Source organism: Epinephelus lanceolatus, chromosome 12 (genome assembly GCF_041903045.1).
Source record: "Epinephelus lanceolatus isolate andai-2023 chromosome 12, ASM4190304v1, whole genome shotgun sequence".
Classification (NCBI taxonomy): Eukaryota; Metazoa; Chordata; class Actinopteri; order Perciformes; family Serranidae; genus Epinephelus; species Epinephelus lanceolatus.
The window spans coordinates 36641080-36785258 of NC_135745.1; the positions used below are offsets into that span (position 1 = coordinate 36641080).

Below are 144179 nucleotides of genomic sequence, written 5' to 3' on the forward strand. Positions count from 1 at the left end.
TGACAAATTGTCCAGCCCAGAGCCCCTGGAAAAAACCACAATGTGATGCTTTCACACTTCAGTTTTTATACAGATTAAATGAACATGATATAATGTTTTAATTAGCGAGCTTTAAAGCATGTTAGTGTTTTCATTTGGTTTTGGTAGAGACATCTGTCCACAGTAAAACACCTGAGCAGCATGAAAATGACTAAATCTTTTCTTCTTTATCTTCATTTCAGTTGGCATCCAAACAAACGAGCAAACATCTGGGGAGGAGTGGGACAGACAGTCCACCTGACCAAATCATTTTTTCACTGTCACAATACAGTATGACAAAAATAAAGTTACATAGACAGGTTAATGACAACAGTTGTGCTGCACCATCGACGTTAAGTCTGCATTAATCTAGGCAGTACAGATGGTACTGGTATTAATCAGACTGTGCATCTCTACTTTGTCCCACTGTACAAAAATGAAGCCAAAATATCCCAGATAAGGGCGCTGCCATCTGGGGCTGGTGACGCCATTCAGAGCCAGAGTCTGCGTAGTAGCAGTCAGGAAGTCAGGCTGCAGCTTGGAGTTCCTGCCCATACACTGAGCAGCGCCACTGATCACAAGCACATAGATTGACACACACAGCATGACATCATACCCCCATTCATAGCATCAAATAAGAAATTCCGACCAAACTGATCAGAAAAATGGAGCCTTTGAACACTTTCCCTGCCAGAGCATTATTTTTAAATTGCCAACCACCGCCAGCATTTTTGATCATATTCACGAATCTTTCAAGGCCCACAGAATAAAGAAGAGACCTTCTGTTTTTAAACACAAAAGCCATTTTATTCTATCTTATTCCATTTTTTTTTATCAACACTTGAAGACTGTCATTTTCAAGTATAAAATCAATTTTACATTTACATTTTTTTTTTCTCATTTCCTTATGTCAGTTTGAATTGTATAAATGAAAAAAAAAAATACTATTCCCTTTGAGGTATAGCAAAGGGAATAGTCGTCTTGTGGTCGTCTTGTCCGTGTGTTGCTGTCACTGTCATGGAGATCCCATTTCGTCCCACCAAACCCATTTGCTTCTTTGTCCAAATCATATTCAGATTGTAGATCAAAACAGGAAGTAGCAGAGTCTGAGACCATCAACGTCTCCATAGCTTGTGCAACCATTCTGTCGTCACCGACATTTTACCAGCAGTTTACAAGCTGCGATCTGCCTCCAGTTTCCAGCAGATCATCTTTTTCGTTTGTTTTTGGACACGTTAATGCTGTTCTATTTCAAAAGATGTGTCTCATCAATGGTGGGGAAGGAATTAATATACATCAGCGTGATAAGAGCTACCTAAAATGACAGAACAACACATCTTTACTACCAGCTTATGAAAACAGACACTTGGTCAGTGGCCCTTCATGTCAAACTATGACGCTCTAGGTACACCTCAGGCATCTGTTTTGGATGCCCAGGGACGCCACCTCAATTTATGCCTGTTACATGCATTTTGTCTTTTCTAAATAAACTTCTTTTTTCATAGGAAATGTACAGTTTCCGCCCATTAAATGCATATAGGCGCTTTTCAAAATAAAATAAAAAACTGTGCTTTTAGCTTTACTTCCTGAGGTTTAGACAAAAAAACATGGTTTGGCTTAAAATTAGTACATTGTACATTGTTGTCACTAACTTAACATCAAGTGACACATGTCACAAAACATACGTCACCACCGTAGTATGTTACATTAGGACTGCCTCATAATTAAACATTAGTCGACCAGAAAGTTCATTAGTCGGCAAGATTTTATTGGTTGCTTAGTCGCAGAAAAAAACAGTGAAACTCTATTAGGAGCTGTGCCTTGTCAAAATAAATCAAAACCTATATGACTGGACCATGTGGGAATTTAATTTGAAAGGTCAGACACAGGAAGTGTCCACGCTCAGCAGTCAGACAGGAGTCAGGTTAATTTCCAGGGCTGGTACCTGCGGTTATTCCACAGGCTAGTTAATAACATGTCGGGCAGGAAATCCAAAGTGCGGGATCATTTTGAGAAGGTGAAGGACGAACCCAAGGTGATATGTAAACTCATCTTCATTGGTCGACTACAAACATGACGTATCATCTGAAACATGGAAGTAGCTACATGCCCATTAGCCCACAGTGTCATTAACAGGTGGCTCGCTCAGTGTGTGACGTGCACTTGTAGATAAAATATAGGCCTATATTAATGAAGGTTCATTAGTACGGTTTTGTATTTCTCTGTAATGTAGCACAGTGTTAACAATGTTACTTGAACTCAAACCATTGTGTTGCCCCGCCCAAAATATATGTTTTAATAGTTAAATTAATATCGTAAACATGCAGGCAGCTAATCGACTAATGGCCTTAAGTGACGACCATTGGTCGACTAAGAAATTTCTTAGTCGGGGCAGCCCTAATGCTGCATATACTAGCTTACTACACTCATATTAACATAACTCAACTGACTTTTGGTTTCACACGGGACACAGACAGTAGTCTCCCAGGTGAAAGTCTAGTTTTGTTTGACCCATCCACCTCCCCTCCTACTCACCCTGTGCAGACTTTCTCGCTTCTACTGCAACAGTTGTTCAGAGCATCACTGTGTCTCACATCACACTGAGATATCTGACGCCAAAGCCTACTATTTGACGAGTTAGGAGTGAAAAAAAAATCCCATCTGCTGACATGCAGGGGGTGGAGTTTTTCACCAATACTGTAGCCAGCCACCAGGGGGCGATCAAGATGTTGGGCTTCACTTTGGTGGAACTGTCATGCCATCCATCTTAATATACAGTCACTGGTACTGATCTCATCATTCTCATCAACATATTTTGGCAGAAATCTACATTCATACATCATGTGAGTGTAAAAAATATGGTGTCAATGCAGAGATGTTTTGGTGGCATTTGCTGGTGCACAAATTCATGCTGCTGTGACACCTCTCCATGAAAAGAATCTGAACTAGTTGGAAAAATGCGAAACACATACACACACACCCACACACACACACACACACACACACACTGCTCTCTGTCTCACATACACAACTGAAAATGGAGTACACATCATATGGGGGAAAGGGCAGACACTGTGTCTCTCTGGTGGTACAAAAATCAATCCAACAAAAAACACAAAAAAAGCAATAGCCCTTGACAGAAGTTAAGTTGGGCATGTGAGTTTCTCGGGATCCCTGCAGGACAGAAACTCCATCGAGTTCCTTTAAGTATTAGCTGTTTAATTTAAGTGTGTGTCCAGTGAACTGGAGGAGAATTACTGTTTGTCTCTAACCGGTCTCTGTGCAGCAAGGAGAAGCATCAGGTCAGCAAAACGCTCCAGCTAAACGGAGAGACAGAGATGGATGGATTGTCAGAATACCTCAATACCAAACAGCTCATGGTGCTGGAGGGCATGTTTTCCCGACGTGCTGTTTAAGCTGCTTAGCTTAACAAATCTGGGTGGAGCAAAGATAGACGAACACGATAATGTGCTGTTCACACATTTTTTCTTTACCTTTTCTTTTTTTTTTTTGTTCTTGCTTTTTTACTTCCCTCCTTGTGGTTTTAAATTGAGAACAATTGGAACACATGGCATGTTAGAAATCAGTTTGACTACTCTGGCACCTACCAAACTGTGAAAGTAGGACTGGCAGAGCAACCATATGCTCTGTGCCAGATCCTTCCTGCTACACACACACACACACACACACACACACACACACAATGATTGATTTCCTGCTTTTAAATATGAGTATCCACTTATTTATACCCTCTAGTTGTTTGACATGGAATGAAAAAAGTTGTGTTTCTTACAGCTATAAATAGTATACTAAATATAAATAGTACAATATCAATACCAAGGTCAATTAGGGTGCTTTCAGACCTAGAGTTCACTTGCTGTGGTCTGAATCAGGGACTGATTTTGTTGCAAAGCTGTATAATTGCCTAAAGTTGGTTCATGTTCTCATGGCAGCATTTACAAGAGGACTACATAAAATGCCTTGTGTGAGAAAGCTGCTCTTGATTGGTCAGAATTTCCATGTGGGAAAAATCCAGGAAGTAAACCAAACGTTGAAGAAGAGTACACTTGCAAGATAAATGTGACACTTTCTAATGTCACAATGGAGGGACAACTACGCAGGTTGATTTTAGCGCTGCTCATCGTGGACTATATTGCTGTCATTGTTCATTTTAGTCAAACCATACAGTTTGAAAACGAGGCGCGGCTCCAACTAGAAAACAATGTTTTGATGCATTGGATGTGCTGAATGTGCATATTAAGGCAGTACAGGAGGAGGTGCACATTAATAATCCTCCAGGACTGTAACATGCTCATGTTTAACCCAAACAATGTGTCATGTGACTGCAGCTGGTTCGGATCAAGGTCGGAACACCTTCTCACCACAAATGAACCGCACCAGAGTTCATTTGTAACCGGACCGAGACCACCTCTTCAAGAAGGTCTCGGTCTGGTTGTTTTGGTGCACATCTGAGTGCGATTGCTGTGTTCACACCTGCCCAAATGAACCGCACTTAGGGGGCAAACGAACTTGAGTTTGATTGAACCGAACCAAACAGGGCAGGTGTGAAAGCACCCTAAAAAAAATCACAGAAATATGCACTTTAGTTGCTTCAAGTGATCCTACTTCCTTTGAGTAAACGAGTTAACGTCTTAATGCTCATAAAGTTGCATATATTTTGCCCTTCAGGGATCAGACACATCTCCCACATGTGCAGAATGTAATGTTTATGTTCACACATCCAGTTTCAAAGGCAGGACCAAGACCGTTTTGAAGAGGTGGTCTCGGTCCGGTTGTTTCAGGGTGCACCTGAGTGTGATTACTGTGTTCACACCTGCCCAAACGAACTGCACTTAGGTGGCAAACGAACTTGAGTTTGATGGAGCTGAACCAAACAGGGCAGGTGTGAAAGTTCAGAAAAGCATTTTGTGGATCTATAATTCAGCTCCAGGTGTTTAATTGTTACATTACAAATGACTTTTTTGTTTCTGGCAGGCAGTTCCCTCGGCCCCTAAGACAAGGAGAGAATATTTTCCTTGTTAAATGGAACAATTTCTCTTCTTTAGGCTAAATATACAGTATGTGAAGAATAATTCATGAGACACACTTTTATAGTATCCGCCTTGGCTTGTAATTCATCGGCCACATGGTGTCATTGTGTCTGGATGATGAAGTGAGTGAAAGCAGCAAAAAGGACATCCAGGGATTATTTTGAAGTGCACAGCTGTGCTCATATCAGTTGTATATGAAGTATAATGAGGGACCTCCTTGTCACTGTCACCTGTGATAGACTCATCAGACTCCACATCACAGGGCTAATGGAGAAATCACCCAGTGGGAGATTGTTGCAGGAGCTTACTGTGACACCTGAGCATTGGAATAGGATGCATAATAGCTGATTTATTTACAGTGTTAATATAAGAGAGAGGAGCTCATTTGTCTGTCACTATGTATACTTGACTGGAGAGGATGGAGATTAGCTTTGGAGTCAATGTGACCTTTCTTTCTGTCATTCCTCTTTCATTGTCAGTCTGATGCGCCCAGCTTTGGTATTCGTCTTAGACTGAGTGACCGTGAACTTGGTTTAAGGAGGTCCTTGGCAGCAGCGGCAGCAGCAGCGTTTCTGTACGATGACAGGGAGAAGGAGAACGCCTCGAGGAAGGAGCTGATTGCTGCTGGTGTTTACTTAACCTGATTAAAAAACACACTTATCATTGCACGAGCATGTGGGAGCGCTTACGATTTGGAAAAGGTGAATGTAGCTCTTGTAGTATTTGTTTACTTTAGCCTGTCATCCCTAAATGTAATAAATATAGAGCAGATAAGAAAATATGAGATTCATGCTAAAATTGGTCCTCTGGAAAGTCTCGGCTCATGTTTTAAATGATCAGAAATAACAAATGATAAATAATGTAATACCCAAGGTGGTATCATGATATCCAGGCTGTTTTTATTACACCCAATTTATCTGTGTTTACATAATGTTTGGGAAGACTCCGAAAGACAAACATTTGTTTAGAGCCTTGACAGGCGTCAGAATCCGAAGCCAAAACATATTCATAGCACAAAACCTTCTTGCCAAATGTTTGTAAAGATTAGCCACAGTCTAACTGGCAGTTTAATTATTTTTGATTGCACATTATTAGCAACGCTCTCAGTACACATTTCTGTGTCTCTTGTTTGGCAAATGAGGCCCATTGTTGATTTCCCTTTTCTCCATGTCACCAGAGTTCAGGACAACACTGTTGGCTTTCAGAATGATTGCAAGAAAAAAAGGGAGCAGTGACAGGCTTGAGCAAACAATCTCAGCATGATCAAAGCTGCTGAGTGGAAGAGAACACTGTGTACAATGATTGGAGAGGGCCGGGAGGAGGGCACTGTAGTGAAACAGATCACCTCAACACAAAGTTTCTCTGACACTGCAGTTCATGGGATGGAATGGGGGTGCAGTTACATGCCATTAATCATAACTACCATACTAATGTCAAGCAATGGTTTTGCAGCCCACACACGCGCTCGTGCTGCAACTTTACAGCAGGCCGGGACGTGAGAGCTGTAACTGCATCGTAATTAAACAGCAGCCTGCATTTCTTCACTTATCATATTATTACCTGAGGTGTGACAACAGGAAGCAACAATAACAACAAAACAGATGTCAGAGGGTGAGGCTCGGTCATCGCTGTGCATTGTAATCAAACTGACAAAGTAACAACCTCCATTTTGTTTCATGTTCACAATCTGCCTACTTGTACATAATTACCACATTTCTCCCCTGCAGGGAGCGTCGCAGGTAGGAGCCGTATCCCTGTGGAGGGAGAGAAAGACATGTGACACCCATACCCACTGAGCATAGTCATTAGACACCGAGTGGAGGCAAAGTTCAGCAGACGACTCCTGTATTAGGCCTAATGGTTGCACATTGGGATAAGGAGCTGATGGGCACAGGGCAAGTAAAAAAAAACCTATAATGGGGTGGTGGAATTAAACAACGGCAGTTAACTGGGTGTGATTTAGAGTTAGACAAATTGTGTCGGTCGACTGCAAAGATGTAAATAATGCTCACTGATTTTAATCCTTTAGGATGATTTCATCCTTTCTCCTCTTAATACAGCAGCTCGAGGCTTTTCTGATTATTACCCAAGCCACAGAATTTGTTTCGGTGGTGTACGTTCCACTCACATCAGTTATGGGTTTGACTAATATGGTTTTGTAAAAGGCAATATTTTCTGCTCTTGCAAAAGGTTTTATTTACATGAGTAACATTTATTTTAGCAAAAGACTGTAATAGACTTTAATTTTCTGTTGGGATCTGCTGAGAAACACAAAATATATTTTTCATTTATGAGTGAATTCAATTATATATGTAAACACAGTGTACAATGTAATATTGAATGGCCAACACTGTGGATTATTAAGATAGAAACTCAAACAACCTATTGTGCTGCCCATACTTTGTGTCATATATGTAGTGCTACAGTGAAGGTTGTTGGTATGGACTGCACTTGTATAGCGCCTCTCTGGTCCTCCGACCGCGCTCTTTACACCCATTCACACACACATTCACACAACGGTGGCCGAGGCTACCATACAAGTTGCCACCTGCTACTCAGTAGCCATTCACACGCTCTCACACACCGATGGAACAGCCATTGAGAGCAATCTGGGGTTCAGTGTCTCGTCCAAGGATGGTTGGACATGTGCTGAAAGAGCCAGGGGCCAGTCTTCTGATTGGTGGATGACCCGCTCCACCTCTGAGCCACAGCTGCCCCATAATCTGGTAAACAAATGTAGAAGCATAAAACCTCAGTTTTCCAACAGTTTTTTTTCTAATTTGGCTACAGTATTACATCATAGTGCAGCAGATTTCTTTATATGGTCATGTGCTCCAGGGATGCTAATGCAGGTGCTACATGAAGCTACATGCTAACGTTGCAGAAACATGTAAACCTGGTAGCTGGTGTTGTAAATTTCACCCAGATTTTGGATTACATTCCTGCTGGAACATGTCTGGTTGTATTTAAACGCTTTTTTTTTTTTTTTTTTTGTAGAAAATGCTGCTATACTCTCTCACAGTCATTCCTAGGCTGCTAGTACACTGCTAATGTCCATGTAGCTACATGCTAACATCAGGGAAACATTTAATCTTGGATGCTGATCTTATTAATTCCTCCGGTTTCAAATCATATTCCTGCTGGAACAGGTTCGCTTGTGTTTGGATGCTTTTATTGAAGATTTTTAACGGGAGAATGTGCCGATGTTCCCCATTATAGTCTTCCATGGCTGCAATGATGGTGCAGAGACAAAAATGCTGACCAGTAAGAGCAGGCATAGCTTTTTTGGGAGGGAGACTTAAAAACACAGGTACTAAAATGTGGCGTTTCAAACAGAGGGTGAATACAGGTGTTTAACACTTGTAAACATTAGGGCTGCCCCCTGATAGTCGACCAAATGTTAGTCGATTAGGAAGGTCATTAGTCTGCAAGATTTCATTGGTTGCTTAGTCGTAGAAAAAAACAAACAAACATGAAATTCTACGAGGAGCTGCACCTCGTCAAAATAAATCAAAACCTATAGGATTGGACCATGTGGGAATTTAATTTGAAAGGACAGACACAGGAAGTTGCCACGCTCAGCTGTTTATTTCCAGGGCTGGTACCTGCGGTTATTCCACAGGCTAGTTAATAACATGTCGGGCAGGAAATCCAAAGTGTGGGATCATTTTGAGAAGGTGAAGGACGAACCCAAGGTGATATGTGAACTCATCTTCATTGGTCGACTACAAACATGACGTATCATCTGAAACATGGAAGTAGCTACATGCCCATTAGCCCACAGCGTCATTAACAGGCGGCTTGCTCAGTGTGTGACGTGCACTTGTAGATAAAATATAGGCCTATATTAATGAAGGTTCATTAGTACGGTTTTGTATTTCTCTGTAATGTAGCACAGTGTTAACAATGTTACTGATACTATTCTTTCTCACACCTTCAACTCAAACCACCAAAATATATCATTTAATCATTAAATTAATACCGTAAACATGCAGGTGACTAGTTGATTGATGGCCCTAAATGATGACTATTGGTTGACTGGAAAAATTCCTAGTCAGGGGCAGCCTTGGTAAACATGCTCTAGTAGAAACTCAAAATACATGAACCTGAAAATGAGACATAGTGTGGGTCTCCTTTAAACTCACTAAAGCAGTGACATCTAAAATAATATCTGCAACAGTAATAGAAAAACATGCTCATTATTGTACAATAAATATTGACATAAATACACATCACAAAATAACCTATCTGTTAAATCAAGGATATAATTGTTCCATGAATATTAGTTGTAAATGTAAAATACCAATTTAATTTTACATCAACAGAATTATGTCAATGACAACAAGAATAATTGTTTGTCCCTGTGTTTTTAATTCAGTCTAAGGTCTAATTCAGTTGAGGATCATTCCGTGTCTTGAATGTACAGTGTATGTGTTTTCCAGCAGATTTGTGTGTGTACACATTGTGTACACCAGCATTGACATATATGCATATAAGCTCATTTTCAGCGGACACTTCTGGGTCAGTTCCTCTGCAAGATTCTAATCCAATCTGTTCCCTCCATGTACAATTAAAACACCGCTCAGGAATGCTGCACCGTGTCCCAATTATATTTCTCCAAATGTTGCCGGCAACATTTCTGCAGTGTGTGTGCGCTCCTCTCCCACTCCTCCCATTTCTAAGTTTGGGTGACAGGCATCTGAAATACCTGGTTTCGTCTGTAGAGCTTTTCACACAATGCCCCAGATCCATCATTGCAGGGCCATTGAGGCTCATTGTGTGCATCCATTAACTGTATCTATGGTGGAACCTTACAAAGGGCCAGCCTGAAGAGGGTCACTGGTGCGTAGGCCCCCGCCATCATAAATCTGGTGCAGTCTAGAGCTGAACCTCCCCTGTGCTCAACTAATGGCGCTCTAATCGCTGGTACCACTTCTTGGGTGGGATGGAGGGGTGGGTGTATGTGCGTGTGTGTGGTTGGGGGTTGGGGGCTTAAGAGGGGACGGGGTGTATAAAGCATTACTCATTTGTTTCCAAGCTCCGAGACCAATGAGCCCTAAGTAATCACTCGGCTTTTTGTCTTTTCCATAAAAGTGTTTCTGTAGAGCACAAATTAGCCAACCGTTTTAGAGACACTTCCTTTGTCTAGATATTGATATTAATCATTGTCTTTATCCCGACTCCAGCACAGTGTTAATATCCATATGAATAAAATATAGACTGCGCACATGGGATAGTCAAACCTCTTCCTTCGCTTGCTTTCAGATGGATCCCGTTCCTCATTATTGAAGTGGGTCAGCGCCTCTTCACCTCCCTGCTCACCTGTAGAAAAACATATGGGTTTTATAGAGACCTGCAATATTAATGCCCCCATAAAGCAGGCAGGACATTTTCTGCAACCATATCCCACCATAAATACAGTCAAGTCAGGTTCATGTGCTGTTTTTATACTGGAAAACCAGCTCTATAGACAATACAGTTAGTAATTTGTTCCCCTGTGCTTATAGACAATGTTTAAAACAAGACTGTTGACACAAAATTGTTTACTGCAGCTGCAGTATTGAATCCTGTGAATTTATGTGCATCTATGTTGATACAAATATTCATGACAATGCGTGATGATTGCTGCTAATCATTGCAGCGCTAAATTATAAAAAACACTCCAAGCACAATTTGTTGTATGTTGCAATATCGTACTCTGGAGCAATTCATAATTAGATGGATTTGGAAATATATAAGAAAAATAAGCTTTTCAAAAATGTTTTTCACTCTCTCTTTCTCACTTGTTATGAGCAAGGCTGTGTCAAAGTGTGAAAACTGGCATTCGCACCAAAGTCACAAATTGTTAACTTGTTTAATGTGTTTCCCTGCGCTCTGAATGCTGAGCAGCATCCTTGTAAGCATTGCCATGCAGGTACAAGTGTCCCACTAATTTGCCTGTAGGGCCCTGGGAATGGCTAATTCCCCCGTGCTGTAAAACATCGTCTAAATTGGGTTATTTTGAGAAAGCTAAGCAGGATATGAGAAGTTTCTTTACCACCTGGTATCTCTGGTTTGTCCTCTGTAGATTGGGCAAATAATCTACATTTTTTTTCCTTTGCCTTTTTTTCTTCTTCTTTTTTATTCCTCCGCCTCCCGCTTTGTAGGCAGCTCAGTCAGAGCATCTCCCACCGGAGTCTGTGGGTGTCCTCTCATGTAAAAGGAGCTTCCTATTGGTTTTCCTGCTGCATCCCACCCACACACATCCAAAGGTTCCCCTCTCTTCGCCAATCAGTCCCCGCAAGTCCTGGCAGCCGTCACAGTGTCTGAAATACAAAAGAATCGTGTCCACCTTAATACCGTCTCTGGGTGCTGGGAGATGCAGACTGCTAGTACTGGCAAAAAGAGAAGAGTCCCTTTGCTCGAGGGCCCTCAGTCCTCCTCTCTTCTTCATCTGGTGGATGATCAAACCTCAGAGGAAGATTCAAGTCAAGTGCTTAGATGACAATGGCTTTTTCCTGCCAAACACTGCAGGGTTACTGGTGGAATGTAGCCAGTCATATTCTCACATCAATTACACCATTTAAATAATAGACTTTGTACACAGCTTGATGTCCAATCATGGTGTTTACTTATGAGGCCTCAAAGTGTTCAATATTAGATAAAAATATGAAACAAATAATCACATCGAGTTGCGTAAAAGACAGTTAAATTAATAATTTCAGCGAAAGAAGAAAATATCAATACTAAAGTCAATGATATGAAATGTTAAGCTATTGCATTATCTTCAGTGGAGTTCAGCTTTTATTTTATAGTAGCAGTTTTCCCATTGAATGTTGACGGAGAACTCATCAGCAGTGTGTTTCAATACCTGTACAAACCAATTATTTAAATAATGTCAAAAAATTTTGCAAGCCAGCATGTCTCTCTGGCTATTCTGACCTACAGTCCTCTGCACAGCGGATGATATGTCACATTGACTGAGCAGGAGACAGATAATAGCTCATTGACAGCTCATTGACAGCTGACAGATGCTGCAGTGACAGATTACAGCACATTCAAGTGTACGTACTATGTATTTTTTGCATCTGGTGTATAATTAAGACATTATATATGCTAATTTCCCCCCACAGACTGCAACGGATATATGAGCAAGAGGGTCAAGGTTCAAGGTGCAATGTTATGACAGTAGTATGTCCCAGTTGTATGCGTGCTCCATGCAACAGTATGTATTTTGTAAAGGCAGCTGCAGTGCTCACTGAAAGTAAAAAGAAAGAGTATGCGATTTGGATTGAAGCAAAGGGCTTCCAGATCCAACTGCACACTATAATTATGCGACGGCAGATGTTACTGACATGCGTCCATCACTAGTGTACCCTGTGGTAAAGGAGAGAAGAGAGGACACATTGAAGTATCTCTCCATTTAGCATGTAGGGAATTCAAACAGATCTTATAATGGCTGCCTCTTAAATACTTCAGGGTCATTTCACTCAGTTAGGAACCTTGTGAAGCAAAAAAAACACTTTATGACTGCAGCCACAGTTTTTAGTGATCTCTCCAGCCAAGAGGAGCTAGCTAACAATGCTAACAGTGGCTCATCACTTTGATGCCCAGTATTAAATCAAGCTTACAACCTTGCAGCAACGTCTGAGGCTGAAAATGAAGCCAGTGCAGAAGGAAGAAACACTCCAGTTCATCAAATGGCCACTTGAGGCTGACTACAAAGACGCCCGTGCAAAAATGCCCAACTTTACAGTAGAAATAAACATGTTTACAGCTTGATATAAAATGGTTGTGTACATTCATGACAACTGTACAGGGGCTTAATTTTATATAACTAATTCATTTTAATTTTTATTAAGGTTTAAAGTTCCGCATTTTTAAGGGCAGGGCCACTTTTGTGACAGGCTGTCTGCGAGGCAATGCTACAGTCAATTGTGGGATTCATACTTCTGTGTTGAATCGACACCGTACCCAACGCCGTAGCCTGATGTGCACTTCCCCAGAGATGTAACTACATATCGCGGCGATGCAGACCTCCTGTCTATTTCTGTAAGCTGAAACCATTTCCCTCAGTGGACACGAAGCTTTTATTTACTTATATTTCACTGATAAGAAACAATAAATTGTGAAGACAATAAAGCCTCCACAAAAATAGCATTTTAAGTCTTGTGTGTGATTTATCCTGGCTTCATATGAGCAGAGGAAATCTCCGCTCATCGCTAGTCTAATTCATACAGTGTAAAATGCCATAGGCTTGTGCTTATAATGTTAGCATGTTATATTTGTTTGGAAAACATGTTTAGTACGAGACAGTTGTTTTGTCGCTGAAACTTATGAGTTGTAATGGAGCCGAATTTTGTAACTTGTTGCTGTTGTAACTGGCTTCATATGAGTAGAGGAAAGGTCCGCTAGCCACTAGGCTAATTTATACAATGTAAAATGCCACAGGCTTGTGCTAATAATGTTAGCATGTTGTATTTTTGGGGAAAATGTGTCCAGATAAAGACAAGTGCTTTGTCTGTGAATGCTGCGAATTATAGTGAAGTCGATTTGTGTACTTGTGTTTGAAATTTTCTCTATTAAGCCTGTGTATTTTAGGCGTGTTATGAATCAACAAAACTTTACAGTAGGGCTGGGCGGTACTCGCGGTGACGGTAACTTACTGCAGTAAACATGAGCCGCGGTACTGCTTTTGTGGTTACCTTCATACTGCAGTATTCCGACTACGGCGGCAGAATGGGGCCCGGCGGCCGGCCGGCCTGCCTCACACACCTCCCTCGCTACGTGATGGAGGTGGCCTGGCCGACCGCACCAAACCCAAGCCCGCGGGAGAAGGGGGCCTGGGAGCCGCCGGCCCTCCCTCTTCCCTCTAACGTTTATACATACTATATAACATTTTATACACAATAATAGATGGATGAGCAACCTTTTTACTTCTGACAATAAATAGTTTCCATCCTAGACTTGTAGTATGGCTTTTTAAATTGTTTTATTTAAGGTGTAATTAAAAGAGAGAAGACAATACCAAGATATCGTACCGTCACCGCATCCCCCCAAAATAATAACGTGATATTGATTTTAGGCCATACCTCCCAGCCCTACTTTACAGCACTTCACAGAAACCCTGCTGCCAACTAGTGATTTGGAGGTATAACTGCAGAGTGAAACAGACACACATGTATAAATGCTCACAACAGCGAAGGCCACGTGTGTAGGCTACAGCGTAGGGTCTACTGCACAAGTTTAAATCCCACTTGTGATTCAGCTCCTCCACAGCACCACCTTCTCATCCATATATGGTCACCTCAGGCTCCAAAAACCAAGCAACAGCTGAAATGCTGAACTCAAGGCTTCAAATAAGGAGTCTACAAACCAGTGGGTGACATCACGGTAGCTATGTCCCCTACTTTATACAATCTGTGCTTACAACCCTGCCTACCCAACAGTAGCCTATTAAGTAGATCAACTGAGAATTACTCAGCCATTGTTATTGCTCTGTTCTTGCTAACAGGAGCTAACTTGCTTAAGTTGGTAGCAGCTGTTTATATAATAACACTTTGAGGTTCCATATTTTGGGTACTGACTTTAAAAGATGAATTTAACACAGTCTGTTTGTTGAAATATTTATTTAGTTCATCATTAGCATCAGCAGTCTAAGTGACCTGTCATGATAGCCTTTACCCCATGGGAAGTGTGTGGGTGTCTCCATATGGTTATTCTAAACCAAATGGAGATACTTTAACCTACCTTTTGGAAACTGCATTTCACTAATGCCTGCGTACATCTGCATCTAAATGAGTAGTTCTTTTTCTATTCGAACATGCAACCATACCTAAAAGTATTCCCAGTGATGCATTGCGTTCTTTTGTCCTCGTAACATTGTGTCACTAGTTTAAGAAAATGTTTTCTCTGCTGTAATCTATAGCAGTAACACTTTATTATCAGTGATGCGAGTGTAATACACCAGAGAAAACCATATCAGACATTCATCTGAGGTAATTTCCAATGTGTAAACATGAATGTCGTCCTTGATAAGGTTGTGCCCAATTGTCCAGCAATGATGATAGATGGCGAGTGATCCACCCGCGTGTTATTCAATGCTCCTCCGAACGTGCTCATCAACTGCAGAGATTACCATTCTGCTCAGGTCCCTCTCTTCTTCTGCGTACCAGGACAGGAAGCAGAGACTCTGCAAAAAATATTAAATACATATGCAAACAAGCAAGCGAGAAAATAAATAAACAAAGAGGCATAGTCAGGCCTACCTGTTGGCTGTTGTTTGGTAATGATTTCAGGATCGCTCATGCATACAATGTGCTTTATTAAATGGAATTCCTACAGTGTACTTAAAGCAATTTCACTGTGTGCATTCAGTTGGAGATCAGATTATCTGTGGTGTTGTACAATGGCTCATTTTAAAGCTGGTGGGGATTTTGTCAAAAGCGATTACATGATTATATGGGTAATCCTTTTTCTGTCTCTCTCCTTTTTGTGAAATACATTAAATATACCTAATACACACATTTCTGTCTGCATGCTGAAAACGCAGCACATGCAGGATCATTTCCCCAGAGAAAATGTACCCAAGCGAGATACCAAAATTTGAATTTTTATCGCAAATTCTAGTTTGCAGTAATACAGTCACGCTCCACTGCGCAGGTACATAGAAGGGATGTTTCATAAAGTATTTGAACATCACTCTGTCTTTCTCTCTGAATACATATGTTTTTTTCCACAACATTAGCTTAGTGTCCTCCAAGCTCTCATTAGTGCAGAGTCTAAGTGACCTGCCACTGGAAGCTGCAGTAGGTCTGAAGAGTTACACTATGACAGGTCGCTCTCGGTCTCAAAATGACACCCGCATCTCCATAAGAAAAAATCCACAATAAAGTCAGAATGTGGAGTAAAAAATATTGACTCATCGCTAAAACCCACTGCGGTACAATGAAACTATAAAACCAGCCCTATGTGTCAGGCAGCAGACAGAAGGAATATAACAGAGATGCAGGTAAAAGTGAATCAGGTGGAGGACTGAGACAAGCTTCACCTCTTTCTTATTATAAGGTGTGATTGATCCCAGTATCATGCCATTAATGGTGTTGGAGCTCACACGGAGACGCCGGGATAACAAGGTCATGCTACCACATTATTGTGCAGTGCTGTTCCTCGACAGGGTGGCAATATCCTCCGCTTCTGACTCACATTTCAAAAATCTTTGCAGTCAGATTGATTTGTGTTATTATTACAAATTTGGAGTCTTTGCTTTATAGGAACGGAGTTAGAATTCTCTTCAAAAGCCTGTTTTGCATATGAATGTTTAATGACTAGCTCCCATTCAACTACAGCCAAGGAATTATTGGCTTTGCATAGTCATTTCAACACTAATGTGTCTTAATGACATCTCTATGGTTCCTATTTAAGACACTAATGGGCAGTAACGGATCTCAGACTGTGGTGTGTTATATTAAATTAATTATTGATCCCTGCCTCATATGCGATTGATGTCTTAGTCCTTGGATACCTTGTTATTGATGTATTTGCACCGAGGTTGTAAAGCATGTCTGAAGCCAAAGTGCATCATTCCGTGGAGCTTCATGCAGACTCTACATGTGCAGACATTTTCAGCTGCTGATTCAGTTTGTAGTCGGTATTGAAATGAGGCAAATCAATGCAACATACACGTGGAGCTGCATTTACAATGGCCGGCTCTGCTGCGGTGTCGATACACAAGCATAATGAGTCAAAATTGTTGTGTTCCGCATTAATGGTGGGCATCATCGCCGCCATATTTTACACTTAATTAGAATGAATTTGTGTTATTGTTACAGTGTTGGATCTCTAATTGAACAAGGAATTATGGATGTAAAGGGAGTCACGGTTTCATGAAATCACGTAAATGATGACATAAATATACTGGAATTAAATTAATTAACAGATAAATAAATAAATCACTAGCTTGTTTAACTTCGTTTAACCATACGTTTAGTGTGAGGCATCTAACCCTGGAGCTGCCTCCCTTCATATACTGCGCTGCACCGTTCTGCGTATTTGTATTTCTTGGCTGTCTTGCACTGTATACTGCTGCCAGACACAATATTCAAGAAGCAATATAAAAAGGCACGCTTGCATTGTTGTTTCTTTGTCTTGCGCATTGTTATTGTTTGTGCACCTGACCAAAACCACTCGCAGTATGTTCTACATACTGATAATAAAGTGGTTTCAGAGTTCTGGGTTCTGTGTTCGGGGCTTTAAAGCCATGAAGATGATTTATCCATCTTGGCAGGCATGCATTTCTGCTTGTTTATAAACTGAAGAGTTTATGGGGTTCTTAGCTTTGGCACTGCTGTCTTCATCTGTCTTTTGGTACTGCTTTTTCTTTTACAGAGGAAATAGTCTCTACACTGCAGGAGAAAACACAACATCTAAACATTGCTTCTTAAAGCCTGTGTTTGGAGGGGCTTAAAGGTGCAACCTGACTGTGCTGGCAGCAGTTTTTTTGTACAGCGCTGTACAAAAACATTTGACCAATAAGTAGATATAAGACATACTGTAAATACAGATAACCTAGCGGAGTGTAAAGGTTAATCTTGACAGTAAACTGTTTTGCCATAATAATTTCAGCTTCAGCCTCATGCTGCACACCTACCTCAGCATTTTGGGACTGGGCAGCATCTGGCCTGTCTGTGTATTTGTTTGCCCGTAATACAATTCTTCCATGCTGCAAACAACACAAGCGAGGCAGTCCTCACACTGCTTTGGTCGAGGATCCGTCTTTGTGCTGCGATTCAGCCCTGTTCTCTTTTCTTTTTTTATTCTGTGCTAAAAATACTTGTGTGGACAAACAGAAAACAAAAGAAAAGGAGAAAGAAATACATATTCTGATGCGACACATTAAGCTTCCAAGAAATGTTTTGAAATATTCAAAACTGTGGAGCGGCCATTGTTTAATTCCCACTCCGGTACTCCCTTCAGTGTGGGAGTTATTAAGGTGTTATTATAGCTGTAAAACAAAATTGAAAGGTATTCCATAGGTGCAACCTAAGAAGTCATTTAGCTCTATAATGTGCAGACTATATACCAACATAAATCCACCTCTCTAGATTCCATCTAGTGAGGCAATAACTTGATATGTATTTTTTTTTTATCTCTTCCATCCACAAGAGACATGCAAATGAGCCGACGACTCCATGGCAGTAAGGCCCAATGTGACACTTATGAAATCTCCCCTGAGTAAAATCTGTGCTTGGACTTTGGACTTCTAAAGGACACAGCTTGTAAAAACTTCCTGTGACAGAGGGAGAAGACGTTCCCAGTATAAGCCACCCTGCTTTTTGAAGCTCCTCTCCACTTAGAATTGAGGGTAAAGGGTCAAATCAAGAGAAGAAGGCATTTGTAAAAACGATGGCCCAAAGAGAGATTAGTCAGCGTAGGGTGAAAACTCATTTAACATCATCCAGTCGCCGTGGTAAATCTGTTTTACACCTTTTGAGAGTTGCTGGGGCAACGTCATATTAGCATGAAATACCAGTTTGAGCTATTTATTATATCACGGGCATTTTTGTCAATTGAATTTAAAGTGTAAAAAAGGATTAAAGGGAGCATATAATCGCTGTGTTTATCACCGCTTAGCCAATCACAGAGGACGGTTTGGCATCCATGTCAGAGTTGACTAATGATTTTTACCTGCTAATTCATCTCTGTGTCACAGTAATGAGCTGTAATGCATGTATTTAATACATTTTGCTGTAGGGCTGGGTATTATTGATAGTATATTGATATCCTATGTTTTATGGCTGTTGGGAGAAGTTTGCTTTCAAGGCTTTAAGCCAGACAGTCCTGAAGTTTAATGAAACAGATCATGGTTTGGGTTAAAATGAAAAGATTTATTCCACAAAGTTATCTCTGTAAGAAAGCCCTGAAGGTTAACTTATCCCATTTGCTGTTCTATGTGTGTTAGTGGAGTCAGTTTAAAGTGAACTTTGCTGTACTTTTTATTTATGTGTTGTTTATGTGTTTTATGGCCAAACGTAAAAAAGAAAGGGCTGGCAGCGTCGTCTCTAACAGACTGTGTTAAATGGGCATTTAATATTGATCGCAGACCCCTGAATTGTATCAAATTGAAATCGTATCGTGGGCATGGCAGACACTGTAGTATCGGAAAATATCGTATAGTTGTCCAAAGAATCGATATAATATCGTATTGTGATGAAACTGGTGATTTACACCCCTATGGTTAGGTTTATTCATAAAAACCACTCACCGTACAACTGCAGTTAAAAAGCTTAGTCCCTTTTACTAGCCTAGCGTGGCTACATATTTTGACAAATAAAAAAATGAACTGCTGGTTACCAAGCAGTTCATATTTTTTAATAGAAGTTCCTCAGATATATAAAACCAGGTTGTTGGCTACCTCAAATTACCCAGATTACCCTGTAAGTTATTTATATTCCTTTAGTCCACAAGGGTCCTCAGATCAAAAGAATCAAAAGGGTTTTTTATGAAAATTAATCCAAGTGGTGAGGATTGTTTTGTCAGAGCTAGATCAAATGAATGCTTCATACTGATATATTATCTGAAGCCTAATTTTTAAACAAGTAATATTCAGACTAGTTTAAATAAACAGTTTGATTGTATTTCCTGATCTTTGCTGAGGTTTTGTGTGACCGTTCACCACGGTACCGCTGCTGGGCAGGGTGGAAACAAAGCCCTTTTCACACAGAGCGCACAAAGCGCAGACCTCTGCCGATGAACCCATTCATTGTGTAGCGCACCACTCTTCCGCCGAGCTGAGCGGCGCGCGCTGCCAGCCTGCGCTCGAATTGAATTTTTTTTAAATTTCACCTCAAAACACGCTGTGACGACACCTCAGCGCCGCGCGTCCAATAACAGAGAAGAGCCTGAAGTAGACCCGAAAGCGGTCACCATGGAGCTGTAGCTCCTGAACAAGCCTGTACTCCCCCAAATCCTGTCCTCTGCGCTCTACCCCGCGGTGGGCGCCGCGAAAGCTCTGTGTGAAAGAGGCTCAAGTCCTGCAGAGTTTCAGAGGACCTGGAGATTGTTTTAGGATAGTAATAACATTATATAAGATAATCATATTGCAAATATAACATATATTTAAGCAATATCACACGAGAGGGAGTGATGATGTACTGTGATATCGTCATGGCTGTGATTCGGTCGTAGGCACAAGACCGCAGACCACAGGCCTCGTGCCGAAGACAATCACTTTTATACAACAGTTCAACAGTTACATAAGCAAGGCTGATTAAGAAATGTTGAAAAATGAGGACAAAATAGATAATTTAAGCATTTTATTTGTCTTCCGCCAACAAAAATAGTTCCCTCAGGTCTCTGCTGTCACCGTTGCTATGTAACGCAGACATGGTGCGCCAAGCACTTACTCTTTATACACATTTATCTGCACGTTTCCATTAATTGTGCAGCCGGTGAAATAAGTCTCTGGTGACTGCATGGTAGACTGTCGCTTCACAGGCACAGCCGACTCTGCCTTCTGATCTGACAGTATGTTGCTTTTCTCCAAGTCATTGAGCTCCGCTGATGAAACACTGACAAACCTAGATGTGTGCTCAGATGGATTCAGCTTCTCCTCTCCCTCATCTTCCTCTGATGACCATTCATAGTTCAATTCAAAACTTATTTTAGGAAATAAATCCATATTTTTGGCTGTTTGACCGTGGATGAATTAATTAGCCTACAACGCAACTGCTGACCTAACTGACACTAATCGTCAGTTTGATTTGATTGTTGATTACAATCAGCTGTGAGGTGGAGTGATACATACACAGTGAAATAACCGTGATGTTGTACTCCAATATCATCACGGTTTTACTGTCTCTCAACCAATCAGATTGCAGGGCCGGAACTAACTATTGTATAAAAGATAATAACATTAAAGACAAAATTAAATTGCAATACTTTTTCAAAACTTGATGATTTTACCTTTCTGTACATTTTGTATACAAATTCATTACATAATTTTGCTTGTAAATGTCTATTTGCATCACGTTTATACGGAAAACACATTATTTGATCAATTTACATTGTGCCCCTAAAGTTCTTTGTGCGCTCCTTACTTTTTCAACTTAGAGCACATGTGCTCCTTGGGAAAAAAGTTAGCGTCAAGCCCTGCAAAGCAGTAGGTGGCGATGTAACTTCTATCGGAAAGGCCATTTTAACCAATCAGAAGTCAGAGACAATACGGGAATAGGGAAGTGCGGAAAATAAAAACAACCCGATCCACAAAAACATCGCGACCTAATTCAACAGGAGATGCGCCTGAACGACAAAACTACACCACCACGAAAGCAGCGACAGGCCTGCCAACGGATCCAGAACCTCCATTGGCAGGCCCGTCGCTGCTTTCGTGGTAGTGTAGCAGCCTCCTTCATTGGTCGTTAGGTCGAGCAGCTGGATATGCCATCCAAAGAGAGCAGATAGCACGCTCACAAATAAAGTTAGCACCAGCATGTTTGTTTGGTCCGCCATTTCACTAGCTATTTACCGTCGCTGTGATGTCAAACAATGGAGACAGGTAATAAAAAACTGCGGTCATCCTATCTACACGCAACCGCTGGCACCGGAGTCTTCCAAAAACTTCACCCTGGACTCCGGTTTCAAAGAAACGCGGTTTTGGGGGCCCAAAAGTGCGGTTGCGTGTGGCCAAACAGCCAAATCGCATAGAATAATACACGGTTTCAGAGTCACACGGGTCCATGTGGACTAGGCCTATATGTCTTAGATTTTGGACACTGTTGTATCATATGGCATGAATTGTTTTTTGCCTTAACCCACTTAGTCATTATGTAGACATTATTGATGATTATTGAAAATCCTCATCGTGTTAATCTTTTCTGAAAACAAATATTGTTACGTTCAGTTTTGTCTCCCAGTTGTGGCATTAATTAATTGCTTTTGAGGAGTTTTAAAAATATCGAGATACATATCGTGTATCGAGATACAGCCTAAAAATATCGTGATATAATTTTCAGGACATATCGCCAGCCCTACTAAGTATGAAATGTATAAATGTTACATACACATGGCTTGCGGAAACACACACTGCAAACATTTTCTTTTGCAGACTGAGCTGATGATTGTATTATTTGTCAAGCATTTGTGACAGCACTAATAGTCAACCAAACAATATCGCTGCAATATTGACATCAAGGTATTTATTAAAAAATATTGTGATATTTGATTTTTCTCTAGGTGTCCCAGCACTATTTTGCAGATGTCTAACAAGTCATAGGATGTTTAAAACACCCTTGTGTCAATCTCGTGTCACATCTGGCGTTCTTTGAAAATGAATGAATGAAAGCTGATGTTCTTTAGACTGACTGCGCTCTGGAGTTTTGCTCCCGCCCGGCTGATGGCTTGTCACTCTGGCCCTCAGCTATCCATGCGAATGGGTGACTACAATAGAGTCAGTAGACAGGAAAGACCGGCCTACCCAGTGGCCTGTTTTTTCCTCCATATAGACAATAATATAACGACCCAGTTGTACAATCAGCTGCACATTGATCTCAGGGCCGTCTAGCCTTCAGCACATTTATTAGCCACTGATCATGGGAGTCCCTCACTAGTCGGCAGCAGGACCACAAGAACGGCAACATATTTGTTCTCGTTGGAAGAAATTATCTAGTTATTGTGTGGATGTGGCCAAGGGACATGAAGCCTTAATGACAAGAGGGTGATTGAATGTCAAGTGTTTAAAAGCATGAATAAATCTAAAGGCTCTCGAGGGAGTCTTTGTTTCCCCTCTTTTTCCTCGCCGTTCCATTTTCCTTACTCCGTTTTTGCATATTTTATTTCAAAGGAGAATAAAAAGTATTTCTCCAGAGTGCACGGTTGCCATTTGCTTCTGCTTAACGTAATTGTTTGGTTTTTTTTTAGTCAGGTTGTGATAAAGAAGGTAAGTGCATGTGTGTGTGTTTGAGACTGAGGACAAGGAACTGAGAGTGAGAGTGAGAGAGAGAGAGAGAGAGAGAGAGATGGCCTGGGTGTCTGTGAATGTGTGTGCATGGTTTATGATTACATGTCCTTTTGTGGAGCACATCAACCATTCATGCAAGAGAAGCCACAGCGAGATGAGAAATTCCTTCCGTGCTCTCGCAGGCAGCAGAAAGTGACATTGAACGTTCATATACAAGCTGAAAATCTCATGCTCAGCCGATATGCATCTTATGAAAGAATCGGCGTTCATCATTTTCGTCTCAGTGCGCCCCACCCTTCCCACCTCACCCCCCCTCCAGGTCTGCGACCACGGTGTCACGCCTGTGCGTGGACTGAGAATAATGGCGGGATGGGGCCTGATAAATGAGAGCTGATGAATCAGTATCGCGAACAGAGGCAGAACAATATCTGCTGGAACAGAGGGTGAGCCATTCGAGAGATATCTGCCTGCAGTCAGTGAGAACACAGGGAGCCGTAGATCAAGGCTGGATGTTGGTGTGATCGCCACGGAAAGACCCGGGACTCCAGAACAGGTCCCTTCCAGCCTCTGTGGGTGAAGCAATCCAAACAAATTGATCTAACATTACACTTAGAGGGCAACGGCGTAGAAATTAAATTGATTGATTCTACACAAGTGACTAGGCCTATACACAAATACATTAAGGACTGCATGTGCCCTGTGTGTGTGCGCTCTCTGTCATCCAGCCTACTTACTTATTCATTCGAAGGTAGCATGCAGGGACTGGGAAACCATAAGAAATATGCTCTCGCTGCTGCGGGCCAGAAATTTCTATCGATAGCCTGGGTAGCATCCATCTTCGCAAAGTCCACCAAAGGTCAGGAGCAGCATAACTTAGAAGCTGGTTTGCATCGGATTCTAGTCTGTATTCTGCATGTTTACTGACAGTCCCCCCACGGAGGCTGGGTGGATCTGTGACACTTGCTCAGCCATACACACACACACACACACACACACACACACACACTGAGGCGCTGAGGATGGCTGTCTAGTAAATCTGCGATGGTGAGGGGGTGTTGGTGAAAGCATTGTTTCACAGTCAATAAAAGGGGCCCTGGGGTGCTTGTAAGAACAGCAATCTGCAGCCATTTTCCAAAGAGAACATCTTGGGAGTACTCGGGGGTTATAAGTTGAGTTCCTCCTCGCATTTGGAGTTAATATTTCGAATAAAAACTAAAACAATAATGTGCCCAGCACATATTGCAGAACCTAATGGGAAAAGATATGGAGTCACTGGAATGCACTGTGCACACTGGAGCCAGAAGGATAGACAACAAAGCTGGCGATGCTAGCCAACAAATGATAGCACATTCATTATTTATCTATCTTTGTATTCCTGAGGTGTTTGCTTTTTTTTTTTTTTTTTAATATAAATGTGCATTTCGTATGTCAAAGACATAAACTGGCAGATGAAACTGATGACTTTCCCGTCCAACTTAATTAGCTTTGCAAATAATTTTCTGCACATTTGCATTCCCTTGCAGTGCTCTTTTTTTTATCCATTTGTCAGCTAGCTAAAATGTGCAAATGAGATACTATTTCGAGCCGTTATTTCACTCATCCTTGCCGGACCATATGGCAAATAAATCATGGAAATATGCTTCTCACACAATAGTCATTCCAATTACCGCTCAGTCAGTCAATGTCAATGGCTATAATCCTCAAAATACATTGTCCTTTAATTTAAAATGCATTCCAGCGTCACTCCAGCTGAAGCACACTCTCCTCTGTGCATTGTTTAACAACGCTACATGCCTATAAATGGCGCAGAGTTGTATGTTTTGGGTGTGGATAGTGAAGGAGCTGTGCAGCGGCTGCCTTTATGTCCTGGGCTCTCTTAGATTGCCGGCTTTCCTTCGGGGATAATCCATGTTGTGAAATTGAAGTGCAGTGCTGGAATATCAATTCTTTTTTCTCCCCCTGCTGAGAGTTAAAAAATGAAACAGGACTTGACTGCTTGGTGGATATGAACCCGTTGGAGCAATCTGAACATCAAGATGACAATACGGCAGGGTGGGGGAGCCTGCAGAGGAGTTAAAGCTGGGGAAGAGGCAGCATTAAGAAGTGGACACTGTAGCACTGTACTGCAACGATAAAGCTATTCATCTTGTGTGTATAATTTAAAGGAATAGTTTGACATTTGGGATTTTCCGAGCAGCAACTGAGATGAAAAGATCGATATCGCTCTCAAATCTGTCCCTTAAATGTATGGCTGGCAAATTTCCTGAAGTTCCTAACTGCGCCTTTAATGCTGTAAAATCTCCCTCTGAAAATATGTCCTGCTCGGCTGCACAGTTGTTAACGTTGGGCACATCTAAGCCGTAAAAGGATTTGATGAAGCCCTTTTGAGATGTTGAGTCACTAACCACATCTGTGTGCCTGCCCCAGATCAAAACAAGGAAAGCAGTTAGGCAAAGGTTTAAGTGGTGCTTCTGTTGGCAAAGCAGAAACAAAAGGAAGTACATTCAAACCAGCCGTCTGGTTCGAGAACCTCAAAGTTAAAGGAAGTGATTTGGCAAAACAAATCTGACTCAGCTGCAGTTGAAACAACACCTCGAGGTCAGAATAGTTTGTTGTTTAACATTTCACCCGACTGGGCAACGCAAAATTTCATGTTGCTTCTGGCAAACAGAGTGCACGACTATGCGTACTTGGAGATAAGTGATATGCACCAGGCAAGGTCACTTGAAATCAACGCTGTAAAAATAACTCCTTGCTTCATGCAGGAGGATGTATGAAGACGACTGGTGTTCTTAAGAGGTACAGGATGTGGAACTGATTAACAGCGAGCAGCTACACTGATTACACCGGCTGAAAAACAAAAGGCAGGTATGGTTCACTGGTTATGCTCTAATAGACATTCATCGCGTTCTGTGCGGCGACTACAAAACCAAACTTGCTCCTGTCTAATTTGGTTGAATTAATAAGCCATGTCCACGTCTATTCAACTGGGTGCAAGCGGTGGCTCAGTGAATTACAAGTCCCAACAGTAATAGAGGAGAGAAGTGGGGGGAAAGGGAAGGGCAGGTGAAGGCTAAACGGCAGACGTTCCGTGACTTTCATCATCCAGATTCACCGCACACGTGACGGCTGAACAGATCGTTACCGTCACATACGGCACACACATACACACACACGTCAATCTTGTCTTCATCCTTCCACACGTCCCATGAGTGCAGATGCATGCTGAGTCCCTAGCAGCAGTTTTTGGAGGCATTCTTCATTTTGAGGTCAAGTCCAATCTGACCTACAGTACTTTACAGTACGAGTGGCTGATAGCAGACAGGTGCTGGATGGATTTGGCATTTCCATGAGCTTCTTGACCTTGGCTTGGCTCAGAAACACAGACAGTGTTACAGAACGAGCTTATTGTTACTTCCCAGCCTGCAAGCTGTGCAGCTTATCTATGAACTTGCATGAGCCTAAAGCACTTTTGCTCGTGTACAATGTGCGTAAACAAATAAATAAGGGTATAAATGATTTATTCTCCCCTCTGGTAAGATATTGTACAATGAACTTTTTTTTTTTTTTTTTTGTTTAAAGCTATTGTCTTTTGAGATGGATTGCACAATTCGCAATCTAATTACGCCTCTGCAACAATGCTGACTTAGAGTAAAAACAAATAAATAAAGAGGCAGTTTAGCTTTTAGCTCCAAAATTAGCATTTTATTTGGATGGTTGGGGTCAGAGATGTATAATTTGTTTTCCAGTACACATGGTTATCCTCAAGGCTTAAGTCCAAAACCCTCTCCAGTCTTAAAGCTGATTCAGTAATTAGTGCCTAGCATGTCATCTCCCACCCACCCACCCCCTTTTTGGTACAAATTCAACAGTTGTGCTGACAAGATCACTACTTTTCCATTTTTTTTTTTTTTTCTTTAATCAATGTGATTTTTTTTCTCGTTTTATACAAAAAACTCTCTTAACTTCTACACATTTAATGTCACCCAGATTTTTATTTTTTTTATTTTTTTCACTTTGTAAATAAATTTGGGAAACAACATTTTTCATTTTTGTTGTCATGTAAAGATAAAAACATGCAAAAAACTTGAATTTGTAGTCCAAATTATACATTTACAAGTTTGGAACTTTTTGCACTTCTTCATATACTACATCAAAAGAAAAAAAAAGAATAAGGAAAAAAAAACATTATGTACACACATCTTTTTACAGTGAAGTAAAGTTGAAAATATCAGATGATGACTAAGGCAAATGAAGTGTACATAGATTAGACCAAAACAGTTTTTTTGTTGTTTTTGTAAAATACTACATCACTTCAGAAACAAAAGAAAAAAAATCTGCTACAAAAGTATGATTCATAACTCCCTTTATTTGCAACCAGCTGCATAATTTTTAATTTTTTAGTGAAAAAGTCTAGAAGTCTAGCGTACTGTACAGTGCTGTTCTTAATTGTTTTTCCTTCCATCCAAGCTAAGAGATGATCCTTCATTTTGTCGTCTTTGTTTATTTAAATAATCTTCAACAAACAGGAGCGTTGTGTAACCAAAGAAAAAAAGCATGTAGAAGCATACCAGAGTGTAACATACTTTGTTTGAAATCACTCCAAAAGTCAGTACCATTAAAGCCTTGAACATAAAACTAATCATTTAGATCCAAAAAAATGTACAAAAAGGCACATTATATCCCAGTGCTTCTGTACTGTGAAATTCAAGTGTAACTGAGCGCATTCAACACCAACAATCCAAGAGGCGACAGTCCACCAGTGTTCCCTCCCACATCCTCCATAACTGGACCACAGCCTATGCCTAAGCTTTCAACAAGCATATGTATGCGTAGACTACAACAATAAGCCTAGGTTGGTTGTTTTTGAAAAAATTTCTGAATCAATGTTTATTTTTTGTTTTCTTTTCTGTCACAGTTCTGTCACTCTCTCAGGGAATATCAGAAGCTGTCCGTGTCCATCAACAGGAAATCTCTCCTTCTCTTCATTTTTTTTATCTTTTTTTTTTTTTCATCTTGTCATCCTTCCCGTAGTGGCTGTGTGTCCTAGTCGTCGCTCCCACCGTACATGTCTGCCAGTTTTCTGAAGCGAGGGCCCCAGTCGTTGAGGTAATCGTAGTCCTGGTCGCCCCCGCTGCTGGAGGAGTTGAGGGAGCTTAGGGAGCCAGCTGTGGAGCCGCTGCCCTCGTAGTCGAACACTAGCAGGGAGTCGTAGGGGGGAGCGGTGGGGTCGTTGTCTGCCGCCTTAAGTCCCTGTACAGAAGGAAATAAAACTGCAGTTAGATGAGAAGATTAAGCCACGTCTGCTCGACAACACTGTCTGCAATAAGGAGTAAGCCACATCAAGGAGACACCCCCCCCCACTGCTGCACACAAACACACTAATCTATCCTAAAACCAGTCAGTGGTTTTACCTCCACTTGTTCAGGAAATCAGATTAATCAGGCTCTAGTGTTCTGTGAGTTTCCTCTGTGTTTGGGTTGGGACTCTCCTGATGTTTCTGGGATGTCGGATTATCTGCTGCTTGATCAAAAGCCAAGATTGAAGCTGTCCAGCAGCCTCAGATGACTGGAATCATCTCCCCTTCCCCCACCGGCTACTGTGCGAGACCGCCCCCCCCCGCCCCCCCCCGCACCCTCCCGTCTCCTCAAAGCAGCAGCACAACTCCAGTGCTGATACTTTGTCTTTTAATCTAGATAGCAACATCTTTAATACATCAGATTTATTTGAGTTCTGCCTAAACAGCAGCAGTAAGCACTGAGCTCAAGTGAGGCAGAGATGAGAGGAGCGTTAGTGTGTGTGCCACGCATGCGTGTCTCTATGTGTTATCTTGAGGCTGATGGTGCTGGTGGGGGTGGTTCTATTTTGAAGATTGTGCTCGACGTTCCCAGAAATTCTCACAGCGTCATGAGAGGTCCTTATGGATTGTTATTGATTTCCAGCCCCATTCCTTAACGGGACTCGGGAGACTTGATGGATTGCTAATCTAGGAGTTGAGATGTGCTTTGGCCATGAACCACTTTGGATCTGAGCCTGGTTTCTCCCTCTTATCGCCACCACTGAGGTAACCAACAAATAATAAATGAATTAACAGAAGTGGAGCAACACAACACAGAAGAAAAAAAAACAAGACCTCAGCTCATTGGGAACTTGTCAAAGATTTATAGTTTCCTCTACGCTGCCATTATAGCTCTGAAATGCTCTCAAATAAAAAGATGGATTGAATTAAAGTGCCTGGGCACTTAGCGATTATTTTCCACTTGTTAGCTTTCGTTAAGTATTTGCTCAGGGCTGTGGTGCTGATAATTTGGTGGGAAATATGACAGATGGATCGTTCATTACAATTACAACCATAATCGCTCTGCTGGTTATAGCCTCCCCCCCCCACACCCCATCTACAACCAAAAACCCACTGGCAGTTTCATAAGGTTAGTCAATCACACAACTCAGCCTCGTTATTTCATAATAACTGAGTCATCCACTGTGCTGGAGAAAATCACGACTCTCAGAGGAATGTTGAACCGGCCTCACTTTCGGAGTCACTCGGTCCCACAGACGACAAAAGAGACGTGTAATGAAACCCACTGGTATTTCTATTCAGAGACCAACTTTGCCACAGCTGGAACACAGCAATATGCAAAACAAACGCAATCACTTCTGCTTTGTCTCCCTCGGTGACACTGCCTCCACCTGTGACCAACCGAGGTTGTGTCAAGTCGGGGCTGATGTATTTAAAATTGCCCCCTCCCTTCTTGTGGGAACAGACCAGGAGCTGACTAATAGACCTTTGTTTGTCCGACTGCGAGGTTAAAGTCCTTATGCTAAACCTCTGCCTAATTTTTTTTGTCCCTCTAATTTAATTAAGAGCCACAAGCTCCTGGGGCATGTGCACACTGCAGGATGGAGATCAGACCCCCCGCCTCCCCTCCCCCACCCCTCTCTCGCTGTCTCTCTGCTCCTCTGGCGGCTAGCCCTTATCAGTTAGGTCAGATTCCAGCTCAATGTGAGCGCTGGAGCTACCATGACTGAGCTTTAGCGACAGTCAAATCTGGGACTAAAAACAGATCAACGCTGCCTGGTTGCAGCGAGCGTTTTCTGGGTCAGGATGCTCAGACTTGAAACGTCTCAAAGGTCTTGTGAGAACATCGAAATAAGGCTGATGAAGGATGGTGTGCATTGGCAAACTGTTCCTCGTTGAGCGGCGCACAACATTAAATTTCAGCTCAATATCGGCCGTTACAACAAATGCATTATGCGTATTCATGACACACGGCGAGAGTGAAAATGAGTGGTGCCTGGGTAAAGGGATCTGAGAGATAGACGGTCGGGGGAGCAGAGCTGAAAGAGCAAGTTCTAATCTAAAAACATGGGCGCCGTCCAAAAACTAGGAGAGAACTCCATTTGTAATGCTGTGAAACTCTTGTCTGTTGGAGCTTGTGAAAAATACATGACTGCTCTTTTCATTTTACATTCTCCCTTCATGCTGGAGTCAATGATGGCCTCAGGCAAACGAGGGCACTCTGAACAGTGCACTCCGATAGAAAGCCAATGTATTGCTTCTCTCATCTCCTATTTCTATGCTGACACATCTATAACTCTACTTTGACAGAAAGTGAGGAGAAAAACAATTATATCTAAGTGAGTTAGCATCATGTACTTTTTGGGCTTTGTATGTGTCGGAGTGGATTTATTATGTGTGATGAGAAAAGTTTGTTGGGAAAAGATGAAAACAATTCGAATAATAATTGATTCAATTTAAAGTCTTTTTTTTTACTCCCACTGCAACTGCTTGATACTAAGTCACAGAAGCTAAATTGTTTATTTAGACACAAGTTTATTATAAGAAAATCATTCAGCTTGAAAATGAAATTCAAACTTTGTAGCAGCACTGATCCTTTCACTTCAGCTATTTCATGGGATTCAACAAAACAATCTTAGTCTGCGGTACCTCTGTATGCCAGATAAAGCTGCAACATGTAGTCGATTAATCGATTAGTTGATAGAAAGGAGATTAATCCACAACTATTTTAATAATCTAGGGCTGTACCTGACTCAGAATTATGTCAGTCGAATCAGATTCGGCTGTTCAAGACGAATACTCAACTATTTGTTCCTTTTTTCCATATTGAGTTCTAAAGTTTAAACAGTAGTCCAGTCAATCTAAAGGAGTGATCACACCAAGATGAAACGCTAGAAACGCGACGCCAGTAAAACCATTGTTTTCCTATGATACAGCGCGTCTGACCGGCATTCAAGCATCTTTTTAGACGCACGTTTTTGTAGATGCTTCTTTTTGGACGTGTGTAGACGCTGAAAAGTACAAATACTTTCAACTTTTTGACCGCCAGACGCCAGTAGCTAGCGCACATTGAATAAGCGCTTCCAGCGTTTCAAGCGTCTGCGTCTGTGTGATCCCAGCCTAAGGGTGCTTTCACACCTGCCATTTGGTTCGGTTCATCAAACTCAAGTTCGTTTGCCCCCTAAGTGCGGTTCGTTTCGGTGTGAACACAGCACTTGAGTGTGCACCAAAACAACCACATCAAGACCTTCTTGAAGAGGTGGTCTCGGTCCGGTTACAAACAAACTCTGGTGCGATTTGTTTGTGGTGAGAAGGTGTTCCGACCTGGATCTGAAGCAACTGCAGTCACATGACACATTGTTTGGGTTAAACATGAGCATGTTACAGTCCTGGAGGATTATTAATGTGCACCTCCTCCTGTACTGCCTTAATATGCACGTTCAGCACATCCAATGCATCAAAACATTGTTTTCTAGTTGGAGCCGCGCCTCGTTTTCAAACTGTATGGTTTGACTAAAATGAACAATGACAGCAATATAGTCCACGATGAGCAGCGCTAAAATCAACCTGCGTAGTTGTCCCTCCATTGTGACATTAGAAAGTGTCACATTTATCTTGCAAGTGTACTCTTCTTCAACATTTGCTTTACTTCCTGGATTTTTCCCACATGGAAATCTGGACCAATCAGGAGCAGCGTTCTCGCACAAGCCATTTGATCTGGTCCGCTTGTAAATGCTGCCGTGAGAACATGAACCAACTCTAGGCAATTATACAACTTTGAAACAAAATTAGTCCCTGATTCAGACCAAAGCAAGACAACTCTCGGTCTGAAAGCACCCCAACTCAAAAATGGGCCCAACCGAGGAGTCACAGTTTGTATTGGTCCTTATTCCCTCCTCCTTTTAACATTTCACAGTTACATAGTCTGGATGAAATGATGTTAATATTCGAGGGTCTATATAGGTACACTGATCCAACATATTTGGTATCTTTTCCTGAGTATTTGGGGTCAGTCTAATTAAACACTTTTCAAGAGGATATTCTCATGTACTATACCTGTATTTGAGGTACTACTACCCAGCAACCAATTTTTTTTGCCAAATTTTCCACTTAGTTTGTGCCTCACTGCTCCTATTGGTGTATCTACATCTAAACTGGCTATAAAGTATTTTGCATGTATTTAATATCTATAACATCATCATTTGGTGTCTACTCCATTCTATTCAGCTATTTCATTAGCATCTTTACTCTTATTATCATGATCTTATTTTTTTCATACACTCAGTACAATTTAAATAAACTGCAGACGCAATATGGAACGCTGTGTCCCGTGATGATGCACCAGAAAAACATCCTGTATGTCTTAGATGGGATGGGAGAGGAAACACATACGGGGCGATAGTGGAAACCTGTATTTGTTATGCTCCAAAACATTATGGGAAATCAGAGGGTTGGTATCTGATGGTTATATGTGAAATAACATCCTAGAAAACTAATGTTTAGACTTAAGTCATATGAAAATTTAGAAGCAGGGATATGCAGTTCTTTGTGCGATTCTGTGACATAATGGCCCCAAATTCCGAGCCCTGAATTTACCTTGATCTACTGAGTATATAATGGTATACTTTTAATATGGTATTTGGATATCCCAAGAGATGATTCATCAAAAATGAGCAGTAACATTTTTTTCCAACACCAGATATCAACCAAAAGCCAGAGACCATATCGCATTAAGTTGCCGTGAGCTCTAAATTCACCACTTCTAAGCAGAGGGCCGAAGATAATGTTATCTCAGAGCCTGACCGGGCAAAGCCTCTCATCCTCAGGGCAGCTGCCTCCATGTCTGCAGCTGCCTGTACCGAAGAGCGGCACGAAAGTGCAGCAAAATCTAGGGACCGAAACATCCCCAGAGGTACTGGCAAAAAATAAATAATGCTCAACTTGAAGAATTTCAATCAAGTGAGGGGTCTCAGGCTGATGATTTGAATCTCAGACTTTCAGGGGGCAGCAATATGATAATCAGTTAATTGTTTTAGTAGTTTTTCAAGCAAAAATGTCTGTTGGTTGGACAAAAGAAGCAGTTTGAAGACAGAACTTTGGGCTCTGGGACATTATAATAAGCATTTTTCATATTTATTTTGAATTTAAAGCCTAAATGATTAATCATGAAAATTATCTGCAGTTTAATCAATGATAAAAACAATTGTTAGTTGTAGCCTTAATGCTGGACGTTGTTTTTACCTCATTGATGAAGTCTCCGATGTCTCCAGGGTGGGGTGCTGCTGACCTCATCGGGTACTGTGGCTCAGGGTGGAGGGGTCTCTCGTCTAGACGGCGGATTCCCACCGGCTTGATGGCATCAGGCTCTATCGTGTCCGGCTGCTGGAGCTGACTCAGGTCGTAATCCTGGGGAACACAGACAGATGGGAGATTGCTAAGCGCCGTGACAAGACCCCAAACAGAGTGTGATTATCTAAATAGGTAAAATGCATCCTGAGCTGCACAGAGGAAGAGAAGTTCAACTGAGTGGAGGAGAAGATTTTAAAGTTAGAATGCAGCGGGAAGACTTGAGAGTACACAAGAGAAACTTTAAATCTTCTTGTCTGTGAAGCACAAGCCCAGGGACAATTTGACACATTAAAAGAGCCAGCACTGAGGGGGTCCAAGCTGAGGACCACATCATACGCTGCAGAGTGTTTGTACTTGTGCACTGTGCTGCAGGAAGGATGTGCAGGCGACTGTTTTGCTCTAATCAATGCCCAGACACGGGATGGTGGATATGCATAAGCCACTGCTAATCCTATTAACATTACCAAGGCAACCTGAATGGCTCGCAGTTTGTGCAAAGTCATGGGCAGGGAAGGAGGAGGAGGACGAAGAGTGAAGAGAGAAAAGGAGTTAGGAGAGAGAGGATGTGGTGAGGAGCAGAGCTGAACTGAAAGACTGGATGGTATCACGGTGACAGCAGATATGATAGAGAAAATGCCATTTGAGAATCAGGGTGTGTGCCTAATAAGCGTACATGATGGATTGTCCCTCTTTAGAAGATTTTCGGTAATCCATCCATCTCTAATATCCCCCTTCAAAATTGTCTCTGCTTAGTTGCACATGTACCTACACTCACACACACTCTCACACACACACACACACACTCACACACTCACTCCCTCCCAGGAAAGGGGAAAAAAAGCTGCAGACGCTCCAATGTAAAAATAAACATGAGAATAAATATAAACCCTGTGATGATGCACAAACAACCCAGATATACAAACACGGCGAAGCACGCGGGCACTTGACAAACACCTACTCAACTCCACGCTAATAAGCATCATCTCAAATCTAAAACAAACACATTGATTATTCATGTGTGATTTGATTTCATGGGGAATGACAGTAAACCCTGAGGCTAACTGGAGAGGAACAACGGTCATCACACATCATGCGGTAACGCCATCCATCATCTTTGGTCCATTTCAGTCTGACTCCTGTTCGACCTTCTCTGAGGTCGCACACCGGAGGGGTCAGGAGTCGGTGACAGGAATTGCAACAGAGCCGTATAATGGCTGAACTAAGCAGGAAGGTCTAATGACATACCAGCCCCCTTCGGGGAATTGACTCCTCGCACGCACATTGGCCTGGTGAAATGGCTGCCCCTGGCCCTCATGACCCACATTCAAACATGGGAGACTGAACAATGCTAAGCCTTACACACTCAATCTGTCGTGAGACATAGCTGAGCAATTTAAAACTGAACTGACTTCATTGTTTTCGTAGGTTTTGCTATAATTCCCACAAGTAACACAACATTGTAGTAGTAATGTTTTCAAAAATATAAATTCATCCATATGTATCTATTCAGAATATTCTAATCAGCGTCAATACTCATTTACAGCAGTATCGATACACCAATACCAGCTGTGCTTTCCTGCCCTCTCTTATTGACAATAAGCACATTAACATGGACATGAGGTTCATCCAGGTTATGATCATATTGGGAAATTGTGTTTACATGAGCACAGAGAGATCAGGTTATTCATATTCCCTGTATACATGAGTACTAGTAACCCTGGTTAATGATTACTGCAGTGTATTGGCACAGACGCCTGTGATAACAAACCAGCAATGAGAATTGAGAGTGACAGGAACACTAACTACCACTTGACAACTTAACTGTGAAGATCTTATCTTCTAAACAGACTTAACATTATTCCAGAAAGCAGCTACACTAGTCTCATAACACTGTACTCCACCACACCGGTGTCAGCGTGTCTCTGTCGCCACCGCTGTATAGGATAGGAAATTAGTGGAGGATACAAAACCTCTTTCATTACCGAAAGACAAAACTCCAGACGTTAAGCGCTGTCACCACCACCTGACCATTGTTTGTTTCTGTTAGATCCCTTGACTCAAGCTGCATAGGTAGTTGATGGCGCTTAATTACCAGGATAAGGTGCATTAGAGGCTGCCCCCTAATATTTGACCAAACGTTAGTCAACCAGAAAGGTCATTAGTCAGCAAGATTTCATTGGTTGCTTAGTTGCAGACAAAAAAAGAAAAACACAAACATGAAACTCTATTAGGAGCTGCACCTTGTCAAAATAAATCAGAACCTATATGACTGGACCATGTGGGTATTTAATTTGAAAGGACAGACACAGGAAGTGGCCACGCTCAGCAGTCAGACAGGAGTCAGGTTAATTTCCAGGGCTGGTACCTGCGGTTATTCCGCAGGCTAGTTAACAACATGTCGGGCAGGAAATCCAAAGTGTGGGATCATTTTGAGAAGGTGAAGGACGAACCCAAGGTGATATGTAAACTCATCTTCATTGGTCGACTACAAACATGACGTGTCATCTGAAACATGGAAGTAGCTACATGCCCATTAGCCCACAGCGTCATTACCAGGCGGCTCGTTCAGTGTGTGACGTGCACTTGTAGATAAAATATAGGCCTATATTAATGAAGGTTCAGTACGGTTTTGTATTTCTCTGTAATGTAGCACAGTGTTAACAATGTTACTGATACTATTCTTTCTCACACCTTCAACTCAAACCATTGTGTTGCCCCGCCCACAATATATCATTTAATAGTTGAATTAATATTGTAAACATGCAGGTGACCAGTCGACTAATGGACCTAAATGACAGCTATCGGTCGACTAGGTATATTCTTAGTCTATGGAATACTCCAGGTAGCATAGTCAGGTTTCTAAAAACAGGATATGGTGTTTACACGTTCAAACACATTTACATGATCCTCAAAAAACCTGATCAGAAACAGGTTATTACGTCCGTGTAAATGCACTCTCTGTAGAGCCCTGCGCTGGAGCCATAGGCCTGAGGGGCCCAACAACCCGAGAGCCAGGCTTCAGGCCAATTACCACATCATTACCTCGGACACGGGCTGGGCTTTTTTTTTAACCTGCCAATTAAAGAGTTGTTTGTTTGTGTTTAACCAATTTAAACGGCATCATATTGTAGCGTCCGCCAGGACGTGTGGAAGGATGACGCGGTTATTCGGCAAACCACCGTTTGTTACTCAACAGTACAGGTTACTGTTGGCCGTAACCACGCCAAAACAACCACAAAACAAGGACTTAGCTGTAACGTTAACTCGAACCATGCACTGCTGCTCTCTCCTCCAGCTCGCTCCACACACACAAGCACGCGCACTCACACAGCCCTCACCCTCGTCACACTCGCACCCCGCTCACAGAACATTGACGTTACAACAGAAGATTCACTGCAGGGTCGCTACAATATTTTACTGATCCCATTCATAAACACTGTGATAAGGTTTGTTTTGTTCGTGTTAGTAGCTTAGGCTTGGATAGACGTGTTTATTTGTTAATAGACCTGCCACCTACAATTTGCAGTATCAGGCGCTGCAGTTGCATCACGCACAGTCACTTCAAAAAACAAAATAATCATTTAAACAGCCCCGAAAATGCTTCAAACACTTTTCTAAATAATCTTAATATTGAAAGGAAATGAAATATACCCACTTATGCCATTAAAAGTGCTTAGATAAGGTCGGAGGTCTATAACTGCACTGCCTTATCTGGGTATATTTCGTTTCCTTTCAATATTAAGATTATTTAGAGAAGTGTCTGAAGCATTTTGGGGGTTGTTTAATTGATTATTTTGTTTTTTGAAGTGACTGTGCGCGATGCAACTGCAACAGTGCGCAGCAACAACTGACAATTCTCACTAAATAGGAGAATACAGTCATTAAGTTAAATAAATTCATATTTAACTTTATCCTTTCTTAATACCATGCTAGAAACCCCAATTAAACTATTTTAATGTCTGCAACATTAACAGCCTACATGTTGTTATGGGAGGTTTAAAAAAAAAAAATAAAAAAAAAAAAAATCTGAAAACCTGTCGGGCCGGGCCCGGGCCCAGATAATAGGCCCATACAGGACACTAACTCTCTGCTACTAACTAAGAAAAAGAAACGTTGTTATTGTCATGGCTTGTTATATTTATCTTTTAACAAAAATTCAACTTGCATGTCCTCAATTTCAAATTTTCCCTATGATATCAAAAATGGTATCTGATAAACATTTTTTAAGATACTGTATCAAAGTTAGAAATTCCAGAATCATGAAAACACTTCATTAAAGACACTTATTTCATTCTGGGATTTAGCAAAGCAGCAACAGCACTAAAACAATTCCAATGGCACATGAAGCATGAGCAGTCAGATGATCACACAGGATCCATCAGTTTCCAGAGACAAGTCTGACCTTTGTATGTGGTGTAGCTGTGAGTACAGACGTTTCCTTTGCAATGATGGATTATTACCAACATTTCAGATGTGCTCACTTTTGGCTTTACCTCCAAATAAAGTGGTTTAAATAATCTGGCTGCGGTGCTGGCTTGTTTACAACATGATTTAAAGACACAGTTTGACATTTTGGGAAATTTGCTTTCCTTTGCTTTGGTCTGTCTGTTCTGTATAAGGCTGCAGCCAGCAGCCAGTCAGCTTAGCTTGTGCTGGTAGACAGATTTTGTAATCTTTGGACAAAGTAAAGCTAGCTGTTTCCCCCTTTTTTCCAGACTGTATGCCAAGTTAAGCTTCGTATTTACCATACAGGCAGGACGGTATCTTCTCATCTAACTCTTGGCAAGAATGCAAGTAAGCACATTTCTTAAATTACCTAACTATTCCCTTAAAATCTGACCACTCATGTTCCTTGCCTTGTTGTTGGTTGTGGCAATGCATCATGATCCCAAATCTTAGCAATTACTTCCTTTTGTACATTATAATAATTGAAATAATGGCCAGAAGTGCAAAAATAAGCCCCAAGTTGCGGTAAATAATCCACTTCCTCTGACATGTTAAACTTGTCTGGTGATAAAAACACGAGGCACTTATACCATGTGCATAAACAAGCCTGATTCATTTTGTTTCACTTGCTGCATGGGATTGAAAAACAAATCAAAACATTTTTCAAAGCATGCCCCCAAAGCCACACTGCCTCTAAGGTTAATGTGCATCAAATCATTCTGAGGTCATTTGAAGAAGCAGATGACTCATCCTCATCCCTGCCTCACATTTTATTTTTTCACCTGCAAACCTTTGCACGACAACTTGATTTGCTATTATTTCTGCATTATTTCTTCCATGTCCACGGCAGTGCGGCCTGATCAGCTGTCTGCTTTTGATGAAATGAGTGCTTCACAAACCAATACAAGCCAGGGCAATGGCAGCAGCAACTAAAATCATATACTCTGAGAGCGCCCAATGGTCTGACACTTCAATTTCCTCCCCAGCGGGAGATAGGGAGAACAGAGGTGGGCATTATAAAGACTGCATCGCAGCAAAAGAAAGGGACATTTTTTACCCAACACTGACTCTCCCGATTCCATAGACAAGACCATTTTCCCCTGGCACTCTGCCTTTCTCTGCGCCACTCAAAATGGAACCTTGTTTTCCCTCGATAAATTGCTGAAGCCGCTCGTTTGCCTTTGAGGGCTGTTATATCATGCAACAGTTTCCTTTTCAACATGTTCTGGTCCACAAGTTTGACCATTTTGTGTGCGAAAATGAGGATGTGAATGCACAAGTGGGTGCACTCCCTCCTGCCTAATCACTAGCTGATGCGTAATGGCTTTCCAGTCATATTGTTGCCTTAGACAGAGCTTCATTATTGTGCCACAGCAGATGTCTATCTCCAAATGACATCAGCTTACCAATTACAAGTCTCCGAGGCTAATTTGGCACTGTGCTGGGTCAGACCGGGGTCTTCCGCTCATATCTGCTATACCTAAGCCACTGGAGCACTTCAGCCAGCAGCAAGAAAATAGCCCATTTGGTATATTACTGCCTTTTTTATAAAAAGATTCCGTTCTGCTAACAAGGGGTCATTAGGACAATTGAGTTTGTGTCTGTGTGTGCCTAATCAGTGCAGGGGGATAAAGAGATGTGACTTTATTGATGCCCGTGGCACTGCATTTCTTATTGTGTGTGTGTGTGCGTGTGTGTGAAGCAAGAACCAGTTCCAGTTGAGGAAACAGTTCCAATATTTCCAGAACTGATTGGATCAAAATGTGTTTGTCTTATTGATTTCAGATTTTGATTCCCAGCTCCTTTGTAGGTAAAAGGTGCTTGTTCCAGTTTACAATGAAAACTGTCCTACTCCTCCTTGTGACTATGGAGAGTATCTTGGAGCAGCATCGTTAGCAGGACTGACACTAGAAAGAACGCATTGTATGTGTGCATGTATGCTTGCACAAAGAGTCTCGGTGGTCCCCTTTGTCCTTATACAGCTTCAGTTATACAGAAACTGCTACTCTGCTGCATACTGCGAATGAAACCTGAATGTTTTTACCTAACACTGACCACACACTCAACTTACGTCACGCTTTCAAAAACACTGCACAGCTTCACGGTATGTAGAGCATCGTGTTGACATTTTCCTATACTAGTACAAAATGTCTCTGCTGAAACCAAACAATGTTTTTTTTCTGATCCCTTACTTCAAGAAATTTAAAAAATATCCACGTCAATGGGTGCTCAGAAGTATGTGACATCCCATTCCAAACCAATGAGAAGAGCACAGACAGATATTTCCTATTTAAAATAAGCAATATAAAAATTGTGTTAATGCAGGACACCATCGCTTACAGAAAGAAAAAGATTAAGAAAACAGGTTTTCAGGGTCTTTAAAATAATATATATTATGGTCATTGTACTGATGTTGTTTGTCCTCAGCGGGGTCCCACAGGGTTCTATGCTTGGTCCACTTTTATTCGCCATTTATATAAATAATTATCTATGTAAAATGTAACAGATGATCATTTTCATGTCAATGCTAATGACACAGGTTATTAACTTGCAAAGTGCTTTTAATGTTGTCTAGAACATCCGGTCTCAATTGAGGCTTGTTCTCAAGCTTATGTCATTTTCTAACACTTAAGAAAAGATTAACTCCTATAAATAACTGGGCATTCTGATTGACGGTTCCTCTCCCACATATACAGAGACTGGTGAAAAACCTGAGGCTTCAATTAAGTATTTATTTAAGAAAAAATGTTGTGTTTTTCTTTTGATGTTAAAAAAAAAACACATTTTGCTGCCATGTGCTGGACTACGGGGGATCTTTTATATATGCATGCCTCTGCTCAGGTGTTGGGTATGATTGATATAGCTTACCATGGTTCCCTTAGATTCATCACAGGCTGGAAAGCCTTGACTCACCACTGTCAGCTTTACTTTCGGGTAGAACGGCCTGCTCTGGCAACCCGCAGGCGCACACACCGGTAAACTTTTATATATGAGGCAATTTTTGGACTGCTCCTTCCTTATCTATATATTTGTATTTCACAAAAAGAGTGCTGGACAGTACTCTAAGCAGTCACAGGACTTGTATTTGCTGTCTATACCAAAAGTTTGTACAAAGAGTGGGAAAAGAGATTTTATGTATTCTGCACTGTCAGACTGGAATAGTTTGCAAAGGCTTTTCACTATGATCTGATTTCATTGGATGCTTTTAAATCTATACTGCAAGACCTGAAGACAGAATCATTGGGTGTCAATGCTTAAACTGGTCTTTGGATACGTGGCCTGTACTGCACTTTGTTAGTTATAGTATTGTTTTTATCTAGTGGGGCTGCCTTTCTTTACCACTCCACTGAAAAAGAGATTTTTATTCTTGATGGGACCAATGCTGGTCAAATAAATTTTAAATAAATAAATAAAAACAACAGAATTCGGAAGTCTACACTGTGTTTACCACATCATTCTTACCTGGTCTTCCTCGCCTCCACCCTCCTCATCGTACTTGAGAATGTTGTCTCTCACATCGTCCTCCGGGTCGATGAGGAGCTGCTTGGCCTGACGTTCTTTATCACGGCGCTTCATCCACACCACAAACATCAGCACGAGAACTGAGAGACAGACAGACAGAGAGAGGGATCTCATATTACAAAAAACATAATAACTTACATGTTTCCAGACAAATGTAATCGGATCCGATGTTTTAGAGCTTGGATGGGGGCCTGATCGAGGCTATCTTTTTTGGTAATCCTACAGTAATCTAGCGGTATCTCGGATAATGTTTAGCTGTCTTTATAATCCCCATGTGCGTTCATGTGATGTACTGTTTGAGGAAGGCACTGAGACACTCACTGAGGAGGATGATGATGCAGAGGAGGATGGAGATGATGGCACCGGTGCCCAGACCCGCAGCCATGATGTGTTGCTGGTCAGTGCAGTCTCCATTCACGTTGCACTGGCACACTTTAATCCGCAGATAGGAGGTGTTGGACATGGGCAGGTTGCCTGAGTCTGTGATTATGATGGGGATCTCGTAGATACCGCTTTCAAGGAAGCCAATCTTCAGGCTCACCTGAGCATAGTCACCTGAGAGATGAAGGGGACAAAAGATGGAGAGCGTGAGTGAGTGATCCATGATGGCTCCTTGTCAGAGCAAATACATATGCAGCAGTGAGACAAGAGATTAAGTTACTCAATGTGTATAAAAATAAAATAACATCTTTCTTTAGCAGAGGAGTCTTTCAGAGGGGATTAAACCAAAACTCTGAATAGTGGTTTGTATAGACCGTGTTCACACTACGATTACACTCCTATTACCACAAATATGCAGCATAAATTCCTACCTGGAAGTTGCATCAGCATATCTAATCCAAAACATGGTCGGGATTTAGATTTGGAGCTTATAAATCTACTGAATACCTTTTTGATAATGCTGCTTAGGCTCAATTCCCAGCTGCAATAATCCAAATGCCATTATCCTATTAAGATATATTCACTGCTTTTCAACTCACACTAATAGCTAAACACACAGTGAATGTTTTTATTTCAAATTAGCATAAACAATTAATGGCTGCATGATAATGTTAATGTAATATTTTATTGCCTCTGCCGCTCTACCTGACCCCTCTGTGGTGTGCTTTTTACATTTCCAAAGTGTTCTTCAGAAGAATCACAAATCAAAGTCTAAAGCCTTCATTACCAAACAATACACTCCTGAGTGTTACATCTGTATTGTTATATATTTTTAAGTTTCCCTTCTAATTACTGAATGCGTCTAATTAAAAAAATGCTGAAAAGGGTCATCCTTTCTTCTTTGATTTTCCAGTAATAAACACAAATAAGGGTCAAAAAAGCTGAATAAACGTTGGGGCTGGGTATCATGTGATTAAGTACAATGCCAGTGCTAATACCAGAATCCTCAAAAATGATAGCGACACCCATAGAGTATTTCATTCTGCACCCATAATGTGAAAAAGGTGACGAATGTTTTGGTGGTGTGTCGGCACACTGAACTGCTAAAGGTGAAAACACACTGGCGCCGATCATCAAGTTCTGCCTCTCGCACTGCAGCTCGTTAAAAAATGACCAAACAAATTTACTGTTATATTTACTGAAAGATTTGTACCTCTTCCGCCTCTGCATTTTCTTAAAATCATGCGTGGAGAGCTCCTAATTAAACTTGATTTCTAACCTGAAGAGTTGATCTCCAGAGCTATGACTCACCAGGCAATATCTTTTCGGCCATTGTCTTAATAATAACGGGATCGTGGGTTGTTGAGCTCACGATATTTCTCAGCCTCAACGACGAGTCTTTCATCGTCCTGTCTTTGTTACACACAAGACAGCAACAGCTACAGAGTTCACTTTATGCATCTACAATGAGGAGAGGAGTCGAGCTGCCACAGGAGCAGAGAAGAGGAGCTGCTACGGGAGCTGGTATGATACAAGTAGAGAGCGAGTGGGGCAGGCGAGGCTAGAAATAGGACAGTGGCATTAAGTGCTGCAGGGCGTTGCATTCAGGAGCACTGATGCGCATCTAGCCACTGCCAGTGTGGGGATGTGCATTGAAAATAATAGGCCGCAGGGTGGTTTTTGGCCTTAACTCTGTCAAAGCACACTGCGCTCAACATTACACTACAGACTGTATGAACGGGTTGTAGCGGGACTTGAGCTTTGCAAAGCTGTGGATCGAATGTAGCTACTGTTTGACTAGAGACCTTTTGATGCTACTTAGTACAGTGTTAATTCAAGTCAGTACCTTAAAGATACTGAATATCCAAGCCCAGCCCTAATACACATCAAATAAAGATTCATATATAACAGTGTGTTCAATATCTTACCGCTGACTCTTGTGATGGTCCAGTTTCTCCTAACATCAGAGGGCCTGTGGGCTAACTCAAAGGCAAATGGCCCAGCGTTGGGGTTCAGGTCTCCATCAATTGCAGTAATGTTGATGGCATTTGGCTCTGGCTTTTCACATATCTCTGCCTCCTGAGGGAACACCTTGGGAGCGTTGTCGTTGATATCCAACAGATAGATCTGGAGAGTACCTGTGCCGCTTGCTGGAGGTATACCTGCATGGGCCATGAAATGACACACACTCAGCACATACATATTTATGGGAAAAGGGATTTTTTTTTAAAATTTACATAAGGACAGAAATATAAACTGTTGAAATGCCATCTCTTGTTTTGCTGTCATTATGCAGGCGACAGAGAGAAGTAAAGTATGGAGTTTATTCTTTGGGCCTCATCCTATAATAAGACATTCTAAACAGCTATTTACTCTAGTGGGAGAAGACCCATCCAAACTGCATACTGATCTGAGAATCTAATCTCAAGTGAAGAGGTAGACAGAAAGAGGGAGATATCAGAACATTTGGGTAGTGTGTGTGTGTGTGTTTGTGCCTGAAGAACGTCTTCCTGACGAAGGACACGGGATGGGAATACTAAAGCAGACAAACAGAGCCCACTGTCGCTCCTCTCAGGCTCCTCTATGTATTCACTCAGCTAAGAGGCTTTTTTACCATTCACGCCACGCTCAAAGGAGCTAGTCATCCAATCCTGACCCATTAATGCTGAGAAACCTCTTTATTGGGAGAGTTTTTAAGCCTATTGGCCTAAGCTATGCTCCGCAGAACAGGGTAAACCTGAACAGAGGTAAATCCCGCCAGTGCAGGGAAGAGGTGAATATATCCACGTGCTGGATGGTTCTGGGACTGCTTGCACATTAACCTTCAAGTAAGGTGGTCAACGTTCCAGACATGCCAAGTGCCTGGTACACGGTTGACCTTCAAGCATGGAGGATGTATTTGTGGCTGTAACTGAGATTTTTTTCCCTTTTTATCCCAACAGATGCGGTGCATTTGTGGACTAGCTTCAGGTGAAAAACATCACAGTGGAAGTCAAAGTGATGCTAGGTGGAAGGTTGACCTTTGAGAGGTAGGCTACATTAGACATCCACTAGGCTTTCTTTTGAAAAGGCAGCATTATCTCCTCCTGAATGCTCTAACAATAATGCCCTGGAATAGAGTGCTTGTGTAACAGTCTGGGTTAAACACCTGGACCATGTAGCTGGTGCATCGCGGGAGAGCAACAAGGTATTTCTGGAGAATGCAATGCCACTTGAATGGTTACATACCGCTGTCAGAAGCCAGGAATGTTGCATTGTACAAACTGTTCTTCACATAGGGCGACTCCCTGTCCAAAATGGCAATTGTTGTGATGCGGCCAGTCATCGGGTCAATCCGTAGCCAGTTGGCTGGGTCTGTCAGTTTGGAGTACCTGAGGAAAGAAAAGCAAAAGACAGGTTTACACAGAGCTTCATAATCCTAAGTCTGCAAGTTATTTTTAAAAGTAGTGAGAAAGTTTAAAAAGGTCCAATTTTGTTTCCTGCGGAGTGAAATCTAGCTGGTGAATTTAGTCTCCATTCCAATTCTGGCATCTTTCTTCTAAAAATGCTTTTGTTTTTATTTGTTTACATGGAATAAATATTTCAGACGTCATGCATTTTACATAATTATTCAAACTTTTGAGAGGAGCCTCACATGGGAGACCAAACTGGCTTGTTGTTATCAGTAGCTCCAACTAATTTGTAGGACAAACCGAGGAATTACAAAGCTAGTTTATTTCACATGGACTGTTTTCAGACTGATAAACTCTTCCACGGCCAAACAGCTGTGAGGCGAGGCGTTTGATAATGAACAGGGGAAAAAAATAGGGCTTGTTCGACAGGAATGAGATGCTGGCTGTATGGTGTTATTTGAGCAGGAGTGATGCAGAGAGAGGCGAGTCATCTTAACCTATTTCACACAGAGTACTATATAATCAGTTACAAACTTACCAGCATCCTAACTGCTGCTGTTGCCAATTATTTTATGTGTGTTTATCATATGTGTGACAAAACGTGGTTTAAATCTGTACTGAATGCTTAAGGAAGTATTTCACTGCTGGAAAGATGGTCTTTTCAAAAAAATAGGCTGTCTGTGTAGTAGAGAGATGCAAATACTTTTGCAATCGGTGCTGTATGACCAGAGAAAACAGAGGGTTCAAGAAGTACAAAACCTACAACTACCAGAATTCACTGCACCGCTCTGGACCAATAAATGCTCATGCTGGTGGGTGACATTATTGGCAGTATGGCAGCCGGCTGGTAACAAACCATCTCATATTACACTTAAACAGTACGCTAACACAATATGGCACCCACTTCCTGTTCACAAATTCTCTGATTCCAGCCAAACAGTACACTAAAAACATTTCTGAAGACATTTTAGGCAAGAAAAAGGCTATACAATAACAGAATCTTGATTTATATTTGATCAGCACTGACTGGTTTTACAGTTTCATCTGATTTGAGAGAGAGAAAGAGAGATCCGCTTCTATAAGCTTTGTGTCTGTAGTGGCGGGCAAACATATGTGGAAGAACAATCTGTGGATAGAGCTTCAGCCCTAGAGCTAGCAAGAAACGCGTCATCTGGCGGATTTGAGCTGGGGGATGAGCAGGGAGATCTGGGCGCTGGTACAACAGAGGGAGGTTTACCATTACCAATTTATTTACACATACTACCCACATTGTTATGATACAGAGCTGGTTAAAAATCAGCATATTCCTTTAAGGTAGAACAGTCATTCTAAAAAATTGAGCTATGAACTGGACTGAAGATTTGTACTGAACCTCCTCTATAAAATCTACCTGATGGTCTGCTGCATGAAGCGATCAGGGTCCTGTGCAGTGAAGACAGTCAGTGTCGACTCGGGCATCATTCCCTCCTCCAGTTTAATGAGTTTGGGGTTGGGCTCGAAGTAGGGACTCTCGTTGACATCTATCACTCTGATGGAGACCGTGGCAGTGGACTGACGAGGAGAGTGGATGCCTCTGGCCAAGGGAACCTCGTTCCTCGCTTCCACTGTCAGCACATACGTCCTACTGATTTCATAGTCAATAGGCTGGAAAACAGTGAGAGAGAGAATATCAGTGTATCACAAATCAGAATGCAGCAGGGATTTAACAAAAGGGAATCACGTTTTTGGTCATGTGAAACTCGTGAAAGAACAACCCCAAGAACTGAAGCCTTTTCTTCCTCTTGCCTGAAAAATTGTATTGTGGAAGCTCACAATAGACAATGAGATGCGATAAAGAGACTATCCTTTTGTGGTCAGTTGAAGGATACAAAACAGAGAGCTGGCGGAGGAGTTGTGCAACCAACCATTTCGGCATGTCAAAATCGTGTTTTAAATTTTAATTATGTATTACAATTCTGAATTTACACATAACTCAAGCTGGAAATTCGCTAGTAGCACTTAGACCATACTAATCACTGTCAGAAAGTGGATTGTCAACAAATTAAATTGTAATATATGTGACACATCTGCTGCAGAGCTCTATAATTTTATCATAACTAGGCTCATATGAGTTGCATTACACAAGAGGTTCCTATTCTTCGAGTAACTGAACTGGGCAGTTGGATTATTTATTTGCTTTCTTCATTGTTGGAGGGGCAACATAACAAATATTCAAACTGCCATATGTAGAGCCAAACATCCCCAGACCTCTCAGTACAGAACGCATACATTTACTATGCATCTCCAAGGGATTGTAGGGGTGGAGTTTGAAGAGGAGGCCTTACCTTGACGACCGTTACCAGGCCCTCGTTAGTGGTTGGATCAGTGGGCACAGAAAACCTGCCGGTGGGGTCGCCCCCGGTGATTTTGTAGACGGCATTCCAGGCGGGCGTGTTGGGCTGGTCCTTGTCAGTCACCGTCAGGTTGGCCACAATGACATTCACACGGTTTTCAGGCACTTCGCCGAAAAACTGCATGAATAAACCATGAACGTACAGAACAGCGAGCTGTTAGTGATACTGCTGTGGCAGCAGAAAATACTCCGAGCCCTGCCTCACACAGCACAGCAGGACCAATCTTGGGTAAATAGACATCTAAGGTAACTTATCATGTCGTCATGGTCATCTCATTCCCTGTCCTCCCCTGATAGCACGACAGTAGCATTACAAATTTCAGTGATTCGTGGGCACAGTAAGTGCCTCTCACACTTGGGCAGACATCCTAGTAGTTGCATGTGTCAACATTTGGAGGGGGATATAACACTTTACGCATGGCTGGCTACTTGTATATCTGTATGGCTTCGGAAATGCTGGTCAAGCAGAACTAGGTAAGTGAGCAGAGCTGGCGGTTGAGTGCATATATGGGGTGAAATAGGGGTCCTCGTGGTGCTTTCTCCTCGCTAAGATTACCGTGTTGATGTCTCAGATATGAGTTTGTTTCTTACCGTCTCAGCAGTAAACTCTGGTGGATTGTCGTTAACGTCCGTGACTCTGATGACAGCGGTGGCTGTGTTGGAGAGGCCGTACATGGGATTGCCCTCCATGTCAGTGGCCTGGATGATCAGCGTGTACTGAGGCACTTTCTGCAGGGAGAGAGAAGAGATGCAATAGTGGGATTAAAACACAATTCTATGGATATTTGAACAATATGATCCAGGAGTGTCAAACTCATTTTAGCTCATGAGTCACATACAGTTAAATTTGATCTCAAGTGGGCGGGACCACTAAAACCATTGCATAATAACCTACAAAAAAACAACACCTCCAACGTTTTCCTTTTCTCTTAGTGTACAGAAGTACATTGTGCAAATGTTCATCCATTTACAAAACAGATGTTAAACAGCATTAGATGTCTTGAGACACCGTTTAAACAATATGCCTCAGTTCAGGTATCCGCTGCCTTTCAAACCATTTACAAATCTGAGGTTTTGGCAGTGCCGTAGAAGTAGGCTTTCACAAACACTGTTCTAACACAGATGCAGAATCTTTTCTACTGAAGCTGCTCATTGACAATGTTTTGCACAATATTCAATACCTTTAAATATGTCCATAATAAGTATTCATTGGTTTTTAGAGAGCTATATTGTGGTCAGCGTGGAAAGCCTCTGAAGCAGCATTTTACATGAAGTAGGCCACTCACTGTTGAACTTGCTCCTGAAACCTGGTGCCTCTTATGCTAGGGACACACTACACGATATTAGCCTGATTATAGCCTGATGCAGCATCGTACGGCGTCGGCTTGGATCGTGAACGACAGCAAGTGTTGGAAGCAATAATCCGTCGTTTTAGTGTGCCATAGCAGATGACAACTGACTCATGACATCCAGACAGAAAGGCATGTTTGATTTTTTTTTTTGTTGCCACTCACGACTGCTCCCGTCACAGCTGACACTTTGACCAATAGAAACTCAGCGCGATCGGTTGCCATAGACAATTGTATGTCAACAATACCCCAGCCTTTTTGATATTTCCTGTAGGGATGTTACCACACGGAGTCAAAAGGGAAAAATGATGGCGTCAAACAGCAGCTGCACTTTAGCACCCTTCTGAGTACTGCCATTAGCATCAAGCTAGCAAACAATGTTATTTCTTCATAATGGAGGATATAAAGTAATAAGTAGGGTTGGGTACCGTTCGTAATTGAACCGATACGGTACCGGTATCTGGAATTTGGTACCGGTACCAAACGGTACCTTATTTCGGTATTCTTTAAAGTTTTCTCAGTTTCAACATTTTATTGAGAACATTTAGGAACAGTGCTGCACGTTAACTTTTGTCTGCACATTTTTTTTTTGTCGCCATTGTTGCTGAGTCTGAGGTGCGAGTCATGCGCTCTCGCTCCGCCTCCACCTCAAGTACCGAAATTTGGCACCAATTCATTTTAAGTGAATCGGTACTCGGTAATACCGATGTGAATCGGTACCAAGTACAAAAAGTACCGAGTTTTGGTACCCAACCCTAGTAATAAGATTAAAAAACATTGTCTGGGCTTTTACTTACCACAACTGCAGAGGCTACCAGCTTCATTTGAAACAGACTACATTATAAACAAGCTGTTATTTTTTTATATTTTTTACTTATACCCGTTTAAAATTAAAAGCCTATTATATATAATTCAGTTTGAGAGAACCCCTTCATTTTCTAACAAGGCATTTCGGCTGGCACATGATCAGCCACAGTGACTGGACAAGAATAACCCGATGACATCACACACACATTGTGAAAGACGACCAGGAATGATTGGTGTGGATGATCATGTAGTGTGTCATGTCTGTCAGCCAAGTCACGGCACAATTTTATGACTCCACAATCGCCTAATCTGACATAGTGACCGTTGGAACAGACAAAAATGTCATGTAGTGTGAACGAGGCATTAGCTGTCACAAGTACACCAGTATTAGATGTGCAAAATCATCCACTGTGCCAGATTAGACCCTTCGGCGGGCTGGTTCTGGCCCACAGGCCGTATGTTTCCCACCCCTGATATAATCAATTCTGTAGCTGTGTTTGGCAAATGTGGATTTGCTCACTGAATTGACTGTATGTACATGAGGATAAAAGATTAGTACATTCATTAGAATGCAGGTCAACACAACACTGCCACAAGCTACAGCCTCCAAAATGACCACAGAGTTGAATCCACACACATCTGACAATTTGTGTGCAAAAACAGAACATTTAAAGTGTCACAAAGAAAGGATTTTTTCTGGACTATTGTTTTAGATTGTGTCAGACCCTAATAAGCCTGCAACTCAATGTACATCGGTATTAATGTGTTCAACTACAATGAAACAAATCTGACCAGGCTCGTTTCTTAATTATGATGACTAACAGTGGCTTTTTATATAAATCTCATTTATTCTCTATGGGCGATGTGAGTTTGTGAGTGCATGTGTGAAACTTGCACCTCGGCTATGTACACCATCATGAAGCTAACAAATGACTCTTTTCACATTAAAAGCCACTCAGGTGACGGACCAGTTGCTAGGTAATGAGAGCCGGGCAAATTACTTTCATGGTGGCAACTGGCGGACATAAAACGGCGGCCCCAGGGTGGAAGTGATTGAGCAGCCACCTAGCCAGATTGCCCTCACTAGAATTGCACCAACTGGCTCCAGCTTTCTATATTATTTTATTTATTTTCCCAAACAGCCATGCGATCCAATTAAATGAAAGAGTGGTAGCATTTACAGCACGGGAAATGGAGGAAAATGCAAGTAAAGCCTCTGCCTTGGAGAAAGAAAAGACAGAGGAGGCGAGACAGAAGGAAAGGAAACATTTAGCTGCTCAGTGATGCACGCTGCCTCCTTGTAAGAGTAAATAAGTGTGAAACAGCTAAGTCCATTTCTACTTCTCATTTAGTTGGTAATCAACGAAATTCACTCTGGCTCATTAGTTCTCAGACAGTCTGGATATTAGCAAATAGACTCAAGCTGTGTTTTGTCATCATATTTAAAAAAAAATTCAGCTCTTTTATGTAAACATGAAAAATGGATATGATGATGTACATCTACACCAGGCAGCAAATGCAAGATGGAAATTAATTAACAGTAAGTGGCCTTGCTAATGAAAGTCTTACTTAAATGCCAGTGCAATACTTTTATCATAAGTCTACATTCATAAGTAGTAAATAGTGGCAACTCTATTGAGGTATATGAAATCAAGAGAGAGAAAGCTAAGTCATAGAGTGGTATCAGAAAAGAGAAAGAAAGAAGACATGTCAAGCACCTCTCGGTCCAGGCCTGCAGCCACTGTGATGATGCCTCCTGTCTTATTGTTGATGGTGAACATGTTGGAGGTTGGACTCTCTGGAGTCTGAGACAGGATCTTGTAACGCAGCATCCCGTTAGCTGTTTTGGGGTCGTCTTTGTCGACAGATGTCACTGTCATAACAAATGTTCCTGTAGGATAGACAGACAGAGACAAGATGCAAATACTTTCATGTCATCTCTCCATTTATTTCTTTTTTTTTAATGGCAATCAAATGACGTTAGAAGTTGAGTGAAAAGCACCATATTGAACACTAGTAGATTTATAGCTTTGGAATACAGACGTCCAATGTTGGTTCTTGTGATCTAAAAATACCCCCGAACGCTTACATACAGCAAAAGCAAAGTTAACAAAGTGGCCACCCCAGGAATGCTATCAATGCTGTTTGATCTTCTAGCTCTATGGCAGCATGTGAAGCCGGAGGCTCAGACTACAGCCAATCGGTTGCTCATACAGTGTGATGCGCTGCTTGGCTTTATGTGGTGTGTTACCTGGCTTGGAACCCTCTGGAACAGTGCCGTTCCAGATCTGGTGCGTGAACTCGGGTCTGTTGTCGTTCATGTCGATCACATTGATCACAATGTCAATAGGGTTTTCTACCTGGTTGCCGTTCAGGTCCACCGCGTGAGCTCTCAGCTGGAGGGAACACAAACACATCTGGACTGTAGAACTGTTCAAGCAAGAACGCTTCTCAACTGTGCAAACAATATCTTGGGATAATCAAGGAGGCAATTCAATCGCCATTCAACTGCTGTGATAATTAACCATCACTAAAAATCATTTACGGTACGTAGAAGAGCAAATCCTCTTTACTCAGACCAGCATGACCAAGAGAGGGATTGGGTTTTTAAAAAGACTAAATTCTTCTCACAACAAGCTCCAGCATGAGCGAGGCAAAAGAGAAGCAAATGATTAGATTCAGTAAGATACCTGCCACAGAGTCGACAACAACACAAGCCTTTCAGCTGGTCCTCTCCTAAAACAGATACACTCTGATTTTATTCAGCACTGTTGCCTACACTGGGTCAGCGCAGGTTCAGTTCTGTTTTACGAAAACAACTCTGATCTGCTGCATTTTTTTGCACTTCAAATGCATCTTTCCCGCATTAACACAACTGGGAGGTTGTTGCCTTACACAGTATTTCAATTCGCTGTGATTCCATCCATTCATGTTCTTTAATAAATAAAGGAATGAAGTGTATATTTAAATCTGCAGGCTATGAACAGCACACATCGTATGCCTCTGCATGTAACATCTCACAGTCTACATAAAGTGTAAACGAATAATACTGTATGTAATAGTGTAAAGGTAAATTACTGGTGGAAATTACAGGAAGTTGAGGGGCAAACTCACAAATCAGTGACAACTAAACCCATACTGAGCTGGTGCTGCTGTAACGCTCCACACTTTGCAGCTCATACTCAGCTTCAATCCAACCAGTGTGGACATCTGTGAGGGCTCTTTGTTGGGAAGTCTTTTGTGACCTTCAAAGATCACGCAAGTAGACTCTGGCAGTGAAGTCTATCATTTCATTTTAACTACAGCCTTCCCTGACCAGTTTGTGTTAAAGCACATGAATGAACAGCATTAAAAACTAAGCTGTATAATTTAAAGACTATTGCAGTGTAATGGGAGAACCACTAATGATTAAAGCAGCTCTGAGGGAGCTGGAGGTTATCATAATGTATCTCTCTCACACACACACACACACACACACACACACACACACACATATTTGAGAAATATTAAATCCTTTACATTCTCAGACGGATAAGTCAGATTTCCTGAGAGACCTCGGTCTTTACTGGGTCTGAGGAGACTGTTTGGACTACACATGACCCCTGAGCACATGCCCGGCAGGACTGCACAGCGCCACCAGGGAGAACACATTTCTCTCGATAAAGCAGGCTGGAAACATCATTTGCAAATCATAAGGATATCATTAAAGGAGCTCTGTGAGATATTCACATCATTAGTATAGCAGCTAACTACTTCTTATTTAAAGATATAGTGGAATAATGGCGTCCTGAGCAGAGATTGAAGTCACGCTGCCTCTGTGTGTGTTGTAATCCGAGCTTCTCTGCTATAGTTGTTACGGTGGACGACCAGACAGCGCATGCTCGGAAGTGCATGTGAGTCCATGCACTGGCTAGCTAAGCGCTGATGCTCTGCAGTGCGCTCACATGGCATTTACTGCTGATATTGAGATGGTGTCTTCACGGATGCATAGAGCCTAAAGGTGGCAGTAGCTCAGCCCATGCATGTATAGGTCCTGTTTGTGCATGTGTGTGTATGACAGAGTGGAAAAAATTAATTTCCCCTCAGGAATTAATAAAGTATATCTTTCTTCTTCCCCTTCACCCTCCAGTCCCCCTCCCTGGGTTGACACTGTGAGCTCTGTTAGCACTTCTGCTGTTGCTAGCGCTGTTAGCACAGTTAGCAGCAAGCCGCCAGCTCAGCCGCCTCCATGTTGAGAACCATGTAAAGACAACCTCTAAATCATGGATACACTCTGAATATCACAAAAAGCTCCTTTTTTTAAATCAACTATAGTGTTTGACGTACGTGGAAGTTGGGGATGTGCTCTCGATCCAGGGGCTTGTTGACTGACAGCTCTCCGGAGATCGGGTCGATGATGAAGATGCCAGTGGGTGGCTGGTCAGCGCCAGGGCCTGTCACACTGTATCTGAGGGACCGGTTTTTGTCATGGTCCGACCGGATCTGTGGGTGGAAAGATTTATTAGTGAAAGCTTTTTAGGCTGAAATCATATCTGGCAACACATGAACTGATATTTCTCTCATAAACATGTACACCTTGTGTGTATTTCAGCACCAAAATACAGTATTAGTTTAAATATAGGTTGCTGTGCAAGTACAAGAGTGCATACAAAGAGAGTGTGTCTCTGTGTAGTGCTGAAGTTCGGTTTTGGCCAGGCCGTCTATCCTGTTTGCCATGTAAGCTGAGACCCTCTGTGCCTACACCCTGGATCCATGCTGAGCAAACAGAGTATTTCCTCATTCTGATATCATCCACTAAAGCCCGGAAACATCCCTTCTAATATGGGCGGATTAAATATAATGCATACAAATAGCATGTACAGGACTTAAAACTCGGTTAGGAAGTCAGCTTAATACGCTGAAAAAGGATCTACTTCTTAGCTGTCCTGAGCACTGCCATCCACACCCGGCCCTGACCAGAGAATGGTTACAAATGAATTGAACTGTGAGTGTCCTTGAGCCGTGATAAAAGGAGTATAATATCTCGACAGGCAACCGAGGAACAATTGCGCTGGTGGGCACTTCAGATTTCTCTCTGCTTCTAAATAATGCCAGGTTACGTTAGTACCGACCGCCCCCTGAAACAAAAGATAAATAATACAGCGGGGGAAAAAGAGCCCTGACCTTTAGCAAAGTGCTGTAAATATGAAGCATTTTGTTGCAGGCATAAGTCTCATGTCTGTGACCCTCTGAGTGGGAGCTTAGGGCAACGGGGACCCACAAGGTTGTCATATCAGGCAAAAAGCATTTTCTTTCAAGTTGTGAGAGGTGTGTGATTGTGTGTGTGTCAGTGCATGCATGCGCTTGGGTGAGCTACGTTACCCGGACAAGCTCTTGCGGGAATGGGCCTCGTGAGTTCTCCGGGACATTGATTGGGGGGATGACCCAGTCTCTCTTCATGCGTTTGAGTTGGCTGTCCGTGTTCCGTGATGGAAACACTATTTCCTGTAAATCCTTGGACATGACTGGAGGGGCAGCAACTTGCTGGACCTGTGAAAAGGAAATGATTTAGTTCGAGAGCTGGGTGGAGATCGTATCTTTGTTGAAAAATATGAGTACATTAATTTTTAGCCACGCTAGCGGCATGGCTCTATGGGTGTTGGTTGGTTGGACGGTCGGTCCACATCAGACAGGAGTATTTGATTTGAAATTACTTGATGGAGAGCCAGGAAATGTTGTACGGACATCCATGACCTCTAGAGAATGAATCCTATGACTTCTGTTATCTCAAAAAAAAAAAATTCATTCTCGAGCAACAGCATGACCTTCACATTTGTGGTTTTGAGTTGAATGTCTCTACAATTGAACTGCTTACCATGAAATTAGGTGCAGAAAGGATGAATTGTCTTTACTTTGATGATTACTTAACAATTCATCTAGTGCCACAATCAGGCCAAAATTCCAACTTGCCCTTAGGGCTTGTGTCCACGGAGCGTCTTTTTCTGAGTGCCAGCATCTATTTTTAACTGTTCCCAATCAGGAGGGAGCATATGCAGCCGCCTTCAGACAAGACGCTGCACCAAGCGTTCGGCTTTTAAGTGCGACTGCTCCGAGCACTTCCAAGTTAAAAATAAGTCAACTTTTCAAAAGTCGTCACTGCACGATCTATCCCGAGCTGAATGACATGTCAGACAGAAATGGTCACAACAAAGACAGAAAAGCCTACTTGTGGGAGCAGACTGACCAAACATTGAATATCACTAGTTAGTGTTGTGATTATCTCTGAACGTTCTGTTAACATATCATTATGTAGCTACCTAGCTAACGTTAATGTCAAGACGTTGTCATAGAAACAAAACCAATGTGTAGCACGTCATTAAAAAAGCACATTTTTTCATGAAGCCATGGGATGAAGCGCACCGCAGAGCCGTGCCACCGCTTTTTTTTTTACAAATAAAAAATGATATGACGACATTGGCCCTGACTGATTGGCCCACTAACTACTTGTTAAACTAATCGCATGTTATTTTTATTAGTTAGCCTACTTGAAATTAGGAAACAAGTGTCGCACACTCTGGCTCCATAAGCATTTCTCTTCTCTTTTGTTTATTATCTGTTTTTCAAATTCAGAATAAATAAACAAAAGGAAAATACATGTGGAGCCAGAGTGTGCAACAATTGTTTCCCACTTTCAAGTCTATTGTCAGTGATCAGCACCTTATTACAACAACGGTACTGCAATTTTCGGGTTCCATCATGTGATGCCATTGGGCCAGAAAATACTTTTTCCCATAGACATCTATAAATCAGAAGATAAAGTTTTCTGAGCGTCACACTCCAGCAAAATTACTCGTCCCACTATCAAGATTTAATCCATGCAGTTTGATAACATTTGGAAAGTCTAGAAGAGCCTAATGCTGTGCAATTAATCGTGTGGTGATCGCGATTACGATTTTGAGGTCAAACGATTTCAAAATGAATGCAATCGAGGGTAAGCGATTTTTGGTCACGGACGCCTTGAGATGTTATTTTGTCTTCTACGGAAGCCACACATGCGCAATAACACCCCCTCCCCTCCTCTCCTCTATTCACTCCATGAGCCAGTCAAGTAGGTGAACTACGAAAAATGCGAGGAGCAGGTGATCGCGGAAGATTTAAAAAACAGCATGCGGAAAATGGCAGAGGGAGAGCAAGAGAGGTTTGTCTGTGTGTGTGCGCGCATCGGGGCCGAACTCCACCGTGCGCGATACAGAGAGCAGAGGAGAATTGTAAACGCGCGACCACGTAGAGACAGAAATTACATGCCGTCGCGTAACCAATATAAGTCATCACGTGCACCGCATAATCGTTTGCATATTCGTGATTTCAATTTTGACCAAAATTTATCGAGCAGCCCTAGAAGAGCCTCAACGTTAAATCATTTTATACTCATTCAAGTTAGGAGAGCCATAAACAGGAAGTCAACAGTAGTTGGCACCTCAGCTGCTCTCAGCCATGCTCTAGTGTGCTTGCTCCATGGGCCCAATGATGCGGAAGCAGCACTGATCATCTGGGTAATTTCATACTGCAGACATGGAGCCATTTTGGTTGATACGCCACTTAGCAACTTAGAGCCCAACCACTGATGCTGTAGTCAGGTCTCTTAATACATTACTGTATTATAGCTAGTTGCTAACATGCTAAACAAAGATGGAGGACATAGTGATCATCAGCATGTTAGTATTCTCACTGTGGACATGTTAGCTTTCAGCTCAACGTCCTGCTGTGTCTCAGTACAGCCTCACATAACTGCTAGCATTGCTGGAGACATTATTATTATGTTGACCCTGCTGGGATGAAAGACTTAATTCTGGTCGTGTATCCATTACACTACAATCACCAACAGCCCATGCCAAGCCACATACTGAAGTGACACCTTGCTGTATGTTGATTGATGACCCTTTCCTTTTGGTTATACCAAAGGAAATTGATGTGGTGATAAAAGTAAACAGGCTTCCATTTCCTGTGAAGCTAATAAGCTCTTCCAAATGTCATTTTAATGGGTATTCAAAATGTGTGTTCAAACAATCCATTTTTTTGCGTCGTCCTTTGTAGCTTAAAATATCTACAGTACAACATGTGATGATACTCCTTGAACCGCTTTGGTGTGGCTACTGCTGCAGCCGCACACCGCCAGCGCTGGTTCACTTTAAATGGCAGACCTCTTCTTATGTCCTGATAAAATGCACCCACACAGACAGACCAGCTTCCATAATGGATCTGCCATCCTCCCTCGGCTGTAATGAATGAGATTTGAAACAAAGGAGGATGGTACCTGCAAGCCAGACACTAAACACACAGATGGCTCAAATTGCCTATGCTGCTCCAGAGACTGAGGAGACTGAAGTAGTGCCAGAGAAAGTTAAAATAACCTTGAACAAAACGAGGCAGGAAGGAAAACAGAAAAACAATATGTAAAATCCGTCAATGTCAATGAATGATAGCTGGAATTTCAATAGAGCTGTCACATCCCTTGAAGTATCTTCCCTACTGTTGCCTGTAATTATTTGAATTGCGTTTGGTTGCGAGGTAGTCGAGTCCCACAAATACAACGGTGTCCTATGCAAACACAGAAATTAATTACCACTTTGTCACCTTATAGCGTGACCCATATCCCGCACTGTCCCCCCCTTCTAACATCTGGGGAGCTGTCGCAGAGCTTCCACTAATCATGTTTGAAATCCGATTATACTGCTTTCACACATTGGAAATGCAGAGAGGCAAGCGGACAGATAGCGAAGGAGCATGCTTCAGAAATATCTATTACCCTATTAAAATGGGTGCGAGTGAGAGCAGTAATTATTTGCAACCTGCGTCTGGAATGATGAATGGCATGGTGGGTTTGTTCAGCCCAACACGCATCTATCTCCGGTGCGCTGGAGGTCTGCACCTATCTACACTCTCCGAACCCCCTCCATCATCTGACTGGGAGTCTACTTCAGAGTCTAGGAGAGTTTTAGGCTGAGTGATGGCCTGTGTGTGTGTGTGACAGGATTAGGCATGTGTGTATTTGCCCTTTTAGAAAATTCTCCCTTTCAGATATTGACAAGAACTGCGGTGGAGCTGGGGTTCTAACAGAGGTGGAGATAGTAGCCGAGGACACTCATGTTAATGACGATATTGTTTGGTTGTCATTGATTAAAATGTTTCCCCAAGGCTGCCGCATTCATGGACTAATAAAAAAATTTAATCGCTGATGTGATTAAGAGATGCGTGATGATTCATGACAATAATTGTGCTGGGGGGCCAGATAACCGCTCGTGACCTCATAAACATTCAAGATACAGGAAAGTCAATCCCTGATTTCATTACGGACAAATCAGGGCAAACCCAAGCGCTCTTGGCAGATACAGATCAGAGTATGGCTGCTGATGACACTGCTGATAATATGTGTGAACACTGACAGCCAATGTGGGCTCTGCCTTTTATTTAAAAACTAAAAAAAAAAAAAAAAAAAAAAAAAAGAAATCTATGTTTACCTGTGTGGGACAAGTATGTATTTGTCTTTGACCAGCTGACAACAGTGACTAATGGTACCATTAAAATCACATACCTGCAGGAGTCCCTATAGTAAATGAGTGTCAGCGGCTAACGATGGTGTTTTGAAAAGCCATGAAATCATTACCAGCTACTAGTTTAATTTCGGCACAGCAGACCGCCACGCCCGCAGCACTGACAGTAACAACACATAACTGTCAGTATTAACTTTTAATCTGCGGCCACATAAAATATAACACCCGCCTTTCCTGAGATTATCTGCAGCGCTGCCCATTTAGGAATGGCCACTTGTGGCCATTTGCTTAAGTGTACTACAGGGATAAAAAAAAAAAAGACACACATTGCTCTTTGTGAAACAAACACGATTATTGCATTTGGGGGCGTTCATTAAGACACCGGAAGGCTAATGATCCAACATCTTACTGCAGTGATTATTAACACATGCACATGAAGGCTCACTTATAGCCCTGCAGAGTGGGTCAGGATAGAGCAGGGCTGCCCAAAGTGGGGCCCATGGGCCAGAGATGGGCCACCATAAGGTTTGATTTGGCCCGCCAGATTTCTGTGCAAATGAGATGAGAAAATGGAGGTAAATGGGATCCTAGTACCATTTTGCATCTTAACACAGCAATAGATGTTTGCTTTAGGCAACATCTTGGGCACCCCTGGGATACAGAGTACCACACAGAGTTGACAGACGCATGTGTGCGTCTGTGTGTAGCATCACTCGTGTAGGTTTAAAGCAACAGATATTATCTAATTGAGCAGGATCACATAATCCACTGGCACTGAACTTAAAACCTCTACAATAACACAGCCTCTGGAGCTTCTTTTCATTTCCTGGTTACAAGGCAGACGGACAGGACATGTGCACTGCTTTTTTTGTGCACTTCCTCTGATCCTCAGCCAACCACAATGTTGACATATGAGCACACGGTCATCCTAACTAATTGCAGATGACTGCACAACACGTCCAGCGGAACGGTTAGAGCGGTACTCTGCAGCTCAGACAGATGCTTCCTGTCTTCCGAAGCGCTGAAAGAGGTGCGTCCCCTTTTGGATGATAAGGCAATAACCTCACAATCACAAGGCATGCTCACTGAAATCAACTTTATGAGGAGCTATTTTGCATCTGCTCTTGCTACCCACTGACCGTGTTGAGTATATGTTTGTGCTCCTAGTAAATTGACACATTAAGTTTTAATTAGCAAGCATCCATCCAGTCTCTCGGAACACCTGCTACAATTTAGGGAACTAGTCATCTGTGAATGTGCAGTGTGCCTAATAAGCGTAAGTTATTTGATGCGAGGGGAGAATTGATCATTCCACCTTTCTACAGCAGTAACATCAGTCAAGCAAACAACAAACAAGTCAGAAATGTAATGGAAGTGGCTGAGGTATATTCACCTGCTGGCTGGAGTGCGTGGAGGGTGTCAGCCTGACTTGGGTCACCCATTGCTGCTGAGTGCTGGTGTCACTGGCCTTGATCAGCAGCGGTAACGCAGGGAGCTCAGAGTGCTGAATACTCCTGGCAGCATAAACTACTCCGTCGGCCTCTATCCGGAAGTCAGATGGGTTGCTGCATTCAAACTGCACCCGAACACCTCGGCCACAGTCGAAGAACCTCACTGCAAGAGATGGATACATTTAAGTTAAAAAAAAAATTAACCCAGCAGAGAGAGAGAAACCTAGAGGAAAAAAGTAGAGATAGAGACAAAGGAGGTGGAAGACAGACAGCCAGCCAGACACAGAGGGTCCACAAAGGTTTTCTGATTCTCCCTCTCGCTCATACATTATTCACTTCAAGCTGTGCCCCAAAGGTATTGCTCAAAACAGGTGCAGTGGAGGAGAGAGTTGGAGGGAGAGAAAACTAAAGAAAAAAGGGAAGTGTGCCCCTTAAGGTCTATTAAAAAAAAAGAGCCCAAAAACCCCAAACATTACATTTTAAACCTGACGTGTAAATTAGACTGTCTAAATACCCCGCTGTGCCTGGGTTTGAGAAAATATATACAGCGTGCAGGAGCATGTTTCTTGAATTCAGCTTGATAAGTCTTATTTTCTTCCCAGCTAAGGCCATCGCATGCTAGCTTTGTCCCCCATGACATACCGGGATGCCTTCCGTGGATGACTACCGATCCTCAGTTCCTCAAGAGACAGAGGTAAGTGCATGTGATGTTTATTTCATCGGCGTGTTCACACAGAAAACACACCGAAACTCGCGCACGCATATATACACTGCAGACAGGTGGCTCATGGGGGCTTGAGTCCCACTGGTGCCTCAGTGGCAGCGGTACAACACCGGTTCATGTTACAAGTGACTGACAGTACAGCACAGCCTACGTAGCTCCTACATGTACACACACACACACACACACACACACACACACACACACCTCAACATCTAAGAGCTGCATTGTGTGATCCTTTTGTACGGATATGTTTCCCTGGCAGGCCCCCCTCATGTTTATGGCACACAAAACGGCATAAAGGAAAAAGATAAAAATTCCTTCCGGCCACAGAGATCACAGCGTTACCATATATCGTTTGTGTGAAGGTTCTGCTGGTGCCGCTTTGAATTATTAAAGGAGATGTGGAATTACTTAACAAAAGCCTTGAAGGAGGGTGCCTAATCTTCCTTTGTGCTGCTACCTTGGGGACCCACAGATGTCTTCAGAGTATCATCTGCACTCGGAGTGCATCGAGTTCCTTTGGGCTCGAGGAGAGGATGCACTAGATCAGTTTGGGGTCTAAAGGAAGTCCTAAGTTTGGCCCCCGGGCCTAATTTAATAGTATCACCCAAACATGTGCAATCGATTGTGGTGAAGTGCACCACACCCTCCTGCTAATAAATCTCTCAGTGATGACAGGGGTGAGTTTAGCACTTTCCTTGTTGCTTGTAACAGCAGTCAAGGCAGATGTTTTCAGGTAGATACCCGTGGTCCCAGATGTACTTGTTTTCTTGGTGAACGACTAAAAGCAGAATGGCTGAAAGCAACGCAGCAGAAGGAAATTGAAATAAAAACATTCCTTAAAAAAAAAAAAAAACAGCCTATTATTGAAAAGTGAATGTGGCAAAAACAAAAGAGTGGAGAAATCCAAACACCAGAGTGAGCGTCCTATACAGCATTGAAGGGGAGAAGTAGAATGACAGTAAGAGAGAACGAGATTGAATCAAAAATGGGAGCTTGCATAAGGGAAGCTTGTCGAACAGCGCCGTCACAATATATACATCCTGAGGAATGAAAATGCAGCCTCGCTGTACTTAATCAAAACAGGGAGAACAAATCTTCTGCAAGGACCATGAGCTGCACTCCATTACAGCTCCTGCTACAAGGTTTAAACACTGTCGAAAACAAAAACAGCACCTTCTTCACCTGGAGAATCACACTTCATCTGAATACAGCTCAACAGCACACAAAGGTGACACAGCGTCGCAACACAGCCGGCGGTTTCAATAATGAAGACAGAAGATGACAAGATCTTTCTTCCATACTGCAATACACTTCATATTGACCGTCTATTTCCTGGCTGCATTTGTTCAATTATCCTTGACCAATTAGCTTTTTTTTTCTCTTTGAACCTTGCAAAGCTGACATCAGATAGATGACCTTCTCTCTCCGAGGGTTTTGCCTTAAAGCCAGCCGCCTGTAAACTCAAAGCCTTCAGGCAATCACCAGCCAGCCCAAGTCAGCAGATACTCAGACAGAGGTAGAATACAGAGTAAGGGACTGTCAAAATAACTCACAATGCAGCAGAGGACTATAGATTTAAGAATTTCACTTGGAGCTGGGTATTGTCTCACTAACACTCTTCTGACTGAGGTGCTATAATATTATTCAGCAAGTGTGAGCAGAGCTGAAACAATGTGTTGATTAATCTTTAATTAAGCATTTCACAGTTTTCTCTGTTTGTGGGACGGACAAAATGCACTATTAAAGACATCACTTTTGGCTCTGGGTAATTGTGATGGTCATTTTCTACGACTTTCTGATGTTCTGCAGAAAAATGTTACATTAATTGGGGAAAATAGCAGGCAGATTAATTCATACTGAAGATAATCATTATCGCTTATATAAATTAGTTGCCTGCAGGTAAATTAGATGCCTGCAGGTATGAGTTTGGGCTGCGCTTGCTGATGATTAAAAGGAACCATTTTTGTCTACTTCTTGGTATTTAGGGGCATCACAGTCATCATTTTGTCAGTGAGTAGCAACAAGACACCACTAACAGTCATGTGTAGACTACAAATGTTATTAATCTGGCTCAGGTGGTTTGTTTTAAAGATCTGAAACAAATAATTTAAGCTATTAACTCACTATTTATAAGAGCAACCATCACCTCATGGATTTAAGTGCATCTCTTTTGGATCCACACAAGCTGCAGCATGTGCTTCCATTTTCTGTCCAACTGGCACTTTTGACTATACATTTTTGTGAACGTGTGTAGCAGTGCACTTGACAGCGCCGTCCACCCCCCACCGGAAGTTATTTTAGCCCGTGCCTCTTGTTGAGCTGAGCTCCAGCTCTTTAACACTGTCTGAAATTTGGCCATCAGGACACCTCTGAGAGGCCCTTCAACATTCAGCCCCCACGGAAATCACTACACAAACTCCCAGCAGGCACAACCATTTCCAATGATAATGAATGAGAATGTCTAGCATGTGTCTATTCATTTATCAGACACACTCTGGTGGCTTATAACACCACAGAAATGTGTAGCGAGGCACCGGTGAAACCCTGGCTGCTGCAACTTATCTATATCTAGATGTATTGGCTCCCCAAGGTGCAGGGCTAGAGAGGAGATCTTGGCTGCCACGCCCTATCAGACATGTCGTCATAGGCACAACGATAAAGGCCTTTGGTTCGGACAGAAATGCCGATGCAGCAGAGGGGGTCTGGGGGTTGGGGGTTAAAAAAAAAAAAAAAAAAAAGGATGGGGGGAGGAGGGAGAAACAGGCCTGTCAGCAGAAAAGCCTGTCCCACTAATGCCCTGCACCGGGGCCCAAAATTACCTCCGACTCAATGATCCTATTCACAGCTCAGATGCCCCCCCTCACTGACAAGCAACACAAAAACCCCGGCTAACCTCTCCGTAGTGCCAGAGTGCCTCTCTATTGTCTGCTCCATCACGTGATAACTCTAACTCAGACAGACACAAATAGTTAGAGAGAGAAAGGGAGAGGCAGAGGGAGAGATACATTTAATTTGGAACATGGAATGCGGACTCCGTGACTGCACGGAGGCAAAGAAAACGCTCCACACTCTCAGCTTTTATGTCTGTCTGTCAAATACACTGGCTGCGAGTGAGCACGCTGAAAGTCCCTCTAATGTGCTGTAAATGTGACAAGACTGAAACCTCTCATGTGAGATCATCCCAATATACCATCACTCATTTCTGGGAAGTGAGGTCACGGACAGTTGAGAAATACTCAGCATAGGTGTTTCATCAGTGGCCGTGGATAAATGCAGACCCAGGCAAATACCCCAGTGGCGACCCCCCCGCCACCTAACCCTGGCAAACGGTACAACACCCCTGACAAAATGCATTATTCACAAATGAATGTGAGCAGATTTAGTACAGTGGCCTGCACTGGCGATGAGACAATGCAATATGGAGCAGAGGCTCCAACTGAATGTGCTGTGTGAGACATCCATGCCAGCACCACTGTTTATAAGATCCTGTTAAGCCCCAGTGGAGCTCGCACTCTGGTACCTCAATTCAAACTGCTGTGATATGAAATTCTAATCCAGCCCAAAATTGGGGAGAACATGCCAAATTAAGGTCAGCATTATCTAAAAGCGTACCGACTTTGTGCCCGACCACAAAAACATCCTTCACAGCATACTCTGTAATTGCCCAATTATTGCACAAAATGCTAAAAGCACAATACACTAATGTTTTTATTTTTTCGTAATTGTGCATGCATACGTTATCCTTTCTAACTGTACTTTTTTCCGCCTAATGCTATTATGAATGCATATTGTACAGCTTCAAGGCTGGTGAGTAAACAAATGCCATTGTGCAACTTATTACATCCTATTCTTCATAATTATCGCCATTTCCATGTAGATGCTTAAAATGTAAAGCTTTTTTTTTTTAGTCTTCCGGTGGAAAAATGAATGTTTTGTTGCTCTCTGATCTGATGCAATCCATAAAGATGCATTTTTAAAATGTATAAACTATGCACATTAAAATGGATCATTTAAAAACAACATCATCAAGAATCCAGTCGATATACTTGGGGTCGTGAAGGCCTCATCAATGCTTTTAAATAAATCATCCAGCACTGGCAGAGGGGCAGTGGTGGTGCTTGAGGTGCTGCTATGTTACACTATTGAATGGAGACGTTTCTGAATATCCATGTCTTCAAAGAAAGTGAGATGCAGAGACGAGACAAATATATATTTCTGTTTTGAGAAAATAGGGTATTCTTCACAGAAAGTAAACTGTTTGTAGCCGAGGCTTGGATCTGGGAATGATGATACTGCCTTTTGCCAGACTAAGCCCTTGAAGGCGTTTTACTAATGCACTGCACTTCAAACGCGCAAAGCATTCCATGCATTTATAGCTGGGCCTAAAATATGTAAGGGATTTGCATGGAGAAAAAAAAACATGCAGTGTTTGTACTCTCTTCAGTGTCTCTAGCAATTAAGAAAACTAAAGAGGAATTGCATCAGAGCATAAACACATTTAACAAGCAGCTGGCTCGTTTTCCTAGCTTGATTGCAATGACCATTCCCCCAACACTTGGGTTTGTGTAGTTTATGCATATTGTTGGAGCCTCTTTCCCTTCCTTATACTGCTGCCTCAATTAGAGAATTATGAAGAGGCCCTCAGAAAACGTATTGATACTACCTTCCCTTATCACACGCACCCACATTGGTATACACACTGAGAAATTTAAGTAGCATGGATGACTGAGCGGCTACACATGAGCTTGCTCCATCTCAAACAGAGGGATTTGTAAGCTCCCTTATTCTAGCAAAACTGGCCCTTAGGAAAGGGAAGCTATTTTAATTCATTTTGACATGTTCTTTCTTTTCTTTATACACTTGCATTTATATCACATTTGCACATGGTCATTTGCACTCTCGGGGGGGTGCAGCAACCAGGTTTGACAGTCATTGTATTTAAAAGGATAATTACAAGGTACGCAGACTCCCCACCAGACCAAGAGTCACCTCCATTTCCTTCTGAGTGCCAAATGTTCTCTGGGTACAAATGTTCTCTGTGGAGTCTCTTCAGTGATTGGCCTTTAGGAGACCACCATTACCCTCTCCCCTGACTGTCACGTGTCTGCACATCAGTTACATGCTTAGTAAGATACCTGCTGGGTTCTGACTGAGCGAAAAAAGCTAGCCGAACGCATCCGGCTGCTGTGATCTTCCTAAACTGACATTCAGTAAGAGCCTCTTATTCCAGTGGCAAAACAGGTTTCTCTGCAGAGGAAAAAAATGCACGATGACAGCTGGGCTCTTTTGAATAAGTAATATTTGGCCTTTGAAAATTAGCAATCTCGATGGGTTAGTCGTGAAGGGGAAGCGCAGGGGGACATCACAATTATTCTCGCGCCTTTGTTGGGTAAATGAAATGATTCTGTGTTTTCCAGTACAATGACAGCCGAGCATTGTGTGGATTACTGTGTCACTGGAGCCAAGAGCTGATAAGGCTAAGCTACATCCTTCTGCAGTTATCAGCGCATAGCTACTGGGATTTTGTTCTGTGAGTTATTGAGACGAGCGGCTTGATACAGAGGCTTTAGTGGGGGTATTAAACTGACCACATTACCAGGATGTCAAACACTCTTACACTTTATGATGTCTTTCAGAAAAGCGCTGCGACCCCTGTGAACATTTACAGGTGAAGCTCATTATGAAGCGCATCAAATTAATATGCTGGTAAATTGAACTACTTAAAGCACGAAAGCTGATAGCTTTATAGATTGCAGGAAAATCTGCCTCTCAGTATGTCTCACTGTCCTTTCTCTGTCAAGTTCAAAGAGCAGTAATTGATACTTTTTGAAGAATGGAACCTATAATTACTGTAGACCATGACTGGGGATTAAGTTTTAGGTAAATGTCGTCTCCTGTCTCTAAATCTTTGAAGCCTGCAGTCTATAGCGGCCAGTTGGCAGAAGCTCACAGATGTAAATCAGAGTTATATGAAATGAGGTGTTGAACTTTATGACCATAACAACTATTCCGTGACCTCCTTCTGTCCTCTTGGAAAGGTCACGGATTTTAATTGCTGTCTATACCCTAATTCACCTTATAACTGCCGGCATTGGTCACTTTGTTCAATCTACAAAAGGGTTTAATGATTAATGGAGGGAAGGGGTAGGGGATGGAGAACAAAAGCAGGTAGGAGTAAAATAAGTCAATCTGTGTGAGGTTGGAAGCTGGAGGCAGGTGGAGACACTGAGATGCTGTTTAGAAATCAGACTGTGAATAATAAGCCATTTAAGGAGGCCACATGCATCATTTTTTATTGTTCCTGTATTACAGAGGTCATTCTCTGGTGACCATACGCCGCAGTAATACACATTTTAGGGAATGCTCTGCTGCACCGCGCATCCATCTCTGCTGTGCCGCGGTGCTGTTGCGGCGCTACTGCGTCTCAGGCGTTCTCAACTGGACATTAAGTTAACTCATCTCAGGGGCTCTTGTCGGGTGAGAAATAACTAGGGGTGTAATGGTACGTGTATTCACCCTTAACCACTCTATACTCGGAAAGTTTTTACAGCGTACTAGTGGCTGTCTAGTAGCTGCAGCATGCTAGTCGGCTTAGCCCAGACTGCCGGGTTAGTCGAGCTGAATGAACAATTGGTGTGTAAATATATGTCGACATTGTTCTACTGTTGTTGGGTGTATCTGTGGAAACATTTCAAACATTTCATTTGCAACGGCATCACCGGAATGTGTCAATTAGCACAAGGAGACATAAACAGACTGGAAGTCAAGTCCTCCCTGCAGCGTTCAGGCAGCCTCCCACTGCAGATACAGCCCGTGCCAAAATAATAACTAATGCTCTGGAGTGTTTATCACTAGTACACACGTCTACACTCGCACAGACTGTATGTCAGAGAGAAGAGCAAATCAAAGCATGGTCAAAGAGCTAAAGCCCTGCTTCATACATGTATTTTAGTGAGTCCATTGAGCCTAGTCTGTGCAAACCAGGTCAAGTTGTAGGTCAGGAATTATCATAAGGTCAGGATCTTATGATGGAGCATTACTGGCATTACGTTATTTATTTTTGCTCTTTATTTTTTCTTGTTTACAATATGCCAGTGTTTGAGTGCCATGACTCTTCTGCACTGCGTTTGCATTGAATCAGTGCTGTTCCTACACCGTTGCCTGACGTGCACCTCCCCAGAAATGTAACTACATGTCACAGTGACACAGACCTCCTGTCTATTTTTGTAAACTGAAACAGTAAAGCCTCCACAAAAATAGCATTTTAAGTCGTGTGTGTGATTTATCCTGGCTTCATATGAGCAGGGGAAATCTCAGCTCGATGCTAGGCTAATTTACACAATGTAAAATGCCACAGGCTTGTGCTAATAGCATTAGCATGTTGAATTTGTTTGGAAAACGTATTTAGTATAAGACAGTTGTTTCCTCAGTGAACCCTGTGAGTTATAATGAAACCGAATTTTGTCTTTGTTACATGTTGCTGTTGTCCATGAAAAGTCTGATAGCTGCTAGGCTAATTTATACAATGTAAAATGCCATAGGCTTGTGCTAAAAACATTAGCATGTTGTATTTGTAGGGAAAACGTGTCCAGATAAAGACAAGTGTTTGTCTGCGAATGCTGCGAGTTATAGTGAAGCTGATTTGTGTACTTGTGTTTTAAATTGTCTCTATTAAGTTATGCTTAATGTGTGTTTTGAATCAACCAAACTTTACAGCACTTCACAGAAACCCTGCCGCCGACTAGTGTTTTGGAGGTGTAACTGCAGAGTGACACAGACACACCAATGTACAAGTATAAATGCTCACAACAGTGCAGGCCACGTGCGTAGGCTACGGCTTAGGCTAGCGCTGACGCACAAGTATAAATCCAGCTAAAGGGTGTTAGTATTGGTGTAGGTATTGTAATTCTTTTAGTGATACCCAGCCATGTTTCTTATGCATCGACTGCGATAAAAACAAAGATACTACTTAGAAGAAAGAGCTAAATTATTTTGTACAGTTAAGAAACTCACATCCATTTCATCACTTTTACAGATATATAGTATACAGTGAAAAAGCAATAAGAAAAGACAAGAAAGGGAAGCAACCAAAGGCTACATCAGCTGACCACTATCTGCCCCCCATGCCTCTGGTTCCAAGCTGAGCTGATATTTTCTGAAGAGGCTGATCACGAGGGCCGGGCACTAAAACTGCCTCAGTGCAACCTGTAATGTGACATTATTAGGTCCTTTTGATCTCGAAAGCACAGACTCGGTGCTATTTAGCTCTTCCCCTTGATCATTCCCATCAAAATACCATCATAAAAATCAAAAGAGACAAAGAAGGAGGCAGTGACCAGTGATGAGGTAACCTCTGCTGGCATGTTCACTGGGTCTTGTAAGACTTTTTAATCACAGCAGCAGAGTGGGTCCTGTCTCTGATTTGTTGCTGACAGAAGAGGCAGAAATATATCTCTCTGCCCAGAACTGTACCAATCATTGTTCCACAGGGACAATCATTATCCCGGGCTTTTGGTGGGAAAAACCGAATAGGTGACTTTTGCAATGATGTCAGAGTCTCATTTTGCTTTCACCAAGTGGAAAACTAATAGTGTTAAAATCATGCATTGTTAGGGTATAGGCTCCTCGGTTCACTGTCTCCAGCTGTAGTAAATATTATCTGTCAAACACTGCCGGCCAATGCTGCAGCTCAGCACTGGCACAGTATCTCTTTCATTTTAACTGAGTCAGAAGTGCATGTTTATGGAAATTACATCAACAATCACTTAAGGTACTCACTTATTTTAGCAAGAGAGTGGAGCTGTTATCACTGCAGAAAACACACTATTGTGTCTCTGTGGTTGAGGATGGCTGGTGCCAGACAGAAATGCTCCCACGTCAGTCTGTGTGTAAACATCGCATGTTTCAGTAAAGGGTGGCGGCATATTGTATCAATCAAATCCTGACCACTCGCATATTTGTCATTCGTGCACTCAACTAGTCACAAACAGAAGCTGTGTGTTTAGCCACATTTTGGCAGATGAAGAATGAATTATGCTGCAGGAATGGTTTTAAAAGTTATAGCTGCTTTATTTTTTACACCTTTTTAAAAACGACTATATTTAAAAACATTAATCCAGAAAAAGATTTGTTTAACTTCTACAAGTGGCTATGAAAATTGTATTCAATGACTTTAAATACAGTCCTAAATAAATGTACCCTTGCATTTATTACGTTGGACATATTCCCACACACTTTAAAGACAGACAGGACCTTCACTAGGAGAAAACAAACCAAACAGTTCATTATAACTTTGGTTGGCGCCGGGCTAAGTGCAAATTAATGTTCAAGAAGACAAAGCTATTTCCCAGGAGATTGACCCCACAGGAAGCTATTTGTGTGTTATCAATTCTGATCAAATTAAAACAGATGTATGTTTGGATGTGATTAAATTCAGACAAATTGTCTAACCTCCTGTGTCATCACTTGACATGGGAGTTCATTTAACGGCGAGAGCAGGCAGATCCAGCCTCTGTAAATAATAATCACAATGCGTCACAGCCGAGGCGCCCTGTCTCTTCATATGTAACATACCCAATGCATAGCTGTACAGCAGCACATTGTTAATACACATCCTGAAGTTTTGGAATGCTTTCTGGCTATTATAAATCCCCTCACTACATTCAAACACATTTAACCTTTCAGTACATGGTGCCACATGAATAACCAGCCAGGACAAACAAAAATACATCATGTGATATTCAGGGCAATGTAACAGAGCAATATTCCTATTTACATGCACTTCTTCCCACAAACTGTTTTGTGAGTCATATTCACACATTCACAAGTGAGCAGAAGTCAAGGCAGCCTATTACAATGGGTGAAAAAAGAAACATCCTGTATATTAGAACTATATTCAGACAAAAAGCACAGGGCAAAATGTGAGGGTGATTTCATTTCCATATTTAAAGGCTCTGTGCACACCAAACAGGATTTTCAGGGTTGTTTTTTTTTTTGTTGCTTTTATACCTTCGCTGGTAATAGCAGTGGCTGGAGGCATTATTTTTCAGGTCATCATCTGTCACTCTGTTTATCCCTTTCTAATGAATGCAGTATCTCAAGAACCACTTAACACGTTTCCACAAAAATGTCAAATAATACACAATGATAATGACATTTTATATCCAAAAGGTCAAAGGTCAACATCATAATTCAGGAACAGAAGGGGAGACATTTGGTCAGATACTGAATTGGTGACACTAATATTAAGGCCAAATCCCTTTCTACCCCTTAAATCTTCCACTTGGTATTGAGTGTCCTCGTTTGCGAAATAACCCTTGATGAGGGAAGTACAAAATATTAGGGTAGAGAATGAGACACCACTTCATGCAAATCGGCGTGGCCGACGTGCAGGCATACCTCACGTGTAGTAGCGAGGCAAGATACCAGTAGTCATTCAGGTTTGACAAATGCCAGCTCCAGTGCTTCTTCTCCGTCTGATGAATCAACGGAGAAGAAATGCTGAAAACAGTAGCCGCCTACGACGTCTTCTAGCTCTGATCGATTTTGTTTGTGTAAGTCGATCTGTTTAAGTGGAGTTGCTGATGAGTTTACGCTAGTCCAACTGTCTGTTGTTTGTATAGCCACATTCCGATCGCACAGTGACAAAGTGTGGGCATTTGGACAGGCCCTAAGTGTCCACCTTGAAACTGTGCTGACTGTTTAAGGAGTCGTACATACGCCACATCTTTAAGTGTCTGGAAAACATGAGGTCGGGTGCTGGGCGCTACTTTTGAGCCAGCTTTCAAAACGCAGCGGCAAGCACTGTATCGTAGCCTATTTACTTGAAATCCTGAGTGCAGAGCTGACCATCTTCCAGGCGCTGTTTGTAAGTGTGTGGGCATATTGTATGTGCTGCTGGGTTGAGGATGTATGTGAAGCATCCACGTTTGACAACATGTAGCTTCTTCTGCAGCAACATCCATATTTGAAGCACTGTCTACAGTCATGGCTACATACGAGTCTTAGACATGAATGTAAACCGCAACGTGACCGGCTGGCAGAGGAACACAACCACAAGGCGTTAATTCTTGCTTTTAGTTTTGTCTTGATGTCTTTAATATGTTCTTGATTGATGCCTCCCCGATGTTCCACTTTTTTAGTTTTACTGCCCTTGTTAAGGTGGACTGAAACATTTATGATTCTTCTGAGAATGTGAAGTTTGAAGACTTAAGCAGATTTACAGAAACCTCCCACTATGTTTAACCTGGGGTGAGATCTAATCTGCCGAAATACTCTCAAACATTCCAGTGGATGGATCAGGGGTGGATAGGGTTTATAAGCCTTTATGCAAATGAAATTTCAGCCATTTTCTTTGCAATAATGACTCGATACAAATTAACAAGAAAGCGATAGCTATAAAAAAAAAAAAAGCCACAGTGTGTGCATCCTCCCTACCTTTATAGGAGAGAATACTTGCACCTGCTTTGCATAGCTCTGTTGTCAATCAAACCCATGCAAATGACTAGCTCAGGTAAAGACTGATACGGTCCACTGAATCCAATTACAAACCTAACCACACACACAAACATGCGCTTTCTGTTCATTTTTTTCCCCCCTTTCTTTTTAACATGCGCACGTGGATTGTGTGCGCGCGCATATACAGTTTCCCTTTATCCCTCCTTGTGCTCAAAACAGAACGGCGCAGCAATTTGAGCCACATTCAAAAAGTGAGGGATTTTATGCAACACAGAGTGTCTGTATAAAGAGACGTGGAGGGATGTGACGCACTCACCTACAGCATGAGATGTAAAATAAAAGCACAAAAAAAAAAAAATGCATGGGGATCTGGGACCAGTTCTGGGGCCATTATGTCATGTGTATCACAGTCACAAGTTCACGCTGAGTTTTTGAGAACAAAGCTAATGGAATTCCTGCTTCTCTGCCTTTTTCTTTGGAGAAGTCGGGGCACGGGGAGAAACAAGAAGAAGGCATGTGAATCCTCTTTGGCTGGGAAACAAAGCAGCAGACAAAGGAAGATGAGGCTGACAGCTTCTGGAGGAGACTATTATACTGTAAGATATGGGTTGCTTCTGCGTCTCTCTCCAAGTAAAGTAAAATGATTTACTGAGTCATTTGCACACCAACAGAAAACATATAAAGTATATACCGCCGTACTGCTTACAACAACGTCTTACATTTATGTGGTAATCAGTTAAAATATTCCTGGAAGGATGGAGTAAGAAATCTATTTTAAATTTCAAAGCAAACATATTACAGAGAGGCGGAAAACAAGAAAAACACTGTTTTGCTGAAGGTGCCATGAGGACATGTAAAAGCGTCTTTTCCTAGCCTGTGGTGGGCAGACCATTACAGCCACAGCTACCAACCATTATCCCCATTTTGCTCACTTGCCCTATGCCACACATCAAAACCAAAACATACAGAGACATATGGAGCCGCTGTGTTTAGAAACCTGCCTCCTCTGAAAGGTTGAGGAGAAGAGAACATATGAAAAATAATAATAAAATCCATCCACAAAACAATGACAGCAAGGCAAAAGAAGCTTCATCAAAGAGAGGGATTAGGGCAGCTGCCAATACATGGGGTGTGCGCGTTTGCCATTGCACGTTTGAATCAATATGTGTCAAATTCCGCTTGAAACACAATTAGCCCGCGCTTAAAGAGAAGACGAAGAATACACAGAAGCGAGATTAAAGACAAGCCCAATGTTCCTCTCAAAAGCTCTCGCATTCGACACATACACGGCTTTTCAGACGCATGACAGCTTGTTATGTGCTGCTCCAGTCGGAGAAAGCAAACAGAGAGGAAAGCATGCATTTGTATGAATTTACAAACGCTGTCTTAATGTGTCAGCGGGGCTTATTCCTTTGTACTGCAATGGTTCCTGGAGATATCAAGCTGGAGCTGAGATGCCGAATGCATCTCGCTGCTAACCCACTTTGACCTGCTTGACCCTCCCCCACACGCAGTTTGTGCACTTGAGAGATCAGCTGGGTGGAGTGGAAAGAGGGGAGAAGGCAGGTTATGCTATGGATGGATGGTGGTATAAAATCCATCTGTGTAAAGCTATTAATGAGTGTTTCTCAAGGCTGAATGAATCATATTTTCAAATTGATAGCACAAACTTGTATACTGGCGGTAGACAATAAATCCATTTTAAAGCTTCTTTCAAATGCGAAAGAGTGAGTTGTTTGTCTGAGTTGGATGCAAAGTTGGTATGATGTGTCATACAGACATCTCGTGCACAACCCAGAGCGGTTATTGATCCCTGTTACTGTTAGTTTTTTGTCTTGTCTTCAATGCAGAAGTTCAGCCTCTGACGCTCAATGCGGCACCAATTTGTAAGAGAGACACATCTTTCCATTAGGGCTGCTCACTTTCATATGCATGACTTCGTTTTTTTATTTCTGAGCAGAAGCAATTTAACACAATCCAACCCGACAAATTGACATATTGCATCGGAGTCTCGCCGTCACATAATGCAGGGTGAGTAGCATTATAACTACACAAACTATTTGATAATTCAAAAAAGTTTTCCAGTCAAATATGCCTCGACTGAAAAATGTGTGTGCACATGTGCAATCTTCAAAGCTCAACTCTGGATTTTAACAGTTCATATAGATGGAGAATGAACATTTTTCCTTCTGTGAGCTAAGTCTGCGTTATACATTAAAAATAGAAATGGATATAACAGTCCCTCAACTGTAACAGTTGCCCGGTGCAAATGCAACATCAGGTGTGAACAATTAGCCTTGGCATCGATCCAGCAAAAGGAAGTGTCTCCTCTCACATGCATTATCTGTGTTAAGGGAACAGTAGAGCATTGCCATGTGGGGAGCATGGCTGTGTGACTGGACTCTGTGAGAGGAGAGCCCTCTTACTCCCATGTAATCAGCTGAACTGAGTGGGTTCAGAGAAGGATCTGTGCAGCTGTGCTTTATTACAGACACAATGAGTCCCAGATTAGGGGAACTGGAAGGGGAGGGGGGGGTAGAGGATCACAGGGGAGGAGGAAGGAGGGGTGAAAATGACTCCAAACACATCTGTCCTCAGTTTGTCTGCAGCTATAACACCAAACCACAAGCATGGCCGTGTACAAATCTGTCTCCGCTTGGAAAGGCCGCCCGCGGAAATGTTTCCAGACCTTGGGTTTTTAACGCGAGGACTCGTGGGAATAGTCTGTCGCCTCGCAGTGATAGCAGTGTTCGTCAGGGTCAAACTAACATCGACGGCGGTGGCACACACAAGCAGGTGGCACAAACATGCGAATGGCTGTGGACAGCCTCTGGCGCGGTCGTGTGTTCACTGTATGCGTCTCAAGGAAACAATCCGTGATGTTTTTATTGTGACCCTTAGTTTTTATAGTGAATGAGTGCCGGTTTCCTGCTGTTTCAACTTCTCTCTTTATTAGCTTTAATAGCAGTTTTATCTGTCATTAAGAACTGTCAACTCGTTTTACTCTGATTCCATCTTTGGTCTGACACTGAATCCACTTTAACTGATTTCCATGGGCGAGAGGGATACGATTTTCTTTACCCAGTTACTAGAGACCAACTTATTTGCTTGAATTTAACGTCATTTTAAGACCGCACTGATGTCTAGCCATGCCTACATCTTTGTTTTGATTGGGTTTTAAAGGTCCAGTGTGCAGGATTTAGGGGCATGATATTGATAATTATTTTTTCATTAGCTTGTAATCACCTGAAATTAATAAGTGTTGTGTTTTTGTTAACTTAAAATGAGCAATTTATATCTACATACGGAGTGGGTCCTCTTCCACTGAGTCAATCATGTTGTTTCTACATTAGCCAAGGATGGACTAACGAAACACTGGCTCTAGATAGGGCCATTTACGTGTTCGTGTTGGCCTCCGTAGTTCTCCAACACGCTTGGCACATGGGAGATTTTAGTTCTGCAACCTCACTGCTAGATGTCACTGAATCCTGCACACTAGACCTTGAAGAGTGGAGCGGAGCGGAGCAAAGTAAAATAAATTACAATATCAGCTGAAGAGAAAACATGTTGAACGGCCTTGATAGTAGTGTCTACCATGCCCAGAGCAGTCTCCGTTGTTTGCTTACTCCTCATTGGTTCTGCCGCCCTGCTTGATCCCAACCGTGGCTCTGATTGGATCGTTTTATATTTCAACAAAAACTCCTGTTTCATGTCACGATGCCCGACGAGTCAGTCAACTCAGTGATAAGGGCAGATTCCAAGGTCTGGACGCAGGAAAATTAAACAAGTGCAATTGTGCTCCAATTATACAATGCTCTCAGGCCATGCTTGAAAGTTCATCTACACAGTTGTAAAGTGGGCTTTCAAATTTCAAAAAATGCAAGCGATCGCAGTGCTTTCGAGTCACCCTAACCGACCCAGGGAGGGAGCAGAAGAGGGAGAGAAGTGAGGTACTATGTTTGGTCTGTGCTGTCCTATCATTCTGCTTCAGTGGAACCTCTCAGGCAAACAAAAAAATGCAGGTTCGCAGCGTGTTATGCCAACAGAGACAAGATTCACCAGGAACACATCCCACTACCATTAGAGCTCCCTGAAAAGCCTTTCTATCCCCCTCAGAACAGCTTTCGCATAAGGAGTGATTAAACATCAAACCACACTGTTGCACCCTAATCCACCACCCAGCTCCTGATGTGCCTCCGCGTTTGTCTTGCCTTCTCCCCTCACATATACATAAGCAGAGACGAAGCTGATTCCGAACACTTCTTAGAATTAATCCCACAATAAGATGTTGTGTCTGAAAAGTGGCAGTAAGACTTTGCTACACAGTTGGGAAGATGCTCTTTTGTTACAGTTTACTTAGGAACAAGAAAAGCTGCAGCTAACTTAATCTTAATGATGGAATGCTATTTTGGTTTTGATGGACAATGATCTGCTTTTTCATTACTCGAATAATACCAAACTTGGGGGAATTTAAAGTTGGCAGCAGCTGGCCAGCAGGCACATGGCACAGGAAGGGTGCAGCGCTGATTCTTTGTTGGAAATAGTTTGAGGATTAAATGTTTCAGGTGGGGTCCTATTTTCTTTAAACTCCTCTGCTTGGCCTGCAGGCATAAGAATAGCAATTCCAGAGCCTGGAATTGATCCTATTTTTTAAAGCGCATGAACAGACCAACAGGAATGATGGGGGCCGCATCACTTTGTGTGTGGCTGGTTTTCTTACTTACACTGCTTCTCATAAGGCTGTTCTCCCCACTCATCCACATGCCTCTGATTCACTGGAGTGGGTATAGGAATTATGTTTTTTTTTACTAGCTTAATCTCATTACTTTCATTGGCTGATAAAACCCTGCACTAAAAGTAAGCTTATTATTTATTGTTTTGAACAAAGTCCATCTGCACCAGGCGTGTGAGCATGCTCAGATGGATGCAGGGATTTATAAGCAGTCCAGGAGTGATAATAATAATAATAATAATAATAATAATAATAATAATAATAATAATAATAATAATAATAATAATAATAACCTTTTATTTTTTGTTCATATCGTCTGTGGTCAGGTTATGGCACAGCTGCTTATTAACTAATATGATCTCATGCGCTACTCTATTTCCTCTAGGACCACACCGGACAGATCCGGCAATATACATGGACACTCAAGATGTACGGCCTAATAACTCACATTATATGAATTCAATAACACGTCTATAGGCCTGCATGGTTGTTGATGAGAGCAGTAAAACAAACTTTAATATCCCAGTGTGTTAGAACTGTTAATGATCAGCACTGAGGGCAGTTAGGCTGTAACTCACTGTCCACGGCCACCTCACTGCCAATGAAGACTGTAACTCTCATGGTAACGCTATGGGTGAACATCGAAGAGATGTACCCCCACAGCACCCATAAATAACAACCATTTGACCTTTTTACAAGCTTACCAGTTCCGTGATGTCAGTGTTTTGTGGATCCCTAAAACTCACCACACTGTCTGATTCACCACATTGTTTTCTCGGAAAAGCATGACGCAGATTACTTTTGAAGGTTATTCATCAGCGTGTGATTTGGCATCCGAGGGCAAACAATTAGTTAGCAGAGGTAAGGCTTTGGCAAGGCTGACGAGTGCAGCAAAATATGGCAAACATGGCATGCTATGAGATCACAGACCGCCAGCCAGCTGTGTCTGTTGATGCTGCAAGAACCCTTTCAAGCCCCTTCAACATATGGTTTGACTCAAGTACATCAGAGTCACACTGAGTTTTAAAAACAAGCAAAGGTCCCATGTATTGCAAATGCTGGATTAATTAAAACACTGAAAAACACGTCATAAAAAGCATCTTGACATGTAGAAATGCTGACACTGTACTAACGGGACCACATGATTCAAAAGCACAATCCAAAGGAGAAAAAAAAATACTCAGCCCAGTGTTTTAAATTAAAATCTAAACGGCATTTGAGAGCGAGTTTCACTGTAACTGCAAAGTCTTGTGCATTTAAAATCAAGGATTTGACTCTATAATGTGGTGCTGAAGTACCTGGAGACATTTTTCCAGAAATACCGTTCAGGTGGGAAATATTCAGGAAACCAAAGTGGTTTAAATTAAATACAGCTATCACAGCACATTTCCGTCAGCACAGAAAATTGTTGTGTTTATAAAATCTTGCAGAGTTAGACTACAAGCTATTAAGAGAAAAAAAACACACCTCCCCTCCTCCTCTTGCACATGTTCAGGTGTAGACACACATACAGAGGTAAAACTATGTCGTTAATTCAGTTTGAAGGCCATCCTTTTTTTCAAATGCATTATTCTGTTATAAAGTACATCGCCATACTGAGCACATATCAACAAAAAAGCAGAGAAAAGTCATAAAAATAGACAATACTTAATACTGAGGGCCATTTCGTCCAGCTGTGCAACTTCCATCACTGAAGTGTGAAAAAGGGGGCTGTTGTATTCATTAACCCTGCGCACACAAATGGCAGGGGAAGGCTGGTTTCAGTCTCGTGCAAAGCAAACACAGCAAATAAATGATTCTTTTCCTCACTGACTGGAGGCCACTGTCCCTCTGGCGCTCAATACCAGACTACGTAGCAGATACTAAACAACCCAAATGTAATCCGTATCAGTCACGTGTCAGAACGGGGTCAGCTCTCACCTCATGTTACCTGCACCAGTCATTTGGGAGCTGGTGCCTTACTGGCACAATATACACCAATCAGCCAAAAAAATAAAACCACTGACAGGTGAAGATTGATCATTTCGTTACAATGCAGTGTTCTGCTGGGACACCTTAGGTCCTTGCATTCATGTGGATGCCCCTTTACGCACTCCACCCACCTAAACATTGTTACAGACCAAGTACCCCCACTCATTGCAACAGTACCCCCGTTGGCAGTAGCCCCCTAGCAAGGCAGTGCACCATGCCCAACTGCAGAAACTGCTCAGGAATGGCCCAAGGAACGTGACAAAGAGCTTTAGGCATCGATCTAGCTTTCAAATCCCAATCTGATCGAGCATCTGTGGGACAAACTGGTACCCCAGAGGTCCTTTGTCTGGGCGTCGACAGGCCAGAGCCAAGCCCGATCTACAGTGGGGCTTCTGACCTGTCTAGGCATGTAGACAGGACCTCTGGGGTTGTCCTGTGTTGTCCGGCACCAAGGCGTTGTTGACGGATACTATGAGTCCTGTGGGTTGCAAGGTAAGGTACCAGCATGCCCAGTGGATGTTCGATCGGATTGGGATCTGGGGAATTTGGAGGCCAGGTTGACGCCTTGAGCTCTTTGTCACAACCCCAAGGCCATTCCTGAGCAGGTTTTGTGGTGTGGCATGGTGCATTGTCGTGGTGTATTGGTCTAGGAGCATGTCAACTGGTATCCACATGAATGCCAGGACCCAAGGTTCCTCAGAAAAACATTGCATTGTAACAAAATAATCAAAGCTATTCACTTCACCAGCCAGTAGTTTTAATGTTTCGGTCAATCGGTGTAAGTGGTATGGTTATAGTAACTAGAGGCTTCTTATGTTGACTAGTGTTGTCAAAAACATCGATTTATTGATACATATTGATTCTGAATATTTGAAACAGTGTCAGTACTCACTCTCCACTGTAGTGATACACTGGTACCAGCTGTGCCTCTCATGCTCGCTTATTGTTAATGTGTACTTACAGTCGTTCTGCTGCTACTAACCAAGAAAAGAAAAGCTGGCTTTGTCGTGTTATAGCCTTGTTACACTGTGTTAAATTGATGTCCGTTTCCTCCATCGGCATAGAAAATGGTACTGAAACTGGATATTTTTCAAGGTGTTGTATAGAAGTTGAATTTCCAGCATCATGACTCTCATAGTAACCATGTTGCAATGCTATAGTTTGCATTATAGCCAGGGTTCACCTGTTTATACTGAAGCAGGCAGAACCCAGATAAAGACCTGCATCAGAAAACTCAATTTGAACCCATTCACACTAATGAAAAACTCAGTATTTTCCCGGCTTCTTTGGTGTGAAATATAAAACTCCAACGACCAGAAATGGTTAGTTGATACACTCAGATACAGTCTGGGAAAGGGCGTTGTCCATGAACCTCAGTGTGTTGCTTCATCTTGTGTAACACATCCCCCCATCCTTTGTGCACAGGGACAATAACAGTGTTTGGGAGTAGGGGGGGGGGCTGCAGGGCTGACATGGGGGATCTGGTTACCTTCCCAACCACTGCCATAACAACATATGCAGGAAGCTCAGTTACATGACAACAGGTCCATCTTCCTATATTTCTCTGCATGCTGTTTAATGCCTCAGGACATTGTTAAGCAGTAAACACACACACACACACACACACACACACAGGTGGTTAAGGCACAAGCAGAAGAGAGATCACTTTAATTTTGCATATTCACAAAGATAATGTCCATTTTATGACTACAGCAAGTGTCACGTTGGCTTCAATCATTTCATTGTTAGAGCGCTCACATGCTCAAAATAAAATTGTGTTTGTGGGAAAATAATTGTATCATACCTCCCTTTTGTACATTCATTTACATAATGTGGGTGTAGAAGGGTCAAAGATCAGCCCCATCACAAATCCCTTTGAGTGAGGACTGACAAAGGGCAGGAGCTGAATGCTTTTAGCCTGGCGGCAAAGGGGAGAGCAGCTCCTCCCTTGGTGCTGCCTTCCTCCATCCCTATACCCACACCTCTACTACCTCCCATTATCCGCCAAGTTTACCATTTGAAAAGAATCTTGCAGTCTGCACTGTAACCTGAAGCGTTATATTGCATATCGGTTTTCGACTGAGAGTAAGGAGAGCTGTGGAGGAGAGGAGAGGAGACAATATAAGGCAGACAAAACAAAAAAAAGACCTTGTGAAACAAAGACAAAGGGGAGGGGGTAAAAGCAAAGCTCTACTAGTAGCTGTTTTATTGTATCCTGGTCCATGGCAGAAACTGTGGGGCTTCTTTCAGTTGTCACATTAAAAGACCCATCCGTCAGAAACAGAGCTCAGTGTGGTCCCCGCAGACTACTAAAGAGGGGACACTTTCCACTGTGCTGGCCAACACTCCTAAAACCATCTAGTGTAAATAAGATTTCCATTGGCACTCATTATGACCAGCATACAAACAAGGCCATAACACTCCACAGAAAAGAAAACAATGAAATTAAAGACCTGGTGGGAAGGAGGATTTTTGCACACTAACCAAGCGTAACTAAGCAGTAAGTTTACTAGCTTCTACCCTGAATAACATTCAGAGCATATATTAACGAAAAATGCGTAGTTCATGTAAAGTTTATTTTGTATTAATAGGAGAGCACGGCATTATGAGTGCATTAAATCAGATTCCTTCCTTTAAAAGTGCAGTTGTTGTTTTCCAGTTGAGACTTGAGCCTCAAAGAGGGCTATTGTGCCGGAAGCCTAATGATTAAGTATGCGGGTTGCTGTCAAAATAACAGCAGATATCTTAACATGTCTGCAGCCGGGATGCTAGCAGATACTGTGTTGCATTCTGAGCTGGAAGGTCTGGGTAGGAAGGGGGATAACATGACAGCTGTAGCGACCCTGGATACCAGGAAGACCTGGAAGCACAAACATTTGCCTTTCTGCCTCACTGGAATCCACATTAGGAGGTCATCGGCATTACAGAGTCCCCCAGACATGCCCCGGTGGCAGCTGTGCACGGGAGTTCACAGCCCAAACACAAACAAGAGATAGGGTGTTCGGAGAGGGATGGGTGCTGCCATGCATGTACAGTATGACACTGACACACTATCCCTCACAGTGTGCCTGGATTAAATTAAATTACAATTTCATGAGAGACAGTTGCATGGAACCGAGCACACATTTAAGTATATCTACAAAATAAGAGGGGATAAAGGATGAGAAATGACCCGAGCAGTAACTTGAGAATCCCCATCTGCGTCGTAAATCAATCAGGATAACATCACGGGGGTCATGTGATCTTACACCAAATACTGAAATGTTTGATGTTGTCCTTGCATATGTCCCCCTCAATCAGGCTAAGGTCTTCTGCTAAAGTAGACCAGTGGGAGCCGAGATTTTTAAGATCAATGTAGCATATGGAGCACACCGAACAGGGAGGGAGTGGCGCCTGTGGGTTAGATTTTAACACGCATGGACAGCTGGTGCCGTGAGCTATGACAGCAGAGAATTCATATGGAATTCAATTCCTTTTTTTTTTACGGCTGTGGAATTGTGGGCAAATTGTGGAGCTTCTCTGGTAAGAACATTAAAGGGTTTTTTATAGGTCTCCTAGCAGAGAGCAGGTCACTTTAATGAGGGGCAACGTCCAGCCCGTGCTCCTCCTCTCTTTTAACTGCGTGCTGCCTCACAGCCCACGTTGGACCCTCGGCCACATCAGGGACATCTGGCCCCTCCATCTACAAACATGGCCCTTAATGGGCAATTACAAAGTCCGGGGCCTGGGAATATGCTTCGATTTATAGTTCCAATGTATCCAAACCCAGAATCCTCTGTCTATCATGGCCACATTAGGTTATATGAGACAGGAGGCCCATCAGACCTAATAAGCCTTATCCTTTTCAGAGGATAGCCATTAAACTCCCCCCTACCATGCGGGCCCAGCCATCGGCTCCCAGTCTAGTAAATTAAACAAATGAATGGCGTCCTCAGTATTACAATTAAAGCATAGAATAACATGAAAGTATGAAGCTCATTAAAGCTTGACTCCATCTACACTCCGAGCAGAGCCAGCGAAAACTCAATTATAAATCATTTATAAGGCAGATATCCAATGTGTGTATTTTGTTTCACCCTTTCAATGTCAGGCTCATATTCAGTTCTACTATATGCCCACATCTGAGCTTTCTTGAAGGGAGGGTGAGAGGGAGGCAGAGCCCTTTTAGTTGCCCCTGACAACCAGTGGCTTTTGCCAAGTTGAGCCCTCTTCATTTAAGTTCCCCTCTTCTTCATTTCGCTCTTCCTCCCTCTTTTTTCAGTCGGAGGTCTCCTGCTTTTATTAAGTCCCCTCCCCCCTTTCGTTACAAACACAACCGCGTTATCCATGTCAAATCCATTGGAGACAGCCCGGGGAAGTCAATATGGAGCCAATAGATTCTCTGCTTTCGCTGTGGAGCTCCTGAGGCAGGGAAGGCAAACACAGCTGAAACTATCGCGGACAGCTCCAAACAACTGTAACAATTCTTTTTAATCTAAGGCAAGAATATATTTTTTTAAGGGGAAGAGCTGGCATTTGGAAAAAAAAACAATCCCACTGCTATTTCTCCACACATCAGCCTGTTCAGATTTATTCAGGTGTGACTGAGATGTTCCAGTAAACTTCTTTTCTTCCCAGCAATGAGCAAGCAATGCTGAAATGGAAAGCTGGATGTGAGGGAGAAGAATGAAACTCCTTTCAGGGTGTCGGACTGAAAGGAGGATTTTTGTAACAAACACATTAATCTGTGTACTTTATTGAAGTGCTTGAGCAAAAAGGAAATTCAAATGTGAGGCGGACCGAGAACAGAACAATCGATCGTGAAATACTTTATTCTTCCCATTTAGGTTCAGGTGCAAAAATAAAACTACTGTTCAGAAATTATTCTTGGCGGTGTGAAATATCAGCACAGGAGAGCAAGGAGAAAAAAAATATACAGTCTCATGCCCTGTTTTCTTCAGTCTTTTTTAGCAATTAACACCTGCCAGCAGCCTTTCACCCTCCTGTCCTGAGCCGCAGGTGTGAGGAGACCAATGTGTGACCTGATGAAAGACGCGCTGCCAGTGTAGTGCCAAACAGTCATTTCCCCTCACTGATAGGCCATTCTTTATTTAGCGTAGCCTAAGGAGGTGTGCTTAGCCACCCCGCAGAACAACACACACCGGCACCCACGCTAAAAATAAACCATTACCACAAGCACAGCCCACCGGTCACACATTAAACACGGCTAACTAGTTATTCCCTGCCTGATATGATAGCCAGACTTGGAATTAAACACATCAAACAGAAAACCGGAGAGGGAAAAGACTGACCATGGTGAAAGTATGAATCACCACCTGACTGTACTGCACTATTTCTCCCACTCTTCCTTCTGCTCACCCAATGGCCGGAACTCTAGAAGTGACAGTCAATACTAACAACGTGAGCTAGTGTCTCCTGGGCTTCTGTACAGCAGGCACAGTGTAGAATCATAAATGAGCGACTTTGACAGAAAACACAGGCTTATAGAAAAAAAAAGAGGTGAAGGATGAGCAGCAGAGGAGGCAATGAATTTAGAGGTTGGGGGACTTTCGATATGACGGGGGGTAGTTATTTGCTGGCAGCAGCAAGCCCTTTACCAACAAAGGGCCTTTCATATTTCCTGTGAACAGAGACAGAGACTCCCATTAATCCCGGAGGGAGGGCTCATCTCAGGCTTCTCCTCCGCACATAAATTACTCTTCTTATGCCCTTCCTCCCATTACTGCTCAATGTTTACAGCATAAAGAGTAAAGAAAGAAAGTAGAGGAGCCAGCCACACATCTTTAATGTGTTAGACCACTCTTAAAAACAGTCATGTCAGCGCTAACTCATAACACATGTGCCAACATTTGCTATGCCCCAAGCCACAGTCAGGAAGCTGTGGCAGCCTCGCTCTCCGTGTCCCTCCTCTCATTCTGTCTCTCTATGTCTCATTTCTGTCTGTCTTCCTCAGATGGGAGGAGTGAAAAAGCTCGGCCCAGCTGTCGCATTTTTGAGCAGATGAAACCCGCTCTGACGGGCAGAGTACATGCCAATCCCCACTTATCCCGCACAGAATGGAGTTTAACAGTGGTGCACAGCTGCCTGTGTACACACGCTCAGACCCCTTGGTGGTCTGGTGGAAGGCATGATAAGCGGCTAAGTAACCATCGTGTCGCCTGTGTGGCACACTGAGAATGGATTTGCGGTGGAGGAGGGAAAGAGAGATAGGGATGGAAATGGAGAGAGAATGAGAGCGAAAAAGGGTAGAAAGAAAAAAAAAACTCCCACTTATGCATGTGCCCAGTGTCTGGACCGCCTTATTTCAAACAGACACAAATCAATGGCGGTGCAATTGCATTTTCCAAGTGCACTGCAGACACACCAATAAATGAAGGCCGGGAATCGGAGGATAGGTTGCAGAGAGGCTAGACGCTGCATCGGCTGTGGCCAAGTCTCACAGAATGCTGTTCCAGCTGTCAGCGGGGTCCAACACCTAATGCCACACACACACACACTCACAAAAACACACACTCACATACCCTTTAATGTCTGCAACAGCCCTGTTCATAAGGTGCTCAGCGTGAGAGTGCTCTGGTTGTTAGGGTTGTCTAACTATTAAAAGCAACAACGGCCACACTGTTTTCCCGTGAGATCGTACTGATTATTCGCTTAAGAGGCACAAAAATATGCCTGAATCATCTTCAAAATAAGATGATTCGATGGCCTTGTCACTCAAGTATTCCTTTGCTCAGTCGCACATTAGTACTGGCCCCTGGATTTGGTTTTGTACTATGAATAATTGGTAATATTTAAGTCTGAAGTCATCCTTGCATGTACGATATCTGTAGTCTAACATCACAAATACAGAAGTGGATTTTATTGTACTCCATCTTGTATCATCAAATATCTATCACTGAAAAGCCACAGAGCGCTTCCACCCACACTGATATGTAGCTACTTTGGGTCATGAATCTTTTCTGTTTGTTTTTATGTCCATGAAACCCCCCAGAATGCCCAACTTTCATTTTGTTCCATTTAAAAAAAGAGAAGACTGAGAGACTACCCTGTCAGTCAAAAGAAATACAATTAATATTCAGAATTCTAAATCATGAATAAATATCCTCTATCAATCAACTGAGCAATATTTCAACAGATGCGTAAAAGAACAATGTGTGCCAGTGTTGCCCACGACGGACGTTCTGCACAGAACAAGCCTGGTGAATGCAGAACAAAGCCTCGCTTGTGTCTTTTGACCTCGGCTCTCCTAGACAACACATTCTTGCTAGGACAGAGGGGAAACATTCAAACGGCTCCACCACTGTTGTTTTTCCTGCTGTTTATCCAATAAGATCCCCTGAAAAAGACAGGCCGTGTGTGTTTGTGTGTGCGAGTGTGTGTTTGTGTTTGTGCACTGGGGGTGAGGGAGTTGCTTTGAACAAACACTAAATACTGAGGTAATAATGCCATGTCAACATCGTGGTTTATGTTTTTGGTAAGTCATCCACACATACTTTATTTAGGAATGTTGTCGGCTGAGGAAGTTCTTTGTCAACAAGTAAGAAGTTGGCTCATTTACCAGAAGAACAGAATCGTTGGACTAAAAATGTCTCACTCTTTTTATCCCAAAACTACTGCGTTGTTTAAACCCAATAAAAAATTAGCGATAGACTCCTTTCCTATTGTTACTACCCACAGCAGTGTACACGGCTCTGCAGTAGACAAGTATGCCTTTCTGTCCTTCTTTTTTTTAACTGGTATGTCATGTTCGGCATCACAAAAGCACCTTAAAACAAGTTAGTGAACAGTAGAAAGCAGCATGTAGCACAGTCAAAATGTTATGGTAGATACTTCTTCTTCTTATCTGTTATTTATTCAGACTCTCTTTCAAACTTGGTGCCGACTAATTTTGCATGATGATCGAGCACAGGACGAAGACAGACAGTATTTTGTGGTTGTGCATCATTACATTGTGCCGAAAAGGGTCAAAAACCAATCCAACCCAGGTGTCCAGGGCAGTCCCCTGAAATCCGAAGATTTGAATGATCAGTTGGAGACCCCTCAGTCGACTAAGATTGAAAAACTGAGTTCAACTCCTAGAGCGCAGCAGCGTGCACCGCACGCCATGTGACGAAGACCAACCAATCTCAGCCCGACAGACATCTTTCCCTTCCCTAAATATCAGTCTGTGATAAACATGGAGAAGAAGTTGATCATTTTAATGCAGAGCTGCCAGAGCTTTACATCTGTCCCACGGACTATTGGCCTACACACAAACAGCGCCTGGAAGAAGATCAGCTCTGCACTCAGGATTTCAGGTAAAAAGGCTGTGAAATGGTGCTCCTTGAGGTTGCCTAGTAACCTTGGATGCAACCTGCTGCCGCGCTCTTCGTAGCACCCAGCGCCTGATGTCATGGTTTCCAGGCGGTTAAAGACCCGGCATGTGTATGGCCCCTGAATGCTCCTCGCTTTCACAATTGCCTGCAGTACAGGCAGCTGCAGACCCAGACCCAGGGTGAGTCTGACTGAGACGGAGGCAGCTGTCTAGACCAGTGTCAGTAAGCGTCACATTTCCGATCTGTTGTTGGTGTAGCTAGCATGCATTAGCTTGGAGAGCTACACTGGCTGCTTTACTACATTATGTGAACGTCACTGTAAACCTGAACGTCCCGCTGAACCTTCCAAACTCCACATGGAAAAAAGGACAGAACAGCCTAATCTCAGTTGACATAATTCTGAGTCAGTCACTACTGGTGTCATAGTTTAATCACTGCCAATCGTCGCCAACTCGAGCAGGAGTGGATAAATACCTGTGACTACTGCAGAGTAATTTGTTACAGAAGTGAATAGTGATTGTAACCTTTTCCATTAAATACAAAAGCAGAAAGTGAGCGTTTTCTGTTCAGTGGGAAAGAGGCTTTAGTCGACTGCAACCCTCCTGACTAATGGACTACGGGGAGCCTGTTCATACTGAAAGTTTGTGACTGACAACTCTATCAACCACTGGCAGGGATTTTAAATTACATCAGAGCACGATGAGTATAAACAGGTAAATGGAATCAATGTCTCTATCCATTACCAACACCGGTAACCACAGCAACATTTGTACAGGCCAAAAAAATGGTGCTGCCACGAGCAGGTCTGAAGTGTTTTTTAGCTTGGCTTGATTGCTCAAACAACCGAAGGTGTGATTTCATCCATCAGCTCGTGATAAACCGACAGTGACTTCATGTGTTTTTCCTCCTGACAAATTTAGTACCTTTAAGGAAAGTGCCCAGTGTAAAGTGCAGCATTTGGTCTTAGACCACAAAGTGGCCCAAAATGGGAGCAACTGCAGTGGAAAGGGAGCGTCTGGATTGGAAATGTTAGGATGTTACATCTCATCTCTATCTCTATGAGTAACTGGCATCTTGCATGGAAAAAGGCAACTCACACCTCAAAGGGGAAGAGAGGAGAGTGTAAAAAAAGGCCAGCTTTGACTATGATGTTGCCAACTTCTTGTTTTCAGCACATACTACCGAGTTCAAATATATACACACTCAAATTCAGCTGAAAATGTCAAGCATTCACTTTGCTTTTCCAATATCTGTTGGTCATCCTCTTTTGTAACTGAACTGTGTGTGAACTTCAGCTTTAGAGTGACAACCATATTTGGCTGCAGTGTGATCATACCCTGAGTGCATGTTTTCCCCATCAGCTGGCACCCACTTGCACATCCACAGTCCCCGCTCGAAGGTATAAGCTTTTGCGATATGGAGCTTTTCAGGTCCAAAATAGCCCTCCCACTCACGCGTACCCCTGTAGCCCACAGGCAAAGATAATATTTTTTTCAGTTTTGTACATACTGTACATTTTGATAAGTAGTCCACCTCAGCATGCAAATAAGTCCCCGCAACACACGAGTATGCACTGCATTTACAAATAGCACTCTCCAGTGCACAAAATTCTCATGCATTAGTCCTTTTACCTTTACCTCTGGCTATCTCGCTGCAAATAAACAAACACTTGAAAAATTCAACAACCTCCTCTAAATGAATACTACAGAGGGTGGCTGAGGCAGCATCAGTGATTCTGTCTCTGTTCTTGCTCTCTAAATGAGGTTACCGCTAAGCCCACTTGAAATATCCATGGTATATGAATGAACGGAAAAAATGTACAATATTAAAAATGTCCCTAAAGTTGTACCTCGCCGGGGATGTCCTCTAATAACAAAAACACATTTACGGTACAAGTTCTCTGTTTTTTATCTACTGCTTATTTCCACTGGGATGTGATTGTGGTATTACGTACAAACGATGCATCAGGCAGAGATAAGCTTCTCCAGAGTCAATAAAAATGGTTTTAGTTGACCCCCATAAGGGACTGGGTATGATTATAAACACAAGTAGTGGAGCTGAAAAAATAACATCATAGCATGTTGATCCAATATAAATGCATGCCTCCCCTGCCTCCCCTGCCTCCCACCAGGTTTTACAGACTGGGAGCTCTGAGGGAAGACGGGGCTGAAACAACACGCGTTCCGTCTCCTCTGTCCATCGCTCTGTTTCTCCGCAGTCCACACAACATTCTTTACATGCTTCATTTTATTCAAATGCTTTTCTGCCTCTTCAGCTTTCTCTCCTTTGTGTTACAACTACAAATGTCCAAGTAAATCACAGGCAAAGATCCACAAAGACAAAAAAGATTTGTGTTTGAAATAAAAACAGCCAAGTCTTGTAAAAAATCTCTTTTGCAACAAAACTTTGATTAGTGATTCAGAGTCCACAAAATCCTTCATCTGATAATAATGACCTCAGTTCAAGATGTGCTGCTGTAATGTGTTTTGTGCTCCAAGTGTTAATCCTTCAGGCATTTCACGCACAGCACCCTGATCTCTCCCAGACACACTTACTGGAACATTATGATTCAGTGGAACTCCTGTTGTATGTGCTTTCAATTCTGACTTTGGCAGAAGACAACTGGTCAAACTGTGTAACAAAAAAAAAAACGAAGTAATGATTTAAATAAGAGAGAAACCTGGAGAATAAAGTTGCCCCTTCGGTTTGATTCAAAGCCCAGCTCCTTAATAAGCCCAATTCATTTTCCTCCTGGGTCTGGCTCGCTCTATCACTAGTGACAGGCGTGAAAGGTCAATAACCTTGGCTCATAGCCCTCATATGGTTAGCAATGCCATAAATTAATGGTTGAGGCCGTTATTCCAAACTCTTCAAGTCAGCCGAAGGAAGCTTATCTTCGACAAAGGTCACAGTGCTTAGAACACTTAGTGGGAGAGTGAAGGGCTGACACAGGACCTATATAAGATTGAGTGTATTGCACTTGGGTGGAATCAGATGAGAGGTAGGTGGGATGCCGGTAAACATTTGGAAACCTGTGTTACTGTGTAAATTATTAGACCAGGCTTTGGCATTTCGGTTCACAGCAAAAAAAAATCGGACTTTATTAAGCGCTATTTTTGATAATAACATTGAATCAAATAACTCCCTGGAATGGGGAAAGGGTATATTTAATAGGCTTTATTTGTATCGTTAAAGACCACTGTAAAACGGTACCAGAAAAGAGCAACACCTGCTCACTGTACTGCAATGCAACAGCCCTGCAAAAAGAACTACCTTGAAAGTTTTTGTTGAGACTACTTTTCTCGCCTCCAAACACCAAGAGATAAGATCCTCCAGGCAGCACAGATTCTCTGGTATTTTTTTATGGCCTTGATCGCATCATCATATTGGGGGTAGCTTCCAATGCTGCAACTATGATTTGCTTGCAGTCTTCTTTTGACTTGTCATCATGATGTAAATGTGCAAAATGTTAACCTTATTTTGATATACTGTGAGCATGTTTGTGTCAGGACTGGATTGGACAGATTTCCTTTTAGCTCTTGCTCACCATTTCCAGCAGGTTTCCCTTTTTTCTGACTCATTTCAATCTCAGTTTGCAGTTTAGGGAGAAATTAGGAGTGTTTGGCTTAATGCATCTGATCTCCCGCTAATCCAAACACAGCAAAATCATTGTCATGTGCGAATGAGATTCACGAGTTACGAATGCAAATACTGATTTTAATACAGTTAGTCATGCAGCTGTAATGGACAACTTCTCCCAGCTCACAGCCTCACACAGGCACATTTTACCTGCCTGGGATAAAAATGGCAGAGAGCCAAAGAAAACGAGAAACTAGTTGAGAAATCTAAAACGGTTGTGAGGTTTGCGAAGGAGTCTTGCTGACACTCAGTGTTCAGAAATCTCTTGATTTAGTGCAACATGATTTAATGAACACAGCCATTTCGAGCAACTGATAATACAACCGTTGTATTATCTCCACAATTCTGCTCATTGTGCTCACGACTCGAGGCAGGAAGTAATTTACGACAAGAGAAATTCAAATCAAAATCCCAATCAAACTGTTACGCCATATGCCTTTGTCTTAGCCACCTCATTTGTGCAGACTCAGTCAGACTCAACATGTTTGGAGAAATTAGCAGACCTTCATCTTGTAGCAGCAGTTATACCCTTCAGTAAGAATCTACCCCCCTCCAGCCCCTGTCCTGCTGAGCAGGCAGTGCTACAGGAAATAAAGTGGCGACATGCTGCACGCTCTTTAATGCCTCAGTAAATATCGACAGAGGCAGAGATAATATAAACTCAGACAACACAGGCCGCAGAGCGATATGTTGCTCACTGCCGTAGTGTGCGCTCAAACGGAGACTAGAAATTGCTGCAGGTCAATCATAATATCCGCGTGGTGATGGCAGACACTGGTGTCAGCAAGGCCTGGTAACAGTAGATCACTTGAGACAAGTAATATGGCAGGCTACATATGCTTATCTGATGAGCCAACAGTTTGGGAGGGGGCAGATGGGAGGCAATGTGCGCTATCACCAATCCAATAAAGATTAAATTAAAAGATGAATTCCATAAATAAAAGTGATGATGTGCTTTATTTTGTAAGGCAAAGGAAAAAATAGAAATAACTATCACACCACAGGTCCTTGGAATGATAGGATCAATAGTGAATGGGACTTATTTATATTCTTGACAGACGTGGACACACACAGCAGCAAGTTAGTGTAAAAAATTATCCAAAAAAAAAAAAAACCACAAGCTCCACAAAACCTCAGACAGCCATCTATCAAAAATATTACCAGCACCACTAAAATTGCACATCACACTCATGACTGAAGCCATGAAGCAACCAAGGTCACTCCGAGAAACAGTTGTAGAATAAAGGGCTAAATGCTGCAGTACTGTCCTTGCATTACTCAATTAAGTCACATCAATCATTGTATAGAGCCAAGGGAGCTCCTCCATCTTAAAGCTTGTGTGTGGTGCAGGGGGGAGGGGAAGGGAGGGAAGTGGTGGTGGTGACAGACGGCCAGCTAAAAGGAGGATGCATGGAGAATGTCACGAGATATGACCTAGCGACTCATCAGAGGCTAGTGTCCAGAGAGCCGCTGGTGCGTTGAAATTGAAGCCTCCGCTGGAACACAATAGTTGGCGTGGCCCGCAGGAGGTAGACATCTCTTCCCAGGCAGGATATTGGCTTTTGTGAACATGGTTACAGTATCTGGGTCAATTAACGTGTCTCTGCTTCAAATTTCTCTTTTGTTAGCGGAGGAATAATAGTGTGTCGATTCATGTAGCCTCTTGAACACAGCATGAGGTTTGAAAATGTGAGCTATGTGTGTCGCCCGCGTACAGGAAAAGGCTAAAACACAAGGCCAGTTCTGTTTCCATTTTCTGCATTTGCTGGAACTCTCATTAATATATTCATTTGAGTATTAGCTTCCCGGTTTGACCCTGCAAAGACGTCGTGTCTGCCGTTGGTCTGTTGTTCAGTGCTGCTGAATTTACATCTGGGCAGCAAGTGAATGCATTCTTGTCTAAAAGCGACAAAGCTGAGGCTAAACGTATTGCCGTAAGAACAAAAGATTTAACGAGAGAGAGAGAGAGAGAGAGAAAGTAGTGGGGACGGGGAGTGGCTTCCCTCTCACATGCCTGCCGATGTAAAATGAAGCCAAGGCTCTCTATACTCTCATCTAGCTTAACATAATGAGAAAAACAAGCACGGTAGAGAGAGAGAGAGAGAGAGAGAGTGAAACTGTGGGCAAAATCGAACGGGGGTATTGCACAATAAACAGCTGGGGCAACACTGCAAACAGGGCTTTCTTTGTAGAGACAGGATCTGTGAAAGAGATATGGAGCCGTTTGCTCTACCAGCCAAAAAAGGCTGTCCCGCTGAAGAATAATGGCACTGAAATCCACAAATCAGTCCCGAGAAAAGTAAACAATTCACTCCATAGTGCTGACGTATTGTCTTCTCGGTGCAAGCTGGCATTTTCTTTTTCCACGCTTGTTCTAGCATTTCAGTGATGAAAAATAACACTAGCCTAGTTATTAAGGAGGCATATATGCAGAGAGTCAGGTCAATACAGCTATTTATACACGGCCTCATTACATAGTGGGGTCATCTTATGCACTTCCTGGGTGTTCTTCACATTTAGGAAGACATTAGAACGAGCGAGCCAGCTACACAACACCACAATCACTAAAGCTGCTTCCACACATGCCCTGCAAACCTGATATTGTCTGGAGCTGTAGTGAGAGCTGTAGTCGCAAATGTCCGAATCAGTTGGATCGGACATTAAACTGACTTTATCCTACCAGCTACCTACTGACAAGTCAGTGTAATGTCCGATTGGGCTTATTTGAGAATAGGGCAGGTAACCCTCCACAGAATTCACAGCGAGCAAGTGGGCGTGTTGATGCCGTTTCTACAATGAGGCTTGTGAAATCGAATGACGCAAACATCTAAGGGTGAAGATAAAGGGTCATTTACACACAGACTGCAACGAAAATGTCTAATCAGAGAGGTGATGAGATTAAGGAACTTCTGTCAGTGAGGGCTGAATTGTCAGACAAATAAAGGAGCAGCAAAGGACTCCGTCGTTTATGATCGAATCATGAACTTGCTCTGTGACCTCGGTGTAATGCGCATCATTTCCTGTCTCCTGTAAGCTCCACCTCGGCACCACCCCTTGCCTGAGTCAAACTGAGTATTTCCAGTAGGCGAGAACACATTAGACACAGACAGTCTCCTGCTGTGTGCTGCATGTGTGAAAGGGAAACTCCAGACAATGTCCAAACCTGAGTCTTCGGACATTATCCGTAGTTCATATGAGAATAGGGCTTAAGAATGATTCCAGCTCCCTCTTGTCACGGCCTACTGCAAACAGGAAGTGATTGTTTTAGAAGAATAAATAAATCTTTTCATTTTTGACAGTCTCTCAGATGGAAGCACACACATCACTTTTAAAACCTTAGCAATACAGCATCACAGACAGAAGGGCCCAGGTGTGATCCAGAACCAAATAACCCATAAAACCCCTCTAACCTTTACATGGCTGTGTGAAGGAGCAGTACGGTGAAAGGACTGCTTTTCAGTTCTGTATCCAGTCCCTGTGGATCATGGTAGACATTTTTTGATTTAGCAAATCTAGTTACAAGAAACCTTGTGAAAGATAAATTCCAAACTACATTTGTCTAGTCAAAAGTCAGATTAAACAGCATGTCCTGGCTGCTGCTTTTCACTCCAGTGTTGTGCTGATAGAGACAGTCTAGGTCAGTCAGCCTAGTTAATGAAGGCTCTGTTACCAGGAGCTGCCCATACACTTCAACACCACCACCAAGAGCTGTCTGGGTTGAACAAGCTAATTATATGCCAAGGACAACCCCCCACACATTCACACAGGCATCAGAGAGAGACACCTTAACCACTGCCCAATGTCAGAGCCACACACTGCTAGGTGCCAATAGCAGAGGGCAGGGCCTGTAGCTGATAAGAGCGATATCAACAGAGGTGATGAAAAGCCATCAGGATAATGTCAGTCCTCTGTAAAATACTTTATCTACATTTGGGCATTGCTCAAGTACCTGTCTGCGTCCAAATATGGAGGGATTATTTTCAGACAGCCATTTGGTTCAGTTGAGAACTTAAAGCCTAAAAAGGTCAGACATCAATAAAATATGTCTTATTCCGTCATGCCACCCAGCAGGCTCGGAAAGCACACCCACAAATTAGCCACAGATGGATGCACTTGTTTTAATACGCTAACATTATTACTTCATTTTTACGATATGGCCTCAGGACTGCAACAGTGCTGAGATCCTCTGACAAATGGCTGTGGTGGCCCTAACACTAGCACTCGACCAACCCTGCTTCCTTGTTATACTGGAGACAAACTGCATCAAAGGTTACTTCCCAAAACCATGCGCTGCCAAGATTCAATCTGCCGTCACAATATGTGGTGGTTATCTAGGCCATGGCGCTCCCAGGAAGGGAAAAAAAAAGACACAGTGACGGGAGATGAAAATAAATTTATGCAGGCTGATAACAATAAAGAATATAACAAATTCAACTCCAACGCGCCAGTGATGCTTTAGCTGGGAATTGGAGCACAGCCTTCATTACAACATATTGATCACTGCAAACAAAGACCCTGGATTCATTGATCCACTTCCAGAAAAAAAAAAGAGGGGGATGGGGGCAATAGACTGCTCTTACCAACAAACTTACAATGAAACTGCTGCCTTGGCTAATACAGACAAAGCAGAGCTGAAATTTTAACCCCACTGACAAGAGAGAGGTGGTCATGGGGTTGCTCTTGATGTCCCACAATGACAAAGAGAATATGTGAAACATGCAGCAGCCGCAATACATTAAAAAGGAAGAGCTTCACAGTGTCTCATGTCGCTCTTTATTTGACTCATCTGCTGTATGATGGCTCCTCTGCGCTCATGGATCTCATTTTGAACGGGGATTTGAATATTAAGAAAGTCATGTTTGACTGTTGAATTATTCAGCATTAGCACAGACATCAATGCAGACCTCATACACCTCAAACACAGAGGCTGACACTCGTTTTATGACACTGGGCTTCAGCAGATACTCTATTCTTCAAAGTTATCAACCTATAATGTATATTTCAATAATGCGCGATATGGGGAAAATCAAAGATCACAATATTTTTGAACAAGCACTTTGATATATTGCGATAATATTGTCGGTTTACTGTCGGTGCTTTCACGATTTATACAATGAGATTTTTGAAATCAGTAATATGGTGGGTAAAGGCAAACAACTGAAAAGCTACAACAGTCTGGTAAGTTCAGAAAGTTACATCACTTTACAGTAATGCGACCAGGAAAAGACAGTATTTAGGATATTACACTACCCAAAACCAAGACGATATCTTGTCTCATATCATGATATCAATATATTCCCCCTGTCCTAAACAGAGCTATATAAAATTTTAATACTGCAATGTTCCAGATGCAGTCCCTCATAATCTTTGGCCCAGACCACAAGAGCCGTAACAGTGATTTACAGTCCATCGTGCTGTTTGGGGAAAAACACAAACATGCTGTGCAGACTGCCTGCAAATCTGTGTTTTAAAATTTGCCCGTTTCTCCGAACGATGAGCAATCGCCTTCGTAGGTCAGAACAACATGAGGTAGGGAGGCCTCCCTGGTGACAGGTCAAAACCTCTGGTATTCATCTATACTTCACCAGGAAACCCCCACTAGCCTCTTCCCTAACCTAAGAGCAGGAAAAAGGGGTTGAGCATGTTGCAGAGCACTTGGCCCAGTTTACAGGAGAGGGTCGAGCAGGGTCACGTCTCACCAAACACTGGGGCCCCCTTAAACACATCTGAGTGGCCCCAGCTGTACCCAGGGCCATCAGAATGTTAACAGAGCGCAGAGAAGCAGAACAACATAAAAATGGGTTCAGTCGTCGGTGCAAAACTTCACGAATGTGATGTTTTTCTTGTCAAAAAGGGTGAAATTTGGTTTGTTTGAAAGGTTTGCTTTAAACAAACACGGCAAAGAGAGGTAATTACGCCTAATGATAGATTAAGTGAAAATTCGGTGATATATATAGCCCAAGAACGCTTTCCAGTTTATGTTCTCGTTGCTGACGTTGACACTAATTGTTTGAATCACATTATGAAACTGGTCAACTGTAAATCTCTCCCCCCCGACTCATTTGTGGAGCCGCCTCCCTGGACCCTCTTGACATGCTCGCATTTTAAGCACTTGAACCAAGCAGACTATAGCCATACTTCTCTTTCATCGCCAGAGCTCACATAATTGTGAAGAAAAAAGGAGCAAAACACAGGGCTGTGGGGTGGAGGAAAGAAAAATGAAAGCACAAAACATGGTTGGGGGTAGGGATGGCAGAACAGCAGCATAAGAGACTGTATTAAGCTCAATTAGGCTTTTGGGCTTTTCATTAACCCAGTTTTTAGGGAGGGAAACCTCTGCTGAATAATGCTCCAACTGACTCACTTTGCAACCCTGCTTTAAAGGCCTCATCTGGAGAAAGGGAAAAAAAACTGTGCAATGTGTGTCAGCTCTCCAAAGCCACCAGAATTCCATTAGACACCCAGAGGCAAACCACCCGCAGCTGCAGCCTACCTGAAATTAAATGCAATTTAGTAAAACAAGTCACTTTATCAAGCGACTAAACAAGATAAGAGGAAACACTGCACAAACGTTTAAAGACTTTAGCTGCTTTCATCTGTATGATGGTCTGATAATAAGCAACTATGTTTGGTTGTTTCTTTCCACTCAGTATCAGGCCGGAGCAAATATTCCAACCTTAAAAGCAAGGTCATATGGGCCCCAGAGGGTAGACAATGGGTAACCCCCTAATCCTGATGTGGTTTTGCATCTGCAAACAATGAGCGTAACCGCCTTTAATGGATCATTGGAGAGGAGTTCTCATAGAAGAATAATTGTCCTTCCTGGCTTCACTCTGTGCTGCTCTGCCAAGCAACTTTGAAGAAATGCATTTTAACAAATCTATTGAAAATCAATGGGGCATAACTTGGCCAACTAACAGTTAAAGTCGAGTTTTTGCGCCCCCGGGGCATGTGATTAAATCTTACAATCAAACAGCGATGTTAACTAGCTGGCCACAATTCCCATCATCATCTCCACAGGATGTCTTTAATTTAGCACATACAATGTCAGCTGTTTACATGTGAACTGCCCTCCATTTCCAGGTTTTACACACTGCAGGATGTGTGCTCTTTTGATCGATAACAAAGGAGAGACTGCAATTAGATGGGACAAAGATATCTAACAGCTCTTCACTGCTGCATCTCATGCAGATACTGGGGTCAAAAGCAATACAATACAAGCAAAGGACTCGTATAACTGACGCTTACACAGTGTGCAGATAGTGTTACACAGATGTGCAAGCAGGTCCTATTTCAAGTTATCTATCAACCAATAATATAAAGGAGAAGTTTATGGCTACCGGAATTAGCTGACTGGGTTATTTATAACATGACACAGCCTGTGCGTTTCGTTAATAAAATGGCTCTTGCAAGATTCACTCAGAGCCTTTCTATTCATTATCTACGGCCTTCCAGGGCACAATAATTGACAAAGTTAATGAAATGCAAGGAAACTTAAAGCATTAGGCTGCTACATGCGGCTATAGAAGCATCAGTATGAAAGAACCTGCAGCTCCTGGTCAAAAACAATATCCCAAACCAGCATGGTGAAAGCAAAGTTGAAAACTTTGGGCATACTCTCCACACTGTGGGGGCTTTGTCTTTCAAAACATGCCACAGGAGCTTTTCATTAGAGAATGCGGTTTCATTAACATCATCCCACGCTGCTGAGCCCTGCTGCATTACAATGACACAGGAGTGCCCCACTCTGTCAAGGAAATCTCCACAGAGCAACAACTCGCTGGGGGGAGGGGAAGGTAGAGAAAGAGAAGAGGGGGTAGCGAGAGGGGGGGCCAAACAAAAGGGAACCTGATTACCCCCGGTCACGGCTCATCCACAAGCCAACAGAGGGAAATCCATCACCTGCAGGATCAAACGGAAACTTGTGCACAAGGTAAAGCCCAGTGAAAGCTGTACCCACCCATCTAAGCACTCTCTTCCCTCTCTCCTTTCTTCTCTCGTCATTGCTACCTCCCCCTGCACCTATCTGACTCACACCAACGGCAGTGTGCAAGTTTTAGGCACACACTGTGAAATCCAACACAAGCGAGAACGTTTTCTGGTCCAAATGACCTCAAGGCTCTCACCTCTCTAATAGCACACTGGTGATATATTCCAGTTTTATTACCGTCTGTAGGCTTGCGTGCTGTTTCATGGTAGCTGCATCCTCATTTTGCCAATATTAAACTCCAAAGAGGCGGTATTGGTCATGCCTGCTGCAGTGTAATGGGCTACTGCAAAAAAATCATTATTTTTCACTTTCTTGTTTGCACCAGGTTATATATTACACAAACCTAGTACATCTGGGTCTCCCACAGAAAGACTATTGCTGTAATAAACATTTTGACAGATACTCAAATTGCTGTTATTACTGCCATTGAGTGGGCTTAGCAGTGTAGCACTGCAAATGGACACATTACCATATGATTCTGGCAGGAACCTTTAAGGCATGAGAGCGTTTCAAGTAAGACAGAAGTACTTCCTGCATTTGGGTTGAATCTGGACTGAAGTGATGTTGAATTAGAACAAGACTTATGCAAAATAGTGGCATATGATAATGGAAATAATTCAGTGCACCAGCACAAGGCATGGAATATTTAACAGCTAGGTTATTTGCTTGATTAAAGTTGCGCAAGTATTCAAATCTGTGTGTAATTGACTTTTTAGTCAAGAAGCGTCCCCGGTGCAATCAACAAAGTTTAAATGCTTTTAATGACAAAGCCGGCAGTTAATATCCATCTTAACAAAATGCAAATTGCAAAAACACAAACACATTAGCCACAATGTATGATCTCGCATTTAAGTGACAATCTGCCTACGTCTGTGTCTGCTGTGCAAGAAAACGCAGCATGTAGGGAAAAACGGACAGGAGCCATATAGCTAAGTTGAACCACATTTGAGCTGGTTTACAAGGCAAACTACACGACTCGCAGTACAACACAACTACGCTGAAGCTAATTGTTTAAATATGTCAGGCTTGTTCTGATCCTCCCTGAAATGTAACACATGGAGGCATGCACGCACAACCGATGTGCAGGCCAACATGCACACACACACACGCACGCACACTCAAACAAACATAGACATAACAAGCATCCAGCACGGAATATTTCCCAACTTACCGTTGAAAAGGGGATGTCCTTCCTCCATATTATCTGGCACCACAACCTTGTATACATCTTCAGAAAAGCCTGGTCTGCATGGTGGGGTGCCCCTGCCCTCTGCTGCAATCTGTAATGGTAGGGGGAGGGTGGGGGGGGCAAAAATGAGTCATAAATCAACCTTCAGAAATGCACTCTGTTGCCTCCAAAAGCTCTTGGTCACGTTCTGAAGTCCCTGCAGTTGTACAAAAGCATCTGTTGTTTTTATAGCAGGGACCGCAATTAGGATAATGAGGCCAAAAGGGTTAAGCATTAGCCAAAAAGCATGGCTAGGCAAGAACAAGCTCCATTTGTCCCCCTGGAGGGGCCCAGGCACAGGGTAGGGTTATGATGACCACCTCTCCCAGTCGGCCCCTCTGATCAACACACCACTCTGGACAAACACTCCACTTTGAAGTACAGGAACAAAGCCATAAAAAGTGAATGCTAACGATCCACTGTTTTGCAGGAGTAAACATTTATGTGCGAATGTCTGAATAAACAACAAGTAGCAACTGCTGATGTCTGAAGAAACTGCAAGGCTATGACTGTGATCAATACGGTGCCTCGTTTTTGAAAAGGGAAAAACTCTATAGGGTGTCAACACAAAAGACTCAGGGATAATGGGGATGTTGCGAAGCAAGAAAAAGAAAGTCTGCGAATCACTGGGGCTGGTGTTTCCGCAAAGCATGAATTTCACACAAAAGACAGAACAGACTAGCAGTAAGAAACCACAAGCAGAGCACAACTGATGTCCAGGCGTGTTTAAATATGTTCAATCACACAACCCCAGCATTGATTCGGGCTCCTAGGAGCAGAGGCCTGGCCCTATTGCTTTGCATGCACTCTCTAAAGAATGTAAAACGAGATGAGTCCTGCTGAAAAAGAGCATTGTGGGTATCCGTGCCACTTGCCATTTTTAATCAGAGGAATTTAAATGGAAAATGGTTGCAGAGAGGGGAGGGGGGAGCAGAGCTGGGATTCAACGGCACCAGGATGTACATTTATGGATGTTAGGAAGCAAATCCTTTATTGTAGCAGGGATACCATTTCCTGTTGCACTGTTTTAACAAATAAGTGGAGAAAATAAATTATTTCCACGCATTCTCAAGGCTGAAAAACAAACACTATCCCATCACTGTTACATGTACTTAAGCTACACATAACGTGGAGCCGACCACAGTGTAATGTTACAGCAGGCTACTTCTCATTGTTCATAACGGCTTTCAGCAGAGAGGCAATTAACTCGCCGGGAGACACTGACACGCTGCAGCAATCTACATAAATATTAAAACTAAATATAACCAAGTGAGAATGAGGTTAACGTGGGCCCGTGTCGACCAACTTCCACACAATAAAACACTCAGCTATGTGAACTCTCACAAGAGGCTACGTCATTGTGAATTTGAACTCCTCTTAAGCGATTAATTAATTTAAACGCGCGTGGTGGTTAAACAACGCATCCTCTCGCGAGCGCACGGCGAATTAAAGAAGAGCCGTGCTAGACCTACTTTGTGGCGATATTTTTTTTTTCGCTACATTCGTGGCACTGTTTCAAAAACACGCCATGTAAAAGTGTGGGAAGGCTAGCAGCTCGACGGGGCTCGCAACTCGACGAACAGCGGCGCCACCGAACAACAAGCAGCCCAAAGTGTCCCGGTGTAACTCCCGTGCAGCTTAGACATTACATTACCTGCAGTCCTGTGAAGACCGCCAGCAGAAACAGCCCGCTGCCCTCGTGTAGTGAGTACATTGGTACGCCCGCGTCTGCTTAATCCCCCTCTTCGGAATCCGTGTACAAAAAGAGAAATGAAGGAAAAATAAAAAAAGGAATATCCGTCTGGCTCAAATGTGGCCGCGGTGGAGAAAGAAAAGGTCCTTCTACGACAAAGGCAGCAGCAGCAGCAGGAGCGGTGGCGGCGGCGGCAGCATGTAGCAGCCTCCTCCTCTATCTATCCAGTCAGTACTGAGGGAGAGCAGTGCCTGGTACTGAGGCTGCTGCTCCCTCCCATCCAGTCCGACACAAACGCAAAAAGAGCCCCAGCCACTAGTCTATAAACCGCCCATCTCACTGTCTCTCCCTACTGGTCACACAGCCAATTTCACTGCTGGGACAGAGCCGGGTCCCTTATGTTAACCGTCACCCCAAATGACTGAGTATTATAATATTCACACATAATGTTCAGTCACACTGTGTGCTCGGGTGGCCGGGCAAGATTTTATGGTAGTGTTATCTTGTATTAGGGTGTTTTTCTGTTGTTGCTTTTTATTTTTATATTTCTGTTTTAGCATATTATCTTGGATCTGTAAGATATTTAATTTCAGCAATATTTATCATATTTTTGTAAGATTTTTTTTGTATATTTATTATATTTAGAGCTGAAAAGGTAGATAAATGCAAAACCACTGATAACATTTTGAGGGGCTGTTGCTCTCACCTGATAAAAGGGCAACATATATTTTTTGAATATTTTAAGTTCTTCAATTTAGCATGAAAATCACAATCTATTCCCTCCATAAAAACAAAACTAAACAAACAAACAAACAAAATCAATATAAAGACACATCTCACAAAAACAGTGGTAAGGTAGATAAATGCAAAACCACTAATAAGCAGAGGCGTGCACAGACATTTTGAGGGGCTGTTGCTCTCACCTGAAAAAAGGGCAACATATATTTTTTGAATATTTTATTTTAGGTTTTTCAATTTAGCATTAACATCACAAACTATTCCCTCCAAAAAACTAAATTAAACAAACAAAAAATAAATATAAAGGCACATCTCACAAAAACAGTGAGCCCAAAAAAGTGCAACACATTTAAGCATATTTTAAAAAAAATTAAATTTTAAAACTAATTTCCTATTATATTACATTATTTACGATGAGCAAGTGCAGCTAAACAGTACACTATATGAATATATAATAAATAAAAGCTACTGCTGTCCACATAAATTACACATGCAGCGCAACATAAGTCAGACTTCACATGGGCCAGCTGGCAGAGCTGTGTTCAGCTGGGGGGCTGGGGTATGGCAATACCATACAGACAAACCACATGCAGAACTGCAGTACATCTAGTACTAGAATAATGGTAATAATAATATGAAGTTACTTATGATTATCATTACATTTGCTAATGATTAATTTGGACAGCGGGTGCGTGGTTGCCTGTCATAGACAAGTCTTTTTTTTATATTTATATATATATGTATATATATATACATATACATACATATATATATATATGTCTATAGAAGAAGACACACCACCATCCCATGAGTGTGTCTTCCTCAAGCGAGGGTCCTCTGGGAGTTTGAGGGTTCTGCACAGTATCTTAGCTGTTCTAGGACTGCACTCCTCTGGACAGACCTCAGATTTTGTACCTCAAATCTGCTGGAGCCACTCTCCCAGTTTGGGGGTCAGCGCCCCGACTGCTCAGATTACCACTGGCACCACTGTTGCCATATGTATATATATATATATATATATATATATATATATATATATATATTGCCCTGAGTCCTCAACACCTGACGCGGACCTTGTTGTGCCGGGCAACATCCAACGGTTTCACTCATCCTGAGGTAGGCTAGATGCATTAAGAACCTTGCCTAAGGGTCAAGAATGGATATGTGTTGTCCTGCCCTGTCCGAGAATCGAACCCCCAATCTTCTGCGCCAAAGGGATGTGTCCCCATCCAGAATATCTCACTATATAATGACGAAAACTCTGTCTGTGTGTCTGTTCCACGTTTTTCTCCTCACTGACTTGGTCAATCCATGTGAAATTTGGCACAGTGGTAGAGGGTCAATTGGCCAAAGGGGGGCGCTATAGCAACCGATTGAAATGTCAAACTTTGAATGGGCATATCTCATGCCCCGTATGTCGTAGAGACATGAAACTTTGCACAGAGATGCCTCTCCTCATGAGGAACAAATTTGCCTCAAGAACCCATAACTTCTGGTTATATAGATTTTCCGCCATTTTGAATTTTTTGAAAACACTTCAAATGGATCTCTTCCTAGGAAGTTTGAGCGATCTGCATGAAACTGGGTGAACATAATCTAGGGACCAATATCTAAAGTTCCCTCTTGGCAAAAGTTGGAAAACTTGCTAAAACTGAACTTCTATAAGGCAATGAATATTGCGGAGGGCGTGGCTCATCACATAAAGGTGTATAACATCTCAAGGGTTTCACCCATCACCACGAAACTTTGTAGGCATATGACCACACATAATCTGAGGGGACCCCTCCATTATTGACCCCATCAAACAAAATGGGAGTGCTAGAGAGCTCATTTCTTATCTAGGCCTAACCGGCATATGGATTTTTACTAAACTTGGTAGATATGTAGAACAGGACGTCTCAAGATGACTGGAGTTTTAACTCTAATTGGCAACTGGGTGGCGCTATAACAACAGAAAAATGCTTAAAAATGGCCAAAATGCGACCGATCGCTGTGGCTCCCCCTGTGGCCGAATATTGTTGTTTTTTCCTAATTTTTGGTATGACTAAGTCATGGTATGGTATGCTGTACGTAATCACAGAAACTGTCAGTGTGTCATTCTGTCAGTCAGTCATTCTGTCTGTCCCACAATACATTGCTCTTCTTAATGGGTTCAGTTGACTATTTAATCTGCAGTTTCCTATGACCTGTATCCCAAACACACACCATGTGAAACTGTACGTGGGCAGCTGTGCACTCAATGGGTATGGACTAGTTTTATATATTATAATTCCTGCCTGGCCTCACACCATTCTGGCAACAAAAGTGTCACATGACAGGGATCATACGGCGATGCTTTGTGTCATGTTTGGTCTGTCTTTAATAATTATGGGATACTCGTTTTTCTCCTTCACAACAGCAAACAAACAAAAAAAAAGTTTCTGTTTCTGTCCAGAGGGGCCGCACAGTCAAAGAGGGCAAATGGGCTGGTGCTTGAGCAAGTAGCTCTGCAGGTCCCCGCTGACAAGGCTTTGGTATCCTGATTTAAACCACATAATATCAATACCAAACCAATTATAAGTCTCTCATTGATATGACCAGGCTGTCCTTCCAGTCCAAATTAAATTCACTCTTACAAGACAATGTCTCACCGTTTCAGATTACAACACCCCACAGTAGTTTTCAACACTTAAAGGTCAGTTTGAGGTCACAGCTTATTCACTCATTACTGGTTTCACTGACTCATGCATATGAAATGTCTCATGAAATGAGACTGACATAGATCGATTAATTGTTCCATTCTTACTATTTTGCAATATCAGTGTTTCCTTTTTAAGGTTCAGTTTGAGTTATCAGATGGTGCTGTGTTATTTCTGATCATGATACACAGGGTTGTTTTTCATTTAAATTCTATGGTAATTAGCTCCAGACTCCTCTGAGAAAAATGCTTTTTGAATGTCATGGTCATCAGCGATTCAGGACTGAATCAGCTGTCTCTCAGCCTGCATTAAGAGTTGTCCAGACTATTGATCATAAAGTTGGTGATTTTGCTCACACTGCCCTCAGACAGATAATTGCTGTTTACTGCATATTTCATCTTAAGGATTATTAATTGTCAGTGTTTGGGTACAAAGTGTGCCAGATATGTGTGTGTGTGTGTGTGTGTGTGTGTGTGTGTTATCTTCTCGCGCACAGTCTCCCTCATTGCTCCCGAATAAGCTCACTGTTTCGCAAATGACTACCACTGTGGAATTTTGAATTTTGCATTCTATCCATTCATCTGCACTTAAGCCTAGAATCCGTGAGTAAAGCTTTTTTTATGTTCCACTAAAATATGCAATGAATAATTCCCTTACATTATCTTCTCATGTGATACAGGCTGATGAAGGTTAAATTACCTTGGTTGTGCTGCTGACACCTAATTAACTATCGAGAGACGGCTCTATGGAATAGATTGCATCTGTGACACTGAGATATATCAGTTTGGTAGACTAGAAAAAATACTTATTTCGTCTCCAAATAATAAACTGGGGCTGACTTTTCGTTCACCTCCTCCTGGGCAATCTGTTGTTTTCCAAGTTAATGGCGTTTTGTGGTGCATGTGAGTGTGTGATGGGAGCGATGCTGCTCCCCTCCTCCTACAAATCAAACCATCCGCTCCTCAGAGTGCATTGTAATCCTAAACAAACAGTAAGCACTAGCACATCCCACTTACAGTCAGCACACACACACACATGCAGGAAAAGAGGGCTGAATAGTTTTTGAAAGTGCTTGTAATAAGAGACTCATGTCACTTCACACTCTTGTCATTGATTAGCACGCCTGATCATCCATGTTTTAAAACAATTACTGTCTCTTCGGTGGAAATGAATGCAATCAAAGGAAGAAAGAAAGTGCAACAAAATGAAGATAACGTGCTTAGTCCATTCAAAGAAAGACTGCTGTGGTCATGCTTTCACACAGCAGGTTTCCCTCACAGCTGTTTAGGAACTTTGGCAGAATTGGGCAAGAGATCAAGCTGAATGACCTGTTGATAATTGATATCACATTTTGTACAAATTTATGTAATCTCATCTAATTGAAAGTGGAATCAAAATGCTCCATCTCTTTGATTAATGCAGAGGCGGTTATCTTTCATCAGCACTTGTCTAGGCAGGGAGGGGAGGAGGCGTTAGTGGGAATCCAATTTGGGCTTGGTGCATTCAATCAAACAATATAATGTTGCATGATTCATAAGACCAGTCCGAGACCCCTGCGAGAACTCTGTGTGCAGCGTATACCTGAATTTGGCATGGCCTAAAATGTGCAATCAAAGGAGAAATGTACCATTCAAGGTCGCTGTGCAGTCTGTGCTCAATATATTCTTTGGCCTGTGCTGAGTGTGAAAAGATAACGTGTGTGAGGCAGCTGTATGATGCATGTTGGTCGGGCTGCTGACACCGCTGTTGACTCTCGTAAGCGCAGGTGTCCGAGGGCTGGTGGCCTGGAGGAGCCCTTGATTCCACACCTTTTACTCTGCACAATTGGATGCAGCGTGGAGGACTGCAGCACGGTGGCCTTGATGGCACTGGAAGAAAAATGGACGAGGTCAGCAGCACTTTCACATCCGCGGCACTTCTTCGTGCTGACTCTGTGTTGATACAGGAATATCACACGGTTCGCACTGCGCTCCCACATACTGTAATTCAGAGCTCAGTCAGTTCTGCTGAAAGCCAAATATAGACAACAACATTTGGTGACACACATGCAGACAGCCTCTTTCTTTTGAATTCAGTGGCTGCTTATGTAAATCGTCAGAGGCACGGATCTAGTGTTTTGAAATGACTCACTGTTCAATCAGTGAGGGAGAATGTATTCTCTTTTGGAGCACATATTTTGACCTCCTCTCAACTGTTGGCTTATTACCTTGTCATGGGCAATCCCATGCATGTCAGAGGTTGCTTTGGAACAAATTAGTGACGGGAAAAGCAGCAACCTAGTCCTCAAAGCCATTATCAATTCCAATCAAGCCTCATTGTTATGCATTCAATAAAAGATCTCTAAGGACCCCAGTAATGCTCTGATTATTCTCCTCTTGTGCCAAATCGGCTCATTCAATCTTTTATGCCATTTGAACAATGCAGCCAAATAGAGCTGTGCATGCATTAGTGCTCACATACACACATATGTGTTAATGTATGTTGTGTAACTGTGCTGTGCGTTTGAAAACCATATCTGGTTATTTGAAGTTGTTTGAAGCTTCTTTAGCTATAGCAAGGTCACAGCATGTCATCCTCCACAAATATAATGCCTGATGTGTGTTAGACAAAAAAATGTTGTGCGATTACTGAAAATGTGTAACCTTAAAAAGGATCTGATTATATTGTATTGCATCGGAAGAGACAAACAGTGACAGAGACATGCAAGAACATTTCCGCTGAGCATTTTCTCTGTAATTTCTTGTGAAAAGACATGTCAGTAAAGCAGCTTGGTGCCACCCCCTTGTCGACAAATAAAGGCAAAATGCTGCTTTGCGAGCTCAGGCGGCAGCTCTGGCAACGTCTACTGAGTCACAGAGCTCATACAAGTGTGTGTCTGCCCCAATTTAGGATTTGTAGTTTTTTGCTGGGGGCCACATCTGCCTGCTGTGTGCTGGCGTGGCACACGGATCTAATAGTGATTGATTGCCTGATTAAGGTAAATTGTGTTGAACTCCAGAGCAACCCAAGGAGAGAGGAGAGCGTCTTCAGTTAGTGATGCAATAAAAGTGTGGCTATTGATTTGGAATGGCACACGTGTGCAAAAAGGCAATTGTCTCAATTATTCATTGTCCTGTATTTCCTTTCAGACAAACCCAACCCAGTTGCTAGAATAATATTGGCATTGCATGTTTCTGAAGTATGTTTCATATGTAATGGATATGTTGTAAGTTAACATTTCAATTTTATGTTGCGGACATCTGGTTAGATGTAAGCAGGATTTGATCAGGGTTAGGAAACAATCATGATACACAGTTTGCTCACAACAAACACGGCAGGAAATGTCTCGAGGTGACATCAAAAATACCCACTGTTGTTTTTTGTTTGTCTCAACAGCGGCCTGACAGCCGTCTCACCTAGGTGTCACGCTATCCCCTTCCTCCTCCTGATGAGAATTTCAGCTCATATACATGTAATCTGAAATACATCCATTTTCCATAACCGGGTATCCTGTTGGGGGTCACACAGGGGCTGGAGCCTATCCCAGCTGACACTGGGCGAGAGGCAGGGTACACCCTGGACAGGTCACCAGACTATCACAGGGCTGACACATAGAGACAGACAACCATTCACACCAATTTAGAGTCACCAATTAACCTGCATGTATTTGGACTGTGGGAGGAAGCCGGAGTACCTGGAGAAAACCCACACTGACACTAAAAGTTTTATTTTGATAAATTTAACAGCATTTACAGCATAAATTGATACAAAAATTGGTGCATTAAGTTCACGAGAATGCAGGAAATTAAGTGTTTGATGCTTAAAATTTTCTGGCAGAGGAGCACTAGCAAACCTACTGTTTTGTATGTATCCCCATGCAATGTAAAAAACAAAAACAACACAGCACACCAGAAACTGCTCCTTTTGGAAATTTTAATTCTATTACATATATTTACATATATTTCCAAAAAATACATTTATAAAATATACTAAAAAAAATACATTTACAAAACATATTTACAAAAAATACATTTACAAAAATATATTTACAAAAATAAATTTCCAGAAAATATATTTACAAAACATATATTTACAAAAAATACACTCACAAAAGAATGCATTTACAAAAATACATTTACCGAGAAATAGATTTACAAAAAATACATTTACATTACATATATTTACCAAACTACATTTACAAAAAAATACATTTATAAAATATATTCACAAAAAATACATTTACAAAACATATTTACAAAAAATACATTTACAAAAGAATACATTTACAAAAATATATTTACAAAAAAAAAACATTTACAAAAAATGACTGAAACATCAGGTAAAAAAAAAACGTCATAATGACATGCAAATTCAAGGTAAAATTGTAAAAGACGATAGTCCGCACACAAAATGTACGTCCCTAGCTGAACAAACCATGGACTTTTGTCATTTCAAATGACTGAATTTGTTAGAACACAAACAGATTATTATGGTTTATTTAGTTGTACCCAGTATATCTCATGATACTAAAATACATCACAGTAGAAAAAATTAAGCCATCCTTTCTTTAAGCATGACAGAGAGTCTACATTCATGCTAGCAGTTCTGTGAGGCAGAACAATATTAGCATGCTAACATGCTTACAATGACAATGCCAACATGCTGATGTTTAGCAAATGTAATGTTGACAGTGTTCACCATCTTAGTGTAGCATTTAATATCATTAGTTTTGGAAGGTAACTGTTGATAAACCAAACTTGACAAATTAAAATTTCAACCCGATGCTGGCATTACATAAAAAGCCAGGATACTACCAAAGACTTAAGTAAATATCATCTGGGAACCACAAATGCTGCATGATTCAAGCAATCCATTCAACAGCTGTTGAGATATTTCAGTCTGCATCGAAGCGGAGCATCGCTACAACAAGACAGAAGCAACTAAATAAGTTTCTCCTCCTCTCTGCAGCCCTGAATGAGAAAATAATAAATGGCTGCGAGGTTGTTATTTGAGTTTCCAGGGCAAAACTGGAAAGTTTGGCTTTAATAAGTAGCTTTATCTTTCATACGAGACAGTTTGGTTGGTAAAGTGCTCACACACACACACACACACACACACACACACACACACACACACACGCATGCAATCAAGCTTACGGGTAAACAATTAAGAGTTATTTCGAAGGGCTTTTTATTTATTGTTTTTATAATCAGACACATGTTTTGAATGAGTACACAGCCATATTCCATTAAACAGGTACAGCAATAATGTGCACAACAAGACAACATCCACTGCGTCTCTGCTTTTATCCTCATGTTATCCACATCAGCAAAGCCAGACTGAATCATCACCATGCCTGTGGAGCTCCTTGCAGCCTGAGCGCCTCCTTGGTGTCTTCAGTATTTGCAGCTTGAAATGTATTCCCTCTTTCCAGTATTGATCTGCAAGAAGACAAGGTTTTTGGTCGTGACAGCCTGGCCTGTCTGATTTAGGGTTGGACCAACAGCCTGTCTGAACACAGGGGCCTGGATGGATTTATATGAGGGCTGTTGCTGCTGCTGATAAACCCCTGTGCCTTCCTCTGTCTCACACTGGGCTTTCTTATCAAGAGCTTAATTTTGGAGGCAGTCAGGGAATGAGCCACTGCTTTTTCGTAATCAGAGGTAATGAGATTAGAGGTTACTTCAATAAATGCTTGATTTTTTTTGTTTCTTTTTTTTTTTGGGGGGGGGGGGGGGGGGTATCTTAATGTGTTCAGCTGGGAGAGTTTAGTTTTCACATTTATTACATTGCTTTCATGCAAAAGACACAGAAGCCTGATTACAAAAATGCGTTAATAATTACTGTGGGCTTAAGAAGGTGGCAAAGGGCTGGCTTGCTCGCTGAGTTTGTCAGATTACATAAAGAGGTGCAGTGTGTTCATTAAAAGAATTAAAATCATGATGAAAAGTGTGATAAAAGGCAAGCTACAGTAGTTAATATGCCACCATAATAAATGAAACATGGAATATTAAGATGCATTATTATTACTATTGTTATTGCAGTTGCCTTTGTCGTGGTGGCATGGTGCCAGATTATCTCCAAAATAATAAACGCTGCAGATGAGAAACCTTTTAACAAACAGCAAATAAATTAATAGCGTTTTTTTTTTTTTTTTACAGAAGAAACTATTGTTGATTTGACACAATATAGGCAACTGTGTTTTAATGAGATTAAACTATGATACTAATTCATGATAATTGCCACAGTACCTATTCCAGCACACTTGCCTGTGGGTATTAGTATCTGTTTTCTCCCTGTCAATGTGAACAGGATTATTATCTGGTGCATAATGCTATCTCCACAGCTCATTAGCAGTCAGCAGGTTATCAAATGCTTAAGATGCTGTTTTTTTCTTCCTTTCATTAATTCAGAAAGTAATGCTGCATTTTTCATCTAAATCAGATAATTGCTGAAAAATGAAACACCCGCATATCAGCCATATGGAACATTTAAATTGCACTGTTGATACGTGTCATGTCACAAACTCTCCTCTGACTTGACTTCACTTTCAATAAAAGCAAAGTTCACCTGCCAGCTACGAGATTAATCATTTAAATTAAGAAAAGATGAATTATTTGAAGGTAGCTCAGGTTTAATTTGAGGCTTTCATCCTTGCAGCACGGACAATGGTTCAAACCAATAAGCTGACGCAGTTTATATAACTTAGAAGGGCATTTGCGGCCAAAGCAGCAGATGTTAGTGGCAGGTTGCTCAGAGCGAAGGGTGCCTCATTTGGCTCGCTCAGGAGGTGATCATGAGACATATTGCCTTTACTCTCGCCCTCTACACAGACACATGACTGCTCCCCCCACCCACTGGGGAATTCGGCAAGACTAATATCAAAGGGTCAGTAGGACGCTGCAAAACGTCTGAAGTGAACCAGATGAAGGATTTCAGGTGTTTTTCCGTGCTTCTTTATGAATATCAAAAGCTCCTCACAGTCATCGCTGAGTTTTATTTGGTTAAAGTGAAGCAGAATGATGCATCGGTGTGACTCACACAATCCCCACTTCTCCGGCTCACAAAGCATGTCCCACACGATACTTTTGAAACGCCCACGAATCGTGAGCGAAGCTGTCTTCAGATGCGTCATTTTCAATATCAGCTTTTGGGCTGTTAAACGTAAGGAGGATGTGTTTGTGCAGCAAAGAGGTTTGATTTACTCTTAGATATTTCACAAAAAAACGTCTCAAGCATCACTTTTTGTCTCGGTCTGAGCTTTTTTAGCTGCTCAATCCCTCTCTCACCTTTCTCCGTGTCTAATTGGGTTTCATTGATTTATTCCTCCACGATGCTGGCTTGGCCAAGTCTCTGCTGACCCTGCAGAAAAATATCAGCCGGGTTGTCTAACAGGCGCTGTTCCCGCTACACACACCCAGCACCCCCCAATACAAGCAGTGAATGATTGTGTCAGTGAGCTGGAAGTGAGTCAACCTGCCGCTCCTGTGGCCCTCACAGCAGAACCATAGATTTGCGTCACACTGAAACAACAAAAGGCTCGAGGGGGGGTGTGTGCACCCACTGCTTAGGGACTCTAGTACAGCTGTAGAGGGGAAAAAGTGAAGGGGCCAACTGGCGGTCGTCAGGAGGCCCGGGGACACAGCCGCTCATCTGTGCCTGAGCAACCATGTGTCACCTTGAGTTCTCTGGAGGAGGTGTCCGGACACAAACCTGCTGGGCCAGGCAGGGTGTGAAGAAGGAGGCAGGGCGAAGGCAGAGAGGAAGTACAGCCAGCTATCCAGCTATCCAGCTTTCCATATGCGACAACTGTGACTCAGTGGATGAGCGAGAGCTGAGCAATAACTTTGAGTGAATGGTGCAAATTAAAGACAAAAGAAAACACAAAAAGAATACCTTCACCTTTTCAAATCCACACACACCAATAGACAGGATAAGAAGAAAAGGATATAATACAGACAGAGCTTTGATACCAACTGTGTCCTCGTTTCCTCCTCTCGACTCCTGTCCCCCTTCTGCCATGCATTATAAACGGCTGATTATGACAGTGACAGCTCCTCAGGTGTGCAGTATGCTAGATTTGTTATTCAGCTCACAGGCATTGCTGTCCCTCCCTCTTACCACCTGCACATTCACACAGACACACACACACTCGACACGGCAGCGCACGTACTCATGCACACAAGCAGTAGTGCACACCCATACACACACACACACCCACGCGCGTACGTATTGCTCACAGCTGCTGTGTCAGCGGGACTCTGGCGCCAGAGAGAGGGGGGATATTACATGAATCAGCCTCACACAACTGTTGTATTCACAGTACTATGATCCAAACTCACAATTTAAATTGGGCTTTTATTGTTTGATTTAGACTTTCATGGGCCACTGGTGGTTTCCTGAACTCGGATTTGTTTAATTTTGGAGATATGATTACATTTTTAGTGGACAAAATGGGAAGATTTGCATTCCTGGAGAGACCAGACCTTAAAGCAAAGCTTTCTCTGTCCATAAAAGCACTGTGGGGCCAATCGCTTACATACAGCACACGCCAGTATGACTTAAATTGCAAAAATGTCTGGTATTAGTGTTTAATTCTCAGTTATGAATGGTCAGTTATGGCATTCCACCGTCTGGATAGCAGGCCGCTGCTTACTGTGGATGCAGTTCTGTTAATGGAAGCAATAAAATCTTTTTTAAATCAACAAAATCATTTTTAAATCAATATTTTGTGTCATATTATTTATTTCTTTAGTAGCTTGGTAAAAAGCAGGTTAATGCACACCGACTGGGTCTTTATTGTGAAATAAACCACGACAGGATGATGCAGGACCCCGACGTGAGGCTGTACATTATCCCTTACATTTTCCACTTCTAAGATGATTTGTGAATGTGGGCTCTACCCATAACTATGGTACAAAATGCTGAACACATCAGATGCTAGGCATTTTTATATGCTTAAAGCAACACTAATCAATATTCTTATATTCATAAATGATTCTATGAACATGCACAATAGTAAGTTTTCATTTTAAACTGTGTTTTAAAGTGAAAATGATCTCTGCACACACAGTTAAAGAATTAATCTACATCTATACTAACACACATGAACATTCATGTACACTGGGCATGTGTCTACCATGTAAACAGGAAGCAGATTATCTAGTATGTGGTTGGTTGCTAAGTTACAGAAAATACTGCTGAGATGGTGAAAAGTAAGACCGATGACAAGGTGGAACTGTTAGCGAAAGTAACACCAGTATAAGTCGGTCAGGGTGGTGAAAAACAGATTGGGAGTCATTGTCAGGCAATGTATTAGAGCGGCACTGTGAGCATTATCTGTCACTGGAGAACGCCATGGCAATGGGACAGGCGTGCCCACACAAGACGGATGAAATTACAAAATGTATCTAGGCTAGCTAAAATGTTCTGACTTGACACACTGTGACTGATAAGACCCAGTCGGGAGGCAAAAATGGGCGTCTGCATCACCGCCCAGATTAAAACGCAACCCCGGAGTTTTCAAAATAAAACAAGGACGGCAGTGTTTTCAAAGGTCTTTGTTTTAGGGGTTGCAAAATGTTGACACTAGGCATAGACAATTTGTAAGTGTTTTAAAATGAAAACATATTACCATCAATGTAGGAAATGAAAGGGTTCGATTGTAGTGTCAGATCCACAGACAGTCATCTCCTGGCTCAACAGCTCCCCTCAGCCCGGCAGAGTTTCAGTGTCTTTTCGCTCATTGTTTTGGTTTAAACCCCAGTACCGAGACCAACGATTTGCAATGAGGCGAGTTGAAACAGGCAACTACTTGCAACGCGCCATTCTGCAACGTTCGAAAAACCTGCCTGTTCACACCAATGCAGCTAGATGAGATGGTGTATCATCTCTATAGCCCCTTTTACACTGCCAGATTTTCCGCGAATGTTGGGCCGTTTTGCCGGCAAGCTGCGAGCGTTTAGACACACAGAGTTGATCCGAGGTGCCCAATTTTCCGCCTCGTAGGGTAGACATATTGGCGGAACCTTTTTAGTTTAAACAGACCGAGGTGGCCTTCAACAACGGGAGGGGCTGTTGAAGACTTGTGGGAGGAGCTGTTGATGACGCTGCACGTGCGAGCCACTGGCAGTGGATAAACAGGAAACAGCTGATAGCAGGAATTAGCGAGCAGCTAGTAGCAAGAGGGAAACGCAAACCTGGCAGACACTGTAAAGATGAGCAACTGGGGAGACAAGGAATTGTGCGCCCTCCTTGTCCTCGCAAAGGAAGAGGCCATTAACCGTCAGATGACGGGGACGGTGAAGAACGGGCCGACTTATGAGAGAATCGCTGAAGGACTGACCAGCCGCGGCTTCCCTCCCACGTCACTGTTTACGTCACACACTGAGCTACAAATTTTTTACTTGTTCACGCCCCCCATTGCCCCAAAAAAGTAGGCAGGTGGCATTTTGCTGCACTCCCCGATTTTGTTTTTATACTGCCAATGCTGAACAAAGACTGATTGGGCTTTCCTGCAAATTTGCACAATTCCTTGCAACAACTCTCAGTACTTCCTTTCTACTTTCTAAAACCAGCCGCCAGCGATTTGACCAGCTGAGTTGCAGGTGACACCATCTGCCAGCTTGAGTCAAGCTCAGACAGCCAATTCACACTGCTGCAACTTTTCTCAGCGATGTTCTAAAATGGTTTCGTCTTGTCGTGAATCTTTGGTTTGAGCCTGGCTTTACAATCTCACACCATTACTGTTTTAGTCCAGTATCACCACTCTCATCAACCTCATGTCCTGTCGCAGCAGGCATGTCTATTATCAGCCAAAAAAGTCGGATAAAGCCACTACACTTCCTGCCCAGCACCAAACAGAAACCAGACAGAAAAAGTTAGCGAGTGGCTGGTGGAGATAATGGAGCATTTAGCAGCTAAAGAGCCAGATATTTCCCTCAGGAGTTGGTGAACAACAAAACTGAGCTAAATGGAGAGTGAATATTGTTCTCTGCTTGCTGTGTAAATAAGCAGCTGTTTGCTAACATGTTACCCACGACAACTTCATCATGTGAATATGTGTCAGTGTCATGTTTACAGCTTGTTTTGCTGCCTCCAAGTGGCCAAAAAAATCAATTAATACTGCTTTAAGGCAAAATACTGAGGTTAAAGAAAAATCCACCTTAAAAGTCAAACAGTCGGTGATAAATGACTTTTGTGGTGTATTTAAGTTATTGTGAAGAGCTGCTTAGTTATAAACAATGTGTAGTGAGGTGAGGTCACCTTGAGATGTTTAATAATGGAAAAGCATCATAGCAGAAACGCTTCATTAAAAACATCAATGCTAAACATTTTATCGTCAGCCCTTCCGAATAGGAAAGTCAGGACGTTGTCAGAGCCTCGCTGGCTGCACTACTAAACCTATATTTACAGTAGCTCTAAATAACAAACCATAAACAATTCCTGCCCCGAATGATTGAATATCTACTATATTAAAGTATCCAACTGGGAAATATCCCCTTGGAGATTTAGGTGACAATACTGACCTTCTGCTGCTGCACACAGTTCTCATCATCCTGTTACAGTATTTTTAGGATACAAAATGGCTTGTGTGTGAAAGAAGTCAACAGGCAAAGATGGTGAGAAGATGCGGTGTAAAACAAACATGGCGTGTCATAATAATTTCAGGGCATGTTATGAAAAAAAAAATTACAATCCTGAGGTGCTGATGTTGAGAAGTCTCCTCACATGGCATTTCTTGAAGTGCCTGTTATTTCAACAGAGCCTATGGCTTAGCTCTCTAATTTGCTCCAGCTTTGGCTTCACTCTACCATGTAAATGCAATCAAGTTGCTGACAAAGTATTTCTGTTGGCAGAGCTGTCGTCTGCCTTCTACATTAAAAAAAAAATAAAGAAATAAATACATAGGAAACCGATCTAAAAATAGAAAAAATTAATCACTTTGCCAAGCCTGGCTGTGGGAAGCAGTAACTTACAGCGGGTTACAGCTTCACCTTTAAAAGTCACATCGATTTCATTGAGATGTTGCTCCTGTTTGTCTTTCTGTATTTTCCACAAGTATTTTTAACTTAATTTAACTTGACAGGGTTAATTTTGTGAGGTCCAGTGTACAGTGAGACTGATTGCTGACCTTCTGACATACAGATTCACAGTCAACTTTTAATTAGGTTCCATGCTCACTTCATTACTTTGCTTTTTTAATGCAGGCAGACTGCAAACGGTAGATATATTAGATGTGATGTAACCTGAGTAGGTTAACCGAGCATTACACACTACATTAAGAGTGATTGCCCAACCTTACACAAGAAAAGGTTACATCAACCTTCAATTAAAACCTTCTTCACATTTCTCATACTATACAGAGGCCAGTAATGTAAATGTTAGTATAATGGTGGCTGGGTCGAGACCTGAAATGTTAATGATCTAGTGTCTAATTTACTTTGTTTCCTGGAGGGTTAGAAATTAATTCTTGTAATGGATAGACGTCATCTTGATTGGACATTGCTGTTACAAAGTTTCAGCTTCATAGGTCAGACATGCAGCAGGAATCAATGCACAATTATAATTGCATGTGTTAATGTGTACAGTAGTGCCCCCAGGGAGGGTCAGGGGAGATGATGGCCACGCTGATACAACTGTAGTATCCCCCTGGCAAAAATAGTTGGAGGCCCACATTACCGTCTTTAAGAGGTTGTAAGCTGGCGCAAAGTCTTGTGAAATGAGACAACTGAAGGCATCCATCGGTATCAACCATGCCTGCATAGCGTGTCTAAAAGGGGCTAAATGATGCTCCAAAGTTAGGCTAAATTTTGGCGAGGGACCAGTAAGCATGGTTTTTTCAATGGAATCCCTCGAACTCTGACCTCAAGATATCTGAACAAAGACGGGATCTGTTGGTACTGCTAATACCTCTGCCGCAGCGATGGAAAATAATGACACCGCTGCGCTTTTGAATGGCTCATTTCCCTTTAAAAAAACTCCCAGAGGGCTCAGTTGGCAAGTCAAAAGTAATGGACATAAAATATTCCATGATAATACATTTTATCATGGCAACTCATAATGTGACTCAGTAGTGTGTATGGCCCCTGCTCCGACAACATCTCGGCATGCTTCTGATGACTTGGTGGATGGTGTCCTGGGGTATCTCCTCCCAGACCTGGATCAGGACATCAGTGAGCAGTCTGTGGTGGTACTTGGTGGCATCAGATGCACTGATACATAACGCCCCATAGGTGCTCGATTGGATTTAGGTCCGGGGAACGAGAGGGCCAATCAATGGCATCAATGCCTTCATCCAGGAATTGCCTACATACTCTGGCCACATGAGACCGGGCATTGTCCTGCACCAGGAGGAACCCAGGGCCCACTACACCAGCATAAGGTCTGACAGTCTCTCTGAGGATTTCATCCTGGTACCTAACAGCAGTCAGGGTACTGTTGGCTATGACATGGAGGTCTGTGCGACCCTCCAAGGATATGCCTCCCCAGACCATCACTGACCCACTGCCAAAGCCATCATGCTGGATGATGTTACAGGCAGCATAACGCTCACCACGGCATCTCCAGACTCTGTCAAGCCTGTCACATGTGCTCAGTGTGATAAGAATGAGGTGCCAGTGGCAGACCAATCAAACTGCATGGTGCTGGGCTGTGAGCACAGGTCCCACTAGAGGACGTTAGGCCCTTGTGCCACCCTCATAGAGTCTATTTCTGACAGTTTGGTCAGAAACATGCACACTAGTAGCCTGCTAGAGGTAATTTTGTAGGGCTCTGGCAGTGCTCCTCCAGATATCGGTCCTGCTGCTGGGTTGATGCCCTTCTACGGCCCTGTCCAGCTCTCCTCGGTCTCCTGGTATCTCTTCCATGCTCTTGAGACTGTGCTGGGAGACACAACAAACCTTCTTGCGACCTTACGTATGGATGTGCCACCCTGGAGGAGCTGGACTACCTGTGCAACTTGATTGGGCTGCAGGTACCGCCTCATGCTACCAGTAGTGACAAGGACACTAGCAGAACACTAAACTAGAGAAGAGTCAGTCAGTCAGGAAGGATAAGGAGAGAGCAACTGTCTGTGGCAACCACATGTGAAACCATTCCTTTTTGGGGATTGTCTTGTCTTTGCTTCTCCATCGCATCTGTTGTGACTTTCATTTGCACCAAAGCAGCTGAAATTGATTCGCAGTCACTCGTGCTTCCTACATGCACAGACTGATACCCCTGAAGTTTCACTGACTTGGTGTTATACTGTGATGATTAAGTATTCCCCTATATCTGCTCCCTTTAGGTGCTATTATTAAAAAACATGGCATCCCATTCCATTTTATGCCGACGACAGTCAAATCTACATGCCCCTGAAAGCCAATGACCCTAATTGTATAGAGCCCTTGTGTCTAAAGGACATTAAAGCTTGGATGGCTCTGAACTTTTTAAATTTTAATGACAGTAAAACCGAGGTCATAATGTTTGGACCCAGTGGTGCCTCCAAAGCCCCTCTTGACCTGGGCTCTCTTGCTCCTTACGTCAAATCCACTGTGACAAATCTCGGGGTTAAAATCGATAATTGTTTTAAAATGGATCAGCAGATTAATTCAGTTGTAAAATCCAGCTTCTTTCAGTTAAGGATTTTATCAAAGGTTAAGCCTTTCCTTTCTTTTAATAATTTTGAGAGGGTTATTCATGCATTTGTCTCCACCTGACTTGATTATTGTAATGCCCTTTATGTTGTTTCTCAGGCCTCCCTCTCTCGACTCCAGTTAGTCCAGAATGCTGCTGCTCGACTATTAACTGGAGCACGCAGGCGAGAGCACATTTCCCCCGTATTGGAGTCCCTCCACTGGCTTCCTGTATATTTTAGAATCCAGTTTAAGATTTTATTGTTTACGTTTAAGGCTTTGAATGGGCTGGCCCCATCCTACCTTTCCGATCTTTTGAAAAAATGTGTTTCATCACAGTCATTGAGATCGGCGACCAGATCACTTCACTTTGGTCAACATATACATTTGTATTGTGTATTGCATTGTATTTTTTGAGCAGTATAGCTTTTGGTTTTGGTGTGCCCACCATGATTTTCTGTGGCCACCCCTATGAAAAATTTCTGGGGGCACCACTGCATGTATAGACATTATTCTAATCAGCATCACTCCCAACAGTATGCAAAAGAAACACAGAAGGGGTTTTTGTTGCGTTTGTTTGTTTCAAACTGACTCTCTTAATCAAACCTGCACATGCAGAGGAAATGTACATATTATGCTATGGATATTACCAGCTGTTAGTCAGGGCCGAGGGCACTCTTGGCTTCCTCAACGGCACTGAACCTTGGGGAAGCTGTTTGAGCATCTGTTGGTGAGGATGCCAGGGCTCAGACCTCTTAAAATAAGACTGGAATTGATGCTGACAGAGAAGCTCTTATGAATGTCATGGGCTCCTGAGTGCGATGACAAATTGTATTGTGGGTAGAGTTTAGGATTCTGGTGACAAAGTGTCATCTTGCATTAGCCTGCTGAAGATTGGCGGATCAGGCTAAACAAGGTGCCAGTGAGGTAGTCAGCACATGAGACTGTTCACTCCTGACAAGCTTACTGAATGCCGCTCAAGCGCTGAGAGGAAGAGTCGGTGTAGCCAAGCGATTTTTTAAGTTCTAGGGTTTCGCACTGCTCACTGTGAACCACATGATTTCCCATTTCCCCAGTGCCATTTTTAGTTTTTAGTTCTTTTTCCTTTTTTTTAGACACACATATAAGTGCCATATGCCTTTGAAATCTAAAAACACATTTTTAAACCAACTCAGAGCGCTTTTATGTCACACAGAAACAGTCAGATAAAAGCTAAAAGCTCCTGCGCTTATCAAACCTCCCCATCCACAGTATAAACTTGGAACAAGACTAACATTCAGTCTCCCCACGGCATCATGTTGGAATCACAAAATGTGGTGGTAGAAAAGAGGAGGAACCCAGCTGCGATTCACCACTTCCCATTACCTGCATTTTATTTTTAGCAATTCTTTGAGCAATCCTGGATCTAAAAGTATCTAAAGGTGACAGTGCTTTATCCCCCCTATGTGGAACCTATGGTCTACTCCATTTAGTGCCAGCTTTTAAGAAACTAAGAAGAAAGCTTACATGTAACACTGTGCTTTTCTCTCTCTCTCTCTCTCTCTCTCTCTGTCTTTGCCTGTTATTCAGTGTTTTTCTTACAGGTTCTCTCCCTGTTTTTGTCCTTGACTCATGCTTCCTTTGTGAAAGCTTTTGCTCTTCTGCTGCAGTTTAAATTCAGAATTTAATTAACCACAGTTAATAGAAAAGTATTTTTAGCTTGTTTTATGGTATTCAATTGTATTCTACTAGAGTGCTGTTCTATGCCATGAATCACCTCCTTACAACCTGTATTATTACTTAGAGGATTAAAATGATTGATTTCAAAGGCATGTTATTTCTGATGTTTAATCCCCTTAAAAAATATTTTTTTTATGATTTACTGTTGACGCTGATGAGATGATGCTTCTTAGTCACACAGCCAGAGAAGCAACTTTGTGGCTTCCTGTCATCATCATCTTGCTGCTGCCAAAGCTTTGAGCTGAAAAGCTGGACATCTTTGTTGTCCTTTCCCAACCTTTGCTACAAGTTCCAGAAAAATAGGCCAAAAATGTGGCTGAAGATTTACAAATACCCACTTTACTCTATGTCATGCATTAGTGTCTCTTCTTCTTCCTCTGAAAAACATCAGACATCTGAGATGCATTCAGCCCGCTGGGTAAAAATAACGAATGCTATGAATAGGATGCTGAAAATTGTCCTTGCAATATTATGATGTTAATTTAATTTGTATTCCCACACTCACAATTTGAAAGGACGATGTGACATCTCCCCGAATGCAAAGTAGGGTAAAACGTGTTATCTTATAATGACTAATTAGATTTCTTATGTGAATACTGACATGTTAAACAGGCTTCTCCTACCAGTGTCCTTCATGGGCCATACTCATGTTTATGATTACCATTAATCCTGCCAACAGAGTGGAAACATCTCGCTGCTCCTGTATTGGCACAGAGCTCCTCAATCACATCAAAAATAATTTGTTGTCTTGATTTATTGATGTTGTGCACTTGGGCTGAAGTTATTTCCCAACAAGGACCGATTTCCCCTTTCCAGCAGCAAACAAAGCTGTATGTTAAACTAGTCGGGCTGATATATTAATAAAGATTCAGTGTTATTGACACCTGCAAAAACAAAGGCTAACTCCAGTGTACAGTGCTGGACCTAGCACATTTCAGTGCCCGAGGCACCCCGCCACCCCCCAGGATTATATTTAGTATCAATAAACAAATATACTAACAAGCAGTAATAAAAACAAACATTAACCCAGCTGGCCATTAGCATCATTACACATTGATGTTTGGTTGAATTTAGGTTGTGACGTTGAGTGACTTTAATCCAGTGTCAGGACAACATCTTATGCCAGTGTCGATTTGATGAAGACTACTGACAACAGTTGACACTGAATTTCGTTGGTTTTAAGTTGGGTTGTTAAGCAACCAAAAATGTCTTCCAACTTTGTACTTGTGCAGTGGTGTGTCTGGGTCAGTCTGAACACCTGTTGGTGGTGGAGTTTCTGTGAAGTGCTGTAAATTTTAGTTGATTCAAAACACACCTAAAACACACATTAAACATGACTTAACAGCGTCAATTTCAAACACAAGTACACAAATCAGCTTCACTATAACTCGCAGCATTCACAGACAAACACTTGTCTTTATCTGGACACATTTTCCCCACAATTACAACATGCTAATGTTTTTAGCGCAAGCCTATGGCATTTTACATTGTATAAATTAGCCTAGCAGCTAGCAGACTTTTCCTCTACTCATATGAAGCCAGGGACAACAGCAACATTTAACAAAGGTAATGTTACAGAATTCAGCTCCATTACAACTCACAAGGTTCACTGACAAAACAACTGTCTGATACTAAACACGCTTTCCAAACATATATAACATGCTAACATTATTAGCACAAGCCAATGGCATTTTACATTGTATAAATTAGCCTAGCGACAAGTGGAGATTTCCTCTGCTCATATGAAGCCAGGATAAATCACACACAAGACTTAAAATGCTATTTTTTGGAGGCTTTGTTGTCTTCACAATTTCTTGTTTCTTATCTGTGAAATTAAGGCAAATGAAAGCTTCGTTTCTGAGGGAAATGGTTTCAGCTTACAAACACAGACAGTGTCTGTGTCGCCGCAAGGTGTAGTTACATTTTCTGTGGAGGTACACGTCAGGCCACGGCATAAGGTCCAGCGGAGGCTCTGTGTCGACGCAGAGCAGTGGGTACCGAGGCGATTTGACGCAAAAGTATAATCTCGCTTTAGTTGTGAGATATGGAGAACTGAAACCAACATCTGCAAAATGTCACGTTGTTTATGTCCACACAACGTCTTTCGTTGTTAGACATTTAAAATATCATTAGCTCAAAAATTTTTTCAACCAAAAGTTAATGTCTGTCTGACGTCATATTGAGATCCGGTGCCAGCTGGGAAGAGAATACATTATGTACAAATCTGCTAATTTTGTCCTCTTGTTTTTGTACTTGATGGTTTTTGCCTTTTCATTTCCTCTTATTCTGATGCTCTCCACATACACTCTCCACTTCACCATTTTCCTTATGCTTGATCTTTGTGAATGTCATAAAAAAGCCCCCTGGCTGGCACCCTGGGGGGGCTGTCTTTGTCGCCTATAGGAAGATCCGCCACAGGCGTGCCAGTACTTCATTATGACGTACTTGATGTTAGTAAAATGCCACGTCTCACTTCACTATTCTTTAAACTCTGTCTTTAAATGTATAGATGTTTCTCCATTTCACCAAAAAGATAAATCTCCTCCAGCGACCACAGCCATGTGTCTGAGGACGGGCTGACAGGACATAAGAGACAATTTGAAAAATTAGTTGTCAGCCATATTGATTTGTCAACATCTCTGGAATCATCGACCCGTGCACGCCCAAGTCCAAGCACTCTCTCTTAACATAAAAAATTAATGTTTTCAGCATTGCAGTTTACAGCACGAATAACAAGGTTTCCACATTTTAAGAAACAAATGAATGTCCCCTTGTTAGTGGAATGTGGCCGAGGTGCTATCAACACCATGCTGATCTGCTGATGATCCTGTCCAGTCCAGGCGTGCCACGGTCTCTGATTGTTTAATATTATGCTCCTCCCTAATGGGATATCTCTAATGCTGGCACAATAACAAATTACCTGGTGAATTTGCATACTGTTGTTGCAGCTTCCGATGATCACCCCTGATTTGCTAATGGACGTCTATTACAGCATGTCTTCATATTTTTGCAGCTATACGTGGTCATCGGATGGAGACGATCTAAAAGCATAATTGGAAGGCACACAGTGATTTGCTTGCTGTTTATCTGATGAAAATTTGCCTTGCACATTCATGTAGCCTTCAATATAGTGTTATCAGAACGTGAGAAATAGCACAAATGTTTGTTTTGGAATGAGGGTGCTTAATCTCTGCCAGATGAAACTCACCAGTTCACATCTTTTTACTGCAGGCTCACAAATAGAGAAATGATTATTAAGAATCTTTTACCCTCTAGGAGCGCCCTGAGATGGAGCACTGCAGTTAACTGCACCGAAGACTTCCAGGTGATTATTTCCCAGTGGGAAATAATAATAGCTGGACTCAAACTTCACTTCAGGCCTATTGGAAATCAAACAATTCAAACATTGCAATGTACAGCAACATTTTCTTTTCACCTTTGTTCGGAGGGAAAATGGAAACAATCACTTCCACTGCAAGAATGTGAGCTGAAGAAAGGCATATAAATAGGAATACTGTAGGCACCTTTCTTTGCAAGCATGTGTTTTCTTTTCCGTAGTTCTTATACTCACGAGCTCTAGATGTCAATAGTTGATATCAGTCTCACATCACCTTTTGCTTCCTTGAAATGGTAGAGCTTTTGGGAATATGTAATAAAACCAAAAGGTCAGACGTAATCTTAGTCAGATAGGCTGAATAAATACTTAACACACTGAATACCTTACCGGCCTGACTTTGAGTTTTCATCCAAGTTCCGGCTGAAACTACTTTAGTGATTGTGAGACTTTGCTGTGCTGCTGGCTGTAATTCAGTTTCACCCAGAGATATCTCCAAAGGCCTTAGCCTGAGAGCCTTTTTTTAAAAGAGGCCTGAAACCGGCAGTGACACATCCTCCCTGGCCTGGCCCTACCCCTGCTAACAGTCACATGTGTTTTAAATCAGTGTGATGACAGGAGGGGAGTGCAAACAAGATAAGCAGTCAGAGTACAGTAATGCAACCCAGAATACATTCCTCAGAGGAAAGGGAGTCTCTGTAATCTTTTAATGTTGGATTAATACAAGTGATGTTCTTGTAAAAAATAAACAGAAAGCAGCATTTTCTTTGGATAGCTCATACTCAACTGCTGACCCAGATGTTTAAAGGAATGCTTCACTCGAAAAATGACCATTTGTAAATTAATTATGTCTCACACAGCTGGTGCAGTATAATCCAAGTCTCATTTATAAAAACTGAACTGAAAGTAAAACTTATTGATGTGTTTAACCCATGCTCAGTTGGTACTAAGAAAATCTCCCCCACACCATTACACCACCAGCAGCAGCCTGAACCGTTTATACAAGGCAGGATGGATCCATGACACCAAATTCTGACCCTACCATCTGAATGTGGCAGCAGAAATCCAGACTCATCAGACCAGGCAACGTTTTTCCAATCTTCTATTGTCCAGTTTTGGTGAGCCTGTGTGTAACTGTAGCCTCAGTTTCCTGTTGTTAGCTGACAGGAGTGGCACCTGGTGTGGTCTTCTGCTGCTGTAGCCCATCTGCTTCAAGGTTGGACGTGTTGTTGGTTCAGAGATGGTCTTCTGCAGACCTTGGTTGGAACCAGTGGTTATTTGAGTTACTGTTGCCTTTCTATCATCTTGAACCAGTCTGGCCATTCTCCTCTGACCTCTGGCATCAACAAGGCATTTGAATATCGTAGATAAGCAAATGTATACAGTATGATAACCGCCAACTTACGTATCATGGTATACCTTGAAACCAGTATATCACTGCAACACTATTCCCCATCAATCAATAATTACTGTAATATGTTCGCCATTTTCCATGGAGGCATGCAAGGAAAACAAAGAGTGCGTTTTGAATCGTGTACTTATTCTTTCTACTTTCAGTAGGCTCTACACCTGCCCTTGAAAAGTTAGTCATTATGTTAGGCTTTGAACTTTGACCCTCTTACCACTGACTATATATCTGTTACCACGGAGATAAAACAAAATGCCATTTCACCAAGGTTATCGAGACGGAGGTCAACCCGGACAGCTCTGATGTTGTTATTTTGCAGTAAGTAACGACTGCAACCATTGTAGATTCTGACATTATATATTCACAACAGTAAAATGACATGAGCTATACATTTCCCTGTCATTGTTATTTAACATTTATGCCATTTTATTGTTGGTCATGTGTAACCGGTGGTGTCTGACTCTGCGTTGTGTGCGTTGTGTTGGAGGAAGAGACTCAGACGTGGGTATCTTTGGAGGCAGTCTCCATTTAATCTGACGAAAGCAGCATAAATACAAAATTGTCCGGTCAGTAATGTTGTCTTCCATAAAACATGTCCCTACACAAATTAAATGACACAGAAATATGTTGTAGTGTATCGTAAGCACTTCACAACCAGTTTAAGCTAGCCAGTAAACTTTTAAATGCAAATAACAGAGGCTAAAACGCAGAAATTTCTCCCTACTGCAAGGCCGCTTACCTCTCCCACCGAGATCAACAACAAAAGGGAAGAGGAAAAGGCGCGGAAACACTAATTAAAGAGGGCAGTGTCACACTGTATGGTAAACTTAGGGGTACAGTCTCAATTTAAAGTTCCACATAACTGACTCGGAGGCCTAACGTGTCAGGTATTAACTAAAATAAATATAAATAAAATAAACTTAAGGTTACATAGATTTTGTGTAATTATAACACAATAACTAATGTACATTTTCTTTTACACATATTGCTGCTGCATAATTGACCCTGTTACACTTGATTATTTTATTCAATTAAACAATTAATATTCCTATTATTACCAATCGACTGGTCATCAGTCACCTGAATGCACTGTCATCCATCATTGCGACTTCTGACAGTCGATGTGACGTAGCTTTGGCTGTGCAGGCCGGATGTAGGAGAACATCCTGGTATTTTTGGCCTACTGCATTTGACATTGGGAAATACCAAATCTTTTCCTGGTGGACTGTATAGTATAGTAGTATGGGGATTGGAACGCACAGAAAGTTTTCTTCCTGAATTCAAGGTAACACAGCATAAATGATACACAAATGTCATTTTGTGGGTGAAGTGTGCCTTAACAATGTGGAAATAAACCTGGTTACAGTAGTAGTGGTGTTAAAAAAATCAAGGTGGAGGTTTAAGGGGGACATTAGCATACCTGCACCCTTTCTAGAAATGTTTGTGCCCCCCAAAAGTGAAGTTGCAAGTGTAACAAGTGAGGACATATTTAAAAAATATTTACCACACTGGAGACATTTTCACCAGGCATTGACGTGCTGGACTTCACACTGGGTGCAGCTAGAGACCAAAATGAGGACCTCTCTGGCATTTGAACGAGACCTTTAACCAAAAGTGCACTAATGACTGGGAGAATAGTTACCCTGAGACTTTTCTACACCGATCCCCGCTGTCTCCTGTTACTCTAATGGTGAGTAAAGTTGTATTTTATTTCCCCCCACTGACATTCTTGTTGCCATAGGCCGTAAATGTGCGCATCACATAACATCGCTCCATCTCTCTGCTTGCAGCGTTATGTTTTGACAGCACTGTTGCTGTGTTGCTTCCTGTGATGTGGTGGAGCGCAACTTTGAGTGTGTTGCCAGTAATAGTCAGGCTTCAGTGGCACTGAAAGAATATCTATTGACTATTTTTTGAAGCACTGTAGCCTATTTAGCGACACATTATTCAGTCATTTGATAATACAGCATTAGTACTGAACTATCCAAATAAAGGGAAAAGCAGCATGACACCTCCAGAGGGATAAAACAGCAAAGACAGATGAAAAACGTGTAAATATGTGTATTAAATGTGTTTAGAGGCTCTTGGGATCTCGTTTACATCATGGCAGCAATGATGGAAAAAATAGCCCGATATAAAATAGCACCAAAGGCAGCTGATGGAGAACAGCGGTGGTATTTTGAAGCATCTTTCCATTTAAGGATTATATGAAAATGCCTCACTTCTGTTCTCACACTGAACATTATCCCCATTACACACGAAAGACAACATAACAGCTAGAAGGAGCTAATTAACAAATCAGTAGAGTTTTGCATTTGATCCCTGGTATTAATATTTCTGCTGCTCTGGGGATTATGACCTCTCATTTCTCTGAGTTAAGATTATGTTTAAAATGCAGTTTTCACAGAGAGTTGACAAGGGTTAATAAAATGTCACAGTACATGGAATGGATTAGATTTAAAATGAACTGATGGCCACGTTTGGATCCAAGAGATATAATGTACTGTGCACCTCCACTGCTTATTGCAGTTAATGGTATATGTGGCGAATTCAAAGGAGCAGCAAAGCATTTTGATGCCTAAATTTAGTTGAGCATGATTATCATCAAAGCCATTCTGATATGGCAAACAAAAACAGGAGGCTTATTGTAGGAAATGACTTTATGATAAGAAAAAACAAAGCATCTTTTGGTGTCAAACTGTCACTGAACAGCGCTGATTAAGGTGTTACAAAAACTATGTTCCCGGGCTAAGATGTGGGTACTGGACCGGTGCTGTTGTCACATGCAATGACAGGTGGGATCTGGAGAGAGCTATCATTAAAAGGTTTTTTGCTGCTCACCTGACATGGGAAATCTACTCACCTAGGCTAATTATATTTCCTCAAAGAGGCCGCGTTCAATCAGAACTTGAATTTCTTGAAAATAAAGGTTCCCACCTCGCTAAAACAATAAAGCAGTTTTCTGTCTCATCAAAAAGGTGAAGCAGCATTTTGCAGGTATTTAACATTTAGTAGACAGGGGATAAAGAGGGATTTCTGTGGACTCCTTCTTTGTGCAATAACTGGGATAACACTAAAAGGATGGCAGGCGCTTTACTTGATTTATTCAGGGAAAGAACAGGGAGAATAGGGCACAAGAAATTATGCCTTAGATGCTATTGTTTTTATGTGCTGATTGATTTAGATGAATTTACCCCGAAATATAACATAATTAGCTCACAAGGGGCTTTTGCAAATTCATTGCAGTGGTTGGGGCGTTCCTCTCTGTAGGGAGACCAACTGTGCATCATTTACCACTTATTGTACCTGCGTTTTAAGACCACTGAAATCAGATATTATAATGGTACTGCTGTACAGGAGGCCAAGGAGGTTTTTCAGACTGCTGCTGCAAAATTAAGGTGGTAATTACAGAGACAAATCACTTGAGCATATCCCAACTGTGGGAAAAGTGGAAAACCAATTTCTGAACACATTAAAGGAGTTCCAGTACACACGTTGCATGATGATATCTCAGCCTGATGAAATGATGTTGGAGGAAACTCTATGGTGTTACAGGGCTATAAATATATTTGATTATATAATGTCATACTCTCATCATTCACATGCTATTGGTATATTGTGATGTCAGTAATTATGTTTTCATTCGGCACATTTGGCTCAAATACTGACACTCTTTTCTCATGTTCAAATCTAAAGTACAGCTCTGAGCATCACCTCGCATGTCAAAGGTGCAATAATGTGTAGTGGTGAGGACTGCAGATTGCAGCCAGCTGAAACCTCTCCCATGTGCCAAGCGTGAGCACCCAGTTAGTATTCCTTTAGTGTTTATTGTTCAGGAGCCAAATCATCCACAGAGCTCTCTTCCTCTCCAAAACAAATGGACCAGGTGATTAAACCTGGTAAAAACACTGAATAAAGCAGTTCTAAGTAACAAATTAATGTTTCTCTGACACAGTTTGGCTTGTCACAGATGGGCTGCTAGCCCAGCACCCGCTAATGTGTGCCCACCATTTTTCTTTGAGGAGGTTTTAACCAGGAATATAATTATCTGCAGAGGTCTCATTTCTTTTAAACAAATGGATGAGGTGATTTTAACTGGTAAAAACACTGAATAAAGCAGTTTCATGTTAAGAAATCTGTGTTTTTCCAATGCTACTTGTTGTGTAGGGGCAACAATCTATGGTGGCTGAAGCAAAAAAAGTGAAGGGCCCTATCTAGAGTCAGTGTCTGGTTTGTCCGCTTGGGCTACTGTAGAAACATGGCGGACTCGGTGGACGAGGACCTGCTCCCTATGTAGATATATGATAGGGCTGGGCGATAAAAACAAAAATGTATATCTCGGTATTTACAGGCTGACTGGCGATACACAATGTATATCTCAGTATTTTCTACGAAATGAGCAACATGTTTTCAGCTGCGAGTCAAAGCCACATTTAAGACGTCACAGGCACTTTTATAAAAACAAACTGTGATCAAAATAAAATGCAAAGACAGGCATTTAAATATTTAAAAATATGTAGGTGTAACTGTTGTGCAGCTGCATATTTTTAAATATTTAAATGCCTGTCTTTGCATTTTAGTCAGCGAGGGGTTTCCGTGAAGTGCTGTAAAGTTTAGTTGATTCAAAACAAACATTAAACATGGCTTAATTGCGACAATTTTAAACACGTACACAAATCGACAAAGCAAGTCTTTTGCTGGACACATTTTCCCTACAAATACAACATGCTAATGTTTTTAGCACAAGCCTATGGCATTTTACATTGTATAAATTAGCCTAGTGGCTAGCAGACTTTTCCTCTACTCATATGAAGCCAGGGACAACAGCAACATTTATCAAAGGTAACGTTACACAATTGAGCTCCATCACAACTCACAAGGTTCACTGACAAAACAACTGTCTTATATTAAACATGTTTTCCAAACAAATGTAACATGCTAATGTTATTAGCACAAGCCTATGGCATTTTACCTTGTATAAATTAGCCTAGCAACAAGCGGAGATTTCCTCTGCTCATATGAAGCCAGGATAAATCACGCACAAAACATAAAATGCTATTTTGTGGAGACTTTATTGTCTTCACAATTTATTGCTTCTTATCTGTGAAATTAAAGTAAATAAAAGCTTTGTTTCCACTGAGGGAAATGGTTTCAGCTTACAAAAATGGACAGGAAGTCTGCGTTGCGACATGTAGTTGCATTTCTGTGGAGGTGCACGTCAGGCTATGGCTCTGTGCGTCATGTAACACAACTTGACCCTACATCGATATAAACGGTGTGGTCCAAATTGATATCTTGCTTGAAAATATATCGATATATCGGACAGATAGTCGTTATATCATCCATCCCTATTCTGTGATAGTAAAAACACCATGATTATTATTTTCAGGTAATTATACACAAAAAAACATACACATCATAATGCATTTCATTTCTGATATGTTATATGTTCCCCTAAAATCCTACACACTGGACCTTTAAGTGCAAGAGCTCAGCCCATATACAAAAACACAGCATGGGCACTAGATTTTAAACACTATATTTTACAATGTTTGGTTAAATCTTGAGCAACGTCATGGTGAATTTGCTGTAAAAACAGTAAAATCAAGGGTTAATCAGAGAAGCAAGTTAGTGTAAACCACAGGTCTCAAAGATACTTACAAGGCTGTGCAGGATTCCCCCTTGAAACAGCATTAGCCTAAATTATACCACTCAATCATTACTTATGGCCCCCTGGCACTGTGTCAGTTTGGGTATCTGCAGAGGCTCTGCATTCTGCCTATATCTTTTCCTTGTTTTCTTCTAATTTCCTCCACCAAGGTCGTAATGTTTTCAGTCCAATTTCTTTGTCTCTTTCTTCAATTGTATTTCTAAAAGACGTATTAACAGATTTCACTGACATTTTGTGAATTTGCTTTTATTAAAAAAAACATTTTCTTCAGAATTCTGCAGCCTTGAACAAGTATGCAGAGTGCTTTTTGGTTATTATTGCTATTATTTCTGAATGTCCTGGACATATCGTGACATGTTGCAGCCAGTGTGTGTGTGAGTTTGTTACACTTCTTAGCAATCCTGTCTGTGAAAGCACATTTCTGTGAAACAACAGCCAGTCCATGAAAGTAGACTGAAATTTCTGTTGGCTGAGGTTTCTTTTATGCTTTATTGTAAGCTTTTACTTTTCATTGGTTCTTGTTTTGAGCCCCTTTCAGTCAGAGTTAAAGATTGATAAGTACAATAAGTCAAAATATGTATGTAAACCTCTGTCCTTTCTCAGTTCTTGACTATGTCTCCTTCTTTTCACATAAAAAACATAACAATACACTTAAGACTGACCCTAATAATTTTGACCACAGCACACATCACAAAAGCAGACCAAAATTTCACTGAGCTTACATGACACTGGTGCTGTTTTACATGTTCAGACAGAAAACACATTTGACTGAGTGCCTCTTAAAAGGCCTTGAGTAAGATGGTGCTTATGAGACAGAATACGTCCTAGACAGATGGAGCTGTAGTGTACTTTAGTAATGGCTGTTGAAGAGCAAACTCTCATTTTTTGTGTGTGTGTGTGTCCGTGTGTGATCAGTCTGTGTTCACTCTGTGTTCACTCTCCAAATTCAGAGGTTTTTATGGGTCCATGAATGCAGCACAGGCGAAACTCTTCATGAGTGAATATTTTTTCCTCAGCAGTAGTTTGTTGAGTTTGAGAATTGTTCCGATCACATCAGATCAGTGGATTAGAGGAGCAGCTGCTACAGAGGGGAGTGAAAGCAAACTTTTAGATGAAGCAGTGGACTGCAGGTTGTGTGGTTTCCAAGGGAACGCAGCTGGTTTCATCTTAAGTGAGTTGGAAAATGCGAGTGCTGGGTTAATTTCACTTTAACTGCACCTGACGTACTGCTGCCCAGTCCTTGCATAGTATGCTCTGCATCTGAGAGTGTGGTGAAAACTGAATGATATATACATTCCATCAGCGCTCCAAATGAACGGTCCTCTTCTAAAAATAGAAAATCAATATGTGGCAGCAAACGCTGATATTGTGGTCTGATGCCACAAGTAAGTGAATGTGTGGGAAATCCTTCAGCTGCACAATTAGACTGATGTACACATTAATGATTCACTAATTATTATCCAGTAACAAAATATATATTGTTGTAAAATGGGCCATTCTGCATAATGTGAACTCTTACTACTGAACTTTATGTTTTGATGCCTTAGTTTTTTGCAGGGCTTTTTTCCTGTAGTGGAGTATTTTGAAACTGTAAGGCCCTGATCACACAGAAAGCGTTTTAGCAGCTGGATGCGGTTTTTGTAATTGTTAATGAGAATTAAGTGTTTCGCTCGCAGTTTTTGTGTTGCGACATGCCTGGCGTTTCTGTGCTCAAGGCCCCTGGAGTTTTTGCCGCATTGCTCTGAACTCCTTGAGTTGAAAAACTTCAAGTCAGAGTGGAAGAGCACCCCACGTCATCATCATTGTCCAAGCAGATGATTTGAGAGGCGGGCCTTCTGTGGTGGTCATGACAACAAGTTAACAATTGGTAAACAATGGAGGAGAAACTGGTGGTAGCGGTTGCTGGATACCCAGAGTTATGGCTCGACGATAGACAGCAGGTTGTCAAACTGCCCAGAGTCATCCAAAAATATGCCTAGCAACCACCAAAATGGAGGCAAAGTTCCTGGACCAACTGGTGGTACTCCCCATGATCCACCCTCTTTTTTAGGTCTCATGTACCCACACAGATCTCTGTTTATCTGCCGGCAGCCTCTCACCCTCAACCAGAGCTTCAGCAAGTACCCTCTGCCTCAACATTTCAGGAACTAGATACTGATTACTGGAAAAAACAATAGTAGATTGATTACACCAGAAGGCCAGTGTAATCTGATGGGGAGGTTGCCTGGCAACAATGAAAAGGCGCAGCAAGTACCTGAAGTGCTACTTATCAGTCTAAATCATTTTGGCGTGAGTGTTGGAGATATCGGTCGTAGAGATGCCTGCCTTCTCTCGAATATAACAGAACTAGATGACCCTCGGCTTGTGGTGCTCAAAGTGCCAAAAAATACATTTGAGAAACCCAACTACAATGTCTCTCATGACCTGGCTACCCAAGATAATCCACAGACCTTGTTGTGAGCAGTTTCATGTGGGAACTATTTTCTTTGTACCAAACTACACCTACCAACTGTATCACTGTGCAAAAGGAAGCGTGCATCTACTCGTGCTTGTGACAGTGTGAGATGTAAACATTAATGGCGTCCTCCTCGGCTAAGCTGTAACGATAGCTAGCCCAGGGGTCCTAGGTGAGCAAGCAGATGGACGCTTCCTTCTGCACAGTGATACTGTTGGAGGGTTTGGTTTGGTAGGAAGAAAATATACATGAAACAGCTCACAACAACATTTGTTGATTATCTTGAGTAACCATGTCATGATTTTTAGAGACACTGAGTTTTTCAAATGTTTTCGGTGCTTTGAGCACCATAAGGCAAGTGTCATCTAGGCCCAATCCCATTTCTACCCCTTAAATCTTCCACTTGGTATTGAGTGCCCTTGTTTGCGAGATAACCCTTGATGAGGGAAGTGAGAAATATTAGGGTAGAGATCTTTCCCAAAGAAATGAAACACAGCTTCATGCAAATCGGCGTGGCCGACGTGCAGGCATATGTCACACGTAGTGCGACGCAAGATACCGATAGTCATTCAGGTTTGAAAATGGCGGCTCCAGCGCTTGTGTTGTGGCGTGTGCTATGTTTATTCTTCTCTGTCTCATGAATCAACGGAGAAGAAATGCTAAAAAACAGTAGCCGCCTACGACGTCTTCTAGTTCTGATCGACTTTGTTCAGGTAAGTCGATTTGTTTAAATATTTTGACGCTGTGTTCAACCGAGTTGCTGATGAGTTTACGCTAGTCCAACCATCTGTTGTTTGTGTAGCCTACATTCCGATCGAACACTAACAAATTGTATTCCAAAACTTGCCGACGTTGCTGACTTTGCAAGGTCTTTCATCTTCCACTTCGTTGAAAGTGTGGGTCGGGGCTCCCTTGGAATGTAGAGTGGGTTTTAAGTGTTGGAAACCACTTCCACTACCTCAGTTCTGTTTTGGGACACCATTAGCCTGAACGTGAACGTGCACAACCAAGTGCAAGCTGGTATTTCTAGGGGAAGTGTGGGTATTGGGACAGGCCCTTAGTTTCATTGTATTTAAGAGAAGGATCTCACCAGATATTCCGAATAAGAAGGACAGGCATTTCCAGGGTCCTTGTAAAATGTATACGCTGTGAATTTATGGTCATAATTCTCCGTGCTCTTAAATAAACACAAGTCTTGCACATTACAAAAAAGAGGTCATAGAATCTGTCACTAGAAAACTGCTTTATGAGGTTCACTAAAGAGGTCATCCATACAGTTCACAAAATTAAATACCTTCCCTCTGACTTGTGCTTATTGGACAGTTAGGAGTAAACTTACTGAAACAGCTGCATCTTATACTCTAAAATACAACCTGGTAGTTGCAGAAATTTGTTGGTATTTTTATTCTTTCCCACCATAGTACTGTGGATGTTGGCTCTGCACACTGTACACTCGTGGTCCAAGTTGATGATAAAATTTTTATATGCCATGGAAAGCTCTGCCAATATGTCCTCGCTGTTCAAGAACCTCAGTTTATCGTTTGAAGTATGGCACACCATCAGCAAATACCTCAGTGAAATTCAAATGCGGTGAAATGCAGTTATCTTTTTATGGGGATTTAGATGGAGCTGTTTGGAGTTGGGGCTTCCTATTCATTTATTCTGTCACCATCGAGCCGCTCAGCTGTATTACTGAATTGATGCACTGTGACAGTCTTAAGCTATTTTTATCTCCTTTCTCCATCGTGTTGAGAAATTACAGCTGATATACTGTAGAAAAGTCATGGATTTCCAACCGACACCGAACTGAACTTGATATAGCTCATAACACCATCTAAGCTTGCGTATTGAGTTTTGTTCCTCTGTGACCTGTAGATCAAAGTAATGGACTATCGGAGGCTGTGCTCTCCAAACTAAAGAGGCTTGAGCTACTGAGCAGTTTAATGGTTTTGGGCAGGTTCTTAATTATGGGACAGTTTCCCCTGAGTGATTTCTCTCTTATGGAAGAGCACAGCAGTTCTACATTCTCACCTGATCAATACAATGAGGATGTTTAATAAAAGGTACATGAGGAGGCTCCATCAAATCAATTAAGAAGCAATTATTCAGACCAGGAGCAAGGCAATACATTAGCCTAATATGGCAGAAAGAAAGTTCTAATAGCACACAGTCAGGAATCAAAATATTTACCCCAAACTTTCACTTTTTCAAATTTACAATGATGTATGACTTTAACAATTACATTACAATATGAAATGATATTAGGAGGTCAGTGTTGGAAGCTGGCTACCTGCAACCTTTTCCTCTACTTCTGAATGCAGTCTGTGTGTCCTCTGTCCTTGTCCTCTCTGCTGTTGGGAGCATCTTGCACGAATGCTCTGATAATGGTCTGATGACTTTTTGTTCCAACAAGTTCAGCGGGTCAGACGTGTCATCCATTTTACTTTGGTCCGAGCCAGTATTGATCTCTCCTAAGTGTAGCTTCTTTTTCTCCCTTAGCGGGGATTTCTGTAGCGGCGAGAGAAAAATACTCCTCTCCCTACTTATCTGGGCCACACTTGCCACACGTCTTACATCCAGGAAAGCTGTAAACATTGATATGGTGCAGCTGAACGGTGTAAAGCTGATGCACTGCAAGTAAATATTTTTGCAGTGAAATCACATAGATTATACTCACCGGTGAGTTCCTGCTGAAAAGTGATGTGTTTGCAAAAGCCTTACATTTCTTGTTCATGTTTACCCAACTTTTTATTGTGGATTTGAAGTTATGAGATCATCTTTTTTCTTCTTCTTCTTAGTGTTATTAATCATTTACATCGTCAGCAGCACTTGTACACTTTGTACATAATATGAATAAGATTGCAATTGAATTTAATGAGATAATAAAAGCATGATGTAAATAGGTGGATGGCGAAAATGAAGCAAAGTAGAGCTTTAAAAGCAAAACATTGACGTAAGGTGGATCAAATTTGATACTTACTTGGTGGAAATGTTCATGGAGAATAAATAGGCTTTGACAATGAAAACTATTTGTGAATGTATCTGTTAAAGCGAGTGTTGCAATGTTGCCAAAGCCTTGTTGCTGTTCAACTTTGCAGATTTACTTAGCCCTCTGGAGTCCACAGAAGCGCCCAAATCACATGACCGATTTTTTGTAGCAGCAAGACGCAGCCTCGCTGAGTCTCCGTTTCAACTTGGGTCGAAAGTGCGAACTTCAAACTATATACCAGGTTAAATTATGTTGATAGGCCAGGTAAAACTAGACTTATGATAAATAATTTAGGCCAAGCTTTTCCTGAATATTGTCATCACGTTTGATGCAGGAAGAAACTGTAAAAACGGGCTATTCTAAGCAAAGTGCTCGCAAGCAGAAAGTGCTTGCAAGCAACAAACAAAAACAAAACATGACACCCCCTTTCCTATTGGTGGTGTTTTTTGTGTGATTTTAGTAAGTCAGAATGAAAAATAACTGACACCAAACAAGGCAAGGTCAACAGTTTTTAAGGTGAAATTTAAAGGTAAAATCAAAAATAGTCAAAAATTAAACTAGTCAAAATTAATAATACCCTTGACCCCAAAGTGTTAAAATGCTGGATGAAGATGTAGTCTATAACTGACCTATGGCTAAGCCAGGCCCCCCTCTGCTCACTTAGACAAAATATCAACATTCAGTGACCAGCACTATGGAAGGTGTCACAAGCCATGTTTCCATCAGCCTGTTTAGATGCGCATCTAGAAGTATCGCATCGGAAAATTACGATGGAAACGCCAAAATTCAAATTAAAATCCCCTGATTCGCAAAACGGGGGATGGAAACAGTTATGTTCGAATTAAGTCTGACGTAGCGCACCTCTCTCCATGGTGATATCCACACTCTGGGTTGGGAAGGCGGTAATGCATTTATAAGCTGGTTGCCAACCGCCAAAAAACGTAGAAGAAGAAGAATGCGAGACTTTTTTGTTTCCGGTTCTGGGGAAAACACAATAGAAACACACAGGATTTGTATTTCTTTTAATGCGCATTTCCCAGTGATTCGAATCACTTTTGGATGGAAACATAGCTACAGTACACGGCATTTTGCAGGAGGGAATTGATGATTTTTGGGGACATAATGATCAGATGTCATTGAGAAGTAACCAAAAGGGCCTAAACTACGCATTGGAGGGATATATTCATCATTTTATTGTTGAGAAGGTCGATGAAAAGCTTAAATTACAAGCCAAAATTTACAGGTCACAGTGTACGCTTGTGAACCGCATCTTGTTGCCGTCACCATCAAAGACAACAAGATAGAGGATCAGCATTGTTCCACTGAAGTTAAGGTTTTTGGCTCAGAATATGAGAAAAGGAAAACGGCCTTTTTACCATCTTTACCAAGAGTGTCTCTCTGTTAGTTTGGTGCTACAGTATTTACAAGAATCATTCAGCATAACGCTTGCCAACCTTTGTTATCTCTGCAATTACAGGTAAGTTAATGAAGCTTAGCTCCAGAAGTTAATGTTAGCTTAACTAGAGCCCTTTGGACAACAGCTAACAATGATGTACGATCACCAAAGTACAAAACTAGAACAAAATAGGCTAATGAACTCCCAGCAAACAAGGTGACATGATGAACAACGCAGCTAGGAGCTAACGTTAGGCTAACTTTAGCTAACGTTAGCTAGAGATGTTAAAGATAACTTTATATTTCTTTCCAGCAAAGTGACAATATGTTGCCTCAAACACGATAACCGCTACGATAACCTATAATTTCACATTCTTGTATTTAAAAAAGAAGTGTATAACCTGTAGTTTATGCACACATGAGGGTAAGAAACACTTAAATCTAGTGAGAAAATAAGGCTGATTTAATATTCCACAGCCCTGACCTCACCAAATCACATCGACATCACCATTAACAGAACAGAAACAAAAAACAGTTCTGACTCTTCATACCTGCCAAAATTAGGCCGTGAAAAAGAGGAAGGGGGTATTATTACATGGCCTACCCTTGACACCCCTGCCTCCGTATAACCCTACACTACAGATGAACATAATAAATATGTAGCGTGATGCAGAGTGAAGCTGCCCTCCACTACACATTTAATTTGAAGTCTTTTATTTTGTTCTGCCAAGAGCAAAAATACAGTATATTAATCATCACAGTTCGCCACACTCACAGTACTTTACACTCAAGTGTGTGTTCTCGTTTCCTGAACGTATTCAATATTCTAACACAGGAAAATTATGAACATCTACACCAACATCAAAACAATAAATCATGTATGTTACATCTCTATTCCAGACCAGTTTCATCATGTACCTTCAATATCAACTTGTCTCGTAAATACACAGTCAGCCAATCATGTCTACTTAACACTGTCACATTAACCAAATCAATCATGTATCTATTTTAACATCACATAAGTTATTAATTTATTCACCTATGAACTGTACGCAAACAGCATGAACTCTTAAGACCGGCTCATAGTTTTACTCTCCAGCCTCACGCTCACTCAAGGCAACGAGGTAACCAGGCACCCAGTGCTAACTACTAGCTAGCCGCCATTTTCAGTATGTTACGTTCGCTGAACAAATAGTGTTCTTAAACATTCTTTTTCTTTGGAACCACATTGAGTCCAACCGAGATTGTAAACTACCACATAACATATTCATTCATTACTTATCCAATTCTAACTCTCCCTGCTTACCTGCCAAGAGCAAAAATACAGTATATTAATCATCACAGTTCGCCACACTCACAGTACTTTACACTCAAGTGTGTGTTCTCGTTTCCTGAACGTATTCCCGCGATCCTTCTCTTGTCCCTGCACACACAGTGTAGCGAACGCGCCCTCTGCTGGTCAGAGTTAGACAATGCATACTAATAGATAACACTACATTTTTCAACCAATAAACCAGCCTCCTACCTTATCAGAAAACACCCAAACAATAACACCACACTCCGAACATGAGCTGTACAACATGAAATGCAAATGAAACATATGAATAATATTTATGTAGGTATATCAACCCACTGATTGCTCTGTATGCCACACTCTCCCCCCCAATAATAAATGTCTCCAGACATTTCAGATACCCAAAGTGCACCTTTTCACAGCACATTAACTTTTCTCACTGAAAACATGGTATTACTTATTTTAAAATGGCACTTGACATTCAGTTCAATTAGTACCCATTTATCAAAGTATCTGGCTCATCTAAACCTTGACCAGTAAACATCAGTTACTGTACTCTGGATCCCAATCAGATCAACTCTCCAATGTAACAGAACTCACATCGGCCTCAGTTCTTTTAGTCTGTTACCAGTCTCTTCGTTTGTACAGTACCAGTTCAATATGTTCCCCCGGAATTGTCTCTTCTTCATATCCCCAGTCCATACAATTCCACCACTCTACTGCTCAGAGTCCATTTTCTCCGAACTAGAGTAATGTTTGTTAATGTGAGTTCAACCCATTACCTCAATGTCCGGTGATGCCCACGGTCGCCACATGACTGGTGGGTTGCAGGCTGGGGACATACTCACGACGTGCAGGTTCTCTGCACCAACTTCCACCCACGTCGGCTCACCCAAGGCATTGTAGGTCAGCATTCAGGGACGGTGCCTGTGTCGCTGCGGGTAGCTGGTCGCTGGCGGAGGGTCAGGATCATCTTCCCCTGATGACTCTTGTAGACTTTCCCCAGGCTCTGCAGTGTCGTTCTCACCATCTTCATCAGCTGTGATGTCTCTGTTGTCACTCTCTGCATCCTCTTGAACAGCTGTTGCATCTTCCAGATCTGGTGCCCCGTCTTGCATCGTCAGAGCTGGTGCAAATGGCTCTGCCTCTGGATTCAGGTCTGCAGCTCTGTGACTTAGTTCTTGGTCGTATGGGAAACGGCACACCAGCTCAACTTCATCACTGCTCTCACTGTCTGAGTCTTCTACTGGTTCGTTGATTTGGTGTTGTCTTTTTCCTGTCCGAGCCTGCATTTTCCTCTCTCGTTTTGCAGGGGCTGATTCCGGTTTTCCCAAAGGCAGACTGTCACATGGCAGTAAGAGGTTCCTGTGCAACACACGACTTTTTCCTCCTCCCTCTGGTGCTACTTCATACACCGGACTGTCACTGCTCCTTCTCTTCACCACCATATGCACTTTACTTTCCCAGTAGGACCGCAGTTTACCAGGGCCGCCCCTCTGTGACAGGTTACGCACGAGCACCCGTCCACCAGGTTGCAGGTCGGCTCCATGTACTCTTTTGTCATAATCTTTCTTGCCTCGTAGAGCTTCTCGGGCCGCTGTTTTGGATGCAATCTCATAGGCTTGTCGCATTCGGTTTTGCCAGTTCTGTACATATTCAGTATAAGTCTCTTTTGCCTCGCTGGGCTGTAGGTTGAAAAGCAGGTCTACTGGCAAGCGAGGTGACCTTCCGTAGAGCAAGTAATAGGGAGAGAACCCCGTGACCCCACTGCGAGTGCAGTTGTACGCGTGCACCATTTTTGTCAATGAGCTCTTCCAGTCAGCCTTCTGTTCACTTGTGAGGGTGCGGAGCATTGATAAGATCGTTCTATTGAACCGCTCACATTTTCCGTTACCTTGGGGGTGGTAACATGTTGTGTGGGACCCCCGCACGTCACAGCTCTTCTGTAGTTGGTCCATCAGCTGGTTGTCAAACTCTCTTCCCATGTCGTGGTGAATCCTCTCTGGAAACCCGATGCGCAGTGCAAAATCATTGAATAGTTTGTCAACAACAGTTTTGGCAGACTTGTTTTTCGTGGCGTAGGCTTGGGCAAAACCAGTGAAATGATCGATTACAATCAGAATGTACTCGAACCCATGTTTGCACGTCTCTAGGTGTAAAAAGTCAATGTATACTAGCTCACCCGGGCGTGTTGTGACAATGGTTGTCATGGTAGCTCTGGTTGCTTTGTGAGGTCGCTTTGCCTTGAGACACTCACACTCTTGGGTGACAAAGTGTTCTATGTCAGAGTACATACGGGCCCAATAGAATCGATCTTGGATCAGGTTCAAAGTCCTCTCAACCCCGAGATGTCCCATTTCTCTATGAAGCTCGTGGAACACTGTTTGACGATGCTCTTTTGGGAGGACGAGCTGTTGTTTATCTCCTGCTTTCCTGTAGAGAATCCCATCCTCATTCACATACAACTTTGTCCACTGTCTCATTAACACTCTGACGTCCGCTGGTTCCGCTTTAAGAGCTCTCCGGGACGGATGCTGATTGTCTCTCTTGTAATGTAGGACTTGGCCTATGACAGGGTCTCTTTCCTGACTGTCTCGTATGTGTTCTGGTGTCAGGGACTTGGTTTGAGGGTGTGCACTCGCATCTCTCATCTCTCATTAAGTCTAGTGTCTCTATGGGGATTGTTGCTACCCAGACCGGGGGGGTGTCTCCCTGCACACTGACCCCCTGCACTGCTGCACTGAACACCTCCCGACCCACCTCCTCTGTACACTGTGTCATGAACACATTTATGTCTAATGGCATGCGAGATAGGCCATCTGCATCTGCGTTACTCTTTCCCGGTCTATACTTAATGGAAAAATCAAACTCAGACAGTTCACCCACCCACCTATGACCTGTAGCATTAAGCTTAGCTGTTGAGAGAATATAGGTCAAAGGATTGTTATCTGTGTAAACTACAAAATGTGGGGCATGATACAGATAATCTCGAAAGCGTTCACATATTGCCCATTTTAGTGCTAAAAACTCTAATTTCCCTGAGTGCATGTGATAGTTCTTTTCAGGTGGCGTTAGAGTTCTGGAGCCATAGCCTATGACTACCATCTTGCTGTTCTGTCTCTGATAAAGTACTGCTCCCAATCCCTCCTGAGATGCGTCTGTGTGGAGGACAAATGGTTGGGTCATCTCTGGGTACCCCAGAATGGGAGGCTCTATCAGCTTGTCTATGA

At 42.2% G+C, this 144179-nt stretch overlaps 1 protein-coding gene across 1 annotated transcript; it reads right to left on the bottom strand.

The window, feature by feature from the left end:
- Positions 1-26987: 26987 nt before the first annotated feature.
- Positions 26988-102970, bottom strand: cdh2 (cadherin 2, type 1, N-cadherin (neuronal)). The gene is made up of 16 exons (XM_033637651.2): positions 102636-102970; positions 100925-101033; positions 60865-61085; positions 55303-55470; positions 54268-54423; positions 52193-52337; positions 51660-51832; positions 48377-48514; positions 47718-47903; positions 46784-47037; positions 45230-45372; positions 43930-44163; positions 41942-42175; positions 41561-41700; positions 33545-33709; positions 26988-28257 (listed from the first exon to the last, which is right to left on the bottom strand). The coding sequence occupies exons 1-16, from the start codon at positions 102693-102695 to the stop codon at positions 28051-28053; spliced, it is 2733 nt and encodes a 910-aa protein (XP_033493542.1). The 5' UTR covers positions 102696-102970; the 3' UTR covers positions 26988-28050.
- Between the last annotated feature and the right edge of the window lie 41209 nt (positions 102971-144179).

What these genes read in the sequence shown, in the direction of transcription:
- cdh2 (XM_033637651.2), bottom strand. Translation starts at nt 102,695, where the DNA reads ATGTACTCACTACACGAGGGCAGCGGGCTGTTTCTGCTGGCGGTCTTC. An exon ending in CCACGCACTCCAGCCAGCAG is followed by an intron (nt 55,471 to 60,864) that starts GTGAATATACCT and finishes TCCTTTTCACAG; the next exon opens with GTCCAGCAAGTTGCTGCCCC. An exon ending in TCGGAGACTTCATCAATGAG is followed by an intron (nt 28,258 to 33,544) that starts GTAAAAACAACG and finishes CCTTCTGTACAG; the next exon opens with GGACTTAAGGCGGCAGACAA.